Raw genomic sequence first — 121896 nt, 5'->3', positions numbered from 1 at the left:
TCTGCAGGCTGTGCTGTCCAGGCAAATAAGACGAGGGCAGGGCCATGTGGTGGAGGCGGGTCTGAAACAGGACTCCCAAGGGCACAGGCCCTGCCCAGCCTTGGCACCCAAGGCAGAGCTCGTAAGCCCTGGGCCCCTGTGAGCTGCTGTGGCCACCTCCCTTCAGGTGCTGCTGCCCCCACAGGGACGGGCGACCTCTGCGTGTCGCCCGGATCCCAGCGGTCTTGGAGCCTCCAGATGCCTCATGCAGGCCCTCTCTGCTGGGTCCCCAGAGGCCTCAAAGCGCTGGCCCAGCCACCAGGACACTCCTTTGAGCCTTCTGACCTTCCCATGGGTCCTTTGGAGCCCTGGGTTTTGGAGCTTGTCCTTCCTAGAGTGCTGCCCACCTGAACACAGCTGCCCCAGGACCCCTGCTGACCAAGTGCGTCCACGTCCCCTGCAGGCCACCCATCAAGGTCACAGGTGACAGGTTCCCCAAGGGGCAGTGGCCCGTCCTGCCTGGGTCTGACCCTCGGGGTAGGGAGAGGGCACTAACTCAGGTCCTCTACCCTGCCTCAAGGCTCTCTCCTCACCTAGGGTGAAGGGTTCCCAATCCTTACACCTCAGGGGCCTTCCTGTTTCATTCACATCCACAAAGGAACACTGATCATCTCCAGTGTGGAGGGACAGAGAAGACAGACAGACCGGCCCCGGTGGGCAAGGGAGACTAGTCTATCAGAGCAAAAACTCCCCATAGAGATAGGGGCTAGGAAGGAAACACCAGGAAAAGTGAAGGTGGGAGACGGGGGTGACCCTACTGCAGATGGGGTGCTCAGGGAGGGTTTCTCTGAGGAGGTGACATTCACTTGATTGGTGTATTATTCTGTTTCACGCAGCTGATAAAAATATACCTGAGACTGGGAAAAGAAAGAGGTTTAATTGGACTTACAATTCCACATGGCTGGGGAGGCCTCAGAATCATGGCAGGAGGCAGAAAGTACTTCTTATGTGGTGGCAGCAGGAGAAAATGAGAAAGAAGCGAAATCAGAAATCCCTGATAAACCCATCAGATCTCGTGAGACTTACTATCATGAGAATAGCACACAGAAGACTGGCCCCCATGATTCAGTTACCTCCCACTGGGTCCCTCCCACAACACGTGGGAATTCTGGGAGATACAGTCCAAGTTGAGATTTGGGTGGAGACACAGCAAAACAATATCAGTTGGCAAAAGGGACGGGCAGGGCCTATGAAAGTCTTCTAAGAGAGGGAACAGCAGTGCCCAGCATGGTGTCCCAGGGATGGAAATAGGGCAGTGGGTGGGGGTGGGGGTGGGGTTGGGGGGTGTGAGCCAGGCAGGCAGGGCCCAGACACCATGTGATGGGTGCAGGGGTGGGACCCACGGAGGCTCTGAGAAAGGCCTGGGCCTCAGAAGATGGGGAAACAGAAAGACCCACGTACAGGACTTCACAACTTTCTAAGGCACAGACAGTGCAAAACAGCTCAGGCCAGAATGAGGTTTAGGTTTCAGAAGGGTGCTGGGTCCCTCATGCTCTTCTTGAGGCTAAAGGGCTCCAGCTCCTTGGATCCTTTCCATGCAGACATTGTTCTGGGGCTCCGGCTACACGGATGGCCTTCTGATGGTTGTCTGCATCCAGGCAGGGGGCATGAGCTGACCTGCTCCTTCCTTGGCCAAGTGGACAGATGAAGGAAGCCTCTGTGGGTAGGATTGCTGGACTAGGAATTAGACTTGGAGTGTAATCCAAATGCCCCACAGGCCCTGTCTCTTCTCTGGAGCTTGGCTTCATGTAAACTGGGGCTGGGGGACAAGGGATGGCAAGACCAGCTCTCAGGACCCTTGCGCTCCACCTTGTGATGTTTCTAAATGGTCTTAGGGGCCACCGTTTTCAGGAAGAATTCTCTGGTTATTGAAGAATAAAGGAAGTAGGCTGGGCGTGATGGCTCACACCTGTAATCCCAGCACTTTCGGAGGCTAATGCGGGCAGCTCTCTTGAGGTTTGAAGTTCGAGACCAGCCTGGCCAACATGGTGAAACCCCATCTCTACCAAAAATTCAAAAAAACAAAATTAGCCAGGCATGGTGGTGGGTGCCTGTAATCCCAGTGACTGGGAGGCTGAGGGAGGAGAACTGCTTGAACTCAGGAGGCAGAGGTTGCAGTGAGCCAAGGTTGCGCCATTGCACTTCAGCCTGGGTGACAGAGCAAGACTCTGTCTCAAAAAAAAAAAAAAAAAAAGAGAATAAAGGAAGGAAACACGTTTTGAGTGGCACTTATATCAGGCTCCAGACTAGGTGTTGGTTTGGTGGGGTTTACTTTTGGGTTTTTTTGTTTGTTTTTGTTTTGTTTTTGTTTTGTTTTGTTTTTTTCTCCCTTTCACAAAACCTGAGTCCTGTCTAGGGCCAGGAGTTAGATTTCAATTTCTAGATTTTCATCATTCCATGTTGCACAAGACAGACATCCAGGGGACCGAGGGATAGATTATTAACAAGTGAATAAAAGATGACTTAGCTAGAGAAAATGTAGAAGAAAAGGAATCAGGATGAAGGGATTAGGAATGGCAGAGGGGAACTGGGGGAGAGGGACTTGGAGGTGGGTCTAGGACAAACAGAAAGGAGGTGGGGGAAAAGGCCAGGGAAATCAAGTCCCAGAGATCAGCGGGGACCAGAAACCACAGTCTTAGTGGGACCTCGGGACAGGAGAGCAACAAGCTGCATCTACCTTGGAAAGGTGAAAGAGGACTGCAGGGAGCTGAGTGGGGAGGAAGGGGAAGGTGGCATTACAGAGGAAGCAGGGAATAGACAGGAGGAAGAGATAGTGCCCTGTGCCAGGTGGAGCGGAGGGGCCCTCTGTTCTTCAGGAGGCTCCAGGCTGTCCTTCAGCTCACCCATAGCTTTGGATAGGCCTTTGAAGGCCACAGGGCTGCCAGATGCCCTCTTGACTTTTGAATCGTGTTCATTAACCCTGGTAGAAGCTTGGACACCTGCGTCTTCTGCTGAATGCCTCTGGGCCAGGTGTTTTGGGCACATGGCAGCGTCATCATCTTGCCCAGCTCTCACCTACAGCTATTGGAATCTACACATGGTCAACCTGTCACAAGGTTTTTAATGTTCTTGAACCTCGGAGCCTTTATTTTCTCCATTCTGAATGCAGGGATTCGACATGAACTCTCTCAGGTGTTTTCCGTATGCAATACATTCTCATTGAATCTGGTCACCCTGCTGTGCACTAGATATCAAAACCCCTTCCTCCTTTCCTACTGAGACTGTGGTCTTTTGACCAACAAGCCCCCATTTCTTCCCTCTGCCACCCCTCCACACACTCGCTCCCCAGCCCACATTCACCATCAATCTACTCGCTACTTCTATGAGGTCAACATTTTTAGATGGAAACTTCAGGGACATCACATGGAATTTGTCTTTCTGAGGTGATCGGATGCTAAGTAGTGTGATTTTGTCATTCCATGGTGCACACATTCATCTAATCCTCACACTGTATCTCATAAATGAATACAAGCATGATTTGCCAATTAAAATAATATTAAGAAGAACATAATAAATGTAAAGAAACACAGGAAGTGTAGCTTGACTGCCCCACCCAGTTGGTTTTTGTCTTGGCCCAGCTGTCCATTGGGTTCACTGGTGCTGCCTTATTTCTCCCTTTGACTTTTTTGTGCTAGTCAGAAACAACACAATTGCCGCATGAAACTGAAGCATCTTTTGCCAATGGCATCTGTGGCTCTTTTTTTTTTTTTTTTTTTTTTTGAGACGGAGTCTCGCTGTGTCACCCAGGCTGGAGTGCAGTGGCGCGATCTCGGCTCACTGCAAGCTCCGCCTCCCGGGTTCACGCCATTCTCCTGCCTCAGCCTCCGAGTAGCTGGGACTACAGGCGCCCGTGTGGCTCCTTTTAGTCACAGAGATTGAGGTTACACCATCTGGCTTCCCAGGGGTTCCCTCAGACCAAGTCACCTCTTCTAGGTCTTCCACATGAAGCGAGCTGACTTCCCAGTGGGTTCCCTGAGACAAGGCTCCTCGGGGGTTCCCCCATAGCTGCTGGTGCTCTGTGGAGGGTGAAGCCACAGGCGTATGCTGGGCGGCTTTGCTGGGAATGGCTGGCTTCATCTCCAGGCCAGGTAGGGTGCTGCCCTGACTCCCAGGGATGGTCCTGTTCATGCTTCTGTGAATTAGAAAGTGGGGAAGGTCAGCTGATTTTGAGTCCCTCTCTGGGTTGGACAGGGAAGGTTGACATAACTGTGGCAGACGGGGAAGGACAGGTGGGACCCCCAGGAGGGAGGGATTGTGCTCCGGTCTTGGAGCCGTTTCTCCTCTGCACTTTTCTGGACTCCATGATTAGGTAGGTGGCCATGGGATGATTTTTTCTTTTTTAATATCGCTTCCTCGATATGCTCTGCCTAGAATCCCATGGCCATTATGAACTGGGTTGTTGGGGGCCTGGGAGGTCCAGGAGCGGCTCTCTGTATGGCTTGAACCATGTCTCCTGGTCACTATTGACCCAGGAGTCCCTCAACAACTAGTCCAGTGGGATATGCTCCCTGGGGTTGAGTGTGAAGAATGTTTAAATAATTCTTTCCATTAAAATGAAAAAATAAGTAGCAGTACTATTTTAAGGTTTTTTTTTTTTCAATGTATCCTTACAGTTCTGCTCATAAGATGGCAGGGCCCCAGCAACCATTCTGCATATGATGATGCCAAGGTTCCAAACATTGATGGCAGGGCATTGGTACCCATGGCCCAGGAAGAGTTCTGGGCCTGCATAAGGGAGAGTCCCATTAAACATTTTCAGTCTCTCTTTGCAAATGTTGAACTAAACCCAAAGTTGGTTATTTTGATGTTACGTTCTGTTTTTGTTTTTGTTTTTGAGACGGAGTCTTGCTCTGTTGCCCAGGCTAGAGTACAGAGGCACGATCTTGGCTCACTGCAAGCTCCGCCTCCCAGGTTCATGCCATTCTCCTGCCTCAGCCTCCTGCGTAGCTGGGACTACAGGTGCCCGCCACCATGCCCGGCTAATATTTTGTATTTTTTTAGTAGAGACGGGGTTTCACCGTGTTAGCCAGGATGGTCTCGATCTCCTGACCTCATGATCCACCTGCCTTGGCCTCCCAAAATTCTGGGATTACAGGCGTGAGCCACCACGCCCAGCCCAACACCTGCACGTTAAGATCTGGGTGCTTGGTGGATGGGGCAGCAGCCCCAGTGCTCCTTAGCTGGCCTCTCTTAGCAGGGAACCCCACCCCATTAGCCAGGGAAGGGCGGCCAGGCCCCAGTATTCTCACGGATGCTGCACTCAAGGCAGAGCCTCTATCCCATGAGTGGGGCCTGGGTGGAAGACAAGAGCCTCCACCTCTCAACCTCCTTTCCTGGGCTGAGCAAACGGTCTCAGCAAGCGGTAGCTGGTGGCATGATAAGAAAAGATGACATTCTGCCCCTCTTAGGAAGCAAATCCCCGAAGCGGGAGCTGGTGGGGGCGAGGGATCCTGTGATCTTGGAGAAAGCAGTCTGGAGTGGAGCCCCCCTCACTGGGGTGGGGAGTTAGGGAGGACAGTCATCTTATTTTACACACCCCAGGTCCTTGTCATTCTTCCCAGGTGTTAGTAGGTTTTCTTGAATAAACGCTTCTTCATTTGCTGTGTGCCCTTGGAATCATCCCAGAGATTTTATTTTAGTATTTATTTATTTATTTGAGACAGAGTTTTGCTCTTGACACCCAGGCTGGAGTGCAATGGCACGACCTTGACTCACTGCAACCTCTGTCTCTCGGGTACAAGCAATTCTCTTGCCTCAGCCTCCCGAAGAGCTGAGATTACAGGCACCTACCACCACGCTCAGTTAAGTTTTATATTTTTAGTAGAGACGGGGCTTCACTGTGTGGGCCAGGCTGGTCTCGAACTCCTGATCTCAAGTGAGATCTCTGGACCTCATCGCAGAGATTTTCAATGGCTTTGTGTGTGTTTCATGATTTTCGCCACCTTCAGTGGGGGAGTCCATGGCCTCCTCACACTGTCCTGCAGAACCTTTGACTGGTTTTTGATGTGCAGGGGTGTGGGCCTGTGAGGCAAGAGCTATGATTTTCGAGAGAAAATAGAAATCTCTGTTTTTATGTGAAACACCTCCTGTTTAAAAAGTTTTTTTATTCCTTTTTTTTTTTTGGTGGCTGTTTGGTGTTTGGTGTGCTTTTTAAAAACATTCCTTAAAGGCCGGGCGCGGTGGCTCAAGCCTGTAATCCCAGCACTTTGGGAGGCCGAGGCGGGTGGATCACGAGGTCAGGAGATCGAGACCATCCTGGCTAACACGGTGAAACCCCGTCTCTACTAAAAATACAAAAAACTAGCCGGGCGAGGTGGCGGGCGCCTGTAGTCCCAGCTACTCGGGAGGCTGAGGCAGGAGAATGGCGTAAACCCGGGAGGCGGAGCTTGCAGTGAGCTGAGATCCGGCCACTGCACTCCAGCCTGGGTGACAGAGCGAGACTCCGTCTCAAAAAAAGAAAAAAAGCTGGGCGCCTTAGTCTCCAGCTGTCTTGCAGAGAGGACCCTTTCTCAGCGCCATCCCTCAAGGACAGGGTGGGAGTCCCGCTGTTCCTGTTCTTCTCAGAGGTAAACCCTTGGATGGCAGGACGCCCTCCGAACCTGGGAACACGCGTGTGATTGGAGGACGCTGGAGGAGGGGAGGAGCCTGAGACCACAGGCAGTGTCCCCTAAGCATTCTTAGCCCCTCATAGAAGAAAGAACAATTTCCCAACTCTTCCTCCAGTCATGCAAGTGAGGAGAACCTCACACCTTAATTCTGACTGCTTGACATATGCCTTGTTTTGTTTACTTTTAGAAATTAATAAAAACGTCTCCATGACCAAGAAGTGGGGAGTTCTTTTTTTTTTTTTTTTTTTTTTTTTGAGACGGAGTCTCGCTCTATCGCCCAGGCTGGAGTGCAGTGGCGGGATCTCGGCTCACTGCAAGCTCTGCCTCCCAGGTTCACGCCATTCTCCCGCCTCAGCCTCCGGAGTAGCTGGGACTACAGCCGCCGGCCACCACGCCCGGTTAATTTGTTGTGTTTTTTGTAGAGACGGGATTTCACCATTCACAGGATGGTCTCGATCTCCTAACCTCGTGAACAGTCCGCCTCGGCCTCCCAAAGTGCTGGGATTACAGGCGTGAGCCACTGCGCCCAGCCCGAGGGGAGTTCTAAGTTAGGTAAAATGTGTACAGTGCCATTGAAACTGGGCACCCTCTCATTCACAGCAGTGGCTGCGTCTCTCCATTCCTGGGTCCTGTGAGCCTGTGAGGTGCAACCAGTCATAGGGCCATTGTTCAGGCAAGGATGCATGTCTGGGATGAGGGGGGAGTGGGTGACAGCTGTGGGACCTGAAGTCAGGTGTGTCCTCCTTTTCCCTGAGACTGACGTGTGGACAGTGATGCACGTCCCCAGCCCTTGCCCTGGGGAAGGTCACAGGGCTGGCTGGGGCCCTGTGTGAAGTTTCATCCAGTGCCCAGGTCAGAGACCGAGTCAGTGCCTGTGAGTTTCATGTGAGCTTAGGTCCTCCACTGCCAGCCTCCAGTGCGGGTAATCAGGCAACACCTGGCCCATCACGTGACATTGATAAGCAGCCTGAAGGAAATGGAAGCCCATGGCTCCAGTGACCTTCAGAAATAGCTGCAGTCGCCACCTGTCAGGGGACAAGTCAGAAATGTAATCAGGGCTCCTGGAAGTAGGGGCCGAGATGACGCAGGCAGAGCCTTGGGGCCTGCGAAGCTCCAGGGCATGTGACGGTTTCAGAGCGGCCAAGTGCCCTCCATTACCCAAGGCTCCAGGGTGGCCTGGTGGGCGCCCCCTTACAGCATAATTCTGGGGTGCATTTAGCAGCTGTGCACCAGCCTGAGGGGCAGGCCAGGCTCCAGAGATGGTGGTTGAACAGCTGTCCCCTGGGAAATTGAGTGGAAGAGCAATTGATTTCTCCACTGCCATTTTATGTCTTTGTTTAAAATGTGCAAAATGGTTTTTCTGAAGGAGAAAAAAAGGAGAAAAAGTCCTTCCCTGTGCTGCCCTGTGCAGGGCTCTGTGGTGGGGGCACCACAGAATTTCTTTGCATTGTGAAGGACCTGCCCACTAATGACAATGGTAACTTTGCAGGAATTTCAAGTCAGAGCCTCAAACTGGGTTCTCAAATTGGGTTATCAGATTGGGTTCTCCTATTGGGAAAGCGCTTGTTACTCTCTGTAATTTTCTGATGGGTTTTCTTTGGGTGAAATGTAATAAACTGGGGTAAATCAGTGGCTCCTGGACCCTGTTCCTCAGTCTGTTTTGACACCAGGCTAGTGTGACGATGGCTCAAGTTACATAGCCATGATTTTGGAGCATAAGCGTGACGTCCATCTTGGATCTTTGTTAATCTACTGTAAGTCATTGTATGAAATAAGCGTACAGATACGCTTCATCTGTACCTCATGCCCTCAAGCTCGCTTACATGGGTGGCATGGACAGCTTGCCGATCCTCCGTGCCTCCAGCCAGCTGTGGCCTTTGCCTTTGTCCACTCTCCCTCCCCCACTCCCCACATTCCATTCTGGCTGCAGGAGGCATCCAGCCCTGTTTTCCTGCTAAGTGGAGAGACAGGGAGAAGAGCCCAAACTGGGAGTTTCTGCTCATCTTCCACAACTAGAAGTTATGTACCTGAGGACAACCCTTAGGACAGGGCCTACCCGACACACAGTCGGTACTCAGGAGTGTTTCTTGTTGGTGAATGGATCTATTCTGTTGTCATATATCAGCACCGTTGTGGGCCAGACCCTGGGCCGGCAGATGAACGGGAAGCCCCGCCTAGAGAGAGGATACAGCGACAAACACAGCAGGAAAGGGGCAGCTCTGAAGATGCGACTGAGGAAGGGGGTGACTGGTCCCTCCTGTGGGAGGAGAGATGTTTCAGAGGAGCTGCTTTGCTGGGTCTGGAAGGATGAGTAGCTGGGGGAGGGCACTGCAGTAAGAGACCCTGGGCAGGATATGGGTCCTGGACCAGGAGGAGTTGAGATCGAACCAACCTGGGCAACAGAGTGAGACTCTGTCATAATTCCCTCTCTCTCTCTCTTTTTTTTTTTTTTTTTTTTGAGACAGAGTCTCGCTCTGTCACCCAGACTGGAGTGCAGTGGTGTGATCTTGGCTCACTACAACCTCTGCCTCCTGAGTTCAAGAGATTCTCCTGTCTCAGCCTCCCGAGTAGCTGGGACTACAGGTGCTTGCCACCACACTCTGTTAATTTTTGTATTTTTAGTCGAGATGGGGTTTTGCCATGTTGGCCTGGCTGGTCTTGAAATCCTGGGCTGGTCTTGAAATCCTGGCCTCAAGTGATCCACCCACTCCAGCCTCCCAAAGTGCTGGGATTTCAGGTCTGAGCCATCATGCCCAGCTTCAGGAATCTGTCTCAAAGAAAAAATGATAATAATAATTGGTGTGGTGGTGCATACCTGTAGTCCCAGCTACTCAGGAGGCTGAAGTGGAAGGATTGCTTGAGCCTTGGAGGTCGAGGCTGCAGTGAGCTGTGATCGTGCCACTGCTCTGCAGCCTGGGTAACAGAGGGAGACTTTGTCTCAAAAAACAAACAAACAAACAAACAAACAAAAAAGAGTAGTTTGAACTGGCAAAAGAAAGGATTAGCAAACTTGAAGATAGACTGATAGACATTATGCAATCTGAACAACAGAGTGAAAAAAGACTGAAGAAAAATGGAGCCACAGGGATAATGGGAGAATACAGAAGAGAGGAGAGAAAGAAAAGAGGAGAAAAAATCCTAAAAACAATAATGGCTCAAAACTTCCCAAATTTATTGGAAGACATTAATGTACACATCCAGGAAGCCCAATGAAATCCACATAAGATAAACCCAAAAATATACACAAATAGAAGAACACTCCTGGGGTCAGAACAAATCACAAATACCTTCTTCAGAAACTATCCCTTCAGAAGATCCGGAAGGTGATTGGATCTGCTGTGTAAACTGAAACAGTTTAAACAATGTTTAAAACCAAAGGCTACAAAAAAAATCTTGAAAGCAGCAAGAGAAAAATGACTCATCATTAACAAAGGGACTCCCAAGAGATTAACAGATGACTTCTCATCAGAAAAAATGAGGCCAGAGGGAGTAGGATAACATTATCCAGGTGCTCAAAAAAAAACCCCAAAACACCCATCAACCAAGAGTCCTATATCCAACACAGTTAACTCAAAATGGATCAAAGACTGAGACATAAGAGCTGAAACTATACAACTCTTAGAAAAAAGCATAGGGTAGCCGGTTGAGGTGGCTTATACCTGTAATCCCAGCACTTTGGGAGGCTGAGGTGGGTAGATCACTTGAGGTCAGGAGTTCAAGACCAGCCTGGCCAACATGGTGAGACACCATCTCTACTAAAAATACAAAATTAGCTGGGCTTGGTGACACATTCCTGTAATCCCTACTCAGGAGGCAAGGCTGGAGAATTGCTTGAACCCGGGAGGAGTGAGCTAAGATTGCACCACTGAAGCCGGGTGCAGTGGCTCACGCCTGTAATCCCAGAACTTTGGAAGGCCGAGGTGGGCAGATCATGAGGTCAGGAGATTGAGACCATCCTGGCTAACACGGTGAAACCCCGTCTCTACTAAAAATACAAAAAATTAGCCGGGCATGGTGGCGGGCGCCTGTAGCCCCAGCTACTCAGGAGGCTGAGGCAGGAGAATAGCGTGAACCCAGGAGGCGGAGCTTGCAGTGAGCTGAGATTGCGCCACTGCACTCCAGCCTGGGTGACAGAGCGAGACTCTGTCTCAAAAACAAAAAACGAACAAACAAAAAAAAAGATGGCACCACTGCACTCCAGCCTTGGTGACAAGAGTGAAACTCTGACTGGAAAAAAAAAAAGGAAAAAGGAAAAAAAGAAGAAAGCATAGGGTAAATCTCCATAAACTCAGGTTTGCAATGGCCTCTTAGATATGATATCAAAAACATGAGCAACAACTGAAAAAAAAAACAAAACAAAATTAAACATGCATGTGCTTGAAAGGACGCCACCAAGAAAGTAAAAAGACAACCTAAAGAATGGGAGAAAATATTTGCAAATCACATCTGATGAAGGACTTGTTTCTAGAATATATGAAGAACTTCTACAACTTAAGAAAAAGACAAAAACTGGGGAAAGGATCCACATAAGTATTTGTACAAAGAAGACTTATAAATAATGAAGAAACACATGAAAAGATGCCCAACATCATTAGCCGTCAGGGAAATGTAAATCAAAACCAAAATGAGGTACCACTGTCACCCAATAGGATGGCTACAGTTAAAAAGCCTGATAATAAGTGTTGCCAAAGATGTGGAGATATTGGAATGCTCCTACACTGCTGGTGGGAATGTGAAATGGTGCGGCTACTTGGGAAAACAGTCTGACCATTCCTCAAAAAGGTAAATACAGAGTTTCCACGTGACTCCAGAGATTCCACTCCTGGGTATATACCCAACCGAAATGGAAACATGTCCTCATAAAATCTTGTATTCAAATGTTCACAGTAACATTATTGATAAAAGTCAAAAGGTGAAAACTAACTAAATCTCCAACAATGATGAGCGAATGAAGAAAATGTGTCATAGCCATACAATGGATTACTATTTGGCCATAGAAAGGACTGAAACACTGACATATGCTACAACGTGGATGAAACTGGAAAATGTGTGAAGTGCAGGGAGCCAATCACAGAAGACCACACGTTGTATGATTCCAATTACATAAGCTGTTCAGAACAGCCAAATCCATAAAGACACAAAGTAGATCAGTGGTTGCTCAAACCTGGGACAGAGCGCACACGTGTGTGTGTGTGTGTTTGTGTGCAATAATAGGGAGCTGACAGCTGGAGTGGATGGGTTTCATTGTGAGGTAACAGAAACATGTACAAGTGACCTAGTGATGGTTGTCAACTCTGTGAATGTGCTAAAAAGCCCTGAACTGTATGCTTTAGGTGTGTGAATTGTATGGTGTGTGAGTAACCTCAATACAAGTGTGATTAAAAACAACAACAGAAATTAGCTAGAGGTGCTTGGTGGCTGCCCTTAGACCCGGCCAGTGCACTCGTTTGCCACAGTCTCCACCATGCCCTGTTACTCCCCGACACTGCACCTAGGGGCCAGGTCCGTTTAGCACAACACTTCCAGCTGTGTTCCTCACACACTGCTGCTTCCCCTCACCGACTTTACACCTGTCTCACCCCAGAGGAAGTTAATTTGGTGATGGCCTGTGTGAAGACAGTCAGTAGGTACAAAAAGCCAGAGAAAGGTGCCCTGGCTGTGTTTCTGAAAGGAGACTCTGGGACATGGTCACTGCAAAGGTGAACTCCGACTTTGGCCTTTCCTGAAGCCAGGAAGTTGTTTCCCGCCGCCACGAGCCTGCGAGGTCTCACCTGCATAAACCAGGCAAAGCGGAGAGCAAACCCGGGCATCAGGACCGCAGGAGCCCCACAATCAGGGCACCTCTAGCCCATCCACAGGGGCTGCATCGTCTGAGTCCCCACCACACGCCAAGCACTGAATCAACCCAGGCCTTGCTGGGTCCAGGGAAAGTCTCCTCTGATGCTGGCCTGACCGCAACACTCCTCAAACACGCGGAACCACCCCTTTTACCTGAGGAAAACAGGTCTTGGGCTCACAGCAGCTCAAAGGCCACAGCACAGCTGTGATTTACTGACACGCAGGGGTGGGTGTCATTGTTGGGTCATTGTCATTATTGTGTCAGCCCCGGGTGCTTTGGACTGCCTTGGGTTACTGACTTAGGGAGGGTTTACGACACTTTCAGTAGTGAGAGTTCCCTTTTAAAGTAAGTTCCATATTCGTGATTGCATCATAACCCATCCTGCAGATATACAGACATGTCTGATAGTGTTTGTTTTTATTCCTTTCATTCTATGCTTTCCTATATTTTTGAAAGAATAAAAACATTATGACCATCCAAACACTCTATTTAGAAGAGAATGGCTAAAGTACAAATTATGGCATAAAAATAATCAGCCGGCCTCCATATCAACACGGAGAAATAGAAAAAGTAATAATAACATAATGGAAAAGAACAGAACACTAAATTCTTCCATGCCTTGAGCACAGCTAAGTCAACACTTGCAAGAATAGGGAAAGGGTCAAGAAATAAACCTGGGGGAATAGATAAAGGTGCAACCTCTTTTAAAAGGAATTTTCTTTAGGGTTGTTATAGTGCTGCTTATGCAATAACATTTTAATTTTAATGAAAAGATTGATGGAAAGGAAACCATTAGATAACAGTGTGGGTAGTTTGTGGACATGGAATGAAAATCACAAAGGTAGCCTGGGCACGGAGAGTGACGCCTGTAATGCCAGCATTTTGGGAGGCCAAGGCCAGCAGATCTCTCAAGCCCAGGAGTTCAAGACCAGCCCGGGCAACATGGCAAGACCCGCATCTCTACAAAAAATACAAAAATTAGCCGAGTGTGGTGGTGTGCACATGTCACAGCTACTCCAGAGGCTGAGTTGGGAGGATTGCTTAAGCCCAGGAGGTCAAGGCTGCAGTAAGCTATGATCCTGCCACTGCACTCCAGCCCAGGTGACAGAGTAAGACCCTGCCTCAAAAAGACAAACAAAAAAATCATAAAGGTAGCATGAAAATGACTAAAGTTGCAGAATAAATCGGAGACTCTAAAGGCTTTGCTAGTTATAGCTGATGCGATTGACGGCTTCTGAAACAACCAATCTATGAACTTCACAATGGCTCAGATGAAGAATGAAAATCACCCCAGGGACCAATGACCCAAACTCACCATGGTGATGGTGCTGGCCTCCTGGTAGGCCATCTTGATGTCGTCCGCAGCACTGGTGTTGAGGAAGAAGTAGCCTGAGCCTTTCCTGAGGTGGACCTCCGCCTGCAGGAGGCAGATTCAGGGAGAGTCAGGCTGTGTGATGGAAGGCAAGGGGTCCCCTGGTAGGTCTCGCCCAGGCAGCTGGCAGGGCAAGGGTGGTATCTAGAAGCCAAGGTGGTTGTAGACGGTCACCTCTTCCGGGCTCACCCTCACATCCTCTACCGGGACAAGCTCTGTGGAGGTCAACGCTGGCACTGGAGGGTCGTGCTGAAGGGCAAGGGCAAGGCCTTCAGATCCAGGAGGCCATGGGACACCCACGGGCCAATACAAGGCCATCCTGCAGGCTGCCCCTCAAGAAGAGCAGGCCCAGAAGCCCCAGGGCCTGGCCTTGCTCCCAGCCACAAGCCCCGATAAAGCCCCTGGTGCTCCTGAGCCCAGTGGAATGGCCATGGCCTCTTTGAGGCCTCCTGTCAGTGAGTTGCTGGCTCCTCCACTTCAGACCCAGGAGGGGGTTGGCAGCAGTCCCACTTAGATGCCACCTCACCCCACCAGGCCCCAATGGTGGGCGACTCACACACACACCCTGCCCTTCAGGACCTCAGAGCAAAGGGCCAGCTTCAGAGCATGTGGGAGACACCACCCTGGGCAGAACAGGAAGGCCGCCGGCCAGGCTAAGGAGTGGGGGAGGGTCCCCTGGAAGAGTGGCCAAGCCTGGCTCACAAGAGATCAAGGACATCCCTCATCCCCTAGGGCAGCACATGATCCACCGAACTCTGCTTCCTGCCTTGTGTCACACAAAGGAGTCACCCAGATCTGAGGCCCTCAGGGAATCTCGTGTTATAGCACCTCCTCAGGGCCACGGGTGTGCCAGGCACTTGGTGCAGCAGCTGCCTGCAGGGAGAGGCGACACCAATGCAGGGATGGAAGAGCAAGAGCAGGCTGGGTGCGGTGGTTCCCGCCTGGAATCCTAGCACTTTGGGAGGCCAAGGTGGGAGGATCTCTTGAGCCCAGGGGTTCAACACCAGCCTGGGCAACATGGAGAAGCCCTGTCTCTACAAAAAATACAAAACATTAGCCAGGCATGGTGGCATGAGCCTGTAGTCCCAGCTTCTGGGGAGGCTGAGGTGGGAGAATCACTGGAGCCTGGGAGGTTGAGGCTGCAGTTAGCTACGATCATGCCACTGCATTCCAGCCTGGGTGACAGATCTAGACCCTGTCTCTCACACATACACACACACACACACAAAGGAAAGCAAGTGTGAGTCAATGACAAGAAGGTGTTCAGTGTGGGTGACAAAAACAAGCGGGGAGTCCAAAAGGGGGAGCAGCTCGAGGGGAGCAGAGACTTCAAGGAGAGAAAGCCTGAGCGACTCAGCAATCATTGGGGGGCATCAGGGCAGAGGGAGGAAGTACAGGCCAGGTGCAGTGGCTCAAGCCTGTAATCCCAGCACTCTGGGAGACTGAGGTAGGCAGATTACTTGAGGTCAAAAGTTCGAGACCAGCCTGGCCAACATGGTGAAACCCCATCTGTACTAAAAATACAAAAAATGAGCTGGGTGTAGTGGTGCACACCTGTAATCCCAGCTACTCAGGAGGCTGAGGAAGGAGAATAGCTTGGCCCCAGGAGGTGGAGGTTGCAGTGAGCCAAGATCACGCCATTGCACTCCAGCCTGGGTGACAGAGTGAGACTCTCTAGAAAAAAAAAGAAAAGGAGTGCAGAATCCTCAGGGGAACATGTCGGGGTGTTCAGGCACCAGGCGGGAGGCCATGACACCCCCCATTCCCGACCAAGGGATTCCTGGTGCCAGTGAGGACTGAGCCATCAGGGACGGGGACAGGTGTGCCCCTTCAGTGGCCATCTCCCTCCAGGCTAGCCTCCTCAGTGCTGCCCCCATGGGCCCCAGCCTCTTCCAAAGCTTGCTCCCCAGGAGACAATAAAAGTACCTTATCCTGGCATTTAGGGACCCCAGGAATCCGGCCCCACCTTCTCCTTCCAGCCTGTATCTGCTGCCTCCACCTTATTCAAGACCTAAGTTTCCTGGTGGCCATGTCCCCCATGGGGTGGCAGTCATCCAGGCAGGGGTATTCTTGGGGAGCCCTTCCCTTCCCCACCTCCAGTGTACCAACAGGGCCCCTACTATTAATAGCAGTGCCTCTGCCTGGGGCCCCTGAGAGGCTGGGGTGGGAGAGGGGCGGACCAGCAGGCAGCGATCGTTGTCTCCAGATGGTGGCAAGTGTGTGTGAGGATGTGTGCAGGTGTCTCTGTATGTGTGTGTGTGTGTGTGTTTGTGTGTGTGTTTTATGTACATCATTGTTTCCGGTTCTTAGAAAAGGAATAGTGTTGTCTATGAGACTGGGAAGGACTTCACAGCAGAGCTGTCATCTGGGCTGGGCCTGTTTGGTGGTCAGTAGGATTTCAGGTCTAGCACGAACACCAGCACAGGGTGCAGAAGTTTATGGTAACAGTGAGCAGGAAAAAGCAAAATCAAACACTGAAATGTATGCCGGGCACGGTGGCACATGCCTGTAATCCCAGCACTTTGGGAGGCTGAGACGGGCAGATAATCTGAGGACGGGAGTTCAAGACCAGCCTGACCAACATGGAGAAACCCCGTCTCTACTAAAAATACAAAAAAATTAGCCAAGCATGGTGGCGCCTGCCTGTAATGCCAGCTACTCGGGAGGCTGTGGCAGGAGATTCGCTTGAACCCGGGAGGCAGAGGTTGCCGTGAGCAGAGATCGTGCCATTGCACTCCAGCCTAGGTAACAAGAGCAAAACTCCATCTCAAAAAAAAAAAAAAAAACCACGGAAATTTATTAGGTTGTCTTTCAGATTGACTACAGGTTAGCATCCTAAATCTTAAAAGTGTGAAATCCGGCCGGGTGTGGTGGCTCATGCCTGTAATCCCAGCACTTTGGGAGGCTGAGGCGGGCAGATCACGAGGTCAGGAGATTGAGACCATCCTGGCCAACATGGTGAAACCCCGTCTCTACTAAAAATACAAAAACTTAGCCAGGTGTGGTGGCGGGCACTTGTTGTCCCAGCTACTTGGGAGGCTGAGGCAGGAGAACGGCGTGAACCCGGGAGGCAGAGCTTGCAATGAGCCAAGATGGTGTCACTGCACTCCAGCCTGGGCAACAGGGCGAGACTCCATCTCAAAAAAAAAAAAAAAAAAAAAAGTGTGAAATGCAAAATGCTCAAAAACCTAAAACTTTTTGAGCACCTACATGACACTCAGAGGAATTGCTCATTTTGAGCATTTCGGATTTTAGGAATTTGGATTTGGGATGCCCAACTGGTAATTATATATAATGCAAATATTCCAAAATCCAAAAAAAAAAAAAAATTCCAAACACTTGTGGTGTCAATCATTTCAGATAAGGGATACGCAAACTGCATAATTTCCAGCATTGGTGAGGATGTAAACACGTGGAGTAATGGCCACTCCCCAAAACTCTTCATGAGCAAATGGATTTGCATAATTTCTCAGAGGGAATTCGGCAGTATCGTTCTAGTATAAAATTTTCAGCCAGGCATGGTGGCTCACACCTGTAATCCCAGCATTTTGGGAGGCCAAGGCAGGCAGATCACCTGAGGTCTGGAGTTCAAGACCACCCTGGTCAACATGGTGAAACCCCATCTCTACCAAAATACAAAAATTAGCTGAGAGTGGTGGCACACACCTGTAATCCCAGCTACTTGGGAGGCTGAGGCTGAAGAATCGCTTGAACCCAGGAGGTACAGGCTGCAGTAAGCCAAGATCGTGCCACTGCACTCCAGCCTGGGCAACAGAGTAAGACTCCATCTCAAAAAAAAAAAAAAAAAAAATTGTATTTCATGAATCTCTCCCATTTCTAGTAGTCTGTAGTGTAAAATATTTGTACAATTAGAAGAAATATAGCATGGGGATTGTCTATGTAGCAATGTTTCTTTCTTTCTTTTTTTTTTTTTTTGACGGAGTCTCACTCTGTCACCCAGGCTGGAATGTAGTGGTGCTATCTCGGCTGCTCACTGCAACCTATGCCTCCCAGGTTCAGGCAATTCTCCTGCCTCAGCCTCCCGAGTAGCTGGGACTACAGGCACGTGCCACCATGCCCGTCTAATTTTTGTATTTTTAGTTGAGATGGGGTTTCACCATGTTGGCCAGGCTGGTCTTGAACTCCTGACCTTAAGTGATCCAACTGCCTCGGCCTCCCAAAATGCTGGGATTACAGGCGTGAGCCACCATGCCCAGCCCAGTGTTTCTAATAGAATAGAAAATAGGGACATAACAAATTTCCATCACCAGAGAAATAGGTACACAAATAATAGTGCACTGAGTATCATGCAGGTTTTAAACATCACAAAAGAGCTCCACTTCTGACTTCCAGTGATGCCATGGAAGTAGGTAACAGATGCTTTACATTGGGTTTTCAGGTGGGAACTCTCTGTCTAGCCTGGTTTCCTGATTTTCTGTGTCATTAAATGCACCTTCTGAAAAGCAAGTCAATTTATGGCCAAATGAAACTTTCAAATGTTTCTCAACAACTAGCTCACTTGTTTGGTATCCAATGTACCCTTTCATCCACCTGCCCATCAGTCTGGCCTTCCATTCATGCATTTGAGTGCCCTCTACTGAGCTGACAATTCAATAACTTCCATGTTCCCAGTTACGTACTAAGCATTCAGCAAATCATCCTTGATTGTGTTGATGCATTTATCTCCATTTTCTTCTCCAACCTTATTTATTACTGTTCTCCCCAGTGCACACACCAATTCATCCATGAAGGTTTATTTACTTCCCCCTATATACCAAGCTATTATTCACTCCTGTTTTTTTTTTTTTTTTGTACCTATTTTCCAAAACAAAAGAGAAACCTAGGATTTTAAAACTTTGTTTCAACCTTCCTTCCTTCCTTCATGAAGATTTCTCCAACAGCCACTCCCATGGCTCTGTGCAGACTTAGTACTTCTAAATAGTAGGTCTGTTTAGCACTTGAGAATATGTTGTCTTGAGCTGTACACTAATTGTTTTGTTTCTATTAGTTATTCAATTTGGAGGCATGGTCAATGCTTGTTATTCTTTAGGACTGTTTATATCAGTGCTCCTGAGTAAGGCTGGCTCATAATCTGTCTTTATTATATTTAATATTTGTTTGGTTTGGAATTAAGATCATAGTGTTCTCAGAATTTATAGAAAAGTAGCCCGTTATGTCAATTTTATGGGAGTCTTTTTGGTCTTTTAAAAAAATTAATTTTTTTTACTTATGCAAATGGCGGTATTTTTAAAAAATTAGAATGACTTTGGTATTTAGTCAATAATACCATTAGGGCTGTGTTTGTGTGTGTGTCTGTGTGTGTGTGAGAGAGAGAGAGAAAGGCGCAAAGATGCACTTCTTGACTAATGATTAAATTTATATGGTGGCTATTGAGCTACTTAGGATTTCCATTTCTTCATACTCATATTTTTAATGTTATATTTTTAGGATATTGCCTATTTGGTACAAATTTTCAAGTATATTGACATCAATTTTTCTTTTCTTTTTTTTTTTTTTGAGATAGAGTCTCGCTCTGTCGCCCAGGCTAGAGTGTGGTGGCCAGATCTCAGCTCACTGCAAGCTCCGCCTCCCGGGTTTATGCCATTCTCCTGCCTCAGCCTCCCGAGTAGCTGGGACTACAGGCGCCTGCCGGCTAGATTTTTGTATTTTTTAGTAGAGATGGGGTTTCACTGTGTTAGCCAGGATGGTCTTGATCTCCTGACCTCGTGATGCGCCCGTCTCGGCCTCCCAAAGTGCTGGGATTACAGGCTTGAGCCACTGCGCCCGGCCCAATTTTTCATAATATGCTATTATCTTTTAAAATATTTTCTACCTCCATAGTTATATCTTCCTGTTAATTTCTGAGTTTTTGTGATTTCTCTTTCTTCTTGATAATCCCCATTAAAGACTTGTATATGATACTTTCCTCAAAGAACCAACGATTAGCTCTGTCTTTCTCCGTCTTTCTATGATTATCCTCATTTTTTTCTGTTTCATTAATTTATCATCTATTTATCCTTCCATTTACATTATTTGGGTTTATTCTCATGCTATTTTTTCTCATATGTCGGTTATTAGCTTCATTAATGTTCATCCTTTCTGCTTTCCTAATGTAAATAAAGCTACAGTTTGCTCTCACATGTTTACTGCAGCATCTCACAATTTTTAATTTGCACAGTTTTAATCATTTATTAGCATTATCTAATTTTCTTTCTTTCTTTTTTTTTTTTTTTTTTTTTTTGAGATGGAGTCTCGCTCTGTCGCCCAGGCTGGAGTGCAGTGGCTGGATCTCGGCTCACTGCAAGCTCTGCCTCCCGGGTTCATGCCATTCTCCTGCCTCAGCCTCCCGAGTAGCTGGGACTACAGGTGCCCACCACCACGCCTGGCTAATTTTTTGTATTTTTAGTAGAGACGGGGTTTCACCGTGTTAGCCAGGATGGTCTCGATCTCCTGACCTCCTGATCCACCTGCCTTGGCCTCCCAAAGTGCTGGGATTACAGGCGTGAGCCACCGCACCCAGCCTAATTTTTTGTATTTGTAGTAGAGACGGAGTTTCACCATGTTAGCCAGGATGGTATCGATCTCCTGACCTGGTGATCCACCTGCCTCAGCCTCCCAAACTGCTGGGATTACAGGCGTGAGCCACTGTGCCTGGCCAGTATTATCTAATTTTCATTATGATTTATATAGACATTTGAGTTTAGAAAAATGTTCTAATTTTTATTTTTTTATTTTCTTTTTTTTTTTACTTTTTTTTTAAAATTATACTTTAAGTTCTAGGGTACATGTGCACAACGTGCAGGTTTGTTACATATGTATACATGTGCTATGTTGGTGTGCTGCACCCATTAACTCGTCATTTATATTAAGTATATCTCCTAATGCTATCCCTCCCCCCTACCCCCTCTCCACAATAGGATCCGGTGTGTGATGTTCCCCTTCCTGTGTCCAAGTGATCCCATTGTTCAATTCCCACCTATGAGTGAGAACATGTGGTATTTGGTTTTCTGTTCTTGTAATAGTTTGCTGAGAATGATGGTTTCCAGCTGCATCCATGTCCCTACAAAGGACACGAACTCATCCTTTTTTATGGCTGCATAGTATTCCATGGTGTATATGTGCCACATTTTCCTAATCCAGTCTGTCACTGATGGACATTCAGGTTGATTCCAAGTCTTTGCTATTGTGAATAGTGCCACAATAAACATATATGTGCATGTGTCTTTATAGCAGCATGACTTAAAATCCTTTGGGTATATACCCCGTAATGGGATGGCTGGGTCAAATGGTATTTCTAGTTCTAGATCCTTGAGGAATCGCCACACTGTTTTCCACAATGGTTGAACTAGTTTACAGTCCCACCAACAGTGTAAAAGTGTTCCCATTTATCCACATCCTCTCCAGCACCTGTTGTTTCCTGATTCTTTAATGATTGCCATTCTAACTGGTGTAAGATGGTATCTCATTGTGGTTTTGATTTGCATTTCTCTGATGGCAAGTGATGATGAGCATTTTTTCATGTGTCTGTTGGCTGTGCATTTGTCACATAGTTCTCGTGTTATGGTTTTCGTCTCTATCAGTTCTTTTAAGGACTTCTCTACATTGGTTATTCTAGTTAGCCATTTGTCAAATCTTTTTTCAAAGTTTTTAGTTTTTTTGCTTTGGTTACATAGTTCCTCCTTTAGCTCTGAGAAGTTTGATTGACTGAAGCCATCTTCTCTCAACTCATCAAAGTCATTCTCCGTCCAGCTTTGTTCTATTGCTGGCGATGAGCTGCGTTCCTTTGGACGGGGAGATGCGCTCTGATTTTTTGAATTTCCAGCTTTTCTGCACTGCTTTTTCCCCATCTTTGTGGTTTTATCTGCCTTTGGTCTTTGATGATGGTGACGTACTGATGGGTTTTGGTGTGGGTTTCCTTTCTGTTTGCTAGTTTTCCTTCTAACAGTCAGGACCCTCAGCTGCAGGTCTGTTGAAGTTTGCTTGAGGTCCACGCCAGATGCTGTTTGCCTGGGTATCAGCAGCAGAGGCTGCAGAAGATAGAATATTGCTGAACAGCGAGTGTTGCTGTCTGATTCTTGCTCTGCAAGCTTTGTCTCAGGGGTGTACCCAGCCATATGAGGTGTGAGGTGTCAGTCTGCACCTAGTAGGGAATGTCTCCCATTTAGGCTACTCAGGGATCAGGGACCCACTTGAGCAGGCAGTCTGTCCGTTCTCAGATCTCAATGTCCGTGCTGGGAGATCCACTGCTCTCTTCAAAGCTGTCAGACAGGGACATTTACCTCTGCCGAGGTTTCTGCTGCTTTTTGTGTAGCTATGCCCTTTCCCCAGAGGTAGAGTCTACAGAGGCAGGCAGGCATCCTTGAGCTGTGTTGGGCTCCACCCAATTCGAGCTTCCCAGCAGCTTTGTTTACCTACTTAAGCCTCAGCAATGGTGGGCGCCCCTCCCCCAGCCTTGCTGCCACCTTTCAGTTAGATCTCAGACTGCTGTGCTAGCAATAAGGGAGGCTCCATGGGCGTGAGACCCTCTGGGCCAGGTGTGGGATATAATCTCCTGGTGTGCCGTTTGCTAAGACCCTTGGTAAAGCGCAGTATTAGGGTGGGAGTTACCTGATGTTCCAGGTTTGTGTGTCTCACTTTCCCTTGGCTAGGAAAAGGAATTCCCTTCCCCCTTGCACTTCCCAGGTGAGGCGATGCCTCCCCCTGCTTCAGCTCTCACTGGTCAGGCTGCACCTGTGGACCAGCACCACCTGTCCGACAGGCCCCAGTGAGGTGAACCCAGTACCTCAGTTGAAAATGCAGAAATCACCCATCTTCTCTGTCGCTCAAGCTGGGAGCTGGAAGCTGGAGCTGTTCCTATTTGGCCATCTTGGGCTTGCCCCCGAAAAAATGCTCTAATTTTTATAATGGTGCAACAGATGTCCTTGTGCATGAGCCTTTTTTTTCTTTTTCTTTGAGAGGGAATCTTGCTCTGTCACCCAGGCTGGAGTGCTGTAGTACTATCTTGGCTCACTGCAAGCTCCGCCTCCCAGGTTCACACCATTCTCCTGCCTCAGCCTCCTGAGTAGCTGGGACTACAGGCGGCCGCCACCAGGTCCGGCTAATTTTTTGTATTTTTAGTAGAGATGGGGTTTCACCATTTTAGCCAGGATGGTCTCGATCTCCTGACCTCGTGATCCGCCCATCTCGGCCTCCCTCCCAAAGTGCTGGGATTACAGGTGTGAGCCACCACGCCAGACCTGTGCATGAGCCTTTTTAAAATATTTTTTGCCTGTCTACTTTTGGGGTAGATTTTAAGATGTTGGATTGTGGGTCACAGGGTTAATGACTATGCGGTTTTACTAAATATGGCCAAATTGCTCTGCACAACAATGTGTACAGAGCCACACTAACACAGTTACATGTGAAACTATAGAAATTTTGCTACAGATAGATAAGTAGTATTTCAGTATATTTTAATTTGCATTTTTCTGTTTTGAATAAAATTAAGAGGCTTTTGTCTTTTTTCTTCTTGGAACTGTTCATGTGTCTAGCATACCTACATGGGATTGTTGGTAGTCTTTAGAGACTTGTTATATATTAAACACATTAAAACCTTTGTAATATACTTGGCATATATTTGTTGCTGTTCACCATTTATCTTTTGTACTTTATTGACTTTATATCAATAAATATAAATGGTACATAGTACACATTAATTCTATGTTCTCAGGCATCCTTCCTTCTTATGGAAGGGCTGTGATCACTCTCTAATCTGTGCTACATTGACAAGGAACAGCCAGTGTCAGCTGAAGTAGAAGTTTTATTTCCCAGGCTTCATGATGATTTAGTTATCTTTCTTTCAGATATACCTGAGAATCTCTTGGATGTCCCCACAAGGAAAACCTGGGCCCCAAGTTGCCCAGCGGGGATGCAGCCCTGAGGAGGCAGCTAAGGGTCATCTACAGGGAGCACTGCCCACCTCCTCCTGCAGGTCTTCACCCACAGCTGTTTTGTCTGAGCACTCATCTGGGTCACTGACAGCATTTATTCATCAAAAAATAATTCTACTGAGCTTGACTTGTATAGTGTTTGTTTCAAAAGTTGTTTCTTTGTTGAAAATTTTATCTAATGAAATGACTATAAACCAGATACTTTCTCTTTTTATTTTTCCTTTGTGTCATATGTAGAAAGCTGATAATTTAAAAAGCCAGGGAAATGACACTATCTGTTTACGTAAACTACGAGCCTTGGATCTAAAGTCTTTTTCCAATAGCTCCTGAGGAAGGTTGCCTAACCATACGCTTGCTTTCTGCAGGTTCCAGAAGTTTCCATGTGAAAGGAATGTCTCTCCCAACTCTGCCTCACCCAGTAACCTCCTCATTTAAAAAGCAGTGACTTTGTAATTTCCTAACTATACCTCACTGATTTCAAGGCACTGAAAAGCAGAAAAACCTCTTAGTACATGGAGATGGGGGTGATCTGGAAATTCCCTTTGTAACTTTTTTTAGTGAGTCTAATGTAAATTATTAGCTTATGTTTTAAATAAAGTCATCTCTTAACACTAGAATATGAAGCCATTCATTTTAAAATAGTGCTAATAAGATAAAATTCGCATGCCATAAAATTTATGCACATGTAGTATATAATCTAATATAATCACAGATTTATGCAGTCACTACCACAATCTGATTGTAAACATTAACGTAACTTTATGTTTTTATGTGTGAATTATATATCTAACGTAACTTTATGTTTTTATGTGTGAATTATATATCTGTATTTCTGTTTTGTCATTCTGAATGACAATTATCTTTATGTAGATTTACATAGACGTAAAACACCCTTTTTTTTTAAGTCAAGACATTTAAGTTTTTTATTTTTTGAGACAGGGTTTTGTTCTGCCACCCAGGCTGGAGTGCAGTGGCCTAATCACAGCTAACTGCCTCTCACCTCAGCCTCCTGAGTAGCTGGGACCACAAGTATGGCCCATCAAGCCCAGCTAGCTTTTGGTTTTTTGTTTGTTTTTCTGGTTTTTTTTGAGACGGAGTCTTGCACTGTCGCCCTGGCTGGAGTGCAGTGGTGCAATCTCACCTCACTGCAAGCTCCGCCTCCCGGGTTCACGCCATTCTCCTACCTCAGCCTCTGGAGTAAGCTGGGACTGCAGGCGCCCGCCACCATGCCTGGCTAATTTTTTGTATTTTTAGTAGAGATGGGGTTTCACTATGTTAACGAGGATGGTCTCGATCTCCTGACCTCGTGATCCACCTGCCTCGGCCTCCCAAAGTGCTGGGATTACAGGCATGAGCCACTGCACCCGGCCGTTTTCCTTTTCTTTTTTTTTTAAAGAGACATGAATCTTGCTATGTTGCTCAGGCTGGTCTCAAACTCCTGGACTAAAGCGATCCTCCCAGCTCAATCTCCTGAACATTTAAATGTTCCCAAACATTTAAACGTTTTTTTTTTTTTTTTTTTGAGACGGAGTCTCGCTCTGTCCCCGGGCTGGAGAGCAGGGGCCTGATCTCAGCTCACTGCAAGCTCCCCCTCCCGGATTTACGCCATTCTCCTGCCTCAGCCTCCGGAGTAGCTGGGACTACAGGCGCCCGCCACCTCGCCTGGCTAGCTTTTTGTATTTTTTAGTAGAGATGGGGTTTCACCGTGTTTGCCAGCATGGTCCCGATCTCCTGACCTCGTGATCTGCCCGTCTGGGCCTCCCAAAGTGCTGGGATTACAGGCTTGAGCCACCGCACCCGGCCACATTTAAATGTTTTTAATACATTAAACAAGAATTGTGTATCTTAAGTATTGTTATAAAATTCAAATAATTATTTGATCTATAGAATAAAATATACTACCATTAGGTGACAGGTTTAGATTAACCCTTTGATTCCAAATCCCATGCACTTTCTTCCCACCTCTACTTCCTGGGATAGACTCTAAGCTTCTACTATGAATTTGGCATCAGTTGGGATTTTAATCCTGTTCCTGGGTCCCTCTGTGTGGAACACTTGCCAGGACAGAGACTGCAGGAACCCCAGAGTCCTTGCTCCTCAAACACTAGGATTTCAAGGAGGAAGAGTCCCCCCATTGATACTTCATCCTTATACCTCTCCACATCCCCCAAGCCTTTTTATTACAGGAAGCCTCGGAATTAACCCTCCCCATCGTAAACACATGGACGCCAGGCTGGGCCTCCTTCTACAGTGAGCCCCACACCTAGTTCTGGGAGGACTCTGAGAAACGAGGATCCTCTAGACAAATTGGGGCAATTTCCCTCCAGCTTTCTCAATTGAGGTCTACTATTCCACTTCAGATAATGTGGCCAAAAATAGGTAATTCCATTTCCACGTGGATAATCTCTCCTGTTACTTACACCAACCATGGCTTCTGGGTGGTGGAGCAACACACACTATAGAATGAAAGAGAAACAAGGGGCTTCTTCAGGGACCCAGCCTCAGAGTGGAGATGTGGTTTCCTTCCTAGGAGGAGGACATAGTAGGGTGTGCATTGCAAGGGGGAGAAAGATAAACTCAGCCACGGGGGGTAGGACGATCCCCACTCGGCCTGGTAGGACCCACTCACTGAAATAGGTTCTTGTTACTTCCCAACTCCTTTGCAAGGAAACAAGTCAAGGTGTTTGTTGAAGTAAACACAAAATATCAAATGAGGCAAAATCACGGCTTCAGAATCCCTTTGACCATGAATACTGTGTGACACACTTTGTTTTAACAGAATTTGATTGCTCTGTAGGTGTCAAAATTTTTCCCCACAAAATAATAATAAAAAATAAGTGAGACTGCTCAATTTTAAAAATGTCACTTTCCCCCCAAGAAACATGTTTCTTATAGTAAGAGTCACCAAGAACCATTGCTGTCTAGAATAGTTTCCCAGTGGTTCCTGAGGAGACACCTGCTGTGAGGGATGAAATGTTCAAATGAGTGACACCAAGACCAAGGGCTCTAGGAGTTCCGAGACAGCCGCCCATGGACTCCATGGGAGAAGGCAGGGCTCGGGGCCCTGGGCTGGACCAGAAGAGGGAGGAGTACAGTAGGGCTGAGAGAAGTCACAAGAATGTCCAGGCCGTGTGTGGATAGGAGGGGGAGGATGGATTCCAGGGTTTAAAGTTCAGAAAAGTCAGTACACCATCATCCAGCCACAGCCATCTGCACAGTGATTTCTGTGCTCCGTCTAAGTGAGAGTGAATCCTAGCCATGGCTGGTCACTGCCAGGGCAAGAACTGAGGCCTTCCCATTCCTTGTCATCCCAGAGCTCAGCCCTGGGCAGCCCAACTTAGTCCTCCCAGAGGTTCTGATAAGCACATCACTGGGCTGGGATCTAGCTCAGGCGTTGAAAGGTTTCATCCTCACCCTGTCTAGCTTGCTGGGTCCCACACTAATCCAGGTGCCTTCTCGGGCTCTGATCCAGGATCAGAGGAGATGAGAGTGGGCTCCTGAAGACAGTAAGGTGTCCCCATCCCCTCTGTCCCTGCTGCTCTGATCCTGTGTGGACAGGGTTTGCTGGTTCGTGCTTTTCATCTCTGTATACAAGTGCAGCTCCTGCTGGGAACCCTCGACCTGGATGCTGTGCTCCCCGCTGCAGCATCCCCAGGCCTCACAGAGTGCCTGGCCCCTGTACCTGTGCCCAGGAAGCTCCCATAAATGGGTGACTGGATCAGAGCAGTCACCTACTCTGCAAGAAAACACCAGGGTAGAAGAATCATGTCTTCTTCATCTTTATCTCTCTGAAGCTGCGCTCTTCTGTGTGGTGGCCGCTACCCGGAGGTGTTGCTTATAACTAACTTAATTAATTCATTCAGTTAATTACAGTGCAATGAAACACTCCATTCAACAGCCACATTTCACGTGTCCCTAGGAGTTATTTGCCACTGACCATAGCACTCAACAGCACAGAGAGCATTTCCCTCCATACAGAACACTTGGGTAGCTGCTCTGAGCCCAGCCCAGGTCTGTTGAATGAGCTCATCTACCTCACAATGTTTCCATCACAGTTGGAATTCCAGGTAGATAAGTCTGTAGCTGAGAGCTGTAACGCTGCAGTGAAAATGGGGAAGTGAGAGGAGGAAAGGAGACCTTCTCACTTGACGATTTACAATTGTCAGCAACGCCTCATTGATGGCCTCGAACTCCATAGAGCCCAAGGAAGGTAAGAGAGCCCAGAGGACAGAGAAGGGTGATCTTGTGCCATCTAATGTGACCTCAGTGGAGTAGGAGGGATGGGTGAGTCACTCACTGGAATACCCTTCTTGCTGATGTTTGTGGCCCTGGACACCACGCGATGCGCGCAGCAGTGAGGATGAAGATGGGAGGTAGGGAACTCCACCCCAGGTAGGACCCAATGGGAGAGGCTTCTGGGGAGCACGAGGGTTACACCTGAGGCTATGAAGCCTCGGAAGGGAGCTGTGAAAGCAGAAATAAATGTGTAAAATCTGATTCGTTCTCTCTGTATTTTAACAACATACAGAGATGGCGCCTCTGGGCTCTGAAGTGTGCTGTGTTTGCCATCATAGTCCTCACGCTGATACTTAAAGATGGTCTTTCCCAAAGCATCAGATCTTTCCTGCCTTTGCCACAGCAAACTTCAGAGCCTTTGATTATGCTTCACGTCTTGGGAATGATACACAAAAGATTTTGGTTTGAGTTTTGGGTGTTGACCTCCAGGGGAAGTAATCTGGTGAGACACAACTCTCTCACAGGCAGATACCTGATCTTGGATGGGAAGTCCATCTAGTGAGCGCCGGGTGCTGGGTGAGAAGTCGGCCCTCTCCCTCTGCACTTTCTTTTCTTTTCTTTTCTTTTCTTTCTTTCTTTTTTTTTTTTTTTTTTTTTTTTTGAGATGGAGTCTCGCTCTGTCACCAGGCTGGAGTGCAGTGGTGCGATCTTGGCTCACTGCAACCTCTGCCTCCTGAGTTCAAGCGATCCTCCTCCCTCAGCCTCCTGAGTAGCTGGGATTACAGGCACCTACCACCATGCCCGGCTAATTTTTTGTATTTTCAGTAGAGACGGGGTTTCATCCTGTTAGCCAGGATGGTCTCGGATCTCCTGATCTTGTGATCTGCCCACCTCGGCCTCCCAAAGTGCTGGAATTATAGGTGTGAGCCACTGCGCCTGGGCCCTCCCTCTGCACTTTCGGGACTTGCAGCAGAACCTTCAAGTTCTGTCCTCGTAACGGGGGGATCAGTTAAAGGGCAGCCAGGTTTCTGCTGGGGTATGGGCCAGCTGTGCCCGCTGGTCTCAGGTGGAACAAGTTAAGTCAGCCCACAGTGGTGTACACGGACCCTTCGTGCGGTGGACGCCTTAAACTTCTTGACCTGTGTTATCCTCCCAGCAGCCATGCGAGCTTGCACGCCACTGTACTCTCCATTGAGTGGTCATAGAGGCTGAGACCTGAAGAGGCCGAGCTGTTTGTCTGAGCTCAGGGAAGGCAGAGCTGGAGTCTGAACTCAGATCCATGTGGATCTGCACTCTCATGTGGGAGCCACAGGCCCCAGGGTTATTTACTTGTAGTTAGAAAATGAGCAGTTTGTCCGGGCGCAGTGGCTCATGCCTGTAATTCCAACACTTTGGGAGGCTGAGGAAGGTGGATCATGAGGTCAGGAGATCAAGACCATCTTGGCTAACACAGTGAAACCCCGTCTCTACTAGAAATACAAAATAAATAAATAAATAAAAAATACCCGGGCATGGTGGCAGGCACCTGTAGTCTCAGCTACTCAGGAGGCTGGGGCAGGAGAATGGCGTGAACCCTGAAAGCGGAGCTTGCAGTGAGCCGAGATTGTACCACTGCACTCCAGCCTGGGCGACAGAGCGAGACTCCGTCTCAAAAAAAAAAGAAAAGAAAAGGAAATGAGCAGTTCAGTTCCTGAGATGCACAAGCCTCCTGTCCAGGGCTCACTGGCTGCACGGCAAGTGCTGCCACATGTGGGACAGGGCAGGAGCAGAGCCACACGGGTCCTTGGCCAGCGCTGGTGAAGGCCCAGGGTCTCAACTTGTATTCGCGACTGTGCTGCTTGCCTCAAGTTTTGCTATGTGATTTTTTTTAAAGAGCATGATCCCTTTTTTTAAAGTTTTATTTCATGTTTGAGTCTCCTTTTGCAGCACTTCAGGCCTGTAGAAAATCTGCCAGTGCAGTCCAAAAAGAGGTTTCCCTCCCTCACCTGAAAGCCAGTTGCCAGCCTCATGTCTCATCACCTTGATGATTTTCAAGTGCTTTATGACCATCAATGACATTGTCCTGTACGGCCACCGTGCAGTTATGGTGCTAGGAAACGAACACTGATGCCGACTGTCTTCAGACCTCACTCGAGTTTGGTCATTTGTCCCAGTTTTTTTTTTTTAATTGAGACGGAGTCTCACTCTGTTGCCCAGGCCGGAGTGCAGTGGCACAACCTTGGCTCACTGCAACCTCCACCTCCCAGATTCAAGCGATTCTCCTGCCTCAGCCTCCTGAGTAGCTGGGACTACAGGCATGTGTCACCACACCCGGCTAATTTTTTTTGTATTTTTAGTGGAGACGGGGTTTCACTGTATTAGCCAGGATGGTCTCGATCTCCTGACCTTGTGATCTGCCCGCCTTGGCCTCCCAAAGTGCCAGGATTACAGGAGTCCATCTGTCACTAGGCTGGAGTACAGTGGCACCATCTCAGCTCACTGCAACCTCTGCCTCCAGGTTTCAAGCGAATCTCCTGCCTCAGCCTCCCAAGTAGTTGGGACTACAGGCATGCGCCACCACACCCAGCTAATTTTTGTATTTTTAGTGGAGACGGGGTTTCACCATGTTGACCAGGATGGTTTCGATCTCTTGACCTCATGATCTGCCCGCTTCGGCCTCACAAAGTGCTGGGATTACAGGCATGAGCCACCGTGCCTGGCCATTTGTCCCAGTTTTATCCCTTTCAGCAAAAAGAAAAATCCCAGCCCTGAGTCACCTGCTGCATGTGTCCTGTTTCTCTTAGTCTCTGTCAGCCTGGGACAGTCTCTTGGGCTTTGACTTTGGACACCGTGACACTTGTGAAGAGGACAGTCTGGTTATCTGTAGAGCAGCCCTCATTTTGGGTTTATCTGCTGTTCCCTCATGGCCAGGCTCTGAGTGCTGCGTCTTTGGCGGGAATATCACCGAAGTGAGACTCCATTCTTCCACTTGCTTCTGATCTGGGGAAGTCGCCTTCTCACCCCTTTGTAATTATAAGTCCTTTGTTGGGGAGTTTACCGTCATCTGTTTTTTTGTTTTTGTTTTTGTTTTTTTGAGATGGAGTCTCACTCTGTTACCAGGCTAGAGTGCAGTGGTGTAATCTCAGCTCACTGCAGTCTCTGCTTCCCAGGTTCAAGCGATTCTCCTGCCTCAGCCTCCCAAGTAGCTGGGACTACGGGCACGAGCCACCATGCCCAGCTAATTTTTGTATTTTTAGTAGAGACAGGGTTTCCCCATGTTGGCCAGGATGGTCTCGATCTCCTAACCTCATGATCCACCCACCATTACTCCATTAAAGTCCAGCTCTGGGCCACAGGGGATGTTGGGGACGTGGTGGTTCCTCCATCACAACGTTCTCCAGGGCTCAGCTCACGGTGACTCCAGGCAGACGTCCTCACATCCTCATGCCTTTGAGAGCTGAGTTGCCCTCCTGAAGGCAGAGCTTTCTGGACCAGCTCTGCGGTTTCTGGTGTTTGTAAAACCACAACCACAGGACAGAGTCAGAGACCTGGATTCCAGTCCTGGCTTTGTCACTTCCTGCCTGTGGCCTTAGCCAGGGAACGTTACCCACCTAAGTCTCAGCCTCCTGCCCTGGGAAACAGAGCCGGAGGGGATCCCATGCCCAGCTCGGCAGATTGATCCACTCAGGGCCCCTCTCTGGGCCTGGTGCACATTGGATATTGAGGGGGATACTGGTTCCCCATCCCCTTCTGACAGCCCCCAGTCCCTTGCCATGTCAGGCCCCACAAGCTTCCGGGCAGCTCTGCACCTGAGCCAAATGATAATAGAAATACCAGACACCCAGGCTGGTTGGAGCAGGATTGTCCTGGATTTGTGGTCAATTCGACATGTGACACCTAGAGTAACCAGGCAAGGAAATAAATCACCGTGTGGCCCGGCACTGGCAGATGCTGGGGAGATGGAAGCATGGTGGCAGATTGCTCTTGTGCAGGGGAATGGTGGGCTCGTTGGTAAATGCAGGCTGAAGTGGGAGGCTGTGTGGGAAGGATCCCTGAAGTCAGGTCTGCCCAGCAGCCCACACTGCAGGCTCCACCACGTCCCCGACATCTCCCCAAGCTGGGATCTGGGGAGAGTGAGACGTAGTGTTGTCCGGTCCCCAGTGGGAGGTGTTAATAGGGAATGCTGTGGTAGAGTCTGACAAACCTTGTGTTCGGGTTTGATCAACAAACTTTGACATGTTCCTTTTGCAGAATCATCACTTTCTTGGAGTCTATGTCCATCCCTCCTCAGAGCATAGACCCCCCAAAGGTTCGGACTAGTTCTACTGTGAACACTATAGACCTATTAACACTTCAGAGCATAGCCCTGCTGTGTGTTGAGGACAGAGCTGCTAGGATTCTGAGTGTAGACCCACGGAGGATAGGAACGAGTTTGAAGGAGCCTTCTTCAGATAGAGTGGGATGAGTCCAGGTTTGGTCCTCGGGAGGTCAGCTCAGGACTCAGGGCTGAAGGTGGCATCAGGCATCTGTTCCTCAGCAGCAGGTCCCTCTCCATGGAGGAGGCCAGGGCCATAGTTGTGGGACCCGCAGGTGGGTGGGGTGGGGTTTCCCATGTGGATGCTGAGGGCCCCTGTGCTGAGGGTGGTGGTCCCATCCTCCTCCACCCTGCTGTACCTGAGGCCTGAGTGCTCAGGCTCCCCTGCCTGTTTTAGGGTTCACCATTCACCCTGGTGACAGGTGGGTGCTGGAGACCAGCCGCCTGTATGAAATCACTATTGAAGTTTTTGACAATTTCAGCAACAAGGTCTATTTATCTGACGTGAGTGCCTGCTTGTCCTGCCTGGGGGATGAGGTGGGGTCGCTGCCTGACGCAGCTGCTGGAAACAGCCCCCAAAGCAACAGGAGCCCCCATGCAGGTCAACCGAGGAGGGGTCCTGTTTCTAGCGGCGCTCCCGGGTCCGTGGGAGATAATGCGGAGGCGTCCCGGGGCATCTCCAGAGCCTGTGAGCCTGCACACCGGCCTCGCTGCGGAGCCCCTGTCGGGCTGGAGAGCAGAGGGTGCCACAGCGGCAGGGTTCCAGGAGAGGGGGATAGGGAGGAGGTCTCTGCCCACCACTCTCCCGCCCCCTTTTCCCCAAGCTGGGGACCTCAGAGAATCCATTCTCCTCCTGCCCTGCAGAGGGTCAGGGAGCACGTCCTGGCCTTCTGCCTGCTGAGCCCCAAATACCTGGAACCCTGCATGACAGAGGCCGAGCTCAGCACGCTTTCTGGTTCTGGAAAGGGGTGTCAGACAGGTGGGGAAATGTGCAGGAGTCTTGGCCGCCTCTCTGTCCCCTGTGAGAAACTCCAGTCTCATCAGTGAGTGCCTCCAGGCCCTTCCAGGTGGCGTTGGAGATTTATTTGTTTGTTTTTTGAGACGGAGTCTCGCTCTGTCCCCTAGGCTGTAGTGCAGTGGCATGATCTCGGCTCAATGCTACCTCCGCCTTCCAGGTTCACACCATTCTCCTGCCTCAGCCTCCCAAGTAGCTGGGACTACAGGTGCCCACCACCACGTCCGGCTAATTTTTTTGTATTTTTAGTAGAGATGGGGTTTCACTGTGTTAGCCAGGATGGTCTCAATCTCCTGACCTCGTGATCCGCTCGCCTTGGCTTCCCAAAGTGCTGGGATTACAGGTGTGAGCCACCGCGCCTGGCCCTGCGTTGGAGGTTTCAGAAGGAGGTGAGGTTCCGAGGTCAGGAGATCGAGACCATCCTGGCTAACACAGGTGAAACCCTGTCTCTACTAAAAATATTTAAAAAATTAGTCGGGCATGGTGGCGGGCGCCTGTAGTCCCAGCTACTTGGGAGGCTGAGGCAGGAGAATGGCAGGAACCCGGGAGATGGAGCTTGCAGTAAGCTGAGATCGTGCCACTGCGCTGCAGCCTGGGCAACAGAGCTAGACTCCGTCTCAAAAAAAAAAAAAAAAAAAAAAGGAGGTGAGGTTCCTCTCGGTGTCCTTACAGAAGTCATTGCTTTGCTCGTGTTATCAAACAAGGGCTGGGATGGTCACCATTTGCAGTTAGCTGTAGGGGACGTGATGTCCTTTTTTTGCATTTACTGGTTCCTTGTTGAGACCTCAGTAGGCTCCAAGCTGCCCCAGGTGCCACACGGGGAGATGAAACAGGAGTGCAGGTCATCGGGCACGCAGGGAGGGCGGCCTCAGTGGGGACAAAGGCCGTAGTGGTCAGAGCTCTGTTCAGGGCCTGGCCCACCCATCTGCTGCTAGTGAAGGCTGCTGAGCCCCAGGGGGCCCCTTGGCCTGGCCTGGCTGCTGGTTTGAGTCCTGTAGCTTCTTGCCCAAACTCTGACTTTCCAGAGTCACCCCAGAAGCACCTCTCTCCTGTCCTGCCTCACCTTCCAGAACATCCAAATTGAAACTGTGCTTCCTGCTGAGTTCTTTGAGGTGCTCTCGTCCTCCCAGAATGGGTCGTACCATCACGTCAGGGCACTAAAGAGGGGACAGACGGCCATTGACGTGGCCCTCACCTCTGTGGTGGACCAGGCAAGTTGGTGTCTCCCTTGCGTTGGCTTATGAAGCCCCCCTCTGTAGGCAGAAATGTCAGCCCAGGAGGGCCATGAGTCCCAGGGAGTTGGGTCACCAGCGTCCCTTTGCCTGTTTGGGCTACTTGCATCCTGGGTTATTTTTTCCCTTGTCTTTAAGAAGCCCATCAGCCTTAGGGAGCAAAGCTCTGATGATTGGAAAATCGGCCTGGGTGTTCCCATTTTCCTATCCCGCACAGGAGGCCTCCTGGCCTGGAAGGGGCCACAGGCCGTAACAGGAAGAAACGCCCATGCACCGACAGTGACTCCTGCCAGAGTCAGCCTCCTCAGCTCTGGAGGTTGGGCAGGCTGCTTTAGCTCTCAGGCCTCAGTTTCCCCATCTGTAAAGTGGGGGAGACACGACATTCATCCTGCCAGGGTGCCCTGAGGATTCAGTCAGGCAGCACTTCCAGGAGTGGCTGTAGCAGAGCCATGGAAAGCCATCCCCGTGGAGAATGAGAGAGTGGCAGGGTGTCTGGAACCTTCTTCTCCACTCTCCCACAAAATCCACCTTTGTGGCCTGATCCCCAGGGAGGGATGGGGGTCTGGTGACTGGGAAAGACTGCTGACGACATGGTTGTCATGATGACGTATGGCACTCTCACCCCTTGTAGGATGGAGGGGTCCACACACTATGGGTGCCTGTGTGGAACCAGCAGGAGGTGGCAGTTCACATCCCCATCACCCTGTATCCCAGCATCTTGACGTTTCCATGGCAACCAAAGACAAGTACCCATCAGTACGCAATAAAGGTACGTGAGACCCCCACTTCTGGGTGCATTCCTTTTGTATTTTCATAGGATTGTGGCTTTTTGTCCATTCTACTTTTTTTTTTTCTTTTGAGACAGAGTCTTGTTTTGTCACCCAGGCTGGAGTGCAGTGGCGCAGTCTCAGCTCACTGCAACCTCTGCCTACCGTGTTCAGGTGATTCTCCTGCCTCAGCCTCTCGAGTAGCTGGGACTACAGGTGCACACCACCATGCCCAGCTAATTTTTGTATTTTTAGCAGAGATAGGGTTTCACCATGTTGGCCAGGCTGGTCTTGAACTCCTGACCTCAAGTGATCCTCCTATCATGGCCTCTAAAAGTGCTGGCATGAGCCACCACGTCCAGCCTCATTCTGTTACTTTTAACATTACTCTCTAGTGGCCTACTTTAAATCACAGTCTTTATGATTTCGGTTGTTTCTTGAGGTTTCCATCATAGCAATGCATTTTTTGTAATCAGGAAAAGCCCAACAAAAACCAATAGTGAAAAAATAGAGAAAAGAAAATACAATAAATTCTGGAATACAGATTTGAATTTCATTAACATTTATTTTTCTAAAAGTTGTGTTTTGAAAGCTATATATATCCGTATATAGATATAGATATATGCCCTTAGAGAAAACATTCAAATTCAAGGCATAAGTATCTCCAACCCCATCACATGGGACGTGTCACTGCTTTGACCCTCCTGCTTGCACATGGCATTAGCCGGCAGGAGTCACCTCAGATGGGGTTCGAGTCCTCATGGTCAGTGCAGGGCACGGCACATCAGGCCTGCTGTCCGCTGGTGTAGTGACTGGTGTCCTGTCTGTGCACTGGCACCGGCTCCCTTGCCCGCTCAGGTGTGTCACCGTCCTGGCCCCTTGGGTTCTGGTGTTGTTTCCTCTGGTCTGGGAGCAGAGGTGTGGTCGTTGACCTCCCAGCAGATGATGAGTGGGCAGGGGTGTATGCTGGGAGCTTGTGTCTGGTCAGGGAGGCAGCGCCCTGCAGCTGGCTCTATGGTCAGGGGTTCTTCCCACTGTAGCCTAAGCTCTGGTAGGTGCCACCAGATTCTGGGGCCTCTGTCATGGGCCTGTGTGTTTGTGTGCATCAGTCTCAAGGTCCCCAGAATATGAGGGTGGAAACGAGACAGGACAGAGAGGGCGAAGGCAGGGAGAGCCTCCAGCGAGACCCCAGCTGACGCCACGTTTTTCCCTGCAGTTGGCATCGACTTTGTGTGTGAGTGAGGAAGTGGCCACAGGTGTTTTTGAGGATGTGAGAATGGATGTGTTTGAATGTGTCTATAGGTCTGTGTGTGAATGTGTAAGAAAGTGGGTATGTGTAGAGCTGTGTGGGTATGTGAGGATGTGTTTGAGTATGAATGGCTAGGTCAGTGTGCATTGGCTCATGTGTGTATGAGCACCTATGTTTGAGGGTGTGTCCATGGTCAAGTGTGAGCTTGGGTGAGTGCATGTGAACTGGTGAGTGGGAATGGTGAGTGGGTGAATGTGAGGGTAAATGTGTCGAGTGTGTGTGAATGGGTGAACCTGTGCGAATGTGAGTGTGTGTGTACATGTGCAAGTGGCTATGTAAATCAGCATGTGTGTGTGAGGGGAGTGAGTGGGAGCATGTGAATGTGTGTGTGAACCTGTGGGTGTGAAGGGTATGTGATGGTGAGCTTATGAGTGTGAAGGGCACATGCCTGTGTGAACGTGTGTGTGAGCATGTGAATGGGTGGATGATGTGTCTGAGTAGGTGAATGTGTATGAATCTGTGAGTGTGAATGGTGTGTGAATGGGTGAGCATGTGGGTGTGAGGGGTAAACTGTGTGACCATTTTGTGAGCACGTGAATGAGAGGATGACAGGTGTGAGTGGGTGAATGTGTGAACCTGTGGGTGTGAATGGTATGTGTGAGGGTAAATGTGTAGGTATGAGTGTGAGTGTGTGCATATATGTGTGAATGGATGGGTAGATATGTGTATGAATGTGAACTGTGTGAATGGTGTGTGAGCATGTGAGTGGGAGGGTAAATTGTGTGTGAGTAGGTAAGGTGTGCGTGTAAACTGTAAGTGTAAATGGTGTGAGCGTGTGTGAGCATGTGACTGTGAGTAGGTGTACATGTGTGAAGTGTGCATGTGAATGGTGAGCATGTGTGAGGGTAAATGTGTGTGAGTAGGTGTCTGTGGGTGTGAACTGTGGGTGTGAATGGTGTGTGTCTGGAGGCCCAGAATCAGACTGTCAAGCTGGATCATTCAGACTCCACACATCTAGCCCTTTTATACAAACCGGGAGACTGAGGCTGGGCAGTGGTGGTGGGGAAGGAATCACACCCAGGGTTTGAAGGACAGCCCGGGTCACAGCTCAGCCAGGAGCTCCTAACCCCTGTCCTCCCTCCCATCCGCTGCTGCCGCAGGTGTGTCTGTGTTGGGAGCGTGCTGCATTCACCCCGCCTTGGTGCAGCTACAAGCATGACAGCCCCCACCCTGCACTTAGCTCACAGCCCACAACTCAATGGACACACTAGATGGCAGGTGCTGTGAGCCAGGCAGGGAGGGTGCTCTGATAGGAGCACCTGAGGAGGGGTCTAGGGAGGCTGGCCAGGGCAGGAGCCAGCCACGGGGCCACCCCAGCAAGCCCCAGGTCATGAAAGCCCTCTGGGTATCTGTGGGCAGCAAAAAAGGCTGTGAGGCTGAGCACTGAGTGGGGGAGCTGCGGTCAGAGCCTTGGTAGAGGCTAGTGGCAAAGGTGTTGGGAGACTTTACCCTATGTCTGGTGAGAAGCCACTGGAGACCTTTTGGCAGAGCCAGGACCCACTACTCAGACTTCTGTGCTGGGGCTGTGCGGAGAGAACAGGAGGCCGGGGGGAAAGGGTAGAGAGGGTGGGGGTTCGGTGGCTGTGGGACCAGTTCTGGGGTAAACAGGCAGGAAGCCATGGGTTGGATGAGAGAGTAGGGAAATCAGGGAGCAGTTCCTGTCTCTGGGCAGAATCACTGGCAAAAGTTTGGGAGGAGCGGGGTCTGTGTTGGCCACACCTAGACTCCAGGTGAGAGCGGCAGGAGAAGCGGGATGCTGGGGTCTGCATGGGAGAGAGGCCGACCTCGGGCTAGAGAAATGAACTGCATCATCAGGGTACTGGTGGTGTTTGCAGCCCCAGGACTGAACAATCCCCGAAACAAGGAGGAGGGAGAGAGCCCAGCAGCCATAGAGCCCCTTCTGGATTCCGTCCCCCGAAACCCCACTGCTCACGAGCCAGAGCCTCCTCCAGACTGGCCAGGCCCAGGGAAGGGCGCGACTCAGGTGCTGGGTACATGGTCTTGCCCTGGTCTCTGCTAGGCCCTGGCCACTTCCAGAAGCTCCTTTTCTTTTATTTGGCCATTTTTTTTGGTTGAGGATCTGGGACCTTCCCCACCTATGGTTTCCTTGGTGGGGTAATGCAGGAAGGGTGACCAGGAGCATGGGGGGTAAGAGACACCCTGAAGGCTGCAAGACCCCAGCCTGAGTCCTGGTCTCCTTCTGGCTAACCCCCTCCTCAGGCCTCAGTTGCCTCCACCATATCATGAGGGCAGGTGAAGATCCCACTTAGTCCCTGCCAGCTCCCCAAGTCTAGAATTAGTCTTCTGAGCCCTGGGCCACAGGCAGTCTCCCTCTTGACAAAAGCTGCCCTCCCCTCACAGGCTGAGGAGCTGGCCCCCAGGCCACGTGCCCACTGATGCTGGCATGGGGTCTGAGCTGCATCCTTCATTTCCTGCCCCTGGGACTGGACAGCACTGCCCTGCCCGCAGGGCTCCAGTCCTGTGCTGACTGCTTCTCCCCTGCAGTCCCAGTCAGGTGCCCCAGGGCATGGTGGCCAGGAGCCTGGCCACTGTCCTCAGTCCCCCAGATGGCAGCTCCACTTTGTGAGTGACTGTACTGGCTGTGGTGCCCAGTCCTTCTCTCTCGCATCTCCTCTCCTCAGATTTCATGAAGGAGGCTACAACTGGGTCCTGCCTTCCTCCCTGACCCTGTCCCTCGGTCTCCACTAGAGCATCCTCCCTTCCCCCAGCATGGATGACCCAGGAGTGTCCCTGGCCCAGCCTGTGGCTGCAGCCAGCTCCAGAGTGGCATGTCCAGCAAACTCCTCTCCCCGTAGTGGCTGCACAAGAGGCCGAGGGATAGCCCTGTCGCCCATGGCTGGGACTCCTTCAAGGGTATCACTTCTCCTCACCCTTTGACTTTTCAGAAGACCTAAGCTCAAGCCCCTTGTATTAGTCCATTCTCAGAAAGCTATAAAGAACTACATGAGACTGGGTAATTTATAAAGAAAAGAGGTTTAATTGGCTCACGGTTCTGCAGGCTGTACAGCAAGCACGGGGCATCTACTTCTTGGGAAGCCTCAAGGAGCTTTTACTCATGGTGAAAGGTGAAGTGGAGCAGGTGTCCTACATGGCAGGGGCAGGACCAAGAGAAGTTCAGGGGAGGTGCAACATGCTTTCAAACAACCAGATCTCATGATAGCTCACTATCATGAGGACAGCACCAAGGGGGATGGTACTAAACCATTAGAATCCACCCCCATGATCTGATCACCTCCTATCAAGACCCACCTCCAACACTGAGGATTAAAATGGAACCTAAAATTTGGGTGGGAACACAGATCCAAACCACATTACCCTCTCTGGCATGGCTGGGCTGCCTCCCCTCCACCTGGTTCCAGGGCCAGCTCTTTTGGGTTTCCTGCTCCCATCCCATCTCTGTACACTGCGGTCACTCCAGCTGTGGCCGCCACGTTCCTCTCTCCAGAGTCCCTTCTGCACATCCTCAGAGGGCTCCTGGTCCTGAGCACCCTCATCAGTGGGTCCAGTACACACAGCTGGCTGCTCCTCTCATGTCCTCCATGCAGCCAGCCTGGCCTGGAAACAGCTGTTCAGTCTGCGCAGGCTCAGCTGGGTGGTGCTGTCAGAAACCCCTCCCCATTCTGTGTCAGGAAATTCACATGGGCCTTCCTCAAGCAGGCGGAGGCCTCAGTCTCTCAATGTTGTTCTGTGCCCTGGAGACAGTCCACTCAGCCAGTCCTTCCTGGGAAAGGAGCCCATCCTCCTCCGCAGGGACCTAGCTGCAATCTCTCTTCTCACTTTTCTCAGGGTACCCAGTGCTCCGGAGGGCAAAGGCTGTTCCCTGGTTCCATGCCCGTGCCAGCCTCCCGGCAAAGAAACTCATCCAGGCTCACCGTTTCCTCCTAGACACAATTTCTTCCTCTGTAGGGCTTATTCCCTCGTCAGGGTGACAAAATGGGGTGTGTGTGTGTGAAAGGGGTGAGCTGGAGAAGAAGGGAGGCGCTGCCAGCCCTCACTCAGAGAAGCCTGCTTGGGTCCAAGGCCACAAATGCACCCACCCACCCCCTTTTCAGGGCCTCTTGCTCTGTCCACCTGTAAATGTGCCTATCCCTCACTCTGGGAACCCCAATTCGCCAGCGTCCTGTTCCCCCTCACCCCTCCATCGCTTTTCTATGCTGGGCCTCCAGAGACTGTTTCCTGCCTGCATCCCTGCCACCCCCCAGCCCCAACCCCACTCCTGTGCCCTACACATCACCTACCCCCAAAGGGATCCCCTCTCCTACCCGAGCATCTTACTCTGGTCTCAGCTTCCCCAAGTGGAGGCTGCACTGGCTTCGACAAAAACTGTCCTGTGCCTCCTCTGCACCCCCAATACAGGAATCAGCAGAGATCGAGCCGCCAGGCTTGCACAAGCCCCCCGGGGAGGGTGGGGCCCCGGACCCGGGACCCTCTCCAGGACATGGTCTCCTTTGCTGTGTTGCCGCCATCATTTCCCTGTGCACGGGAGAGGGGGAGGGGTGCGCCCAGGAACTAAGAGCTAATCTCTTCCCCATCCTCTCACAGGAACGCCTCTGGGGGTCATAACCTCACCCCCGCCCACCCTGTCCCATCCCGGAGTCCCCATTTGGCTTTGGGAGGACCGGCGGCAACTACTTGTGGATCACAAAATGAGGCCATGGGAACATCAGCGGCAACGGGGTAGGGGGAGAGGCGAGGCAGTGTCCCCAGAGAGGCCCTGCTGTCGTCCTCCATTTCCCGGGTTGTGCCTAGGCCCCCAGAGGCACAACCAGACCCCAGGGTGCAGCTGGAGAGTGCCTCCCATCCGCCATCCGCTTTGGAAGGGGCGGAAAACCCCCGAGGATGTCCTAGTGCAGTTCACGTTGCCCCAGCCGACCACGTGAGGGCGCGCCCTGTGTTAGTTTGGACAAATTAAAGCTCCTCTTGCGGGCAGGCCTGGAGCCCCCGGGGCCGGACCAGGGCTCGGGTGCCCGTGGCCTTCTTTGGGCTGCCGGCCGCCAAGCTCCTGGCCGTGGGGCCTCCCCTGGGGCCCGCGCTATTGGCCTCCAAACGAAGTGCCCCCCTCCTCTCGCACTCCCGCAGCCTAGGGTGCACCTCTCCGTTCGCCTTTGCTGAGCCCTTCCAGGACGCAAGCCGCCTCTCCACTGCGCCAGGAGCTCAAGCCCCGTCCGAGGCGCCCCGCTGCGGGCGCCGCGGCGCTGGTGAGGCGCGATCCGAGAAGCCAGCGGCCCAAGAAGGGGCTCCAAAAAGCACAAGTTGGCGCTGGCCCCGGACCAGGCTGTTGTTGTTCTCAACGTGGTCCGCCATGAAGCTATAAAAAGCCGAGAGAAGCGCCCTCCCGCCAGAGCGCAGCGCGCACGCCCAGCGACTTCCAGAGGAGCCAGTGGAAGCTGCGGCGGTGTCTCGCGTTCGGCGGGATTTCTCTTCGCTCGAACTCGGCCTAGGTCTGCGTCCCCAGCTCCAACCGCCGGCTCGGACTCGGTCTCTGACCCCAACTCGGTCCCCTAGCCCGGCCCCGGGCCCCCCAACCCTCGCTCCGGCCCGGCCCGGCCCCCACCCCAGCCCTGCCGCCCGGCCCCAGGCCCGGCCGCGGCCGCTCCCGCCTGGAGCCGCCGCGCGCCCCCAGCCCCCCTGCACCCCCTCGGCCCCTCGCCTTCCTCTTCCCGGCGCGGCCCCCCGGCTTCCGCGCGCCGCCCGCCACCAACCCGCTTGCTACCATGTCTGTGGAGCTCGAGGAGGCCCTGCCGGTGACGACCGCCGAGGGGATGGCCAAGAAGGTGACCAAGGCTGGCGGCTCGGCGGCGTTGTCCCCATCTAAGAAGAGGAAGAACAGCAAGAAGAAGAATCAGCCGGGCAAGTACAGCCAGCTGGTGGTGGAGACCATCCGCAGGCTGGGCGAACGCAACGGCTCGTCGCTAGCCAAGATCTACACCGAGGCCAAGAAGGTTCCGTGGTTCGATCAGCAGAACGGGCGCACCTACCTCAAGTACTCGATCAAGGCGCTGGTGCAGAACGACACGCTTCTACAGGTGAAGGGCACCGGCGCTAACGGTTCCTTCAAGCTCAACCGCAAGAAGCTGGAGGGCGGCGGGGAGCGGCGCGGAGCCCCGGCGGCCGCCACCGCCCCGGCGCCCACCGCGCACAAAGCGAAGAAGGCGGCTCCAGGCGCTGCCGGCTCCCGTCGCGCAGACAAGAAGCCCGCCAGGGGCCAGAAGCCGGAGCAACGCTCGCACAAGAAGGGCGCTGCCGCCAAGAAGGACAAAGGCGGCAAGACCAAGAAGACGGCGGCCGCCGGGGGCAAGAAGGTGAAGAAGGCGGCCAAGCCCAGCGTCCCCAAAGTGCCCAAGGGCCGCAAGTGAGCGTGCCGGCTGGTCAGAGCGGCCGGCCTGGGCTTTTCAGTGTTTTTGTTTTTCTACCCCAAGTGACGTAGATTTTGTACGGCTCGCCCTGGCCGGGGCCGCGGGGCCTGGTCTGAGCCTCAGGGAGGGGCCCCGGGTCCGCTCTGTCTTTCCCCTCCCCCAACGATGTAGCGTTTTTCGTTGTTTGCTTTAGGTTTTTGAAACAGCCCTGGCGACGCCTCCATTGGCTCTCGGCCTTGGCAACGGTCGTCGTCATGGTTACTGGCCCCTAGGCGCTGGTGGCCGAGGCCGCGCCTGCCCACCGGGCGGGGGCCGCTGGTTGGCCGGGCCCAGGCACGCGGGGACGCGGAGGCCGTGCATCCCTTCCCGGCTCCCCAGCCTCCCTGCCTTTGGGTGCGCGACAAACAATCGCTTAGGGCTCAGGGCTGCGCGGCGCTTCCCTTCATTCCATGGGCCTATTTTTGGGCACAATAAAGCGTTTAAACCTTTCAGCCTCTCTTGTTTAATCTGAGTGGAATAGAGATGGGCGCTTTCGGCAGGCAAGGTTGGAGGGCGGGCCCTTCGGGTCCGTATACCCCAGATATGTTGGCCAGTGTAAGCCTCGATGGAGCCAGGGGCCTTCAGCAAGAGGTGGGAATTGCTGGCCTGGGACGAACTTAAAGTACCTGGGGCAGGGAGACAGACAGGTTCGGTCCTTTAGGAGGGATGGGTGTGTTTGCCCGCACAGGGGGGTCCATCGACCATTGCTGTGGTGGGTGGGGGAATTAATGGGTTTTCAGGGTTAATGGTCAGGGCCCTTGCCAGGGACCTCAACTTGGTCTCCAGAGAGGTAGGTCTTACAAAGTTAACACCAGCCTTGGCCTGTAAGCTTAGTCATTCTGATTCCAGCGAGAGTTAGAGATTGTGACCTGGACGAGGTGTGGTGGCCAGAGTGGAGTTGCCGACCACAACTCAAAGTGTGGTCTCAGAAGGGTGTTAGCTCTCCCTGAGCCTACTGGTTAAGCTGGAGCGCAAACGGGACCCAAAGGATTGCTGGGAAAATTAGTAGAAGCAGAAGGATCCCCAGCCCTGGGACACTCTGGTGTCCAGCATATGGGATAGTTGTCTGTCCAGTTGGGCAATAGGCCAAAGTCTATTCTGACAGATGTCCCTAAAAATGGACAACTGCAAAACAGGCCCCCAAGGGCAGTGGGAAATGGGGGAAGGTTCTAAAACAGTGGGTATATACTCATACCAGTGTGAGTGACCCTGGGCTGGGGTTAGGTGAGAATGCAGGAGAGCTCATTTTACCCCCTATGTTTTACCCCCTGTGTAAAAGACTGCAGAAACTACAGGTGGGGGCAGGACCTCCTGGCTGTAGACTGGAGGGGAGGGAGCATTGCTGGAGAGGAGCCCAGGACTGCTGCTACCCTTGATCTGGGCCTGGCAGACCTCTCTGGCGCCTGGGTGAGTTGCCACTCCATTCCATCTGCAAATCTTCATAACCCACTGGGGCCTCCTCCCTGCTGCTTCCTGCTTCACTGAACTGCAGAGCCAGGTGCCAAAGTCTTACCTGCCCTGTCCTGGGCCAAGCGCTGCGGACACAGCAGTAGGCAAAACCAGTCCAGGTGCCTGCCCTGCCCAAGCTCCCTGGCTAGTGTGGAGACAGTGAATGATGAGGGCAGAGGTACCATCATCAGGACACAGACGGCTGTGGCTGGGGTCTGGGGGTCTGGGGCTCCTGTGGGCACCTAGGAGGCGGGTAGGCCTAGGCTGGCAGCTCCACCCCTGCTGCCAGCTCATGTCCCGGTTGTCCAAATCTGAATCTCTGGGGCTGGGCCTGGGAATCAGCCTTCTGACCAGCTTCCCAGGTGGTTCTGGGATTCAGAGGGCTGGGAAGGGCTGCAGCAGGGGGCCATGGGCACCAAGGCCACCAAGGCCTCAGACATCTGTCCTCTGTGGACATTGCTCCTTCCTGCCTGCCTGTTAAGTGCTCCATGAACAGAGTTTCATCCCTTCCTAAACCTCCCTCCCTAACTAAGTCCTCCACCTTGCTGACCATCTGTCCTTTGAGGACATCCCATCATGTCCAAGTGCCAGCCCAGGCCTGTCCCATACTCCTTGCAGGGCCAGCCAATAGGCCACCAGTAGCAAGGGTCCAGAAGAGGCCTTGGCACACCCAGGATGCTAAAGAGATGGTGCTGCTGGCCAGCTAAATCCAGTGCCCCAAAGTGCGTTTTGAGCTGTCCTTATTCCTCATTGCCTTTCCGTATTTCTCACCAAAAGCTACCCTTTGCTGTTCACACCACCTGCCTCCACTAGTGGCCGCCTCCTCTGGTGCTGCCTCCCACCCCTGCCACCTTTCACCCTCTCTTCATTCCTTGGCATGGGTCCCAGCTTGCTGTCTTCTCCACCCTGAGGCTTGCACCCTGTAGGAGCACTTAAGCACCCAGTAGACCAGCCCTCAGTGAGACAAGCCATCCATTTTGCTGATAATATTGTGAGCTTCCCTTGGGGACCCAGCCCCAGGGTGGTCACATGACTGAAGACCTGGCCAATAAGTGTTCAATCAGTTGTTCACTTGGCCACAGTGATTAGGCCAGAAGTGGGTTCTTGATCCAGTGGGTTCAATGCAAGTCAATCCTGGGACTTCCCCTGGAACTGCTGAGAAACAGGTGCTCTTTCACTGGGATCACTAAATGTTAGGGATGTGGGCCAGAGTTGCCAGTAACTATCTTTGTCAACATATAGGGAGAGCTCCCCTGAATAAAGAGCCAAGATAGAGAAAATTGGAGCCAGGAAACGGACAGATGCTTAATGACATTAATGGAGCTTCTGGATCAAGCCATGCCTACAGCTTGGATAGCCCTGACTATCCTGTGAGCCTATACATTGCTTTTTGCATACATTAGTTTGACTGGGGTTTCTGTTGCTTGCATCCTGGTCTCTCACTGAAAGGAATGACTCACCTAACCCTCCCCACAAGCCCATCCTGGACCTTGTCATCCTTTCAAATTGCTCTTCCTCTGAACCACCCTTCTAGTGTCCCATTCTCTGCCCACAGGCCCCTCCCCTCCCTTTTTCCCAGCTTGCTCAGTTGGCCCCTTCAGCTGGGCGGCTTTCTGACTTTATGGGACCTGTGCTACTGTGGGGTTCACAGAGTAGGTCCCACATTCCTGAGAGGTGCCCTAAGTTGATGCCACATGACCACAACCAAGCACACCTGAGTACTCACTGTGTCTGGTACTCTGAGGACTCACAGGCCTGATCTCAACCTCAAAACAACCCCAATCTTGAAAAAGGGTGTTCAAGAGCCAAATTTACTGACGCAGTTGCTGAGACTCTGGGAGGCCACACAGCCAGGTCAAGATTCAAACCTGCTCTATGTAGCTCCAAAGCCTGTATTTTTCTGCCCTGATGCTTAGCTCCTACAGTGGGCTGGGGAGTCCAGGATCCACCATTTATTTACTGTGTCTCCTGGACTTGGCTTCAAGACGCCTCAATTCCAGTTGAACATTGAAGGCACTTGACACTGTGAGGCTAAGGAAGAGAGGGCTTTCTAGAGGAGGTGACCCTGGTACAGCAAGGAGGTAAAGGGCTTGTGTGCAAAACAGCCCAGGCTTGAGCTCTCCTCTGCAGCCCAGTGCGGATTAGTATTAGGCGGGCAGGTAGGAGCAGGCCCCTGCTAGAGGCTCCCATAGTGGACCTATCTCCACTAGGATCTTTGGGTCTGGGGCAAGATTGTTCTCCCCAAGTCTGTTTCCTCATATATAAATGGTGCTAAGAAAGACTTTAAAATCACTCATCTGCTAACTAGGCAGAGTCTGATCACACTATCTCTGGTCAAGACCTCTAGCCTCTGCACCCCCAATCCCTTGAATCCCCCTGGGGTTAGCATTCTACCTGTCGCCAGGGCTACTCTGCTCGCGATGTTGCCTCCTCCCTGTGAGCCTCCTCAACATCTCACCTCTGCCTTCTGGGTCCCCCAGTCTGCCTTCTCCCTGGCCCCAGGACAGCTCTGCAGACACTGCAAAGGCCCCATCCCAGGGTGTGTAGCCTTGGTGACTGGTAGAAGGGGATCTTCAGTCAATGTCCCTAGACCAACCTGGTCTAAAGCTGTCTCTCTGCCAGGGCAGGGCTTGGAGCTGAGCACAGGGCCTGTTGGGGAGGGTCTGAGCTCCTAGCACAAGGGGTGCTGCCATCTCACTGTCCCAGTCATCACATCTTGAGTGATGTGGCCCAGGGCATATTAGCTCTTCCAGCAGCTCCACCAGTTATGAATAGGCAAAGGTCCTGGTTCTTCCCACAGCAACTGCTGTTAGGGCTACTTACACTTGCAAGCTGGGGGGGGGGGGGGGGATACTTGCAGAGGTATGGGAGAACAAAACATCTCATATGCCAAGGGTTTAGTCCACAGTCATTCATTCAACACCTCCTGGATGGGGCTCCTTCTCTTGGACTGCGCCAGGCTAGGGGTGAATGGGAGCAGAGGCAGTGATAGGACGCAGTCACTTGCAGGAGAAGGATAGATAAACCAGCAAGCTCCTATTAGGGACATTCCAGACTGGAAACCCCACAGTAGCACAGGCTGCTGGGTTTGGGGAATGGTGAAAGGTGTAGTGGTAAAAGCAGTGGGGGAGATGTGACAGGGCATGAGGCCGGATAAATCAGCAGGGCTTCGGGTTCCCATGTAAACTCAACAGAGAAGGAAAACCAGGGAACTGGCTTGCACAATTGTAGGGGCTGATTAAGCAGTTTCTGTAAGGCTGTATCTCCAAGACTGATGGAGCTTGAAGTCCACAGGCAGGTGGTCAGGAGGGGAAGACCATGAGCACATGAACATACTGAAACCTTACTAGCACAGGGAGAACCCATAAGGACAGACTGAAACCTGTGTCTATTCTTATTACCTCTGACCTCACTGATGAAGGTAGAAGCTGGGACCCTTAGTCACAGAGCTAGACGTGCACACACCTGCCCCAGGAGTCAGAAAAAACTGAAGGAGAGTCCAGGAAAAGCACAACAATTGCAGGTCCAGGTGCTGCTTCATGCCCATCAGGTGAGTCAGCAGATCAGTAATCCAAATGGTTGCTTCCTTCCAAATCTGGTGAGAATCTGCCTCCTGGCCCACCCTAATGGAAAACATACTAGTCAGGGAGTTCTGGAAAATATGGTTCAGCCAGGCCAAGTTGGCATGTTGCAAAGCCCTCCCAATTCCACAGTTAAAAATGGGTGTGGGGGGTGGTGAGGAGGGCTTCCAGACCAGGTAGAACATTCTGGCCAACTGGAAGACACAGACTGCACATGAAGAGGGGCAGTGACTACCCAGCTCCTACTGATTGTTTTCAGAGCTTCCCAGTTTTCCAAATAATGTTAGAAGCAGCACCTCCTGAAAGTTTCCATGTCCCTCTCTGGAGGCTGGGGGTGGTCTGGACATCCAGGGAGGAATGGGGTAGGGTACCTCAGTGCAGCAGTGGTGCCTGGGTGTCGGAGGCACCTCCTCAAAATTTCTCAAAGTGGAAACCACACTATTATCTGAAATTTCCCATTATTTTAAAATATGGGCTTAAAAAACAAATACCCCATACCCATTAGACTGGCTACTATCAAAAAACAGGTCTGGGCATTGTGACTTACACCTATAATCCCAGCACTTTGAGAGGCCAAGGTAGGAGGATCACTAGAGCCCAGGAGTTCAAGACTAGCCTAGGTAACATAACGAGACGCCCATCTCTCCAAAAAATACAAAAATTAGCCGGACATGGTGGTGTGTACCTTTAATCCCAGCTACTCAGGAGGCTGAGGTGGGAGAATCGCTTGAGCCCAGGAGGTGGGAATTGCAGTGAGCCAAGATCGAGCCACTGCACTCCAGCCTGGGCAACAGCGCCAGACCCTGTCTTAAAAAACAAAAAACAAACAAACAAACAAAAAACACAGAACACAGCAAGTGTTGGCAAGGATGTGGGGAAACTGGAACACTTGTGCACTGTTGGAAGGAATGTAAAATGGTCCAACTGCTATGTAAAACAGTATGGCAGTTTCTCAAAAAATTAAACATAATTACTATGTAATCCAGCAATTCCACTTGTGGGCAAATACCCCAAAGAATGCAAAGTAGAGAAGAGCACATTCATGTTCACAGTAGCGCTATTCACAATAGCCAAAAGGTGGAAGCAGCCCAAGGATCCATTGACAGAAGAGTAGATTTTTAAACACGTGATCTACCTATACAATGGAATATTATTTAGCCTTAAAAAGGAAGGAAATTCTGACCCATACTACCACATGGATGAATCTTGAGAACATTATGCTGAGTGAAAATAGCCAGTGACAAAAAGACAAACACTGCATGATTCCACTTGAATAAGGTATCTAGAATAGTCAAATTCACAGAGATAGAAAGTGGAATGGTGGTTATCAAGGGCCGAGGGGAGGGAAATATGGGGAGTTGTTTAACTTTCAGTTTTGCAAGATAAAAAAGTTTCAGAGATTGGTTGCACAACAACGTGAATACAATTAACAGTATTGAATGTATATTTTAAAATGTTTGGCCAGGCACAGTGGCTCACGCCTGTAATCCCAGCACTTTGGGAGGCCGAGGCGGGCGGATCACCTGAGCTCAGGAGTTTGAGACCAGCCTCGCCAACATGGCAAAATCCCATCTCTACTAAAAATACAAAAATTATCTGGGCATGGTGGTGGGTGCCTATAGCCCCAGCTACTCGGGAGGCTGAGGCAGGAGAATCGCTTGAGGAGGCAGAGGTTGCAGTGAGCCGAGATCTTGCCACTGCACTCCAGCCTTGGGGGCAGAGCAAGATGTCTGTCTCAAAAAAAAAAAAAAAGGCTTAGATGGCAGATTTTATGTCACATGCATTTTACCAGAATTAAAAAATAAATACGGCCGGGCGCGGTGGCTCAAGCCTGTAATCCCAGCACACTGGGAGGCTGAGATGGCGGATCACAAGGTCAGGAGATCGAGACCATCCTGGCCAACACGGTGAAACCCCGTCTCTACTAAAAAAAAATACAAAAAAAACTAGCCGGGCACGGTGGCAGGCGCCTGTAGTCCCAGCTACACGGGAGGCTGAGGCAGGAGAATGGCGTGAACCCGGGGGGCGGAGCTTGCAGTGAGTGGAAATCACGCCACTGCGCTCCAGCCTGGGCAACAGAGCGAGACTCCGTCTCAAAAAAAATAAATAAATAAAATAAAATAAAATAAAATAATAAATACACATTGTATGGGCCAAACAAAATCACTGTGTGAGCTAAATGTGGCCTGAAGTCCCCCAGCTTTGAGATTTCTCAACTGGATCTTCTATGAGGGCCCTTCTGGCCACTTCACAAGACAAGGAGCCCCAAATGGTGGTATCCTGAAGGAGACTCAACCAAAGGAAACCATACACTGGTGAAAGCCAGAGACCTATCGGCCAGTGCTGAGCATCTACACCTGGGTAACAACCTCTCCATAGAGGGTTGTCATTAGGACCCCAGAGCCTTGCCCAGTGCATCCTATAAATATGCCCTCACAGAGGCTACTTTTCTTGCTCACCTCTTCTTGGCTCTCCCATCCCCTATCCTTCTTCTGGCTGCCTTGGTATAGGGACTGTGAAAGACTCTGCCTTTTACAACTTTCTGTGGTAGGACAGGGGGTTGGGTGGTGCCGTGGTTCACACCTTTAATCCCAGCACTTTCGGAAGCCAAGGGCAGGAGGATCGCTTGAGCCCAGGAGTTTGAGATCAGCCTGGGCAACATAGTGAGACTCCCATCTCTACAAAAAATATGAAAATTAGCTGGGTGTGGTGGCATGCATCTGTAGTCCCAGCTACTTGGGAAGCTGAGATGGGAGAATCACTTGAGCCCAGGAGGTAGAGGTTGCAGTGAGCCAAGATCACGCCACTTCACTTCAGCCTGGGTGACAGAGCAAGACCTTGTTTCGGGCGGGGGGGGGGGGGGGGGGGGAAAAAAAGGGTTTGTGTGTACTGAGGACCCTCTCAGGTGGAGAGTCCTCAGAGGAGCCAGAGCCAAAGCTCCTATCCCCAGGTAATGAAGTTCAACCCTTCCCATCACTTGTTTTTCACTCTGGTTGAGAAGAAAGAGGCCCAGGTAAGAATGGCGAGTTTCTACAGGCCCAGGAATCTAGGAGTCTGAGGTCTCACTTATTGCCTCTGGTTCCCCCCACAACACCCACCCTCTGGGCTCTTCTTGGCAACAAGCAAAATCTCATCCAACTTCCCCAAGCTGATACACTCCTCCCAAGTCAGGAGTCCTGTGGACTTGTCCTTAACTTATCTATGTCAAGCCATATTTGCTTGCCTGGGTCTGCTTCCACTTCTATACAAAGCAGGGTTCAGCTTTAGGTATATAAGCCTTGCATGAGACAATGGATTAACATGGACTGCAGACAGGACTGAGGGGCAGGCACCTGTATCCATCAGGACCAGAAATCCCAGGGACCCTCTGCCTCCTCTAAGACTACAGTGCAGGGAAGCATACCCTTAAGGCTTAGAGCCAAGCCTGGTCACTGCTAGAGGGTGAAAGGGAGGGAGATGGGAAGGACTGCTATCTGCGAGCCAAGCAGAGGGGCCAGATGGCCACATCCTAGGCCTGCCCCCACCTGCTCCAGAGAATGGTAGAGGGCCTGGCTCCACCTGGCCACACCCAGACAGGCAGGTAGGAACTACCCTGTTTGGTCCCTGAGATTTGACTAAGAACAGAAGACAGGGGAAGATGCTCCATTGCTCTAGTAAGCAGGATTCAATGTTGGCAAGGTGGGAAAATGAAGATTTTTATGCCCCTGAAATACATGAAAATTTGGAGAGCAATTTGGCAATACCTAGTAAAGCCGATGACTTAGAGAAAAAGAAGTTGCAGAATGCCCTTCAGTTTATGTAAACCTGAAACTCATAAAATGATACTGCATGCTCTCAGATGTAAGGACTTGCTTTTTTTTTTTCCTCAGATGGAGTCCTGCTCAGCTGCCCAGGCTGGAGTGCAGTGGCATGATCTCGGCTCACTACAACCACCATCTCCCGGGTTCAAGCGATTCTCCTGTCTCAGTCTCCCAGGTAGCTGGGATTACAGGCACCCACCATCATGCTCGACTAATTTTTGTATTTTAGTAGAGACAGGGTTTCACCATGTTGGCCAGGCTGGTCTTGAACTCCTGGCCTCAGGTGATCCACCTACCTTGGCCTCCCAAAGTGCTAGGATTACAGGAGTGAGCCACCTCCCCCGGCCAGGATTTGTTTCTAACATCACATTTATATGAAAGTATAAAAACCTGAATGAAAAGGAAACGAGCCCCTGCAGGCATTATATTCTTTCATGTTAAAATGGAAATACCTCACCAAACTAATTTGCAACCATGAGAAACAGTGGGGAGATGGTAATGAAAAACAAAGGGAATTTCATTTTTGTCATTTATTAAACTGGAAGCAAATACGACCAAACAGTCATACTAGTAAGTCATCTAAATTTTTTAAATCTCTTAATAAAACAACCAAATCCCACGCAAATCAGTTCACAAGGGAGGCCCCATCTTCACAGTGCGGGGTGACTGAGTGTGTAACTACGGGCCAACCCCCACCTCTCAACCGGAAGGGAGGGCACTCAAAAGAGGAATTTAGAGAAAAGGCGAGGAGGGCGGGCCTCGGGGAAGGGTCAGGGCGAGAGCCCCACCTGGCCCCCCACCCTTCCAGCGGAAAAGCCTGTGGCGTGCCGCTGCTGTCTCCCATTACCAGTTACGGGGCCGAGGCTTCCCGCTGATTGGTGGAAATTCCGATCTTCTGATCCCTGATTTGCATACAGACTGGGGCCTGCACCACCCCCGCACTAGTAACAATCGGTGCGGTCGCCGCAGCCAAGGCTGCGCCAGGAGCGTTCTGGGCTCGGCGCCGCCCAGTCCTCCTGGTCATTTCGAAAGCTGCTGGGGCAGCTTTTGTGAATGCCTCCCTTCTAGATGCTTAAAAGAGGAGTGGCCCGACACGGCTAGAAACTGGTCCTTTCCTTCCCACCTGTGGTAAGGACAGGTTCTGCTGTGTCAAGCACTCAACTCAGGCTGGTTTGAAGCTAAAGGATTCAGACAACTTGCAAGTATCAAGACTGAAATAAAAAGAAACATAATAAGGAGCCCAACCAAGACTTGTAGTTATTTCCTCAGAAAGCCCCCATGCCCCGTTTGTGACAAAACCCATTCCTGAGGACTGATTCTAGAAGAAAAGCAAGTAAGATCCAGAACTTTCCCCACCAGCATCATTTTCCAAAATGTAGGCAGAAGTTTACCTAACATAATTTATTCAGGAAAAAAATACATTTTAAGAACTTATTCTAAAAAACTGAAAGAGCCCAGTAGCTGAGCAGAAAATAGCTTACTACAAGGAGTACCAGATCAGGGCAGAGACTTCCCAACTGGGTAAAGCATGCTTTGAGGGAAGACTCCACCAGCCCTGCCAGGAAAAGGGCAGCAGGCACAGTGCCCCTATAGGGCCCACATGGCTGGTGACAGCAACAGGACACCTCTTCCAAAGCTGTCCACCAGCCCCACTAGGGGCTCCTACTCATGGCCAAAAAGGCTACTTCCCCATGAGCCCACAACTGTCAACACAGTGCCACCTCCTCCCAAAGCAAACACACACACATACAATGTAAGAACCTATTATCAGAACAGCAGTGAGGCAGACCCTGGCCTTGGTCTCTGAAAGTCCTGTGTCACTGGCTGTAAGGACGCTTGGCCACAGGTTCCTCTTCCTTCTCTCGCTTCAGCCATTGCTCTAGGAGTCCTGCAGTGCCTCTCTTGGTGGGGAGTGAACTCTTCTGCAGGAACTGACTGGACCACTGGGGAACATCTGACTCTTCCTTTTGAGGTGTTTTTGAGTCTTCTTTTTTGGGTGACTTTGTGGCCAGCCACTGCAACATCCTCTGGCTACTGCCACTTGCCTTGAGCTCCTAGGAGAAAGAGGAAAAAGCTCAAACCATTCAGCTCAAGCTTTTGGGAAAAGGCCAAGTCCCAGGGAAGAAAAAGGGGAAGAGGCATTAGGTACTTACCCAGGCTTGGAAAATGTTACTAAGGGCCAGTTGGGGCCCACCAGTAAAGAGTGGAAAGAGAGGAGTATGCTCTAAGGGGCAGGAAAGCAGCTCTTAGAGAAGGTTTCACAGAGGATTGTGTGGGACCAGCCAGAGAAGAGAACTGAAAGGCATTCCAAATGTGCAGAGAATGAAGCATTCTCAGGGAAAAGAATGTAATTCAGCATGACCCAGGGGGAGTGTTGGAAAATGAGACTGGAGAGATATAGAAGAATTTCTAACAGCCACTGTGATATGGCTACATTGTTTCCTCTTTGTGCAGACAATCTGTACAACCTCTGCTTGACTGTCACTACTCCCTATTGGCTTGCTTTACATCACACCCCAACCCTGAACTGAAAGGTTCTGAATTGGCACAATGCCACCTCTCCAGAATGTGACATCTTTTGGAGTAAACACCATGACAGGGTTAGGTGCAGTGGTGCATGCCTGTAATCCCAGCACTTTCGGAGGCTGAGGTGGGAATATCAAGCCCATGAGTTTGAGAACAGCCTAGGAAACATAGGAAGACCCCATCTCTATAAAAAATTTAAAAAATGAGTCAGGCATGGTGGTGTACGCTTGTAGGCTGAGCTACCTGGGAGGCTGAGGTGGGAGGATCGTTTGAGCCCAGGAGTTCGAGGCTACAGTGAACTATGATCATGCCACTGCAGTCTAGCCTGGGCAACAGAGCATGACCCTGTCTCTAAAAAGGAAAAAGAAAAAAAACAGATCATGGCAGAACTGGGCAGTGTCTAGTCCAAAATGAATACAGGTTGAGCATCCTAACCCTGAAAATCCAAGATCCAAAATGCTTCAAAATCCTAAACTTTTTGAGTGCTTACATGACTTTGAAAGGAAATGCTTGTTGGTACATTTCAGATTTGGGATATTCAGCTAGGAAGTATATAATGCAAATATTCCAAAATTTGAAAAAATTCAAAATCTAAAACACTTCTGTTCCCAAGCATTTTGGATAGGGATATTCAACCTGTATATAGAATTAGTTTTAGAGTTATCTAATTTTTAAAAAGTGCCACAGTTGCAGGAGTTTATCAGAATCATGACAAAAGAAAAAAAGATGACACTGACTGTGGGTATGGAAAAAACTTTAAGAAAAATAGAGAGGGGACAGCTAGCTGTTCTAACAATCATCCTTAACACGGCATTCTAAAATGTCTATTCTTGGAACATTCCAAGTATGTCCTACTTTAAGTCCCTCCATGCCACCTAAAAACAATCGCTACTCCTAAACCCTTACCCACAAATGTCAGTGGGGACCAGCTTTTTGCTCTGGAACTTCTCTCCCCACTGCAGGCCTACTGCTTGTTTGCCTTCCCTCCCTAAAATACACCCTCTGGATCCTTGCTGATTCTAAGAAGTTAAGGTTCACGGTAGGAATGCTCTCAAATCCTCCTGAAGGAGACTAAGGACTGGAGCTCCTCCAACTTGTAGTTCAGAAAGCAAAGATACAGAAAAGAGACACCAAAAATCACAGCTGGTTGGGGATGGAGACACAATATGGTCAAGGGCTCCTTTGTCTTTCTCACAATCACTGTCTAGATTAGAAGTCCTCAAACTTGGTTTATCAGACTCATTTCATCAAAGAAGCTTTTTTTTTTTTTTTTTTCCTTTTTGTGGAGAACGGGGTCTCACTATATTGCCCAGGCAGGTCTGGAACTCCTGGGGTAAAGCTACCCTCCTACCTCTGCCTTCTAAGTGCTGGGATTACAGGCATGAGCCACTGCACCCAGCTGAAACTTTTTTTTTTTTGAAACGGAGTCTCACTCTGTCACCAAGCTGGAGTGCAGTGGCCCGATCTCAGCTCACTGCAACCTCCACTTCCTGGGTTCAAGTGATTCTCCTGCCTCAGCCTCCCAAGTAGCTGCGATTACAGGCATGGGCCACCATGCCCAGTTAATTTTTATATTTTTAGTAGAGACTGGGTTTCACCATGTTGGCCAGAATGGTCTCGATCTCTTGACCTCGTGATCCACCCACCTCAGCCTCCCAAAGTGCTGGGATTACAGGTGTAAGCCACTGTGCCCGGCCTGAAGCTTCTTAATTATACAAAAGCCCAAGCCTAGCTCTAAATGTTGATTCAGGATGTCTGGATAGGGTCTAGCATTTACATTTTGAAACAGTTCTTCTCCTGGGAACTCTGAGTCACAGCCAGGTTTGAGAATCGCTGCTCTACACTACCTTGCCGTGTACAAGGGGCATGAGAGCTTTTGATGGTCCAAATTAAAGGGCTAATCATAAAAGGCCACATCCTAAAAGAAAGGCACACTGACAGAAGACAGAAAGCTCAAAAAGGACTGTACCAGTCACAGGCCCCTACCTTTTTGACCACCAAGTCGACAGGAGCCAGACACTCAGGAGTATTGTTTCGCGAGTTGTTCACCACAGAAGAGACTGCATGGAAGGTGATGTTCTCTGTCGAGTGGATTAATTTCAGAGCTTCCTGAGTTGAGACTTCACCAAAGTCAAGCCATTTAGAAACTGCCTCCTCTCCATCTAATATGGCAGGCATCCTGGCCAGGGAAGTCAAGACAATGGTTGGGAGAGGTAGCGTGAGAATAAGGAGAGAAGGGAGAGAGACTTGAGTCAGCTGATAGCTCAGATATCACAAGGGGAGCCTGCCCTCCCTCTGCGCTTCACATGCTGATTGCTGCCATGTGTTCCCTGAGCACAGGGTGACAGGGCACCAGATTCAACACCTGGAGAGCCACGTTATAAAGTTTCATGGCAAAGACAGTGATGAGTACTATGACTGGTCTAGGGTACTCCAGTGTCCACTCTAGCAAACTGGTAAACTTTCTATGACACTCCAGCCTAGAATGCAGGGAAAATAGTTCTTGAAAACTTGTCTATCAAAAGTAATCTCAAGCCTCACCACCTCTCAAAGACTTACACTAAGAAAATTGTGAACAAAAGGAAATGATGTGTCAGAAAAGCAGAGAAGGTGTGAAACATGACTCCTGGGTACCCAGAGGACGTAAGGAAAATATACTAGGTTTAGCTTCCAGTTTTATGTCCCAGTCAATGCAAAGTGTGGCACACACTTTATTGGGTGGTACAGTTGATTCAGATACAGACAAATGTTCATTTGTCTCCTAAACATATATATAACATATAAAATAATGTTAAACACTGTAACATAAAACAATGGTACATTTTTAAATGAATGGTGATTTAGATTAAATGAAATGTAATTTTTAAAGGTTAATTACTACAAGAGAACTATATCACATGAAAGCATATTTTCACAGATATAACCTACGACAAGGCTAAAGCAGGTAATCCTGACAGATGTCACACTGCATTCTTTTCAGGAGAACTCCAAAAAATCACTTCAGGGAGTACTCAGCTCTGGCAAAAATTATAAAGGTCGAATACAAGTATAGTCAGTTCTGCCAATGCTTATGTTTAAAATGCAAATCTGTTCCAGTGCCACTGATATATTAGAGAGTAATTGGAGCACAATGCAAATTTTGTGTTTGCTTATGCAGTTTCATCTGTGAGAAACACAAGGTGAATACAGAAAACTGCACCCAGCTGAACTGAGCCTTGTAGAAATACACAAAGTGCATACATCTCAAACACTGACTGCTACTTTTGCTCACTACATACTACTTCACAAAATTGTGTTTTGCTCTTCTTTTGCCTTTCTGAACTTTTCTATATATATAAAAAGACACACATTTAACATCTCAAACATGTCTAAGTTTCCTGGCTCAAAACATGGTAGGCAGTGCATGTGAATGGAAACATTTTAAATATTGAAGAGAAGCTTGAAATAGTAAAGAATCCTGGAATAAAAATCAGAACGTGATTATTTCCCGAGCAAAGGATATCAAGGAGTCCACATCAGTGATAATGCTACAAAAAAATAAATCAAAATGACCATGGCTGGAACAACTTCAAGAAGTACTCTGGCTGGGCGCGGTGGCTCACGCCTGTAATCCCAGCACTTTGGAAGGCCGAGGCGGGCAGATCACAAGGTCAGGAGATCGAGACCATCCTGGCTAACACGGTGAAACCCCATCTCTACTAAAAATACAAAAAATTAGCCGGGCGTGGCGGCGTGCGCCTATAGTCCCAGCTACTCAGGAGGCTGAGACAGGAGAATGGTGTGAACCTGGGAGGCGGAGCTTGCAGTGACCCGATATCGCACCACTGCACTGCAGCCTGGGCGATGGAGCAAGACTCTGTCTCAAAAGAAAAAAAAAAAAAAAAGAATTACTCCGAAGTCAACACTAACCAGGCCTAAAAGAGTAGAAGCAATGGAGAGATTCTTTAGCATATGGACTGAGTGCCAAAAAAAAAAAAAAATTGGAACCTTTCTCACAAAGAGAAAGTATTTGGCTGGGCGCCGTGGCTCACGCCTGTAATCCCAGCACTTTGGAAGGCCGAGGCGGGCGGATCACCTGAGGTCGGGAGTTCGAGACCAGCCTGACCAACATGGAGAAACCCCGTCTCTACTAAAAAAAAAAATACAAAATTAGCCGGGCATGGTGGCACATGCCTATAATCCCAGCTACTCGGGAGGTTGAGGGAGGAGAATCACTTGTACCTGGGAGGCGGAGGTTGCAGTGAGCTGAGATTGCACCATTGTGCTCTAGCCTGGGGCACAAGAGCAGAACTCTGTCTCAAGGAAAAAAAAAAAGAGAGAGAAAGCACTTATTTATATATAAACAAGCAACTATATTTGACCTCTGCTCAGTGACTGAAAAAATAAATATAAAAATAAGCACCTAATCAGCCAGGCATGGTGGTGCATGCCTGTAATCCCAGTTACTCAGGAGGCTGAGGCAGGAGAATCATTGCCTGAACTCGGGAGGTGGAGGTCGCATGAGCAGAGATCACGCTATTGCATTCCAGCCTGGGCGACAAGAGTGAGACTCCATCTCCAAAAAAAAAAAAAAGCACCTATAAGGTTTATACAAAAAATATATAAATAAGACCTATATATAAATAAAACCTTAAATACCACAAGTGGCTCCTTTTAGTGCTAGTGGTGGTTAGTTCACTGGTTTCGAACATGGTGACAATTTTCAAAGCTTTCTGCTATTGGGAGAAGCCACAAGTACAGATGAAAATGCCGCTAAAGAATTTCTAGCAGTGATACAGAAGTTAATCGGAGAAGGCTATACATTGAATCAAATATTCAATTTTGATTAAACAGTATCTATTACAAATGCATGCCTCAAAGGAAATACGTTCAAAGGAGAAAAAATGTGCCCCAGGATTTAAGACTGCAAAAGATAAAAAATTTTACATAACCTTCCTTCCACAACTTCACAGTAACTCATGAGATGCATTTCTTCCAACACCCACTTCCACAAGCAAACTTCAGGTCTTGTCAAGGTAAAGTGCCATATTTATTGTAGTATGTATTTATGTATTTATTTACTTATTTTTTGAGATGGAATCTCATTCTGTCGCCCAGGCTGGGGTCCAGTGGAATGAGCTCAGCTCACTGCAAGCTCCACCTCCCAGGTTCATGCCATTCTCTCACCTCAGTCTCCCAAGTAGCTGGGGCTACAGGCACCCGCCACCACGCCCAGCTAATTTAGTTTTTGTATTTTTAGTAGAGACGGGGTTTCACCGTGTTAGCCAGGATGGTCTCAATCTCCTGACCTCGTGACCCACCCACCTCAGCCTCCCAAAGTGCTGGGATTACAGGCGTGAGCCACTGTGCCCTGCCTGTAATATTTATTTATTTCTTAACCACTTAACATGAATAAAGCAGTGTTACTGTTTTATTAGGTTTCCATTATTTTTAATGTGTCACTGACAACATTTTAAGTGTTGTCTCAACCCCATTTTCTCCTTAAGTTATGTGGTTTTTATTCTATCCTTTTACATAGTACAGTGATTTTTAGGAATGTATGTCATGTTAAAGTCAAACTGATTGTAACTTTGCCTTGTAAAACGACTTGGTTTCCTACTCTCTAAAGCTACCTAAAAGCAGAGGACAAACTCTCCTTTGGATCCTTTTGGATCCAGGGGTAAGAAGTATGACTTGCCTGTGGTGGATGTCACTCAAGCCTTTGCAAGAATCCACTGTGATGATGGTATAGGAATACAGGACATCTCCTCCCTCTGGGGGCTCCCAGCAGTCAAAGATCCCAGCCATTGTCAGCAGCCTCCAGTTGTCCCAGACTTTCTCCCAGTTCTCAGGACTATCTGCAGCACCAGTGCTACCTGACTGGAAGCAAAATATATGGGCAGATTAGATGCACACAGCAGACTTCTTCTACATGCAGGTTGGGTACTACTTCAGACTCAAGAGCATGGAAATCATTTTAAAAGTAATTCAGCCCATGTCTTACTAACCCCTCTGTCACCAAAGGAAAGAAGGTTGGTGGCAAATGCCAACTGAAGCTATAGATTCATGGCTCTTTAATACTTTCAGAATTTAACACCTTCACTGGACATTTAGGCCTTCCGTGAACTGACCCACCATTCTAGCTATCACTCACATTGTTAATTTGAACCCAAACCAGCTGTTGGTAAATGAAGCTCTCATGAAATTTCATGCTCCTGTGTCTTGCTGAAGCAATCTTCCTCTGCCCAAAATGTCCTTCCCACCCTTTCTTAATTGAATTGAATTTCATGCCAATTCCTACTTGCCGTTCAAAACTCAATTCAAGGCCTAAAATGTAGAAAGCTGGAAAGAACATCACTTGTATTCTAACAATAAGAAAAAAGCTGGATAATATGCAAAATCATAACTTTTCTTAAACTTATCAGAGAGGTGAGGTCGATGAATTTCCGTGAAATTTAAGAAAAGACAGGGTCCTCCAAGGGGCAATGGGACACAAGTACTGGCTTATTGGCAGCAACAGGAGGAAGACACAAGCCTTCATACAAGCAGGTAAGAATTCAGATAATGTTATTATCACATTTCTACAAGCAGCGTATGGGCTGGTAGGATAGTACAGAATCCCTGGGAGCTGCAAACCTCAGAGGAGTCTGCACCAGCTCACAGGCTCTTCTTCTTGGACGTTGCGAGTGCTCGAAAAACACTGGGGACAGGGCAGGAGCCTGGAGGAAGCCATCCTCACTGTTGCATACTTTAAAGTCAAGCTCCCTTGCCTCACCTAATCACTTTTCCCTAAGGAGCAAAAGTCTTAAGCTGCCAGGGAAAGGGTAATAATCCCTTTCACGTCTAGGATACAGGTAAAGACCCACAGAGGCTGGGGAAGGAGAGAAAGAAAAAGCCCCCTACGCCCTGGGGAAGACTAAGTCACAGAGCCAGGTCTGCCTAAGACAGACTGAACGGAGAGCTGCCTCCACCTCTGTTTAGATGACAAACATTAAGTGACAAGCAGAAGCAGTCTACTTCTGGAAGAGGGAAAAGGGCACAAGAAAGACCCTGTCTAAGGCACAGGATCACAGGAAAATCCAACAACTGAAGAGAGCAGGGCTGCTGAGAAACCCTCTGGAAAGTCGATCCTTACCCTAAACAATGGGTAACACCAGAGCCCTTGAAAGCCTGTGATCAAACAAAGGCACTGTAATGACAACAAAGTTGAAACCCAGTTCAATTCCTGACAAGACTGACTTAACCTCATATATTAATGGCCTAATAGAAGAATTTCCAGACATATTATTAATCTCAGTCTCTGTCCTACATATCATCTCTGGCAACAATAAAAAATTACAAGACACACAAAAAAAGCTAAAGCAATCAACCACCAAGAGATATACAAACTAATAGAACCAGATTCAAGAGGTTACATTTCCCAGATGCTAAAATTATCAGAGAACTTGAAGTAAAATTAATGTCAAAGACTCTTGTGGAAAAGGTGGACAACATACATGAACAGATAAGGAATTTTAGCAGAGAGATAGAAACTATAAGAAAGACTCAGTGAACTTAAGGATAGGTCAATAATGGCCAGGCGCAGTGGCTCATGCCTGTAATCCCAGCACTCTGGGAGGTCAGGCATTCAAGACCCGCGTGGCCAACATGATGAAACCCCGATGAAACCCCGTCTCTACTAAAAATACAAAAAAAAAAAAAAATTAGCCAGGCATGGTGGTGTGTGCCTGTAATCCCAGCTACTTGGGAGGCTGAGGCAGAATTTATGAACCTGGGAAGCAGGGGTTGCAGTGAGCCAAGATTGCACCACTGTACTCCAGCTTGGGTGACAGAGCGAGACTTCATCTCAAAAAAAAAAAAAAAAAGTCAATGAAAATTAGCCAAACTGAAACAGAGAAAAAAAGAAAGAAAAATGGAGAGAATATCCAAGAACGATGGGACAATTAAATCATCTAACATGTGTCATTAGAATCCCAGAAAGAGAAAATCAGGCAGAAGAAATATTTGAAGAAAAAGCCAATAAATTTCCATAAATTATGAAAGATATCAAACTGCAGATCCAAGCAGCAAAGAGAATAGGCCAAAACACGTACACACAATGTATTCAAACAGCTGCCCTAAGAAAAAATCTTAAAGGCAGGGGTGGAGGGGAAGGCGGTGAGAGAAGCACACATTTATGCATTACATACAAAAGAAAAAAGACAGTTACACACTAGACTTCTCAAAAGAAACTATGAGAGCCAGAGACAATGAAGTGTATTTTTTTGCAGGACTGAAAGAAAACGAAACACCACTAACCCAGAATCTTATACACAGTGAAAAATACCTCTCAAAAACAAAGACAGTGGTTGCCAAGGGTTAAAGACAGGGAGGTATGGAAAGTGACTACTAATGGGTATGGTTTTATTTGGGGTTGATAACAGTATTGTGGAATTAGTGATGATGGCTGCAAAACATTTTGTGGGTTTTTTTTTTTTTTTTTTGACAGGGTCTTGCTCTGTCACCCAGGGTGGAGTGTAGTGGTGTGATCTCTGCTCACTGCAACTTCGACCTCCTAAGCGCATGTGATATTCCCACCTCAGTCTCCCAAGTAGCTGGGACCACAGGCATGAGCCACCATGCATGGCTAATTTTACAGGTGTGACCCACCATGCCTGGCCAAGGTTTTGAATATACTAAAAACCACTGTACATTTTAAAAGGGTGAATTTTATTATATGTGAATTATATCTCAATAAAAAGCATCATGATGACTTTTTAAAAATAAATAGATACTTTTTCAGACAAAAAAAAAAAATCAGAATTCATTACCAGCAGACCCACACCACAAGAAAACTTAAAGTCCTTCAGGCAGAAGGACTGTAATACCAGAGAGAAAACTGGATCTATACAAATAAGTGAAGATCCATGAAAATGGCTAAAATGAAGGTACATGTACAGACTTTTATTTTTTAACACTCTAAAACATAACTGACCATCTACAGCAAAATAATAGCAATGTATTGTAAGTTTATAGCATATGTAAAAATAAAATGCATAACAGTAGCCCAAAAGACAGGAGGAACTGGGAGAATACTGTTGTAAGGTCTTTTCAATGGTAGTGTAGTGTATAAAGACAGAATATTATTAACTTAAAATGTATACTGTAAGCTGTAAGGCAACTACTAAAAACATTTTTAAGAGGTAAAAATAGGCCGGGCACGGTGGCTCAAGCCTGTAATCCCAGCACTTTGGGAGGCCGAGACGGGCGGATCACAAGGTCAGGAGATCGAGACCAACCTGGCTAACATGGTGAAACCCCATCTCTACTAAAAAATACAAAAACTAGCCGGGCGAGGTGCGGAAGCCAAACCCAGATACTGGAGGCTGAGGCAGGAGAATGGCGAACCCGGCAGGCGGAGCTTGCAGTGAGCTGAGATCCGCCACTGCACTCCAGCCTGGTGTGATAGAGCGAGACTCCGCCTCAAAAAAAAAAAAAAAAAAAAGAGGTAAAAATAATAAGCCAATGGAGACTTAAATGCACTGGCAAAAGATTATTCCAAAAACAGAAAGATCAGGAGAAAAGGAACAAAGAGTTGATGGAACAAATAGAAAACTAGCAAAACAATGGATTTTAACCCACTCACGGCCGGGCGCGGTGGCTCAAGCCTGTAATCCCAGCACTTTGGGAGGCCGAGGCGGCGATCACGAAAGTCAGGAGACTCTGGCATCCTGGCTAACATGGTGAAACCCCGCTCTCTACTAAAATACAAAAAACTAGCCGGGCGCAGGAAGGGAGCCAGTCCCAGCTACTCGGGAGGCTGAGGCAGGAGAATGGCCTGAACCTGGGAGGCGGAGCTTGCAGTGAGGCCGAGATCAAGCGCCACTGCACTCCAGCCTGGTGACACAGCGCCGAGACTCCGCCTCCAAAAAAAACCCAATCACATCAATAATTACACATTAAATTAAATGTTCTAAACACAAATTAAAAGAATATCTACGCACGGAAACAAAAAGGAAAACCCAACTATCTGTAGTGTAAAAATTAAGTTCACGGCCAGGCACAGTGGCTCATGCCTGTAATCCCAGCACTTGTTGGGTGCTGAGGCAGGTGGATCACCTGAGGTCAGGAGTTAGAGAACAGCCTGGTTAACATGGTGTAACCCTGCCTCTACTAAAATACAAAAAATTAGCTGGGCAAGGTGGAAAGCACCTGTAATCCCAGCTATTCGAGGCCGAGGTAGGAATTCACTGAAACTAGGAGGTGAGGCGCAGTGAGCTGAGACCACACCATTGCACTCCATCCTGGGCAACAAGAGTGAAACTCTGTCTCAAAAAAAAAAAAAAAAAAAAAAAGAATTAATGTATATTAAGCTAATATACATTAAGTTCCTAGACAGAGTAACTGACTTGTAGTAAGTGCTTAATATTTGCTATTATAATTGACAGATGTTTTTATAAATTAATCTTGTCTTGTACCAAATCATTTGTGTGTTACTAGATTGGCTAAACAGGGGATTCTCTTTTTTTTTTTGAGACGGAGTCTCGCCCGTCTCGGCCTCCCAAAGTGCTGGGATTACAGGCTTGAGCCACCGCGCCCGGCCGGGATTTTCTTTTTTAATTTACATTTCAATAGGTTTCTGGGGAACAGGTGGTATCTGGTTATATGAATAAATTCTTTAGTGGTGACTTCTGAGATTTTGGTGCACCCATCACTGATAGGGGATTTTCTGAGAGTGAAGCAAACTCTCTTGACTACTGAAACTGTGCCCCAGGAGTTAAAAACAAACAAACAAACAACAACAACAAAAAAACACCAATGACTAAATTCTTGGGCTTATAGGATAGCACATGAGAAAAGAAACAACTTGCTGAAACAGTGAAACTCCCTCCGCCTGTAAGATAACAAAACTCGCTGAATTGGTTGGAACCAATATAACTGACTAGAGTATATGCAAAACAAGCTTGCTTATATCACAGCCTGAATTTCCACCACGTTTCATACTAACTCCCCCTGAATTTGCACATGAGACCTATATGGAGGCAGGAAGAGATAACTGCACATACCTGAAGACTTTCCAGGCCTCCCTTTTCCTTCCACCAATCACCTACTAATCCTAGAATCCATTCCCTAAACCTTTTTTTAAATAAAAGTACTGCCTTAAAGCCAGCAAGGGAGACAGAGAGGAGCTGGACTCCTATCTTCTTGTTAGTCGACTTGCAATAAAAAACTTTTCTGGCCGGGCGTGGTGGCTCAAGCCTGTAATCCCAGTACTTTGGGAGGCCGAGACGGGCGGATCACAAGGTCAGGAGATCGAGATCATCCTGGCGAACATGGTGAAACCCCGTCTCTACTAAAAAGTACAAAAAAACTAGCTGGGCGAGGTGGCGGGCACCTGTAGTCCCAGCTACGCGGGAGGCTGAGGCAGGAGAATGGCATAAACCCGGGAGGCGGAGCTTGCAGTGAGCTGAGATCCAGCCACTGCACTCCAGCCTGGGCAACAGAGTGAGACTCTGTCTCAAAAAAAAAACAAAAAAAAACCTTTTCTCTGTTACCCAGGCTGGAGTGCAGTGGTGCAATCTCGGCTCACTGCAACCTCCACCTGCTACCCCAGGCTCAAGCTATCATCCCACCTCAGCCTGCCAAGTAGCTGGGACCAGCTACTCAGTGACATGGTATTGGCTTCTAGCACATTGGGTAGCAAGTCCCTTTTACTCGGTAACACTATTTCCAGTCCTCAAAATGAGATGACAGGTGAACAAACAATTCCCAATTTTAACAAGCAAACTGCTAAGAACTCAGGTGTTTTAGCAGTGTCAGACTAAATAATCTAATTAAAAATAAAACATGAGGTTGGCATGTCTGATTTGTTTGCAATCTCCTGATAATGTTTTAACATGAATAGCTCAAATTGTATCTTACAGTGAAAGAGTTTTTGTTTTGTTTTTGAGATGGCGTCTCACTCTGTCACTCAGGCTGGAGTACAGTGGCACGATCTTGGCTCACTGCAACCTCCACCTCCTGGGCTCAAGTCATCTTCCCACCTCAGCCTCCCAAGTAGCTGAGACCATGCCCAGCTAAGTTTTTGTATTTTTGGTAGAGATGGGTTTTAGCCATGTTGCCCAGATTGATCTTGAACTCCTGAGCTCAAGCAATCCACCTGCTTTGGCCTCCTAAAGTGCTGGGATTACAGGCATGAGCCACCTGCGTGGCCTGAACCACTGCGCCCAGCCACAGTGAAAGTTTTATGAGGGAAACATAGAGTTATGATATGACCTAGCAATTCCACTCCTAGGCATCTATCCAAGAGAGATGAAAACATGTATCCATGCAAAAACTTGTAAATGAATGTTCATAGCAGCATTATTCATAATAACCAAAAAGTAGAAATAATCCAAGTGTCTATCAACTGATGAATGAATTAACAAAATGTGGTATATCTTTACAAAAAGGAATGAAGTGCTGATCCATGCCAAACATGGATGAATCTTGAAAACATTATGCTAAATCAAAGAAGTCAGTCACAAAAGACCACACAGTCTATGATTCCATTTTTATGTAATGTCCAAAATAGGCAAATCCATAGAGATGGAAAGTAGATTGGTGTTTGACAGGGGCTGGGCATAGTGGAGAATGAAGAGTGATTGCTAATGGATATGGAGTTTCCTTCTAGAGACAAAAATATTCTAAAAATAGAGGTAATAATTGCATACTTTGAATATACTAAAACATTCCTGAATTGCACATTTTAAAAAGGTGAATTTTATGGTAAATTATCTCTCAATGAGCTCATTTCATTTCACTTTATTTTGACAGACTCTTTCTCTGTCACCCAGTGCAGTGGTGTGACCATAGCTCATTGCGGCCTCTATCTCATGGGTTCAAGCGATCCTCCCACCTCAGCCTTCCAAGTAGCTGGGACTACAGGTGCACGCCACCATGCCCAGCTAGTTTTGTATTGTTTGTAGAAACGGGGTTTCGCCATCTTGACCAGGCTGGTCTCAAACTCCTGGGCTCAAGCAGTCTTCCCATCTTGGGCTCCCAAAGTGCTGGGATCACAGGCATGAGTCACCGCACTGGGCTAAAGCTGTTATTTTAAAACAAATAAATAAAACTACGAGGGAAGAAAAAAATGTCCTTTGATTGTTTCCTTGTGCCTTTCCAAATATATATTGTGAATGCTGATAATGATACCTTCTCTGTCTTGATTTGAGGAAAATAGATGAAGTACGGCTGCCTCTGGTTTGTTCCTTGACATCGCTGCCACTCATAGAATCCATCTGCTAAAACGACACAGCGTCTTCCCTTTCCCAGAGGCACCTGAGGGAAAATGTGAGCAAGATATGGTCTTAGTAATACAATAATGTTTCATAGACTGCCATTACTTGGCGAACTTGAGTTAAAATCTGAGGTTTGGGCCAGGCGCGGTGGCTCACGGCTGTAATCCCAACACTTTGGGAGGCCGAGATGGGAGGATCACTTGAGGTCAGGAGTTTGAGACCAGTCTGGCCAACAAGGTGAAACCCCATTTCTACTAAAAATATAAAAATTAGCTGGGCATGGTGGTGCACACCTGTAGTCCCAGCTACTTGGGAGGCTGAAGCACGAGAATCACTTGAACTTGGAAGGCAGAGGTAGCAGTGAGTCAAGATCGTGCCACTGCACTCCAGCCTGGGTGAAAGAATGAGACTCTATCTCAAAATAAATAAAAAAAACAAACAGGGCCGGGCGCGGTGGCTCAAGCCTGTAATCCCAGCACTTTGGGAGGCTGAGGCGGGTGGATCACGAGGTCAGGAGATCGAGACCATCCGGGCTAACATGGTGAAACCTCGTCTCTACTAAAAATACAAAAAACTAGCCGGGCGTGGTGGCGGGCGCCTGTAGTCCCAGCTACTCGGAGGCTGAGGCAGGAGAATGGCGTGAACCTGGGAGGCGGAGCTTGCAGTGAGCCGAGATCGCGCCACTGCACTCCAGCCTGGGTGACACAGCGCGAGACTCCGTCTCAAAAAAACAAAACAAAACAAAACAAAACAAAAAAAAAACAAATAAATACATAAAATCTGAGGTCTGCCAATGTATGACCTTAAAACAGTTATTTAATTTCTCTGTACCTCTCTTATGTATAAAGAAAGTCATAACTCACACAGATGTTGAAAAGATTAAATAATGTACATAAAAGCAATCACCTCTTTTCTAACAAATAGGTACTTGTGATAGCTAGTCTTCAAAGGTGCCTTCCCAATGAAGCATGCTTCCCAGTATTCACGTTTCATAGACACCTCCCACACTGAATTTGGGCTGGCTCTGTGTAACCCATAGAATGCAACAGAAGTAGGCCAGGATGCTAGCTCACACCTATAATCCCAGCACTTTGGGAGGCCCAGACAGGAGAATCACTTGAGCCCAGGAGTTTGAGACCAGCCTAGGCAACATAGCCAGACTTTGTTTCTATTAAAAATAATAATAATACTAATAACAATAATAAAAGAATACAGCATAAGTAATGCCGTATGACTGCCAAGATTAAGTGATGCTATAAGACAAAGCCTTGTATCTTCTGTCCTGCTCTGTTGGATCATGAGCTCTGGGATAAATGAGTCACCATGACAGAAGCCTGGCTACCCTGACACCCTCGAGTTAGGCATGTGGAAAGCCTTCTAGTTGTTCTAGTCATCCCAGCTGAAGTGTCAGATGTGGGTGAAGAAGTCATCTTGGACAAGCAGCCTCAGCTGCCATCTAATTGCAACATGAGAACTTCCAAGTGAAAACTGCCCAGATGAGCCCAGTCAACCCAGAGAACATAGAGATAATGTTTATCATTTTGTTTCACACTACTCTCTGGTGTGGTTTGTTATGTAGTAACAAAATAGCATTCCACATTAACAACGGGGAACATTCTTTTTTATGTTATTTATTTTTGGTTGTCCTCTGTAGGCTAGGATGGAAACACCCTTTGGAGCCTTATTTCTCAGGTATACAGGGCACTAATAGCTACCAGCCACCTACCTTAAATGACCGTTTCTCCATTATGGTATCACTACGACAGTTGGTAGTATTGAACTGTAGCTTGGAAGGATCACTTTCTTTGAACCAAGAAGGCACCAAGCCCCAGCGCATAGGAGCAATGATACGCTCAGATGAGTCTGCATCCTGCCACGGAAAGAAGATCTAGTGAGGAGATCATAATGAAATTCTAATTTAACATACGTATTTATTACATTATTTAGTAGTATTGAAATATAAAGAATTCAAGATTATGGCCAGGCGCAGTGGCTCAAGCCTGTAATCCCAGCACTTTGGGAGGCCGAGACGGGCGGATCACGAGGTCAGGAGATCGAGACCATCCTGGCTAACACGGTGAAACCCCGTCTCTACTACAAAATACAAAAAAACCTAGCCGGGTGAGGTGGCGGACGCCTGTAGTCCCAGCTAGTCGGGAGGCTGAGGCCTGAGAATGGCGTGAACCCGGCAGGCGGAGCTTGCAGTGAGCTGAGATCCGGCTACTGCACTCCAGCCTGGGCTACAGAGCAAGACTCCGTCTCAAAAAAAAAAAAAAAAAAAAAGAATTCAAGATTATTTTTAAAAAGGGAATCTACTTGAAAACAATTTTTTTACTGTTTTTGAGATAAGGTCTGGCTCTGTCATCCAGGCTAGAGTGCAGTGGCGCAATCTTGGCTCAATGCAACCTCTACCTTCTGGGCTCAAGTCATCCTCCCACCTCAGCCTCCCAAGTAGGTGGGACTACAGACACATGCCACCATACCCAGCTAATTTTTGTATTGTTTATAGAGATGGGGTTTTGCTATGTTGCCCAGGCTGGTCTTGAACTCCTGGGCTCAAGTGATTTGCCAAGTAGCTGGGACTACAGACACACGCTACCATACCCAGCTAATTTTTGTATTGTTTATAGAGATGGGGTTTCACTATGTTGCCCAGGCTGGTCTTGAACTCCTGGGCTCAAGTGATTCGCCCACCTTGGCCTCCCAAAGTGTTGGGATTACAGCTGTGAGCCACCACAACCAACCAAAAACAATTTAATGATTTAGCATGATGTAGGTAACTTGCGTTTTTTAGCATTCATATTTACTGGAACGTAAGACATTCTACTTGAATAAGGCAGAGGGATGCAAACAGGTTTAGTTTCTTTAAACTTTTTTGTTTTTTAGAGACAGGTTTCACTTTGTTGCCCAGCCTGGAGTGCAGTGGCACAATCACAGCTCACTGCAACGTTGAACTCCTGGGCTCAGGTGATCCTCCTGCTTCAGCCTCCCAAGTAGCTGGGACTACAGGTGCACACCACCATGCTCAGCTATTTTGTAGAGATGAGGTCTTACTTTGTTCCTCAGGCAGGTCTCGAATTTTTTTTTTTTTTTTTTTGAGATGGAGTCTTTGTTGCCCAGGCTGGAGTGCAGTGGCATGATCTCGGCTCACTGCAACCTCTGCCTCCTGGGTTCAAGCAATTCTCCTGCCTCAGCCTCCCGAGTAGCTGGGACTATAGGCTTCCACCACCACGCCTGGCTAATTTTTGCATTTTTACTAAAGACAGGGTTTCACCATACTGGCCAGGCTGGTATTGAGCTCCTGACCTTGTGATCCAACCACCTCAGCCTCCCAAAGTGCTGTGATTACAGGCATGAGTCACTGTGCCTGGTCTGGTTTCGAACTCTTAGGCTCAAGCGATTTTCCTGCCTCGGTCTCTCAAAGCACTGGAGGATGCTATTTTTAGGAAAATCTATATACAAGGTTGGCCCTTGATTAACATCTCAGAACTAGATTTTGAGAGTGTTCTCACCTTTCTCCAACTCATAAGGGTGGTTTATTCTGCCTAGTCTATGTAAACAATAAAGTTTATGCCAAACACCTGTTTTCCTTCTGGGAGTCTGAAATTTTGGTACCTGCTAGGCAGAGTGCCCTACATGATCAGCCTCCAGTAAAAACCTTGGACCCTGAGTCTCTAATGGGTTTCTCTGGGCATAAACATTGTACATACTAACCTGGGCAACATGGCAAACTCCTGTTCCTACCAAAAAAAAAAAAAATTATCCGGGTGTGGTGGCATGCATCTGTAGTTCTAGCTACTTAGAAGGCAGAGGTAGGAGGACCACTTGAGCCTGGGAAGTTGAGGCTGCTAGTGAGCTGTGACTGAGCCACTGCACTCCAGGACCTGGACCATACAGCAAGACCTTCTCTCAAAAAAAACAAACAACAAAACAAAACAAAAAAAACACTGTACATACGTTACTACATTTTTCGTTGCTGGAGAAAATGACATGCTTGGAGTATCCTCCCACAGGAAGGAGAACATAAGGAAACCTGTGCACGACTTTTTCCAGATTTCTACTAGGGTCTTTTCCCTTGGCTGATTCTATTCTGTGTCCTTTTACTAATAAACCTTATACACAATATGCCTTATATGCTTAGTCCTTCTAATGAATCTCTAAATATGGGGGCAGTCTTGGGGACTCCCAACACATGGTTGTCAAATTTTTTTAAAGTAATGGGCCCCTTGATAATTTGATGAAATCTACAGATTAAGAAGCACATACCCATTATTCTTCATGGCACAGTACACTCTGGGTTGGGAGAGACCAGTGAGCAGAGAGTGCATTTTGGGGTGTTACTACAATGGTTCAGGGGTCTGGTGATGGCAGTAAGAAAAACAGTGACATCCAAAAGATTAAAAAAAAAAAAAAGAAAGAAATTGTAGTACAAATGGATTTGGATGAAAAAAAAGCAGGATGATTAAGTTTTCAAGCCCAGAAGAGTGAAATAATGATGGTACTACTGAACAGAGAAGAAAAAATGCTGATTAAAGGTTTTATGAAGATCATGTGTTAAATTTCTGATACTAGTGAGAAGTCTGTGGCAGTTTTCAAAAAATGGTTGTAAAATCTGACACTCCTCCCATTGAGAGTTGGAAATCTATGTTCATTCCCTGAATCTGGATGGGCTTGTAACCAACAGAATGTGGCACAAGTGATACTGTATGATTTATCTCATAGTTATGAAAGCTGGGATTAAGGTGCCAGCAGATTTGGTGTCTGGTGAGGGCCCACTTTCTGCTTCACAGATGGTGCCTTCTCACTATGTCATCACACGGAGGAAGGGGTGAGCTAGCTCTCTGGGGTGTCTTGTATAAGGGCACTAATCCCAATCATGAAGGCTCTGATTCCCAAAGGCCCCACCTCCTAATACCATCATCTTGGGGGTTAGGATTTCAACATACACATTTTTCAAGGACACAAACATTCAAACCACAGTAGCTGTGGTCTAATAAGACTTTATACAAACAGGCAGTAGGCCAGGTTTGGTCTGAGGACCATAGATTGCCAATCTCTGGTATAGAGGGAAGAGCAAGGTCTTTGTAAGGAGATCTTGGTTCAAAAATCCTTACTCTGAGCCAGGCATGGTGGCTCACGCCTGTAATCCCAGCACTTTGGGAGGCTGAGGTGGGCGGATTACCTGAAGTCAGGAGTTTGAGACCAGCCTGGCCAATGTGGCGAAACCCCATCTTTCCTAAAAACACAAAAAGTAGCTGGGCGTGGTGGCGTGTGCCTGTAATCCCAGTTACTCAGGAGTCTGAGGCATGAGAATCACTTGAGCTCAGGAGGTGCAGGTTGCATTGAGCTGAGATTGTGCCACTGCACTCTATGACTCTGTGACGCAGAAAACAAACAAACAAGCAAACAACCTTTCTCTGCTACTTATGAGGTTGGACTAGTCTCAATTTCTTGGGCCCTCAACTTTCCTTATCCAAAAAATAGAACAAACAATAATTACCTTGTAGGATAATTTTGAAGAATGAAAGATAATATAGTTAAAATGGGTAGCATGGAGTAGGCACTCAATTGTAGTATAATATTTTTCTGAGGTAAGGATTAAAAACAAATCATAAAATTGTCTATAAAGAGATGACTATTAATGCCATGAAGATAAAGTTTCTTAGAAAGTATATAATGCACAGGATTTAACCAGGGGGTACAAAAATTTTTGTTAAAAGAAGAAATTAGGGTAAAGGCAGAGTTCCAAGTAAAAGTACCTACTAAGATAAAAGTAGAATGAAGGAAGTCAGAAAAGGATGGAATCTGAAGAAAGGAATCATCAGTAGTGGCAGTCTCAGGAGAAGGGCTTCCTTTTGTTTAAAAGCTAATCCCTCCACAGTGCTCCTGATAAAATCCAGTCCTGCTTCTTCCAGAATCCTGCCTGCTCTATCCATTAATTCTCTTTTTTTTTTTTGAGATGGAGTCTCACTTTGTTGCCCAGGCTGGAGTGCAGCGGCACGATCTCGGCTCAGTGCAACCTCTGCCTCCCAGGTTCAAGCGATTCTCTTGCCTCCGCCTCCGAAGTAGCTGGGATTACAGACATGTGCCACCACGCCTGGCTAATTTTATATTTTTAGTAGAGACAGGGTTTCACCATGTTGGTCACGCTGGTCTCGAACTCCTGACCTCAAGTGATCTGCCTGTCTCGGCCTCCCAAAGTGCTGGGATTACAGGCGTGAGCCACTGCACCGGTCAACTGTCTTTTCATATATATACACACAAACAGTTGATTCTCATTATTTGTAGTAGTTAGATTTCATAAAGTTGCTTTGAGTATTGAACTGCTGCTCTTAGGGAAATGCAAGGTTATGTTTCTAACAGCCTCTGGTGACAACACTTTCATCAACTGATCAATGTATGACCTTGTTTTATGTGTGTTTCTGTTTAAAGACATCTAATTTAATCTTACTCTTGATTCGTTTACACCAAATTTAAGACCAAGAGCACTATAACTCATGCCTGACTAAAGTTTATCCAATACATTTTCTCTGTAAGACGTATCACAGCCTTCTTTAGCTTGGGAATACCAGCCAGCACTTTAGCACTATGCTTGGGGTCATTTTAAACAGTGAAATTACACATGGCACTAAACTGGCTGCAAAGAAGATACTTGTTTATAACATAAGAGATGAAACAAGAAGGCAGAGCTTTGCCTCAATCAACCTCAGCTGGAAACATCAAGCTACTCAAATTTATCACCTCTCTGTATGTGCACCAATGATTGCAAAAGCGAAGTAAGTATGAATTTAGGGCTCACAAATAAATTTTAGTGAGTAGGTGAATTTGGAAATATGGAATCTAAGAATAATGAGGACTATTTGTGTGTGTTTGTGAGAACGAAGAGTATCCTCTTTCTCTTCCAGAATCAAATTTGCCTTCTGGCCAGTGGCAGCAGCTCAAGCCTATAATCCTGGCACTCTGGGAGGCCAAGGCGGGAGGATCCCTTGAGCTCAAGAGTTGTTTTTTCTTTATTGAGACGGAGTTTTGCTCTTGTTGTCCAGGCTGGAGTGCAATGGAGCGATCTTGGCTCACTGCAACCTCCGCCTCCCAGGTTCAAGCGATTCTCCTGCCTCAGCCTCCCAAGTAGCTGGGATTACAGGCATGCACCACCACGCCCGGCTAATTTTGTATTTTTAGTAGAGACCAGGTTTCTCCATGTTGGTAAGGCTGGTCTTGAACTCCCAACTGCAAGCAATCCACCCGCCTCAGCCTCCCAGAGTCTTGAGACCAACTTGAGCAACATAGTGAGAACTTCCCCCTCAAACTGCCAAAAGGCAAAGCCTGTGATCCCAGCTGTTGGGGAGGTTGAGGCAGCAGGATCGCTTGAGCCCAGGAGGTCAAGGTTGCAGTGAGCCATGATTTATCGGGAGAACCGGCTCCCGATGTTTAACGTGGGTTCTTTTCTATTTCCTAAGTGTTTCGGCTGGGTTGAGAAATAAAGGGAAAGAGCACAAGAGAGAGAAATTTAAAGCTGGGTGTCCGGGGGAGACATCACATGTCGGCAGGATCCATGATGTTTCCCGAGCCGTAAAACCAGCAAGTTTTTATTAGCTATTTTCAAAAGGGGACGGAGTGCACGAATAGAGTATGGGTCACAGAGATCATATACTTCACAAGGTAATAAAATATCACAAAGCAAATGGAGGCAGGGGGAGATCACAGGACCACCGGATGAGGTGAAATTAAAATTGCTAATGAAGTTTCGGGTATGCATTGTCATTGATAACATCTTATCAAGAAACAGCGTTTGGGGCCGGGCGCGGTGGCTCAAGCCTGTAATCCCAGCACTTTGGGAGGCCGGTGACGGGCGGATCACGCAGGTCAGAGATCGAGACCATCCTGGCTAACACGGGAAACCCCGGCCCCTACTAAAAGTACAAAAACTAGCCGGGCGAGGTGGCGGCTTCAGTCCCAGCTACTCGCAGGCTGAGGCAGAGAATGGCGTGAACCTCGGGAGGCTGAGCTTGCAGTGAGCTGAGATCCGCCACTGCACTCAGGCCTGGGTGACAGAGCAAGACTCTGTCTCAAAAAAAAAAAAAAAAAAAAAAAAAGAAACAGCGTTTGAGAGAAGATAACCTGTCTGACCACAATTTATTAGGTGGGAATTTTCTCATCCTAATAAGCCTGGGAGCACTATAGGAGACCGGGGCTTATTTCATCCCTTCAGCTTCGACCATAAAAGATGGGACGACGCCTTAAAAAGAGGCCAAGGCCGTCTATAGGCCTACCTTCAGGGTGCATTCTCTTTCTCAGGGATGTTCCTTGCTGAGAAAAAGAATTCGGCCGGGCGCGGTGGCTCAAGCCTGTAATCCCAGCACTTTGGGAGGCCGAGATGGGCGGATCACGAGGTCAGGAGATCGAGACCATCCTGGCGAACACAGTGAAACCCCGTCTCTACTAAGAAATACAAAAAATAGCCGGGCGAGATGGCGGGCGCCTGTAGTCCCAGCTACTCGGGAGGCTGAGGCCGGAGAATGGCATGAACCCGGGAGGCGGAGCTTGCAGTGAGCTGAGATCCGGCCACTGCACTCCAGCCTGGGCTACAGAGCAAGACTCCCGTCTCAAAAAAAAAAAAAAAGAAAAAGAATTCAGCGATATTTCTCCTATTTGCTTATGAAAGAGGAGAAATACAGCTCTGTTCCATCCGGCTCACCGGCGGCCAGTTCAAAGTTACCTCTCTTGTTCCCTGAACATCACTGTTATCCTGGTTTTTTTTTAAGATGCCCAGATTTCATATTGTTCAAACACACATGCTCTAGAATTTGTGCAGCTGATACAATCACAGGGTCCTGAGGCGACATTCATACTCCTCAGTTTACAAAGATGATGGGATTAAGTGATTAAAGTAAAGACAGGCATAGGAAATCACAAGGATATTCACTGGGGAAGTGGTAAGTGTCCATGAAATCTTCACAATTTATGTTCAGAGATTACAGTAAAGACAGGTGTAAGAAATTATAAAAGTATTAATTTGGGGAACTAATAAATGTCCATGAAATCTTCACAATTTATGTTCTGCCGCGGCTTCAGCCAGTCCCTCCATTTGGGGTCCCTGACTTCCCGCAACAATGATTGCACCACTGCACTCCAGCCTGTGCAACACAGCAAGTCCCTGTCTCAAAAAAAAAAAAAAAAAAAAAAAAGTCTTCCAAGCAGAAGGACCCCCAGCTCAGTGCATAAATGAGAATAAGAGACAACATTACACAATGGTCAACTAAATGATCTTTCATCAGAAATTTGCAAGATAACAATATGGAAAAATCTGTGGTTCTCAGTACGGGACAACTCTAACACACCCCTCCCCATCATCCAGACTTCTGGTGGTATCTGGAGATATCTTTGGTTGTTCTGATCTGGGGGATGCTACTGTGGGGGATGCTACTGACATCTAGCACGTAGAGAGTGTTGCTAAACGCTCTACAATGCCCAGAATAGCTCCCTACAACAAAAAATTACCCTGGCCAAAACTGTCAATAGTGTCAAGGTTGAGAATTCTGCTCTCACAAATTCCACTGATCATCTTTGAAAGTGTACACTTGACAACTGTAAACCAAACCCGAATGTGAGAATGACAAATAGAAAGTAGTTGAAAAGCCAAAATACTAAAACCATTGCTCAGTATTAGTCATCTTTCCTCTATCTACCCTTTTGGACTTCTGAACAGAACAGCTGGTAGCACTGGGGTGGATAAATGAAAGAGGAAGTAATTTGCAAATCTGTGGTTTCAAATGAAAATGTTGCAATCTATATACATATGCAGGCTGTTGATGATTTGAATGAACTGCTAAAATGGTTCTAAGTTTGCTTTATAATTTATAGGTTTGAGAAAAATGAGATACCTAATATTATCAAAATTAAGAAACCCTAGCAATCTTAACAAAACTTGTTAGAGATGTGAAATCAAATACTGTATCAGCAAATTCATACCACTGGCCCAACTGAGGGCTGTATTTGCTAGGAGCTCCACCTTCCCCATTGCTGGTTCCAGGATGCATCCACTGGAGTGGGGACAGTGGTCTGGATCTCACTTCTAGTTCTGTCCCTCACTGATTAGGTAACCTAGGACAAGTCATAATCTTTCTATACTTCTATCTTTACATGTGTTACACAAATTTTTCTTCCAGCTAACTTTCTATAATTCTAAAGAGGTCATATAAATGACTAAGGCTCTTTTTGTTGTTGTTAAAAACAGGGTCTCATTTGCTCAGGCTGGTGTCTTGAAATTCTGGCCTCAAGCAATCCTCTGGCCTCAGCTTCCCCAAAGTGCTAGGATTACAGGCATGAGCCACTAAGCCCAGTCAGGCTCATACACTTAATCCTGCTCTCTATTCTCACTCTAAATTATGCTTTCCTTTGAAATATGTTTTATGTTCTCTTTTCCCCTTCAAGGTTCTCCAGGGTATTTTATTTTGATTCCTCTCTCATTTAAAACAAAAAGTTTCAACAGGGAAGTATGCATCCTCTAAAAATGACACAAAAATAACTATTTCATATAAATGGCTTTATTCAACCAAGAACATTAATGTTATTTGATATCCTTTTTTTTTTTTTTTTTGAGACTGAATCACCTAGCCTGGAGTGCAGTGGCACATTTTTGACTCACTGCAATCTCCACAATTTTTTTTTTTTTAAGTATAGACAGAGTTTCATCATTTTGGCCAGGCTGATCTCGAACTTCTGACCTCAAGAGATCCCCCCGGCCTCAGCCTCCCAAAATGCTGGGATTACAGGCGTGAGCTACCACACCCAGACGTTATTTGTTATCTTTATTTCTTTTTGAGACAGAGTCTCACTCTGTTGCCCAGGCCGGACAGAGTACAGTGGCGTAATCTCGGCTCACCCCAACCTTTGCCTCCTGGGTTCAAGCGATTCTCCTGCCTTAGCCTCCCGAGTAGCTGAGATTACAGGGGCCCGCCACCACACCCAGCTAATTTTTGTATTTTTAGTAGAAACGGGGTTTCACCATGTTAGCCAGGCTGGTCTCGAACTCCTGACCTCAGGTGATCACCCGTCTTGGCCTCCCAAAGTGCTGGGATTACAGGCCTGAGCCACCATGCCCAGCCTGTTATCTTTATTTCAAAATGATGTGATACCCTATAATGCAGAAATGAGTCCTTTTTGACTACCATATTATCACAAAAGTTTAAAGAGTATGTACCAGAGGTATAACCAACTTTATAAAGTGATTTTGGCATTATGGATCAAATAGGGTCAAAATTCAGGAAGGAAACAATCACAATTTTTTTTTTTCGAGATGGAGTCTCGCTCTGTTGCCAGGCTGGAGTGCAGTGGCACGATCTCAGCTCACTGCAAACTCCGCCTCCCGGGTTCAAGCGATTCTCCTACCTCAGCCTCCCAAGTAGCTGGGACTACAGGTGCATGCCATCATACTCAGCTAATTTTTGTATTTTTAGTAGCGATGGGGTTTCACCATGTTGGCCAGGATGGTCTCGATCTCTTGACCTCGTGATCTGCCCGCCTCGGCCTCCCAAAGTGCTGGGATTACAGGCATGGGCCACTGCACCCAGCGAACAATCATGATTTTAAAAAACATGTCAAGGTCATTTAAAATATTTAAGACATAGAGAAACTATTACTTTCTAGAATGAAGCATTTTTATTACGCACACATACACAGACACACACACTTTCAGGAGATAAGGCAAAGAACTAAAACATGAACGTAAGTGACTGGTAATTCCAACACTACAGGGATAAATACTATAAACACAATGAATGCAATTAAACTTCAGCTAACCAAACCAAATACATGTTTCTAGCTTTAGTAAAAGACAAACATAAAAATATTGAAAACACAAGCAGAAAGAATAAAACTTTTCAATGTTCAAGAAACATTAGAAGTGTTTTAAATTAACTGATCTTAAGCCTGTCCTGGGCCTAGAAAGTCTGATTAAGCTGGCCTGGTAAGGGGCATAGAAATATTCTTAAATTTTTTATTTTTTCTTTAGGCAGGGTCTTGATCTGTCACCTAGGTGGGAGTGCAGTGGTACAACCACTGCATGAAGCCTCGACCTCCACAGCTCAAGTGATCTTCCCACCTCATTTTTTTATTTTTTGTAGAGATGGGGTCTCCCTATGTTGCCCAGGCTGGTCTCAAACTCCTAAGCTCAAGTGATCCTCCCACCTCGGCTTCCGAAAGTGCTGGGGTTACAGGCATGAGCCAGGGCGCCTGGCCTTAAATTTTTTTATTACTATTTTTTAAAGATATTCCAATGACCCTGATGATCAGTGAAAGCTGCTATTTTAAAACACAAAGCTCATATAAATTTGGCATAAATTTGGCATATATTAAGGCTAGTATGCCATGTATAGCAAAGGCATTTAAATTGAGCCTGAAAAATGCTGAAAAATACGTCTTTACCAGTGTTAGAAGCCATTGATAAAACTTCTTTCATGAGGTCTAGAGAGGTTCTCAACGGGAAGTCAGAATATAGCAGTAAACGCTGGTTTTTAATATCATCCCAAGAGGCTGAGCACACACCAAACCAAATAGGAGATAACCATCGCGAGGCTGGGTGAGGGGCTAGCATGGTGCAAAGCTGGTTACCTTCTCAAAGTGCAGTCGAGACAGAAGCACTGGGTTGTTGGACTGAGGACTCTTGTTGTAAGAGGGGCAGTACTTATCAGGGTCTCTCCATTCCGGGAGCCGCTGCTGGCCCCGCCGATCCTGGTAGGCGCAAGCTCTCGTGAGAACATCTCTAGGTAAGTGACAGGATGTTCGCCCACACATTCTTCAACACCGTCCCTCGCAACCTTTAAATTACAAAAGGTAAGGAAAAGGCTTACATATCTCAAATATTAGGTCTTATTCCTTGAGTCCCCGCCTTCTCTTTCCGTTCCCACAGGGCCGTGCCCCTCCGTGACCACAGTCTAAAGTCTTCCCCAAGAAGTCCCACAAGGACAAGGATGTGCCCATTTGCTTCGCTCCCTGAGCTCACTGCCCAACTCCGTGCAGGGCACTGAGGCAAGTCCCCAGAGGAGCTCTGCAAAAGCCTGCCTGAGCGCAGGGAAGAGTCGCAGCGGAGGGGGCTTCACGGTCCAACCAAGCAGGGCAAGCGCAGCTAGCAGGGGTCGCCTCCTCCGGGTGACTCGGTGCCCCCAACTCCCGGTCCTTCCCCCGAGTCCCCGCTGGGGTCAGCGCCCCACGCCTGCCAGCACCCGCTTACCTCGAGGGCGGTCACTGGACGGCCCGGGGCCGGGGTGCAGAATCCCCGCCTCCCGCCCGCAGCGTCCCCGGGCCCGACCCGCGAAACTGGGCCGCGGATCCCGCTCCGGACACTGCTCCTCGGAGCGGGGGCCGGTTCTCGGGGAGCAGGTGGCCCCCAGCCACCGGCCGCAATCCCTCGCCCCTCCCCTCCGCTCCGGCCCTCAGACTCCACCGCCCCGAGTTGCCTCACTTGGGCCCAGGCCGCCCTCTCCGCGTCGCCTCGCGTCGCTCGGGCCTCCGCTCCCCTCTGTCAACCCGCGTCGCGTCCTTCCCCTCCTCTCCCCTCCCCACACCCCGGCCGCCCGCGTCGCCTTCCCTCCCCTCACCTCGCCCCGGCAGCACGCTTCACCTCCCTCAGCTCGCGTCACCTCCTTTGGCTCTCCTCAACGCTTCTCAGCTCCCTTCTGGCCGCCCGCCTCACCGCCCCTCACGTCAGCCCCGCCTCAGCCCGCGCTCCGGGCGCTAGGCCCCGCCCCCTGGGGGGGGCCCTTGGTTCTCTCCGCACCCTCGGGCACCGGAGGCGGCGTCTTCTCCCTTCCGGTTTGGGATGAATCTTTTCCCGTTTCCCCAGGAGACAGTGACTGCCTTGGGGAATGCATCCATCCCAAGCTTCTCGGGACTCCACTTTCTTCCATATTGGCCGTTCCCCGGCGGGGTTAACCTTCCTCCCCGCCCCCAGCGCGCCTCAGGGCCGCCGACGGGGAAGGTTCCCGCCGCCCTGAGTCTAGGGCACAGGGTCATCGAAGGCGGGAAACCAGGAAACTCCACTCCTTACTTCACGAAAGTCCTGCCAGCCGTCTCACAGTGCGAGGCAAAAATGGAGGAACACTGAATAAATGGAAGTCTGGAGAACTTTCAGGAATCGCGCACTTAGCCCTCAAACGATGGTGTACACTAGAATGAGCCTTTTCTGTCCCCGCACCCCAGCCCGCCAGCTGAATCTCTAAGGGTGAGGCCCAAATTTTTAAAACAGTCCTTACGGGTGTACTTTGGCCTCAAAGTTGGTAAAATAACCTGGCTTGAGTTTAAAAGCCTGCTCCCCTTGGGACCTAAACCGGAGATTTCTTTATCTGCAACCAACAGAGAATACTCTAGAGGGCTGTTTTTCGCCTATGCTGATTCGCTGAACAGGTAGCAGAAACCCCAGGGCACACTCCACATAGGACCTGATGCTGGAACGGCCACAGGACCCAAGCCCTTTGGAGCCTCCGTTTATCGACTACCAGAGGAGGATGCGTTGCGAAGAAGCACGAGTGGGAGGGAGTGGGAACTCAGTGCCTGTTAGCTGATTCACTCAACCAACCTGTACCGCTCCCACCCCTGGGCTTGGTGCTGGGACAGCGATGACGGGGAGAGGGTCCTGCCTCACAGGATTAAAACAGCCAGAGGGCTGTGGGTACAAGGGGGACAGGGCACGCGTTCTGCCTCTTGGGGGAGGCCTTGAAGGGGAAGGTGTAGCAATCATTCAATAAATACATGCTGATTTATTAGAGGGATAAGATGGTTTCTTGGGGGATAAATTCAAGAGGAGTCGAGAATGTTTTATTCATTTACAATGTCCCTTTCCTGGAAGGGAGGATAGCAAGATTTAGGACAAGCTAAAATCATTCCCTATTAAAAAAAAAAAAAAAAAAAGGCACCCCCAAGTAGTCCCGGGTGGGGGGTAGGGGCAGAATAAAAAAAAAAATCTGCAATGATTCCTAATTGTTTTTGAATACAGAAGCTTGGGAAGGGGTTTCCGCCAGTTTCAGGAGGAAGGCACAACTTCCAGGTAGTGTTGGGGGGGAAGGGCATAAGGTCCTATGCAGGCTGGCCCCTTATCCCACAGATGCCAAGATGATGTCTACTGGCAGCTCCTCCAAACTTCTGGCTGTCACCTGCATTGTCACTGTGTCCAAAAGCAGCAGCCGGGAGCGCACCAGGATGTCATGACCACCCCGGAACACACCTAGAAGGGAAGACAGAAGTACAGGTATATACGGCAGAAGGGATTGTACAGGGCAGGCTAAGGATGGCATTTGCAGCAGCCCATCAAGACAGCTGTGGTGTAGTGAAATGGGCAGGAGAGCTGGGCTGAAATCCCTGAGTGAGGGATTTCACTGTGAAAGTCACTGACTCTCGGCTGGGCACGGTGGCTCACACTTGTAATTCCAGCACTTTGGGGGGCCGAGGTGGGTGGATCATGAGGTCAGGAGTTTGAGACCAGCCTGGCCAACACAGTGAAACCCCATCTCTACTAAAAATACAAAAATTAGCTGGGCATGGTGGTGGGCGCCTGAAATCCCAGCTACTCGGGAGGCTGAGGCAGGAGAATCACTTGAACCCGGGAGGCGGAGGTTGCAGTGAGCAGAGATTGTGCCACTGCACTCCAACCTGGGTGACACAGCTAGACTCCGTCTCAAAAAAAAAAAAAAAAGTCACTGTCTCTCTGGGCTTCGGTATCCTCAACTACAAAACGGCGGGGATGATAATACCATATTCAGGCTTCTGTTAAGTTCAAATGGATTGATGGACATAAAAGGCTCGTATCTGACGTCACATAGGCTCTTGCATGTTGGCTGAATCTGACAGCACAAATGAAGGGGACAGCCCCACCACGAGAAAACCACAGGGCAGGTGTCTGCAAGACCCAGGGGACTGGGTTGTTTCAATGTGGCTACAAACTGTCAGCTGTAGACAGGGTACTGAAGCAGAGCCTCCTTTCAACCCTGTTTATAAACACTTAGCCAAAAAAAATCATCCCATTTCCTTTTGTTAACTGTTTTAGATATGATAATTGTATTGTCCTTTAAAAAAGGGCAGAGGTCATTATCTCTTAGAGAAACAAAGATACAGAAGAATTTACATATAAAATGCTATTTCTGGAGTTTGCTAGTAAGTAATCTGGGAAGGAGAATGAGTGCAGGTACACTCAGCCAACCCTGTAGAAAATAAGACAAAGGATATGAAGACAGTGATCAGAAAAGGAAATACAAATGCCTCAACATTTGAGAAGATACTTAACTTCAATGAAAATACAAAAACTACACTAAGATATCATTGTCCACACAGACTGGCAAAGATCATAAAGTGTGGTAACATATTGTGTTGTCCACAGTGTAGGAAAAAAGGTATACAATTCTATGAAAGGCAACTTGGAGTTATTTATCAAGATGAGAAACACAAATCACTTTGACCTGGTGATGCCTTGGAAAATTTATCCTACAGATATTCTCAGTGTACACATGCAAAGTAAATTGTGTGTGTGTGTACACGATTATTTACTGTAACATCTGTAATAGCAACAGATTGAAATCAAACTAAATGTTCCATCAGTAGCGGCTGTTCCATAGAATATGTGGTGCATCCACACAATGGAATACTAAGCAGCTATAAAAAAAAAAAAAAGGATTCAGTTTGGGATGAAAAAAGTTCTGGAGATGGATAGTGGTCATAGTTTTACAATAGTGTATGTACTTAATGCCGCTGAACCACACACTTGAAAATGGCTGAAATGGTGAATTTTATGTATATTTTACCACAATTAAAAAGAATGAGGAAGCTCTACATATTGGCAGGAAAGATCTCTTAAGATGCATCGTAAAGTGAAAAGCAAATTGCAGGACAATATACCATTTGTACATAAACATTTGAGTTAATAAAAGGAAATGTGTTCCTATTAGCTTTTATAGCAATAAAATAACTGCAAGGTTATACAGGCATTGTTTGTAATAGTAACACTGGTCGTTTCTTGGAAGGGAATCTCAATGGCTGGCAGCCAAGGTAAGGAGGAAACATTTTGCTGCAGATTATTTTATAGTTTGCGAATTTTAAATGCTGTGAATTTTGACTCCCCGTATTTACAGTTAAGTCCTTAGCCCAGGATCCAGTGGACATCCAGGCTGTAAGCTATCCAGGCCCTCCCCACCTGGAAATGCCACTTACCAGCCAGAAGCAACGTGTGGGTGTTCTTGTTATCCGGCACTTTGTCTGACCTCTCACAAGGGTGCATTCCCAAGAACTTCACAATATTACCCACAGCCTCTATAGTGAGAAATCCCAATATTGTTAAGCCATCTTGTCTGCCCTTTGTGCCACCACCACTCCCCCATGTTCTGAAGGGCTTTTAATGAAATGGCATTTGACATATGTGCCCCAGACATGGCCCTGGATCCTTGGAGAGAAAAGGTATAAGCACTTCAACAGTACCCAAAGATCTTGAACGGCAAGTACGCCAGAGGTGGCATTCCCAGGATTTTACCTTCAAGTGTCTTGATGGTAGACAAGGTGAATGTTTCCTCCTTCTCAAATTCATCCCCTACCTCATCCCAGGCTGCTTCGAAGTTCAGTTTCATGACCTTTTGAATGTGATCAGCTACAGTAACTTCCAAATCTTCCAGCTGGAGAGATGGAGATAGAAATCAAGCACCCATCCACACACTCTGCTCTGAACTCATCCACGCATCCCTTCCTGCAACTCTTTCTGCAGGTGCTTGCTCGGCACTGAGGACTGTGCTAGACTCTGGGGACACAGAACAACTTGACCAGGTACCTATCCTTGAGGTGCCCACAGGCAAGTGGTATCCCTTCAACAGAAAATGCCCTAATCCCAAGTACCAATCTACTAACTCATCCTAGAGCTGCCTGCTGTGAGATCACATCTCTTCTAAGCCTGCCTAGTGTCAGTGCTTCCAGGATCTGGCATACAGGGAATTACATAGCATTCTCAGAGGTCTGCTTCCTATGCCTGTCATTTCTAGGGGATGATGAGCTCTTCAGGAGCAGCAGCTGTTTCTAGTTCAGCAGAAACCTCCTACCCCAGCTGTGTCCTCTGGATTTGACAGATCCTGAATCTCTGTCTCCATTTCAGCTGTGTCTTCTCTGAACTTGACACATAATACTCCCACTGAGTCCACATGAAGGTTCCCCATTCGTTCTCCCATCAGATTTTCACTGAGGCCCTACTCCTGTGGATGTTTACAGTGTATATAAATACAACTTCGACCCAGCTCTTTTTTTTTTTTTCTATCATCTCTGGGTGGGCTCAACAGACCCAGCTCTCTCAAGGAGCTCACTTGGTCTTAAAGCAGCTCCTGCCTCAGAGTCATTTCCAGCTTAAGGAAGGTCCATCCATCCTCAACTGTGACTCTAGGATGACACAATGGTGAATGTCAGCTGTATTCCACCATGACTGTCCCTCTAGTCAGGAGGAGTTCTAACAATCCCCATCCACAGGCTGAGCATAATGGTCTGCACTCAGATGGCCCTGAGCCACTGCCCCAAGGTCAGACCCCAGAAGGATCCTGTACTTAGTTCCATCGAGCTAAGATAGGAGAATTTAGAAGGGCTATTCCAGTGCATGAAAGGACTGCCCAGCACAGCAAACAGGTCAAATGTATCCAGAAAGCATTTGACAAAAGGAATCAAAATGTCTTAAAATCATGCTTACCCTTTGACCCAATTATTCTCCTTCTAGGAATCTATCCTAAAGAAATAATCTAAAATGCAGATAAAAATTTGTATCTAAAGGGATATTTAGTGCAGCATTATAAATAGTGAAAATATGGAAACCCAAATGCCCAACATTCAAGGAGTGAAAGGTCAATCAAGTTTTGACATAGTATATAACAGTATTTTAAATCCACTAAAAAAAATTGTGTTTATGAAGTATTTGTAATGACACTGGAAAATACACTATGGTTTTAAAATAGTAAGGTCTACATTATAAGAATGATTCCAATTATACCACTGCCCCCCAAAAGTAACTCTGAAGATTATGAGTAATGTTTTCCTGTTGTTCATACTTTTGTTTTGTATTTTGTTTTTGTATTTCCCAAGTTTTCTTTTTACACATGAACATGTATTTCCGTAAGTTAAAAAAGTTATTTTAGGCCAGGCGCAGTGGCTCACGCCTGTAATCCCAACACTTTGGGAGGCCAAGGTAGGTGTATCACCTGAGGCGAGGAGTTCGCGACCAGCCTAGCCAACATGGTGAAACCCTGACTCTACTAAAAATACAAAAAAGTAGGCAGGCATGGTGGCGGGCGCCTGTAATACCAGCTACTTGGGAGGCTGAGGCAAAAGAATCACTTGGACTCGGGAGGCAGAGGTTGCAGTGAGCCGAGATCACGCCATTGCACTCCAGCCTGGGTAACAAGAGAGAAACTTCATCTCAAAAAATAAAATAATAAAATAAAATTTTAAAGAGCTAAAAAGTCAAAAACAGCTCCAGTCTGTCTGTCAGTTCCTGAAGGGAGTTGCTTTGCAGCCTCAGCACAAAACTGAGCTTCCTGACACCAGGCTCTTACCACATACTCATCCTCATAGCCTTCGTCATCGGTCTCCCCAGTGGTGGGATCACAGTCCTTGACAGTGAACTTCATCATGCAGCTGAATGTGCAGGCCACTGTGGGGAAGAGAGACTGGGTAGTTAGGAAGTCCCCAGACTGCAGGGGACGGGCTCCTCCTGCAGGGAACAAGCAGGCAGGGGTCACAGCCTGCTTTCTAGGCCCCTGCTATGTTATTAGTAGCAGCAACAAGCCATACAATCCTACAAAGCTGGACAGAGGGCGCCACCTTGTAGGACAGGAAAGTCAAGTCATGAGTTCTAGTGAGATCCTGTCTCTTTAAAAAAATTTTTTTAAAGAAGAGCATTTGGGACTCAGCTATTCTTCTTGGGACTGAAATCAAGGAGCTGAAGCTCTAATAAATGGCAAACAGCTGGTGCCCAGTCGCCCACCTCCTGATCCCATGAGCTCCCATGAGGATAGGGTGGTATCTGGAGAGGGTCTCACCAGCTGTGGGGTCTTCTTTGGGCAGTGCCACCAGTGTGTAGCAGGTCCCAGGCTGGTTGTAGGGCAGGCTCCGGGCAGGCACATAACAGAGCACCTCATAGGCCTCAGTGGGCTCCATCTGCACTGTGACATTCTCCAAGGTCTGGTCATTGAGTGTGTTTGTGCAGTCAAACTGAACAGGGAAGAGAGGGGAGCTTAAACATTGCTCTAGGTCTGAGCCATGCTGCAGAGGAAGAGCCAGGAGGTCCCACCTCTTTCCTGTTGACCAAGGTGATTCCCATCCCAGTCCCCCTGCTCCAGGCTCCCTGTCTCCATGCTGATAATCAGGAGCCATGGAGGCCCTGGGTCAAGAGATATGTGAGACAGGCATGTTGGGGACAGATTCTGTCATCAAGTTGGGCTCCCAACCAACGCAGTGTGGGGACCCATGTCCCTACAGGACCTGCCAGACCTGGGACAACTCCCTGGGCGCATGCCCCAGCAGGGCCTCAGCCCACCTTGCTCACCTGAAAAACCATGTGGTTGGTGAAGGTGTGTTTGGTGCAGCGGATGACATACTCCGTCTCTGACTCAGTGAGGGCCACGGGCTCAGGCGAGGACTTGAAGAGGGGCCCAAGTCCCCGGAACTCTGGCACCGCAGCCAACTGCTCTGAAATCCACAGGCCACATTCACTCAGCTTCTAAATCCCCAGACCAACTTGTGATGGTTTCTAATAAATTCCCATGACCATTCTCAAGGTGTTCCACCTACCTTAGATGGATAAATATGTTTACCCAACTGGCTACTCATTATTTCCTGAATATATCCATGCATTTTCTCATCTCCCTGACTTTGCTCATGTGATACAACCCCCAACAAATACTCTCCCCATCTCTGTACCATGAAAGACCTCAGAAGCAAAACACTGATATGAGACCACAAAATCCTAGACCTAATTGGAGATTCCCTCAGTTTTAGAAGCTTAGCAAGGATTTCCACCCCCTACCTCAGCAAGGATTCTTAAAAGAAGGTGACAATTAGGAAAGTAAGATCAATTAGGAAAATAAGATCGATACTGCTATAGCTACAAAATCAGACAAAGTAACAAACTGGTCCTATATATTTGTCAGTTAAGACAAATGGCCAATAAAGAGATATTTCAGAATGAGAGTGTTGCAGAAAACCCAACTTAGAATGGTCTGTGTCTGGTTAAGACCTATGCCTACACCCTATGGCCAGGTTCAAGCACTGGATTTAAGCACAGGCCCATGGGACCCCACCCTGGCTGGTCCTGGCATTCCTTGCAGACTAAAGGGAATAACCCAAGTGAATGAGGCATCTGGTAGATGTGTGCACATGGTGTCCACCTATAATGGCTACAGCTACCACTCTTGCACCTATTCTATGGCAGGATTCCTCGCACTATGACCATGGATCACCTGTATCAGAATTACTAGGGGTTGGCGGTAGAGCTTGCTAAAAACTCAGATTCCATCCCAAATCTACTACATCAGAATCTCTGGTTTCAGGATCAAGGAATTTGCATTTCTAATATGTTTCCTCAGATTATTCCAATATATACTGATATTTGAAGACCACTGCTCTAAGATTCTCAACTTGTCTTCCCAATTAATTGAACTCCATTAGAACAAGAATTGTGCTTTGAGGCCAGGGATCTGATATTTTTCCCTGTACTTAGAAGGTACTCAATTCACGTTTCAGACATAGAGAAAGGTGGGCCTTATTGTTATTATTTTGCTTTTTTCCTCCACAAAAAGTCGGCCTATGCGACTGCTTCAGCCCTCTGCAGCCTGAAGACTGAATCTAATGAACACGCAGGCAATAAAAAGCCCAGAACAATCTAGGCTAGATATTAGGAGCAACTTTTGGACCACCATGACCATCAACCACCAAAGTGCTTTTCTATTGCTATTTATTTTCTTGGGAGTCAGAGTTTTGGCCTGATACTTACTACCTGGGGGATTCTGCTGATAGGGTTTCAGACTCTTCTTCAATAAAACTGATACAATTATCTTGATCACAGTGTTGTTGTAAAGACAAATGAGGCAATAAATGTCAAGATCTAGGAAAGTTCTTGGAACTGGACATGTATGTGATTAGTAAATGTGAGGCTTTGGATGATTGTTTAAAAATGGAATTGTTACCCTTTAAGGGGCTTAGGAGACTTCCTTGGAAGGTGTGGCAGAATAATGACCCCAAGATGCCCACAAGCTAATTCCCCAAACATGCAACTATGTACCTTGCATGGTAAAAGGGACTTTGTAGATGTGATTAAATTAAGGATCTTGAGCCAGGGGTTATCCTGGATTATCCGGGGGCGGGGGCAGTGTAATCACAAGGGCCCTTCTAGGCAGAAGGTCAGAGTAGAGAGATTTGAAAAGGTCCGGAGTGTGGCCTCTTCAGATCACTCTACTCTGACCTTTTGCCCTAGAAGGGCCCTTAAAGATGGTGGAAGGGGCCACGAGTCAAGGATACAGGTCACATCTAGCAGCTGGAAAAGGCAAGGGAGCAATTCCTGCAGCCTCCTGAGAGAACTCAGCACTGCTAACAAATGAAACCCATTTTGGACTTCTGACCGCAGAGCTATAAGGTTATAAATGTGTTAAGCCACTAAGTTTGCGGTAACGTGTTACAGCAGCAATAGAAAACTGATATAAATGAAAAGTTTCATGTTACAGTGATCCCAATTAGCTCAGGATCCATGCTATATTGATAGAAGACATGATTCTGAATGGAATGGGGAAGGGGGGATTTCATTTAATTCAACACTGATTGGGAGCCTACTGTGAGGAAGGCAGGCACTGGGCTCAGTGCTGTGATAAACCCAGAAAATAAAAGACAGAATATGTGACAAATTATTTAGCACAGAGAACTGTTTAAGAGAAGATAGAAGAGCTAGGATGGAAGTAAGGGCCCATGAAGGAAGAGGGGTCTATGCTAGTCCCTGAGTAGGAATTCAGTGGATAAAACAATCTGCAATTAGACACACAGCCTCTCCCCTTAAAAATGCAACACCAGAGGATAGATGGATACCTGAAAAAAACCTTACAAGACAATGTGGACAGAACACACGTGGAACCCGAAAAAAAGTACCACTGTCTTTGAACCCCAGCACTGCTCTATCAGACATTCTGAACTGGCCTGGGTTCCAGGGACCTGAGCCCTCCAAATTGAGGCCCAGTAGCAGCACTGAGCCAGTTTGATCTGGATCTTAATTCCAGCCGCTCCTACCACTTTCTCTCTCTGAACTTTCAATTCCTCAGATATTGAAGGAACCTAACAACCACCATCTGAGGGTCAAATGTGATACTAGGTCTAAAGCATCTCAAGGGCCCAGCACTCAGGAGAGACCAATAAATGACAGTTCTTACTCTTGATCCCCCTGAGGAAACTGAGCCCAGGTCCCAAGCACCCCCCAACCACTGTGACTCACCCTGGAAGATCTCCTGCCTGGTAGCTGCCACTTTCTCAGGCTGTTTGACTGCTGTGATGGGGGTGCTTTCTGCAGGAGCAAATTATACACATGATGACCAACGGCTGCAGTCATGGGGCAGTGTGGTGGTGACCCCAGCGCTGTTACTCAGGGATTATGAATACTAACCCTCCTGAGAGTGGAAAGCATAGGACATGTGAGAGAGCACACATCTGTGTGTATGTGTGTCTCTATTTTTGGGAGCCAGAGGCGGAAAGGATCATTTCCTCCTCCCAGCATAACTCCCACCCGTCCCAGTTAGGTTTAGTCGCTTTGCAGCCAATGCAGACCCTCTGACAGAGGCCTGGCCTTGATGGCCTCTGGGAGGAGTATAGGTGTTACCTGTTCTCTGCTCTGCCATGGGCGCTGTGGCCAGGGGTACAGACTTGAGGTCAAAAGGTTTTTCTGATGGTTCTAGAGTGTACTGCTGCAGAGCCCTCTCCAGACCAGGGATGGACACAGTCAGACCTAGAGGCGAAGAGAGGTCACCATGTCTGGCAGACAGAGCAAAATGCGCACCAGGGACCACCATGGAGGCCCTGGGTCCCAAAGTTACAAGTCCTAAGTGGTACGACCCTGAGAAAATCACTTTATTCTCTAAGCCTCTTCATTCTCAGATACATCCTCCCTTACAGGGTAGGTGTGAGGAATAAACATACATACGAAGTGACTTGTAAAGGGTAAAGTACTGTAAAAATAAAGTTTTTATTAATGATGAGAGTTTGAATTCACTGGACAATTTCCACCCACACTGGTGTGACCTGAATGACCCAGGACCTCCTGAGGTCACCGTGATGCCATGTGGTTACCAGGCAAGTCCAGCCAAGAGCATCTTGCCTCGGATTTCCCCTGCCCAGGGAGTGATGAGAAGAACCACAGCTCCAGTAAGGTGCTGAGTCCAAGGTAGCTAGGGAATGACTCACCATTTAGGATATAGCCTGCATTGAGGGCCTTCTGCTTCTGCTCCAGGACATTTAAGTAGAAGGTGGCTCGGTCCCTTACTTCGTTGTCATCATCCATCACACACCTGCAGCCGGGACACAAGGTGGTCCTGACTGGGGCCCAGCAGGGATGGCAGGAGGGATCCTGCAGGGCTTCATTAGAGGCAAGTCCATAGGGATAACAAGTAGACTAGTGGTGGCCCCAGGCTGAGGGTGGAGGGAGTGAGGAGAGGCCACATTCATGAACACTGAGTGCCTTTTTGGGATGATGAAATGTTTTAAACCCAGGTTGTGGTGATGGCTCCATAACTCTGTGAATATGCTAAAACCCATCAAACTACACATCTTAAATGGGTAAATTGTATGGTATGTGAATTATATCTCAATAGATTTTTTTTTTTTTTTGAGATGGAGTCTCGCTCTGTCACCCAGGCTGGAGTGCAGTGGTGCGATCTCGGCTCACTGCGAGCTCCGTCTCCCGGGTTCACACCATTCTCCTGCCTCAGCCTCCCAAGTACCTGGGACTACAGGCGCCCGCCACCTTGCCCGGCTAATTTTTTGTATTTTTAGTAGAGACGGGATTTCACCATGTTAGCCAGGATGGTCTCAATCTGACCTCGTGATCCACCTGCCTCGGCCTCCCAAAGTGCTGGGATTACTGAGCTACTGCACCCAGCCTCAATACAGCTATTTTTTTTTTTTTTTTTTTTTTTTGAGATGGAGTCTCGCTCTGTCACCCAGGCTGGAGTGCAGTGGCCGGATCTCTGCTCACTGCAAGCTCTGCCTCCCGGGTTTATGCCATTCTCCTGGCTCAGCCTCCCGAGTAGCTGGGACTACAGGCGCTCGCCACCTCGCCCGGCTAGTTTTTTGTACTTTTTAGTAGAGACGGGGTTTCACCGTGTTAGCCAGGATGGTCTCGATCTCCTGACCTTGTGATCCGCCCGTCTCGGCCTCCCAAAGTGCTAGGATTACAGGCTTGAGCCACCGCGCCCGGCCTAATACAGCTATTTTTTTTAAGTGGGCAAAATAATTCAAGTTATCAATTGTCACATCTGGTTGGTGCGATTTGTACAGCATTGTTTTTCATGCTTTTCTATGCTTTCTCTTTTTTTTCTACAATCAGTAGCTGTAACTTTTCTCTCCCTTCTCAGTTAAAAAAAATAAAGACAAAGGAAAGCTGCTTGAGTCTAAGGGAATATTGTTCCCATTAGGGCCCCTGGGTCTAGACTCACCTCTTCAGCAACACCAAGATACTGGGTAACATCTCTTCATTCTGGGCTCCAAACTTGGCCAGAGCACTCACAGCACCTGTGTTTAGGAAGCGAATGTGATTTACCCAATGCACCCTGACAACTCACTGGGCACTTCCAGCACTCAGAATGGGTCTTCAGGCAGAAGAGCCCCAGAGGCAAGAAGTCTCAAGCCAGAAGGCCCAAAGTCACTATCAACACAGTGAGTGGCTTTGGGTGGATCTTGGCGCCACCCCAGTCCTCAACTTCCTTATCTATTTAATGGAGAAGGGAGCCAGATGGGATCAGTAGCTCCCATTCTAAGGTTCCAGGAGCTATTTTCAAATTAACCATGATGAGGTCACAGAAGCTGGCTATAATGTAAAGCTCCCCACGTTCCATATCCAAATGGCGTCAATTTGCAGTTAAGGCTCAGAATAATATAAATGAGAAAGGGAAAAATTACTTAAAGATTATCAATTGTTGAAAGAAGAAAATCTGTCCAGTGGGAGCATGAAAAGAAATTAAAAATAAAGAATAGGATGGTGGCTCACTGAATTGTAAACTTACATAAATGCATGAATTTTATGGCATATGAATTACACCTCAACAAAGCTTTTTTTTTTTTTTGAGAAGAAGTAGCTGGGACTACAGGCACCCGCCACCACACCCGGCTAATAGTTTGTATTTTTCAGTAGAGGCGGGGTTTCACTGTGTTAGCCAGGATGGTCTCGATCTCCTGACCTCATGATCTGCCCGCCTCGGCCTCCCAAAGTGCTGGGATTACAGGCGTGAGCCACCACGCCCAGCCAGCTTTCTTTTTTTTAAGCTAAACATCAACATATAGTGAAAGTTAAAAAAAAAAAAAACCACTTAAGGCAAGGCACAGTGGTTCTGTAATCCCAGCACTTTCAGAGACTGAGGCAGGAGGATTGCTTGAGCTCAGGAGTTTGTGACCAGCCTGGACAACATAGCAAGACCCAGTCTTAATTAAAAAAATACTTTAAAAAAAAAAAAACAAAACACAACAAATTATAGGGGTTAAGAACCATGGCTGAGCACGGTAGCTCACACCTGTAATCCCAGCACTTTTGGGAGGCCAAGGCAGGCAGATGATGAGGTCAAGAGATCGAGACCATCCTGGACAACATGGTGAAACCCCATCTCTACTAAAAATACAAAAATTAGCTGGGCATGATGGCGTGCACCTGTAGTCCCAGCTACTCGGGAGGCTGAGGCAGGAGAATCGCTCGAACCCGGGAGGCGGAGGTTGCAGTGAGCCGAGATCGCATCACTGCATTCCAATCTGGTGACAGAGGGAGACTCCATCTCAAAAAAAAAACAAAAAAAAACAAAGAACCATTCAACTAGATGACATGTAAGGTCCTGCCTACGATATTACGAAAAACAGCTTGTGCAGCAAGAACAGTGAGTGCACAAGTCCCCACTGGAGGCTCAGGTCCCTTTGCTGGGACATTTATTCAAGGGCAGTTAAGTTTCCAAGTTCAGCCCTGGCTCAGACCTACCTGCCCGGACCTCCTCATGCTCCAAGACCACTCGGTTATAGATGAAGCGGATGTACTTTGAGGGGTTGGTGGTCTTGGGACCCTCCTGGCCCAGGAGATGTAGAATACGGGTGGCCAGCACTGTGAACTCGCAGTCCTCGATGAACTCGCACAGATGTGACAGCCCTGTCTCCTTGCTCTCTGAGTTCTCCTCAATGATGCTGATGATGCAGTCCACAATGGCGCGCTTGTACTCAAAGCCACCCTGCAGAGAGAAGCTGAGCTGAGCAAGCAGCCTGCTCTCTCCAGAAAAGAGCTGAAGACCTGAGCTGGACCAAGTACAGTTGTCCAAACATAGAACTTGGAGACAGGGCACTTGGTTCTCTGGGCCTCTATCACTCTTTCCTGTCAAACAAAAGGCTGGTCAGGCACAATGGCTCACACCTATAATCCCAGCACTTTGAGAGGCTGAGGTGGGTGGACCACTTGAGCTCAGGAGTTCGAAATCAGCCTGGGCAACATGGAGAGACCCCATCTCTACAAAAAATAGAAAAATTAGTTAGGCATGGTGGTGCATTCCTGTAATTCCAGCTGCTTGGGAGTCTGAGGTGAGACGATTGCTTGATCCCAGGAGGTTTAGGCTGCAGTAAGCCGTGATCATGCCACCACACTGTAATCCCAGCACTTTGGGAGGCCGAGGTGAGTGGATCACCTGAGGTCAAGAGTTTGAGACCAGCCTGCCCAACATGGTAAAACCCCGTCTCTACTAAATATAAAAACTTAGCCGGACATAGTGGCAGGCACCTATAGTCCCAGCTACTCAGGAGGCTGAGGCAGGAGAATCACTTGAACCCAGGAGGTGGAGGTTGCAGTGAGCCAAGACCGCGCCACTGCACTCCAGCCTGGACAGCAGAACAAGACTCCTACTCAAAAGAAAAAACAAACAAACAAAAAAAAACTGCTATCATTCATAGTGTCTCCAAAGTGCTAGACCTGGCCAGGCATGATGGCTCACACCTGTAATCCCAGCACTCAGGTGGCTAAGGTGGGAAGACCACTTACAGCCAGGAGTTCGAGACCAGCCTGGGCAACCCAGCAAGACCCCATCTCTACTTAAAAAAAGCAAACACAATCACCAAAGTGCCCGGCCCATTAGCTGACAACTCACTAAACATTAGTGCCTTCTATAACATTCTTGGGAAACGCAAAGACACTCAAGGCAATGGCTCCTCTACTGCCCAGTCCATGGGCCACTCTGGGGCTGGGTGAAAGGGGTACCATGTATCTGAGGAACCAAATCTACTCCATGAACATTTGCTATTGCTCCTAAGAATTAACCCGTTTTGTTGAGACATCCAAAAAAGGTGGCATACGTGAATCAGAATTCACATCAGGAACAGAAATAGAACCCATGTCGCATTATTAGCACCAGTTTCACAAGAAACCACCCCTCGAGCTCCTGGAATGGTCTGGAATATTTCTGCACTAGAGTCCACGAGAAAAGAACATGCATTTTCCCATCTTCTGCACAAGCATCACCTCAGGACATCCAGTTTTTAAAGTCAGGCTGGTGAGTCATAGTTATTACTGTAATTACTAGCAACTGGTACATGTTTACATGTCCACAAGGAGTTTAAAGGGTTGCAGGCACCATGAAAACCAGTTGGTCAACGGGCTAACATGAGCACACGCACAAAGTTGAGCATGGAGCCAGTGGTCAGGTCACTCCCTGCACCAAGAGACCTGGCATCCCCCAAATGCCCCTGACTCTTACCTCTTCCCGCAGCATGGTGAACAGGAAGTTCATGAGGACTGCATGTTTGCGAGGATATTTCTGACACAGGGCACTGATGGCCTGGACAACCACCACCTGAATGAAATAAACATGCATGAGCAGCAGGCCCTGACACCAAGATGGGGTGACTCAGTGCCCTGAGTGCCCACTGAGTCCTTCCTTTGGTAAGGCCAGGCCTTGGGCATGACACAAGGGCAAGGAGACCAGAGGAACTCAACTCCACGCTTGTAAGGGCACAATTCCTGAGCCCACCCAGGGCAGTGCCAACAGCCCCAGTGTCAGACTCTCAGACTCTGGGTCCCCCAAACTCTGCTCTTCTACTCAGGCTTCTTAAGTCTCCAAGTCCCCTCCACCCAACCTGTCCTGCTTCTCTCCCTACCACTGGCCCCCACTGATGGTTCCCACCCATCATCTCCTCTGGTTCCTCTTTGGTTAAGCCTATCTCTGGGGTATTCTGTCCTTGGTCGCTTCTCTTCTCACAGTCTCTTCGGCAATCTTATCCCCTCCCATGGCTTTAACCACCTCTTATATGCCACTGACTCCCAATATTTATTTCCTGTCTGAGCTCGAGACCTGCCATTTCCAACTGCCTGCAAGACAACTCAACCTCGTACCCATAGCACTTCAAACTCCACATGTCTGCAACCACAATCATCTCCATCTCCTTCCCCTTCCCTCATCCAATACTCCATGTTTTCCTCCTCCCACAAACTAGTCAAGAGCACCACTGTCAGCTCAAAGTAGAAAATAGCATCATCTCTGTTGACATCCACCCCTCAACCCTCATACCAACCCTGCCAATAGGCATTATTCCTCAAAAAGCTCTTGCGCTGTCCCTCCTCTCCTACTCCCGCTGGTTCAGGCGCCATCCTCTCCTTCTGAATTACTCCAACAGTCTCTTTGCCCAGTCACCCCTCCACTCTGCTCCGCACTTTTTTTTTTTTTTTTTTTTTTTTTGAGACGGAGTGGGTTTCAGCCCTGGCTGGAGGCAGGTCGGATCTCAGCTTCACTGCAGCCTCCGGCTTCCAGGGGTTCCCTGCCCATTCTCCTGCCCTCAGCTCTCCGGAGTAGCTGGGACTACAGGCGCCACCTCGCCCAAGAAGTTTTTGTATTTTTAGTAGAGACTTGGTTTCAAATTGTTAGCCAGATGGTCTCTGGATCTCCTGACCTCGCGGATCCAATCTGCCTCGCCTCCCAAAGTAAGTTGGGATTACAGGCTTGAGCCACCGCCCCAGCCTTTTTTTAGACAGAGTCTTGCTCTGTCTGGAGTGCAGTGGCACGATCTCAGCTTACTGCAACCTCCACTTCCCAGCCAGGTCAAGCAATTCTCCTACCTCAGTCTCCGGAGTAGCTGGGACTACAGGTGTGAGCCACTATGCTGGCTAATTTTTGTACTTTTTTAGTAGAGACAGGGTTTCACCATGTTGGCCAGGCTGATCTCAAATTGCTGATCTCAAGTGATCTGCCGACCTCAGCCTCCCAAAGTGCTGTGATTACAGGTGTAAGCCACCGCACCCAGCCAATTTTTTTTTTTTTTTTTTGAGACAGAGTCTCTCACTGCTCTATTTCCAGGCTGGGGTGCAGTGGGCTTCTGACCACAGCTCACTGCAAGTCTCCCGGGTTTATGCCATTCTCCTGCCTCAGCCTCCCGAGTAGCTGGAACTACAGGCGCCTGCCACCTCGCCCGGCTAGTTTTTTGCATTTTTTAGTAGAGACGGGGTTTCACCGTGCACGTTAGCCAGGATGGTCTCGATCTCCTGACCTCGTGATCCACCCGTCTCGGCCTCCCAAAGTGCTGGGATTACAAGCTTGAGCCACCGCGCCCGGCCTTTTTTTTTTTTGAGACAAGGTCTCACTCTGTCACCCAGGCTGGAGTGGCAGTGGCATGATCATGGCTCACTGCAGCCTTGAACTCCTGGTCTCAAGTGATCCTCACACCTCAGCCTCCCAAGTAGCTGGGACTACCTGGCATCACCACATATGGCTAATTTTTAAAAAAAATTTTTGTAGGTTGGGTGCAGTGGCTCATATCTGTAATCCCAGCACTTTGGGAGGCTGGGGCAGGCAGATCACGAGGTCAGGTAGATTGAGACCATCCTGGCTAACACGGTGAAACTCCGTCTCTACAAAAAGTACAAAAAATTAGCTGGGCGTGGTGGTGGGCGCCTGTGGTCCCAGATACTCAGGAGGCTGAGGCAGGAGAATGGCATGAACCCAGGAGGTGGAGCTTGCAGTGAGCTGAGGTCGCACCACTGCACTCCAGCCTAGGCAACAGAGCAAGACTCCGACTCAAAAAAAAATAACAAAAAAAATTTGTAGAGATGAGGTCTTGCTACGTTGCCCAGACTGGTCTGAAAATTCAGGCCTCAAGTGATCCTTCCTCCTTGGCCTCCCAAAGCACTGAGATTACAAGCACAAGCCACTGTGCCCAGTCCCAGAAGGATCTAATATTCAAGTCTCACTGTGTCATTTCAGCCTGCAAAGTATTCTTGTAACCCACAGGCAGAGTAGACTGCTGCCTACTTTGCATAATCCACACTACAGAATTTACCACAATATATGCATATTATTGTCTGCTCTAAAACTCTCCGGTGACATACTACATGTTCTATTAATTAAAAATTGTGAAATAACAGAATTACAGAAATTGAGAACAAATTAATGGCTGCCAGGGGTTAGGGATAGAGCGGTGGGAATGGGCGTGGTTATGAAGAGGTAACATGAGAGTCTTGTGGAGATGGATAGTTGAGTGTCTTCACTGTGGTGGCAATTTTGAAAGTCTCCATGTGACAGCTTGCAAAGAACTTCATATATATACACACACAGGAGTTGCCTGTGTAGCTGGTGAAATCTGAATGAGATCTATGGATCGTGCCAGTGTCACTTTCCTGGTTGACATTGTCCTGTGCTAGCATGGGATGCTGGCACTGTAGGAGAGGGTTGATGGAGGGGTGCATAGGACTTCTCAGTATATTTCTTTGTAACTTCCTATGAATTATTTCTTTCCTTTTTTTTTTTTTTTTGAGACAGAGTCTTGCTCTGTCACCCAGGCTGGAGTGCAGGGGCGCGATCTCGGCTCACTGCAAGCTCCGCCTCCCAGGTTCACGCCATTCTCCTGCCTCAGCCTCCAGAGTAGCTGGGACTACAGGTGCCCGCCACCACACCCGGCTAATTTTTTGTATTTTTAGTAGAGATGGGGTTTCACCGTGTTAGCCAGGATGGTCTTGATCTCCTGACCTTGTGATCCGCCCATCTCGGCCTCCCAAAGTGCTGGGATTACAGGTATGAGCCACTGCGCCCGGCCGAATTATTTCAAAATATAAGCTCAAAAAATACATCCTTCCCTGTCCCAAAAGAACACCTTTCCAATGTCTTCCTTGCAATCAAAATCCTTTACCTGACCATGGGCCTTACATGATTGAGCCCTGTCTATTCTGACTTTGTCACCTGCACTGGCCCCACAGCTCTTCTGCCCACTGGCCTTCTCTCTCCTTGACTCGTTCCTGCCTTTCCTCCTGGTTCTTTGCACTGATTCAGGTTTGAGCTCAAATGTCACCCTCCAGAACGGCCTTCCCAGACCATGCTCCTCCTAGGATCATTCCTGCTGTATTTCTACACTCTTAACTGCAATACCCATGCCTGAGATGACCTCATCTACTCCTTTCTTAACCTGTTTACTGTTCCTCTCCCATCCCCTGAAAGGAAGCTCCAGAAGGGCAGGCACCTGCCTTGTTCACTGCTATGTTCCCCTCTTGTCACTCTACATAGCAGACAGCAAGTGCTCAAGAAATACTTGGACAACAAATCAAGGAACCCTTAACTGGCCTGGAAACTACTGTTCTTTCAGTACAAGGGGACGATATGGATGAAGGCCTGGAGGCAGGACTACACACATTTCTCTGAAGGCCAAGCAATGCGCTGGCCTCCTCTTGAGTCCTCAAGGCTGACCAGCCCCTCAGATCAGTCCTGGCAGGAAGGCTGTGGCCACAGAGAGCAGGGATAGAGCTCCTTTCTCTGGAGGCCATGGGTGTCCCGGGAGTAGCAGGTACCTTGAATTCATCTGAGATCTCTGACATGAAGGAGGAGATCTGCTTCATGAGGCGGTCGATGCTGCTCTCGCTGCCCGTCTTAAGGAGGGTGGTGATGGCCAGCGTGGCAATGCTGCGGTTTGAATCTGTGACCAGGTTCTCCAGATCCAGATTACAAGCTGTCACAGCTGACGGATGCTTCATGGCAACCTGTTTTGGGAGGACAGTGACAGAGAGGGCAGGACCCCAATGCTGTCACTACATTTGATGGTTTGGCCCAGTCAGAAGTCCTTTGGATGAGATCATCTCACCATCCAGAAGAAAGTAACTGTGACCAGGGCTATTATCCTTCCCAGCCAGGTCAGAGGCTAGGACACACCTCCAGTTGGATCAGACAGCTTCCTCCAATCCCCAACCTGGACTCTTACCTTATTGAGGGTACGAACAGCAGCATAGCGGAGAGCAGCCTTGGGTGAGCTGCAGAAAAGCTGGAGCACTGTGGGGAGATGGACGCCACATGTCAGGCTGCCTTCACTGCTGGACAGCTGGGAAAACCAGGGGCAGCTGTTCTGACTCAAATCCTCTGCTCAGCTCATTTCCCTGCTGACACCCCCATCCCGACCTAAGACAGAGAGCTCCCCTCACCCTATGCACCTGAGCCATGGACAGAGGCCATAATGTCTGTGAGTGCCCAGGGGTTCCCGTGAGGGCTGTTATTCACTGGGCATCTGCTGTGTGCCAGGTGCTGTGCTATACAGTGGACATGCCTCACTTCTATAGCTTGCAGCCACCACTAGCCCACTTTACAGGTAAGGAGACTGAGGCACAAAGGGGAAAGCAAACTTTAGGTTGGCAGCCAGTAAGTGGCAGAACCAAGATTAAATTCTAAGACTGCCTGCACCTGCAGCCTGAGCACTTAACCTCTGTGAAGTAACATTCTACACCTGTCTCCTATTGTGTCTACAGGATCCAACAGAACTTCTCCCTCGGCACTAAGTCCTCTCTTAAACAAATGGTTTATTTCCTTTAACTACATGACAGCCATTCGGGTACCATATCTCTCCCTTGCCCTGGCTGCCAGGAAGCTCAGAGCTAAATTTGGCACTCAATCATAGGAGCGAAGATGACTACTGTTTTCTGGAATATCTATGTTCCTTTCTTCATAACTTGGCTTTTATTCTCTAATACTTAAAAAAATTTTTTTTCGTAATGTTTATTTTGAAGACCCTACTTTATTTTTTTTTCTTTTTTTTTTTGAGAGGGAGTCTCGCGCTGTCGCCCAGGCTGGAGTGCAGTGGCCGGATCTCAGCTCACTGCAAGCTCCGCCTCCCGGGTTTGCGCCATTCTCCTGCCTCAGCCTCCCGAGTAGCTGGGACTACAGGCGCCCGCCACCTCGCCCGGCTGTTTTTTTGTATTTTTTAGTAGAGACGGGGTTTCACCATGTTAGCCAGGATGGTCTCGATCTCCTGACCTCGTGATCCACCCGTCTCGGCCTCCCAAAGTGCTGGGATTACAGGCTTGAGCCACCGCGCCCGGCGACCCTACTTTATTTACATCTTTCATTACTCTGGAAATACGGGGGATATAATAAGAATGAATGAATACCCAAATCAGTGAGTGAATTCATTAATTCTTTTTTCTTTTTTTCTTTTCTTTTTTTTTTTTTTTTGGAGATAGAGTCTCCCTCTGTTGCCCAGGCTGGAGTGCAGTGGTGCAATCTCGGCGCACTGCAATCTCCGCCTCCCAGGTTCAAGTGATCCTCCTGCCTCAGCCTCCTGAGTAGCTGGGATTACAGATGTGTGCCACCACACCCGGCTAATTTTTGTATTTTTAGTAGAGATGGGTTTCACCATGTTGGTCAGGCTGGTCTCAGACTCCTGACCTGGTGATCTGCCCACCTTGGCCTCCCAAAGTGCTGGGATTATAGGCGTGAGCCACTGTGCCTAGCAGTTCATTCTTTCTTCATTTCTAAAGAGGAAGGGGGACTTCTCTCTCCAAACATGAACTCCATCTGTTTCCCTGACCAAGTTTACACTGTTATAGTAGAGAATAATAGAAAAACAGGAGGCCCAATCATTTCTCAAAACCTGGAAATCTAACTCTCCTGCCACAACATCTTTGCTTTCCATTGGCCTGTTCTAAAACACTCCCCACTTCTCTTCCACTTTGAAAGCGCCGAATCCTAGCCACTAGACCACCAGGGAGATTCTCTTCCACTCTGAATCCACGTTTCTCACCCTGAGTGCCTCTCCTTTTCTAGCCTCTCAACATACCCACTTTCCACTACCAACCACTTTGCACCTCTTCACAGGCTTTCTCCTCCCTGACAGGGGGATTCCCACACCGGGAGCAGGGCCCTGAACAGAGACACCAAAGACTCCAGGACTCAAGGCTGCTGGCTTCCCCTTAATAACAGCAAACAACGGCTGGGCGCAGTGGCTCACACCTGTAATCCTAGCACTTTGGGAGGCCAGGGAGGGCGGATCACAAGGTCAGGAGTTCGAGACCAGCCTGGCCAATATGGTGAAACCCCATCTCTCTAAAAATACAAAAATTAGCCAAGCGTGGTGGCGGGCACCTGTAGTCCCAGCTACTCAAGAGGCTGAGGCAGAAGAATCGCTTGAACCCGGGAGGCAGAGGTTGCAGTGAGCTGAGATTGCGCCACTGCACTCCAGCCTGGGCGACATAGCGAGACTCCACCTCAAAAAGCAAAAACAAAAAACAGCAAACAGCAAACAACAAACATGTTGCCTTCTAAGCAATTTGTCTAGATCACACATTTTCTGGCTATATAACCCTATGTAATAGGCATGATCTATCATCCACATCTGAGAAAAGAAAAGGAAGGCATGGAGAGAATGGGTGGCCTTGCCAGGCTTGCCCAGGTGGTAAGGGGCAGAGCCAGGGCTCTATCCCAGGCTGCCCTGCTCCAGTGCTAGAGTTAGAGGCTCAGAACGACCCTCTATACTATTCTCTCCTTCACTTGGAAAAGCTCAGCCCCAGTTCACATGCACCAGTTTCATAGATCCTGGGTTCCTCCACCAGGCCTCCTCCTGTGGCCAGCCAACCCAACAGACTCCAGAGTGGACCTGAGCCTTACCTTAGCCTCTTCAGCGGTCAGGTGAACTAACAGCAGCCCACCCCCAAAACGTGACACAAGTGGGGCCCCAGCATAGTGTCTAGGGCAGGTGCTTCCTAGGTATGGACTCCTTAACACCAGTGTGTGGCCTATTTGAGAGCATTTTCTTTCTTTCCCCTAGCCCCTGACCCAGGCCTAGTTCCCGGCAAGCATAAACATGGGAGGCTGGGTGAAGGAACGCCCAGTGACCTGACACAGCCGGGGCCAGCTCTTTGGCACTGCAGCCTGGCAGATTGACGATGGCCGAGGCAGCTTCATATACCACCATCTCGTGCTTGTTGCGCAAGCAGCTCTCGATGAAGTCAAAGAGCGGGCTGTCACGGCTACAAAAGAACATAGCACGGCAATAAAACGTTGGGGATGGCCCAGCATGGTAGGATGAGTGAGGCATCATCTAGCTGGTGAGAGATGAGAGCCGTTACCTGCCATCCTCCTCTTCCAGCTGCTTGCTGGCCACCCGGATCATCATGCAGTAGGCAAAGGGAGACTTAAGGCCATGCCGTGTGACCTTGCTGATCATCTTATTGACAGCCAGGCGGTCATTCTTACGCACATGGTACAGGAGCCCTAATGCGTGGTACTATAGGACAGGAGACAGCAACAGAGTACAAATGTATCAGTTTTGGGTATACTGGCCGTGTGGCCTTGGGTGGGTCCTTCAGCCTTCTCTTTTCTAAGATGGGCACTGTAGCAGCTACTACACACAGCGGCTATGCCAATTGCCCCAGGTACTCTTTGTACACAGCTCTCCGCACAATGCTTCACAAACCACAGAATTATAACTGTGGTTCTTGTTCCCACTCCCACTTCGGCAAGAGCTCTAACAGGCAGCATAAATACAAATATGGAAAGGGATAACAAACAGCACAAAGATGAAAGCAATGTGGGAGACCTGGTGCTTTCAATCAGACAATGAGAGAGAGAAGGTGGGAGCCAGACCCCGAGCACGGTCATGTTTTATAAGTCACTGTGTGGGACACCTTAGCCATGAAATCTTGCATTACCCACAACAACCCTGAAGGTAGACAGTTTTATCTCTGCTGACTTGCCCAAAGACTCCTGGCTGGTATTGACAAAGCTAGGTCTGAAGTCCAGGGACTCCCTTTCTAAAGATGTGAGGTCTCATAGTTATTTCCTGTCCTCGATACTCTTTTTTTGTTTCCTAAAGAAGCGACATTTGAGGGCGAAGTTATGGCAGCTGTGGATGCCTTCTATGTGGGAAGCTTATCTGGCCCTCTCATAAGTGTTTTAAGGGGCCACAGCTGGCCCTGAAGACAAGAATCATGCAAAGGATGAGAAGACAGATGAGAGATGAAGGGAATACATAAACACACAGGGAGCGCCGACAGGCAGGCCCCAGATGGGTCATGTGTTACATGCATGATCTCGGCTCATCCTTGCTGCTTTGTGAGGCAGTAACCTTCATTTGTATTTTACAGACAAGGAAATCACGACCCAGAGAGATAAAAGGAACGCCTGGCCTAGGTCACCGAGGAAGAGTAAAGTGGATGAAAGCCTCATCAAGATAATTCCACACATCATAACAAAGCCAAGTTGGCAAAGGCCTAAATTTAGGCAGCCCTCTGCCTGCCTTGGCCAAGTTTGCCACATCATCTGCTCCAAAACAATACTCAGCTGGTTATCAAAACACTTGAATATTTCAGCACCAGCTGGTAAGCAGTCTCTAACCCAAGCCCCCGAAGTGGTACCCTGGATTCTCTAACCCAGGACCTCCAATTCTTCCCATGATCCAATGACAAAAAGATTAAAGCCTGCTATGGCCAGGAGTCACAAGGATCTCAGTGGCAAGTGTCCATGCCAACCGGCCAGTGCCTTACCACCTGCCTGAGTGTTTTAAATATCACTCCCTTGCTCACATCTCACCTGGACCATGATGTTATCACTGGATGCTGCCTCCTGAGCCTCATTCACCCAGCGCTTGACCACGTCAAAGCTGCACTTCAGCAGGTGCTGTGGGCAACAGGGCACATTAAGGGGCAGGTAGGAAGTGTCCCCATCACACCTTCTGGGCCCAGTTCTGGTCCTCCCTCAGACATAGCTCAGGGGCTCGCCACTGTCCTGGTCCTCAGAGACCATGGACAAACTCAGGATGCTCCCACCCTCATTGTCCCTGCCCAAGGCATGGGTCAACGCCATCCACCCACGACCCTCTTCAATCACCCCAGAGTTCCTTGGCTCTCTTCACGGAGAAGGGTGGGACTCTCAGGCTTACAGATACAAAAATACTTTATTTTGGCCAGGTGCAGTGGCTCACGCTTTGTAATCCAGCACTTTGGGAGGCAAGGCGGGTGGATCACCTGAGGTCAGGAGTTCAAGACCAGCCTGGCCAACATGGTGAAACCACATCTCTACCAAAAATACAAAAATTAGCTGGGCGTGGTGGTGCACCCCTACAATCCCAGCTACTCAGGTGGCTGAGGCATGCAAATGGCTTGAGCCAGGGAGGCAGAGGTTGCAGTGAGCTGAGATCAAGCCATTACGCTCTAGCCTGGGCAACAGAGCGAGACTCTGTCTCAAAAAAAAAAAAAAAAAAAAAAAAAAGGCCAGCAGCAGTGGCTCACGCCTGCAATCCCAGCACTTTGGGAGGCCGAGGGGGGTGGGTGGATCACGAGATCCAGAGTTCAAGACCAGCCTGGTCAAGATGATGAAACTCTGTCTCTACTAAAAACACAAAAATTAGCTGGGCACAGTGGCCGGTGCCTATAATCCCAGCTACTCGAGAGGCTGAGGCAGGAGAATCACTTGAACCCTGGTGGTAGAGGTTGCAGTGAGCCGAGAGCGTGCCACTGCACTCCAGCCTGGGTGAGAGTAAGACGCTGTCTCAGTTAAAAAAATAAAATAAAATAAAATAAAATAAAAAAGAAGGAAACACTTTCTTTTTTCCTACTGGAATGTGACTCTGAAATTTTCTTCAGTTTTCTACCCCACCCCCAGCAGGGCTCCAGCAGCAGCTACACACCAAGGAAGACACGAGGGCAGAGCTGGAGACACTGGGCACCTTGTCCACAATGGCTTGTTTCATGTAGCGCTCGATAGCCTGCAGCATGGTGCTCTGTGGGCAAAAGAAGCAGGGTGGAAGGAGATCCAGTCAGTCCTTGGCAGCTCTCAGGAGTGCAGAAATGGGGGCAGATAGGAGTATGAGGAGGAAGTAAGTGTTTCTCATGTGCTCCTACACACCACCTCCACCCCACATCACCTGGCTCAGTGAGATAGGGGACACCCCAAAGCATGCAAAAGATGATGCCAAGAGCCTCAACTGAGAGGCCAGGAAGCAGGGAAGGACCGGCATGACTCACATCGGTGATCTGGCAGAGGGCTCGCACGGCTGGGCCCCGGTAGTTGTCTTCTTTCCCAGTCATGTCTTTTGTTAGGCTGCAGGGAAGAAGGCATTGTCAGCATGCAGAAAGCCTAAGCCTGCTCACTCCTCTCCAGCTCCCATCACCACCCTTGCCCAGATTACTACACAAGGCTCCTAACCAGTGCTCTCCCTCTATTCTTGCCCCTCTAAGTCTAACTCCACACAGCTGCTGGAGGGAGTTTCATAAAACTCAAAACCAAACAGGTCATCCCCCTGCTTTTGCTAAAAAGTTTCCATAGCTTCCTACTGCCAGTGACCTGAATGTAACTCCTTGAATTTCCCCAACTGGCTATGCTCACTCCTCTCCAGCCTTTGCATGTGCTGTTTCCTTAGCCTATAGCACTCCTCACCCCTCACCTCCACTCTGTCCTACTCTTTTTTTTTTTTTTTAATTTTTTTTTTGAGACAGAGTCTCACTTTGTCGCCCAGGCTGGAGTGCAGTGGGGCGCGGTCTTGGCTCATTGCAACCTCTGCCTCCCAGGCTCAAGCTCTACTGCCTCAGCCTCCCCAGTAGCTGGGATTATAGGTGTGCGCCACCACACCTGGCTAATTTTTGTATTTTTAGTAGAGACAGGGTTTCACTGTGTTGGCCAGGCTGGTCTTGAACTCCTGACTTCATGATCCACCCACCTCGGCCTCCCAAATTGCTGGGTTTACAGGCATGAGCCATCGTGCCGGGCTTCTTTTTTTCTTCTTTTTCGAGACGGAATCTCATTCTATCACCCAGGCTGGAGTGTAGTGGCACAATCTCAGCTCACTGCAACCTCCACCTCCCCAGTTCAAGCAATTCTCCTGCCTCAGCCTCTCCAGTAGCTGGGATTATAGGTGCATGCCACCACACCTGGCTAATTTTTATTTCAGTAGAGACGCGGTTTCACCATGTTTGCCGGGATGGTGTCAAACTCCTGACCTCAAGTGATCCGCCCATTGCGGCCTATGGATTACACTGTGGATACAGTGTTGGGATTATACGTTTGAGCCACTGCGCCTGTCCTGTCCTGTTTCTTCTTACTCATCCTTCAGGACTCTACTTGGATCATTCCCCTAGGAGGACTTTCCTAATTCAAATCCAGCTGGATGCTCTTCTGGTCTCCTCTCATAGCCCATAATACTTCCGTGATAAATCATATTACACCCTACCTTAATGGCCTGATGCCTGGTTATTTCTCCATAAATTCTGGGGCTACAGAGGCTATGTCTATCTTTGTTGCTGCTACATCCCCAGAGCTACACACAGGGACTGACAGACAATATTTTCTAACTGAACCGACAAATCAATGTATGACCCCCCCACCCTAAACTGTGGCAGGAAGAAATAAGAGAACTGAGCCCCAGTTCTTAAGGGCAGTGATTACACTTTAGTCACATCTGTCCCTGAATCATTTAGCTTAAAGCAGACACCAGTCACTTAGTAAGCAGTATACCGCTTGTACTCTGGTTTTTTTGTGTGTTCTTTCTTTATACTCAAGACTTTGGGAAAGTTCTAAGCTGGTTTGGTTGACTAAAACAAATCAAGAAAAGGAAGCATTTGTGTCTGCCACGGGGTGGGCAGCAATAACAGGGAAGCTGCCATGGGGTGGGCAGCTGGCAATATGCAACCAAAAGTCTCACTGTCTGGTACACACAAGAAAAAATGGTCTGTCAATGGAACCCATCAGAGGAGCCACCCACAACCCCATGACCTGCCTGCTGGTGACAATGATGACATCCTCTGCGATGCAAGACATCTCCTTGATGGTCAAGTAGCACATCCGACGGAGTGTGGGCTGGGAGACAGGTGGGAAAAGCCCTATCAGCCCGGGCTCACCAAGGGCCAGAGTTGGGAGAAGATACCTCCTATCTCCACAAAGGCAGCCCACACTAACTGGTGGGGCCACCTCTCCTTGGCCCTCCCACCACCTTGTCACAGCTGCCACCTCTCAAGGAAAGCTGGGTCGAGGCACTTACATCATTGGACTGAAAGAGCTTGGTCATGGCAAAGAAGGCCTCGGTCGCTTCCGTGGTCCCCAGGTGCTCCCCCTGTGTTAATCAAGAAAGAAGTCTCAGCTTGGGACAGAGGGTCAGACAGCAATTCCTGCAGGATCAGCCCATACCAGATCCCCAGACCCTAAAGAGGCTCAAGGGCAACATATGAGACTTGGATGCTGAGGGGACCCAGAGCTGAGCTGTTGTCTACAACCACATAGAGGCTGTCCAATAGCCTAAGAGTGATCATGATTTGTCCACTCCCCTCCAATCCCCCAGCACCATTCTCCCTACCCCCAAGCTTCACCCTGTTACCTGGTTTATGAGGTAAAGAATCTTGGTGAGGATGTGGGCACATTTCCGAGGGTTGATGGGAGTTTCATTAAATACACGGGCCTAAGAAGAAGTGACCAAGGATGTTACCTTCTAGCCTAGTTCATTTCCCTTCAAGTATATTCAATGTCTGAGAAGTCTCAGGGTAAACTGACTTGCCTAAACAGGGCTTTCTGGGTATGCAACAAGCTTATTTTCATAAGGAAAGGGTTTGTTTTTCTTTACTCAACTACTAATTATTCTTGAACTCTCGTGTAAATATTAGTTAGGGATGTGCTAACCTATTGACTAGCAGATAGTTAGCAAACATCTACTAACTGGAAACAGAAACAATGAATGACAACAATCAAGAAAGCAGCAGCTGGATGCAGTGGCTCACGCCTGTAATCCCAGCACTTTGGGAGGCGGGGGTGGGGGGAGTGGATCACCTGAGGTCAGGAGTTCAAGACCAGCCTGGCCAACATGGTGAAACCCCATCTCTATTAAAAATACAAAAATTAGCCAGGTGTGGTGGTGGGTGCCTGTAATCTCAGCTACTCGAGAGGCTGAGGCAGGAGAATTGCTGGAACCTGGGAGGCAGAGGTTGCAGACAGCCGAGATCATGCCATTGCACTCCAGCCCAGGTCGACAACAGTGAGACTCGATCTCAAAAAAAAAAAAAAAAAAAAAAAAAGAAGTAAGCATAACTCTCTCTCTCCAGGAACAAAGGTTTCCTGTCTTCCAGGCACAAGTTTTCTCCCGTGTTGCTCTTTAAAACAACATTTTGAATGTGTTGGTATTTCAGTGGCATTGATGGTGAATATTTATGATGGAAGCTAGAGGGGAGCAAATGTCACTTGCCTCCTGGAGTACGGCACTCTTCTCGAGGTGCTGGAATGGGTTGGAGCCTCCACCTACAGTCAAAGACAATGGAGAAGGTAGGTTGTGACTCTGAACTTCAAAACTCTCCCAGACATAGTAAAGGGAAGATGTCCCTTTCTAGGCGGGCTCCACTCTACCCCAAACCACTCACAATCTCCTAGCAGCCCTAGTACAGTCCTGTGCTTCTCATAGTGCCATGTCTTGTGTTCATTTATATAACTTGTAATTAACTAAGTCCCTATGTGCCAGGGACCACCATCTGGCTGTAACTAGTTCCTTCATAGCAGATGACACATTTGCAAATAATTACACGTGTGATTATCTGGTTGATGTCTGTCTCCTCCACCGTGGGTGCAACCATTCTAATATTCCCAGCTTAGGCACTGAGTGTCCTACTTGCTCTATTGCAGTATCCAGGACACCGTACAGTGCCCGGCGTATAGTAACCGCTCAATATACTTTGCTGAATAAATGAATGATGGGGTCAGAGTTTCCAGTCACAGGACGCTGGCTCCGCGGATTACGCCCCAGTATGGCCAGCACCAACGTAGCCCCAGCAAATCCCAAGAGGTTGGAAGAAAAAAGTAACAAGAGAGCATTCGGCCTGGTCCCCTCCTTTGACAGATGAGTAAATTGAGGCCGGGGGGAGGCGGTGACGCGCCCAAGGTCACCCAGAAAATTGCAGTCCGAGCTTACAAGCGTGAGACAGCCGAGCATGCTCGGGCTCTCCGAGGCCTGCCACTGACTAGCTGCGGACCCTGGCACAAGCCCCTGCCCCTCACTGAGCCTCAGCCTCCGGGTCAGGACAGAGAACCTCAAGGAAGGCTTGGCGGGTGGGGGCCCGGCCTCCTTCAGACCCAGGCCTGGCCCCCTCACCTGACTCCTCGTCCTTCTTGTCGAATTTCTTCAACATAGTGGAGTCGGTGGGGCGCAATGCAGCAACGCAATGCTCGACGGGAGCGGCACGGAGCAGCGGGGCGACAGTGATTCTACAGGGACCACTTCCGGGCCCCAGCTGGCCACGTCGCCCTGCGCTCTGCGCAGGCGCTTTCCGCGCTCTGCGCCTGCGCTCATTCCTGTCGCCGCAGCCACGTCAAAAGTTAACCCGGCGTCCGCCGCAGCGGGAGTGGGGAAAGCCAGAGGGAGGGGCGAGGGCTAGGTGCGGGGGCTACTGACGAGCGTCCCCACTCTGCTCTCTACGCCTCTTTCCGTGTACCAAGGGAGGAGGAGGAGCCCCTGCCTCTTTGCGCTGTGGCGTGAGTCTTTGTGGCTTTGGGATGTGAGGTTGGTGGCACACACTGGCCTGCAGTAAACACCCAGTTGATGTGACCGGTCTATGACTGTTATTGCCACCTTCCGAGGGAGCCTTGCCAGCCACTCCTCGCTTTCAGTTTCTTTCCCCTGCCTGATTTCCTTCTCAGCTCGAATCGCCATCTAACACTTTATTTTTGCTTTCTGGTTTTTATTTATTTTGAAACAGGGTCTCGTTCTGCTGCCCAGGCTGTGGTGCAATTGTGCAATCTCGGCTCACTGCAGCCTACACTTCCCTGGCTCAAGCGATCCTCCCACCTCAGCCTCCCGAGTAGAGCTGGGCGCACTACCCCCGACTAATTTTTTAACTTTGGTAGAGACGAGGTCTCACTATGATGTTGCCCAGGCTGGTCTTGAACTCGTGGGCTCAAGCGATCCTCCCTTCTCGACCTTCCAAAGTGCTGGGATTACAGCGGTGAGCCACCGCACCCGGCAACTTTCTTGCTCTTTTGGGGTTTTTTGGTTTGTCTTTTATTCACTTCAGTGGATAACGTTGACACATAGTAGTTGCTCAGTGAGTTCTCATTCAATGAATGCATGAAATTGCATTTTTAATTTATATCTGCCGGGCCCTATCTCATCTGCTCCTGATGCAAATTGTCTTGTACGTTATCAACTTTAAGAGATCTAACTAAACAGCATGGAACTTCAACGTTATTTTGTAAATACTTTAGATGTTTATGGAGTGCTAACTAGATCCACTGCCTACGCGGGGAGATGGAAGGGCAGTAAATGAAGCATCACCCAGGGTTTATCTTCCTGGGGACCTATGCAGGACACCCTGAGGCTAAGGTCAGTGCATACCAAGGAGCCAGACAAGTGCTGCGACAGGGCCCCAGCTTATCTGGGGAGGGGAAGCTGGCAGCCCTGTGGGCAGGAGGAGTGGGCTTGTGGAGAGGAGAGGCCGGGGGCTGAGACAGAGGCCCCAGGTGAAAAGGGTGACCACAAAGCTGGTGGCGGGGAAGATGTCGCTGGGGCCAGCCTTTAGGGTTTGGCTTTGCAGAGGCTAAGGCCAGGGACAACAGATCTTACAACATGTAAAATTGTCAAGAGTCAGAAAGATGTTCAAAATCTTTTATCAGTAACCCCACCCCTAATCAGGAGGAAATTGTTCAAAAGAAGAAAATGAGGCCGGGTGTGGTGGCTCAAGCCTGTAATCCCAGCACTTTGGAAGGCTGAAGTGGGTGGCTCACCTGAGGTCAGGAGTTCGAGAGCAGCCTCACCAACATGGTGAAACCCCGTCTCTACTAAATACAAAAAAACACAACAAACTTAGCCCAGCGTGATGGTGCATGCCTGTAATCACAGCTACTTGGGAGGCTGAGGCAAGAGAATCGCTTGAACCTGGGAGGCAGAGAGATTGCAGTGAACTGAGATCACGCCATTGCACTCCAGTCTGGAGCCTAGGCAACAAAAGCGAAACTCCATCACTCCATCTGAAAAAAAAAAAAAAAGAAAGAAAGAAAATGAAAATGCAGTTTGCAGCAAAATAATTGTAAACACCCTAAATGTCTATCAATAAAGGGATGATTAAGGAAATTATGGTACATCTGAGGACTAAACTCTGATTTTTGTCTTGTCTCAGCTACTCCAGGAGCCTGAGATGGGAGGATCGCTTAAGCCTGGGAGGTCAAGGCTGCAGTGAGCCATTATCATGCCACTGTACTTCCATCTTGGGCAACAGAGTAAGACCCTGTCTCAAAAAATATATAGGCATGACCAGGCACAGTGGCTCATGCCTGTAATCCCAGCACTCGGGAGGCCGAGGAGGGTGGATCACCTGAGGTCAAGAGTTCGAGACCAATCTGACCAGCATGGTGAAACCCCATCTCTACTAAAAATACAAAAATTAGCTGGGCATGGTGGCAGACGCCTGTAATCCCAGCTACTCGGGAGGCTGAGGCAGGAGGATTGCTTGAACCCTGGAGGCACAGGTTGCCCTGAGCCAAGATTGGGCCATTGCACTCCAGCCTGCATGACAGGGCAAGACTCTGTCTCAAAAAAAATACACACACACACACACACACACACACACACACACACACACACACAGGTGTACAATTCAGTGGCTTTTAGTATATTAAAAAAAGTTTATGCACCTGTCCACACTAATTGGAGAACATTTTCATCACCCCAAAAAGAAACCTCCTGTTCATTAGCAGTCACTCCCCATTTGCCCATCTGCCCAGTCCCTGGCAACCACTAATCTACTTTCTGTCTATAGATTTGCATATTCTGGATATTTCATATAAACAGAATCATATGCTATGTAGTCTTTTGTGTGTTTTGCTTCTTTCATTTAGCATATTTTCAAGACATGTTATAGCATGAATCATTCCTTTTGTAGCTGGATAATATTCCATTTTATGGATTTACCATATTTTGTTTGTTAATCAGTTGATGGACATTTGGGTGGTTTCCAGTCTAGCTCTTGTGAACAAAGCTGTGAATGCTGGGAATATTAATATACAAGGTTTTGTGTGACCCTATGTTTTAACTTCTCTTGGGTCTATACCTCAGAGTGGAATTACTAGGTCATATGGTAACTATGTTTAACTTTTTGAGAACTGCCTAACTGCTTTTCCAAAGCAGCTGCACCATTTTACATTTCCACCAGCAGTGTATGGGGGTTTCAATTTCTTCACATCCTTGTCAACACTTGTTACTGTCTTTTTTATTATAGCCATGCTAATGGGTGTGAAGAGGTTTCAGTTTGCACTTTCCTGATGGCTACTGATGTTGAGCGTCTTTTCATGTGCTTATTGGTCATTTGTACATCTTCTTTGAAAAAATATCTGTTCATATCCCTTGCTCATTTTGAAATTATTTTATCTTTTTATTAGAGTTGTATGAGTAATTTAAGTCTAGACCCCCTTTTTTTTTTCCAGAGTGTAGCTCTGTCACCCAGGCTGGTGTGCAGTGGCGCAATCTCAGCTCACTGCAACCTGTCTGCCTCCTAGGTTCAAGCGATTCTCATCTCTCAGCCTCCCTAGTAGCTGGGACTACAGGCGCATGCCACCAGGCTCAGCTTATTTTTGTATTTTTGGTGGAGATGGGGTTTCACTGTGTTGGCAAGGCTGGTCTTGAACTCCTGACCTCAAGTGATCCTCCTGTCTCGGCCTCCCAAAGTGTTGGGATCACAGGCATGAGCCACCATGCCAGGCCAGCAGAGATTATTTTTATGATACTTTCCAATGACCACCACCTTCCATACTCTAAGGATTTCCCCAGCCCTCCTCTGAGATGCACTCTCTTGCCCTCTAGGTGGCACCAACTCTCTATTTTTACCTCTAGTTTTTTAGAGACGGCACAGCTGGAAGAGGCTTGAAGCCCCCATGCCAGGCCCTGTCTGTCCACTAGAGTGACCCAGGGCAGCTTCAGAGTCCGGGGACTAACCTGAGCATTCCCTCAGTATAACAGGGAAACTCAGGGCTACTCTTGCTTTAGGGGCAGCTTCCAGCCTCATAAAATAAGTTTTCTTTTTTTTTTTTTTTTTTGAGACGGAGTTTCGCTCTGTCGCCCAGGCTGGAGTGCAGTGGCTTGATCTCGGCTCACTGCAAGCTCCGCCTCCTGGGTTCCCGCCATTCTCCTGCCTCAGCCTCCCCAGTAGCTGGGACTACAGGCGCCCGCCACCTCGCCCGGCTAGTTTTTTCTATTTTTTAGTAGAGACGGGGTTTCACCGTGTTAGCCAGGATGGTCTCGATCTCCTGACCTCGTGATCCGCCCGTCTCGGCCTCCCAAAGTGCTGGGATTACAGGCTTGAGCCACCGCGCCCGGCCTATAAAATAAGTTTTCTAGTCAAAGTAGCAGTCACCTGTTTTTTCCTCCACCCACACCCACTTTTGAAACCATGCCCTCGCTCATTCGGCATTTGTTGAGCACTCACTGTTACATAATACTTGTAAAAATAGCAAGTACTCTATACATATGAGCTGTTGTTAACAAAAATTCAACTTTTTTAGGATGAGATCATCAATATAAGCGCCCCCGCCTTTGCAAACTGTGAAGGGCAACATTGTGCTAAGGTGTGATCATTATTAGGGCAGGAGGACCACAATACAAGTGCTAGCGTTTATCGAGGGCTCACCAGACGAGAAGCACTTCATGTATTTTATCCTGAGCCCACCTAATGAAAGTTCAAAGTAAACATGCTGACTTCACTGGCACAAACCTGAATCTCAGAGACATTATGTACATTGATGAAGGACACATGCCAACTGAATGACACAGCTGGGAATCAAACCAGTTTCTTGGGTTTCCACAGACTGCTACTTACCCTGAATCACAAGCCATCAACTAAAAGGAGAGCTCGGGGTGAAATCAAGGTTTGACCTGGACACATGGTTATTAGACAACCTGGGGGGTCCCATCAGCCTCATAAACATGTTTTCCTTACACTATTTTTCTTTTTTCCCCTTTTATGTATGTATGCATTTATTTATTTATTTATTTATTGAGACAGAATCTCGCTCTGTCGCCCTGGCTGGAGTGCAGTGGCACGATCTCGGCTCACTGCAACCTCCGCCTTCCTGGGTTCAAGCGATTCTCTTGCCTCAGCCTCCTGAGTAGCTGGGGCTACAGGCGTGCGCCACTACACCCAGCTAATTTTTGTATTTTTAGTAGAGATGGGGTTTCACCATGTTGGTTGGCCAGTATGGTCTTGACCTCGTGATCCGCCCGCCTCTGACTCCAAAAGCGCTGGGATTACAGGCATGAGCCACCACGCCCAGCCTTATTTATTTATTTTTTAAAATAGAGACAGGGGCCTGGGCGCTGTGGCTAACGCCTGTAATCCCAGCACTTTGGGAGACCAAGGCAGGTGGATCACCTGATGTCAGGAGTTCGAGTTTTTTTGTTTGTTTGTTTGTTTTCATTTTTTTGTAAAGACAGGATTTTGCTGTGTTGCCCAGGATGGTCTTGAACTCCTGGCCTCAAGCCATCCTCCCGCCTTGGCATCCCAAAATACTGGGATTACAGGCGTGAGCCACCATGCCCTGCCCTGAATAATGTTTGATCAAATATCTAGGCAAGTTGACACATAAAATTAACTGCACTTGTTTTTTGTTTGTTTGTTTTTGAGATGGTGTCTCATTCTGTCACCCAGGCTGGAGTGCAGTGGCCCCATCTCAGCTCACTGCAACCTCTACCTCCCAAGTTCAAGAGATTCTCATGCCTCAGCCTCCCCAGTATTACAGGCATGCACCATCATGCTCCACTTATTATTATTATTATTATTATTATTATTATTATTATTATTATTTTGAAACAGAGTTTCTCTCTTGTTGCCCAGGCTGGAGTGCAATGGTGTGATCTTGGCTCACCACAACCTCCGCCTCCCGGGTTCAAGCAAATCTGCCTCAACCTCCTGATTAGCTGGGATTACAGGCATGTACCACCATGCCCAGCTAATTTTAGTAGAGACGGGGTTTCTCCATGTTGGTCAGACTGGTCTCAAACTCCAGACCTCAGGCGATCCACCCGCCTTGTCCTCCCAACGTCAGCGTTTGTTTTTTATCTTCTTCTGTTTACCTTTGGAATGTAAGTTCCTTGTCTGCCATATCCTCAAGGCATGGCACAAAATAGGTACTCAGTACACATTAGTTAAATGAATGAATGCCAGAACCAAGATTCCAGCCCTGTGGTCTGAGCAACTACAGGTTTATTCTTTTTCTGCAATAAGAAATTCCAGGCTGGGGCCGGGCACGGTGGCTAACGCCTGTAATCCCAGCACTTTGGGAGGCCGAGGTGGGGAGATCACGAGGTCACGAAATCGAGACCATCCTGACAAACACGATGAAACCCCATCTCTACTAAAAATACAAAAAAATTAGCCGAGCGTGGTGGCGGGCATCTATAGTCCCAGCTACTGAGGAGGCTGAAGCAGGAGAATGGCGTGAACCCGGGAGGTGGAGCTTGCAGTGAGCCAAGATTGCGCCACTGCACTCCAGCCTGGGTGACACAGCGAGACTCTGTCTCAAAAAAAAAAAAAAAAAAAAAAGAAATTCCAGGCTGGTTGCAGTGGCTCACACCTATAATCCCACCACTTTGAGGGGGCCAAGGCAAGAGGATCGCTTGAGCCCAGGAATTCAAGATAAGCCTAGGCAAGATGGCAAGAACCCATTCATACAAAAATTTTAAAAATTAGCCAAGTGTGGTGGCATGTGCCTGTAGTCCCACCTACTTGGGAGGCTGAGGTGGGAGGACCACTTGAGCCTAGGAATTCAAGGCTGCAGTAAACTGTGATCCTGCTGCTGCACTGCAACCTGAATGACAAAATAAGACCCTTTTTCTAAAAAAACAAAACAAAACAAAACAGAAATTCCTTTACATTGATCACTTAAGTTTTACTAAGAAGAAAAACATAACATGACATGTAAAGTCTAATCAGTATCTATGTGCAAATGGTTGAGTTTCTTTTCATGTGATAAAGTTGAAAGAGCCCTGGTGTGGGGATCTGAGGGCACTCTACCTACCCGGCTTCTTATGGATCCTAAGTTCTGAAGCAACGAAATTAACACCATCCTGCTCTTTTGAGTGTGTGACTGTAAGCTGAAGAGGCTGCAGCAAAGCTTCAAGGTTCCTAAGAACCTGCTTTCCTGCCACTGTAGAGTAGGAGAAGCAGCTGTCTGCAAGCTCTCCCCACCCTCCAGGAGGACTGAAGGGCTGGTGTGGTGGAATAGCTATTAGTGACTCACCAGGAGCTGGTGACAATGAATAGGAAGGGTTTGGAACATCTCCACCCACCAGCAGACTGAGAATAATGACAGTCCAAAAAACCAAAAGGGAGTGTCTATGATAAGGTCTTCCAGGCCTATGCCCCCCACCCCAACCCCTCAGTAGCGCTTCCTTGTTTAAATCATCATACACAGTAAACATTGGGTTGTACCTGGGTCAATACATTTTGTAGTCAAAATCTCCCGGAACAAGTCTGCTTTTCCATAATAGATAAAATCTGCCTGATATCATGGAGTGTACACAAATCACTTCGTGTGAATAAAGCAATGTGCATTTGTTGTGCAAGGCCTGCCCACTTCGCTGCCATTCCATCAGGAGTGTACACAAATCACTTCGTGTGAATAAAGCAATGTGCATTTGTTGTGCAAGGCCTGCCCACTTCGATCCCATTCCATCAGCTCCCTGAAGGGTGTTTATGGAGCAATTTGGGAAGGGCCTTGAGCTTAGAAGTCCCCAGGAAGTGCAGCCACTGGGTGACTGTTTTCTCATGCAAAACATGTCACTGGGGACTGGAAGAGCCCTAAATAGGAGTTAGTGGGTACGGGAGGAAGGGCACAGAGCTGGATTGCCCAAGAGACACAGTAAACAAGTATTTGCACCCCAGCGAAGCAGGGGAACCAAGACGAGAGAGCAAGGAAGGGAGGGAGAATACTTGAAGTAATTAAATATTTGATATTTACTCCCCAAAAAAGACTCAAAGTAGCCATCAGGAAAAAATATCAGGATATTGCTGGTTTATGTTAGTCGTTATTTTGCTTCAGAACTAGGGAAGTCAACAGTGCATCCTGGGTAACGTGCAAGCTCCGGAGCCATCCAGCCTGGGTTGTGGTCCATGCCCTTGCCAGAGGTGTTTCTTTCCCATCATAAAAATAAAAAGAAAACAAAACCCTCTCTCTCACTATCTTCTACTCCTCATTTCTCTCTCCTTCACAAGAAAGAATATAGACAACCTATAAAAATTCTAGGGATGGCTCCTTAAAAAGAGCAGCCCTTACTCACTCCCTGTCTCTGCCTCTTCTAGGCCAGCCACTATCCCCACATCTCCACTAGGATCTGCTCTGCCCAATGTCCCCAGCCTTCTCTTTTGTATTTTATCTTATTTATTTATTTACTGAGACAAGGTCTGGATCTGTCACCCAGGCTAGAGGGCAGTGACGCAATCATGTTTCACTGCAACCTCAGCTCCTAGGCTCAAGTGACCCTCCCACCCCGGCCTCCCAAGTAGTTGGGACCACAGGTGCACACCACCATACCCGGCTAATTTTTGTATTTTTTGTAGAGATGGGGTCTTGCTATGTTGCCCAGGCTGGTCACAAATTCCAGGGTTCAATTGATCCTCCCACCCTGGCCCCTGAAAATGCTGGGATTACAGGCATGAACCATGTGCCCAACCATATGTTGTTTTAGGCAACTAAGTTTTGAGATCATTTTTAAGTAGCAATAGATAAGTAACATACCATTTCCTTTGGTGAATTCCAAGAAGGGTGTGGTCATTGGTTTCAAATGTTGCTGAAAGGTTGAGCAAGAGAAGTGAAACAAAGTTCCCCCGGAGTCATCAGAAAGAGAAAGCTGGGGCTGGGTGTGGTGGCTCATCCCTGTAATCCCAGCGCTTGTGGGGACAAGATGAGAGGGAGAATCGCTTGACCCCAGGAGTTGAGAGCAGGCAACATAGTGAGACCCCATCTCTACGAAAAAATGTAAAAAATTAGCTGGGCGGGGGGTGCACGCCTATGGTCCCAACTACTCAAGAAGCTGAGGCAGGAGGGCTGCTTGAGCCCAGGAGGTAGAGACTGCAGTGAGCTATGATTGTACAACTGCGCTCCAGCCTGGGAGACAGAGAGACCCTGCCTCAAAAAAAAAAAAAAAAAAAAAAAAAACACCACACAAATAGACCCTACAAAAATCCCCGCACATTTAATGAGATGCTACCTTATGCCCATTAGGATGGTCACTGCCAAAAAAACAGAAGATAGCAATTGTTAGTAAGGATGTAGAGACATTGGAACCCTTTACACTGTTTTGTTTTGTTTTGTTTTTTGTTTTGTTTTGTTTGAGACAGAGTCTCACTCTATTGCCCAGGCCGGAGTGCAAAGGCACGATCTCAGCTCACTGCAACCCACCTCCTGGGTTCAAGCGATGCTCATGCCTCAGCCTCCTGAGTAGCTGGGATTACAGGTGCCCACCACCATGCCTGGCTAATTTTTTGTATTTTAGTAGAGATGGGGTTTCACCATGTTGGCCAAGTTTGTCTCAAACTCCTGACCTCAGGTGATCCACCCGCCTCAGCCTCCCAAAGTGCTGGGATTACAGGCGTGAGCCACCACACCTGGCCTTCCCTTTACACTGTTGAAGGGTATATAAAATGGTACAACTGCTCTGGAAAATTGCAGGGCAGCTCCTCAAAAAATTAAACATAGGATTATCATGTAATGCAGCAATCCCACTTCTGGATATACACCCAAAAGAATGGAAAGCAGGATGTCAACGAGAATATTTGCATACTCACATTCATTGTTATATTATTCACAATAGCCACAATGTGGAAGCAAGACAAGTGTCCATTGAAGGATACACAGATAAGAAAAATATGGCATATGATGAAATATTATTCAGTCTTAAAAAGAAGGAAATCATTCACATACTACAATATGGATGAACCTTGAGGATGTTATGTTAATAAGCCAGCCATAAAAAGACAAATACTGTATGATTCCATTTATTTGAGTATATAAAGTAGTCACACTCAAAGAAACAGCAGAATGGTGGTTACCAGGGACTTAGGGAGGGAAATGGAAATTGTTGAACAATGAGTATATACTTCCAGTTTGCAAGATGAAAAAGTTCTGAAGATCTCTTATACCACAATGTGAACATAGCTAATGCTGCTGAAGTGTACTTTTTTTTTTTTTTGAGACAAAGTTCACTCTGGTCACCCAGATTGGAGTGCAGTGGCATGATCTCGGCTCACTGCACCCTCTGCCTCCGGGCCTAAGTGATCCTTCCACCTCAGCCTCCCAAGTAGCTGGGACTATAGGTTTGTGTCACCATGTGAAGCTGATTTTCGTATTTACTTTTGTAGAAACAAGCTTTTGCTATATTGCCCAGTCTGGTCTTGAACTCCTGGGCTCAAGCAATCCATCTGCCTTGGCCTCCCAAAGTGCTGGGATTACAGGCCTGAGCCCCCATGGGTGGCCAAAGTGTACTCTTGGAAATGGTTAGAAATGGGCCAGGCGCAGTTGCTTATGCCTGTAATCCCAACACTTTGGGAGGCCGAGGCAGCAGATCACGAGGTCAGGAGATCAAGACCATCCTGGCTAACATGGTGAAACCCCATCTCTACTAAAAATACAAAAAATTAGCCGGGCGTGGTGGCATGCGCCTGTAGTCCCAGCTACTCAGGAGGCTGAGGCAGGAGAATCGCTTGAACCTGGGAGGCGGAGGTTGTAGTGAGCTGAGATTGTGCCACTGCACTCCAGCCTGGGCGACAGAGTGGGATGCCGTCTCAAAAAG

The 121896-nt window shown here is 48.4% G+C and overlaps 4 protein-coding genes and 2 long non-coding RNA genes across 8 annotated transcripts; 2 read left to right on the top strand and 4 right to left on the bottom strand.

The window, feature by feature from the left end:
* Window positions 1–1348: 1348 nt before the first annotated feature.
* On the bottom strand, window positions 1349–13439 carry LOC103875916. The gene is made up of 3 exons (XR_634927.4): window positions 12639–13439; window positions 3964–4171; window positions 1349–2041 (listed from the first exon to the last, which is right to left on the bottom strand). It is a non-coding gene; the product is annotated as an uncharacterized LOC103875916 (long non-coding RNA).
* Window positions 13440–35622: 22183 nt separating this feature from the next.
* Window positions 35623–41237, bottom strand: LOC103875917 (histidine-rich glycoprotein-like). Of its 3 annotated transcripts, none has more exons than XM_021922696.2 (2): window positions 40924–41237; window positions 35623–40542 (listed from the first exon to the last, which is right to left on the bottom strand). In XM_021922696.2, the coding sequence occupies exon 2, from the start codon at window positions 37577–37579 to the stop codon at window positions 36443–36445; it is 1137 nt and encodes a 378-aa protein (XP_021778388.2). In that variant the 5' UTR covers window positions 37580–40542; window positions 40924–41237; the 3' UTR covers window positions 35623–36442. The 3 variants fall into 3 exon arrangements, with proteins under 3 accessions (XP_021778388.2, XP_021778387.2, XP_021778386.2); XM_021922695.2 differs by having other exon boundaries at window positions 40937–41237; XM_021922694.2 differs by lacking the exon at window positions 40924–41237 and having other exon boundaries at window positions 35623–39745; window positions 39977–40917.
* Window positions 41237–43508, top strand: LOC101020479 (histone H1x). The gene has a single exon (XM_003906882.5). The coding sequence runs from the start codon at window positions 42376–42378 to the stop codon at window positions 43015–43017; it is 642 nt and encodes a 213-aa protein (XP_003906931.1). The 5' UTR covers window positions 41237–42375; the 3' UTR covers window positions 43018–43508.
* Window positions 43509–52401: 8893 nt separating this feature from the next.
* Window positions 52402–82007, bottom strand: HMCES (5-hydroxymethylcytosine binding, ES cell specific). Its single transcript, XM_003906883.5, has 7 exons — window positions 81246–82007; window positions 80260–80465; window positions 69377–69520; window positions 67565–67690; window positions 60090–60271; window positions 56399–56591; window positions 52402–53940 (listed from the first exon to the last, which is right to left on the bottom strand). The coding sequence occupies exons 2-7, from the start codon at window positions 80440–80442 to the stop codon at window positions 53704–53706; spliced, it is 1065 nt and encodes a 354-aa protein (XP_003906932.1). The 5' UTR covers window positions 80443–80465; window positions 81246–82007; the 3' UTR covers window positions 52402–53703.
* On the top strand, window positions 81766–82554 carry LOC103875918. Its single transcript, XR_634930.4, has 2 exons — window positions 81766–81868; window positions 82003–82554. It is a non-coding gene; the product is annotated as an uncharacterized LOC103875918 (long non-coding RNA).
* On the bottom strand, window positions 82384–111391 carry COPG1 (COPI coat complex subunit gamma 1). Its single transcript, XM_003906886.5, has 24 exons — window positions 111217–111391; window positions 110320–110372; window positions 109462–109542; window positions 109129–109200; window positions 108868–108947; window positions 107120–107195; window positions 106783–106875; window positions 105687–105773; window positions 104225–104382; window positions 103992–104125; window positions 101092–101159; window positions 100685–100873; window positions 96615–96710; window positions 94862–95105; window positions 93339–93414; window positions 92089–92192; window positions 91508–91633; window positions 91127–91195; window positions 88199–88341; window positions 87693–87864; window positions 87207–87304; window positions 85160–85298; window positions 84844–84942; window positions 82384–82867 (listed from the first exon to the last, which is right to left on the bottom strand). Exons 1-24 carry the CDS (start codon window positions 111251–111253, stop codon window positions 82737–82739), a joined length of 2625 nt encoding a protein of 874 aa, XP_003906935.1. The 5' UTR covers window positions 111254–111391; the 3' UTR covers window positions 82384–82736.
* Between the last annotated feature and the right edge of the window lie 10505 nt (window positions 111392–121896).

The sequence above is a fragment of the Papio anubis genome, chromosome 2, assembly GCF_008728515.1.
Source record: "Papio anubis isolate 15944 chromosome 2, Panubis1.0, whole genome shotgun sequence".
In the NCBI taxonomy this organism is placed as follows: Eukaryota; Metazoa; Chordata; class Mammalia; order Primates; family Cercopithecidae; genus Papio; species Papio anubis.
Note: the sequence above shows the minus strand (reverse complement) of the source record. Positions and strands in the feature narration are given on the sequence as shown.

Bases quoted from the DNA above. Each gene is read 5' to 3' on its own strand.
- COPG1 (XM_003906886.5), bottom strand. From the start codon at position 111,253: ATGTTGAAGAAATTCGACAAGAAGGACGAGGAGTCAG. The intron at 84,943-85,159 runs GTAAAATCCTGG...TTCTCACTATAG, and splicing joins TACCATCAAGACACTTGAAG to AGGCTGTGGGTAATATTGTG. The intron at 82,868-84,843 runs GTAAGTGGCATT...CTTCCCTTCTAG, and splicing joins CCACACGTTGCTTCTGGCTG to GTGTGTTCCGGGGTGGTCAT.
- LOC101020479 (XM_003906882.5), top strand. From the start codon at position 42,376: ATGTCTGTGGAGCTCGAGGAGGCCCTGCCGGTGACGACCGCCGAGGGG.
- LOC103875917 (XM_021922696.2), bottom strand. From the start codon at position 37,579: ATGATCCAGCTTGACAGTCTGATTCTGGGCCTCCAGACACACACCATT.
- HMCES (XM_003906883.5), bottom strand. From the start codon at position 80,442: ATGTGTGGGCGAACATCCTGTCACTTACCTAGAGATGTTCTCACGAGA. The intron at 69,521-80,259 runs GTAACCAGCTTT...TTTCCGTGGCAG, and splicing joins CTCGACTGCACTTTGAGAAG to GATGCAGACTCATCTGAGCG. The intron at 56,592-60,089 runs GCAAGTCATACT...TTCCCTGGCCAG, and splicing joins TTGAGTGACATCCACCACAG to GATGCCTGCCATATTAGATG.